Below are 128,194 nucleotides of genomic sequence, written 5' to 3'. Positions count from 1 at the left end.
CAGCCTTTCAGGTTATGTTGATTTAGGACTTGTTTTACTGTGGATACAGATACTTTTGTACCTGTTTCCTCCAGCATCTTCACAAGGTCCTTTGCTATTGTTCTGGGATTGATTTGCACTTTTCACACCAAAGTACGTTCATCTCTAGGAGACAGAACACTTCTCCTTCCTGAGCGGTCTGATGGCTGCGTGATCCCATGGTGTTTATGCTTGCATACTATTGTTTGTACAGATGAATGTGGTACCTTCAAATCAAATCAAATCAAATGTATTTATATAGCCCTTCGTACATCAGCTGATATCTCAAAGTGCTGTACAGAAACCCAGCCTAAAACCCCAAACAGCAAGCAATGCAGGTGTAGAAGCACGGTGGCTAGGAAAAACTCCCTAGAAAGGCCAAAACCTAGGAAGAAACCTAGAGAGGAACCAGGCTATGTGGGGTGGTCAGTCCTCTTTTGGCTGTGCCGGGTGGAGATTATAACAGAACATGGCCAAGATGTTCAAATGTTCATAAATGACCAGCATGGTCGAATAATAATAAGGCAGAACAGTTGAAACTGGAGCAGCAGCATGGTCAGGTGGACTGGGGACAGCAAGGAGTCATCATGTCAGGTAGTCCTGGGGCATGGTCCTAGGGCTCAGGTCAGTTGAAACTGGAGCAGCAGCACGGCCAGGTGGACTGGGGACAGCAAGGAGTCATCATGTCAGGTAGTCCTGGGGCATGGTCCTAGGTCTCAGGTCCTCCGAGAGAGAGAAAGAAAGAGAGAAGGAGAGAATTAGAGAACGCACACTTAGATTCACACAGGACACCGAATAGGACAGGAGAAGTACTCCAGATATAACAAACTGACCCTAGCCCCCCGACACATAAACTACTGCAGCATAAATACTGGAGGCTGAGACAGGAGGGGTCAGGAGACACTGTGGCCCCATCCGAGGACACCCCCGTACAGGGCCAAACAGGAAGGATATAACCCCACCCACTTTGCCAAAGCACAGCCCCCACACCACTAGAGGGATATCTTCAACCACCAACTTACCATCCTGAGACAAGGCTGAGTATACAGGCTTCAGGCTTTTGGAAATTGCTCCCAAGGATGAACCAGACTTGTGGAGGTCTACAATTTTTTTTTTCTGAGGTCTTGGCTGGTTTCTTTTGATTTCCCATGATGTCAAGCAAAGAGTTTGAAGGTAGGCCTTGAAATACATCCACAGGTACACCTCTAATTGACTCTCAAATGATGGCAATTAGCCTATCAGAAGCTTCTAAAGCCATGACATCATTTTCCAAGCTGTTTAAAGGCACAGTCAACATAGTGTATGTAAACTTCTGACCCACTGGAATTGTGATACAGTGACTTATAAATTAAATAATCTGTCTGTAAACAATTGTTGGAAAAATGACTTGTGTCATCCACAAAGTAGATGTCCTAACCGACTTGCCAAAACTATAGTTTGTTAACAAGAAATTTGTGGAGTGGTTGAAAAATGAGTTTTAATGACTCCAACTTAAGTGTTTGTAAACTTCCGACTTCAACTGTACATATATTTCAGGATGATGTGTATCCCTGGAAATAATCCTAATGGTGTTCATGAAGAGGGAGGACGCACATTTTTTTTTTATGAGCACGGCCTTATTTCTATTACAGCATATTGGATGACTGTCATTCAATATTCCGTTCACCCAGCTCAATGTAACATCGATAGGTACTCAAATGTTACTATACCCATCATGAGGTTGCTACAACCTAACCTATGAAAAATTTGAGAAGAATTTGAGTAATCAAGGTGACAGACATTGACACATTCAATACCGCCTTGAACAATATTGCCTGCATCTGGCTGATCTAGGGTGTAATCATTAGTCCAACATTTCCAAACAATAGTTTCTATGGGACAAATTCAGGTATGTTTATCCCAGTTTCGTTCCGTTTAAGAAAATGTTTTCAACAGAATTTGCGAAATGAATAGACCCGTGATCGCACGCAAACACAGTTCACTTTCATAGCAACCAGATTGTTGCATAATTCCTTCTCGCATCTATGCCTTCTCCTCCTCTCACCTCTTCCCTTCACTTGTGAACTTCATTGCACAACAAATCAGCTGTCAGTGACCAGGCGAAAAAAACTTTCCAAGCCAAACCTTCATATCATAACTGCTACACACAGCCTACGTCGTTGTCAGCATATTAGCTAATGCCAAGTCAACAACATCTACTAGAACTAACGCGTTAGTAAACCCGCTACAATCATGCAGTACAGTGTACAATTAGCAAGCAGTTTAGCAGTTATATCGTCAGGTCCCGGTGGCAATAAATTAATAAAACCTTGACTTGGAAGAGTTCCAGTGTTGGATAGCCATAGCCAGCTAGGTAACATAGCATCTATCTATTTGAGCTGGGTGTTTGAGTAGGCTAAACTAGCTGGCTGCATTCTTGCTTCTCCTTAATTTTTTAAGAAATTAATTTGCTAAAAACTGTACAACTGTTGTTTTTCTATCTCATTGAGTCAACTACACACCACATTTTATGCACTGCAGTGCTAGCTAGCTGTAGTTTAAACTTTCAGTACTAGATTAATTCTCTGATCCTTTGAATGGGTGGACAACATGTCAGTTCATGCTTACAAGAGCACTGATAGGTTGTAGGACGTCCTCCGGAAGTTGCCATAATTACTGTGTAAGTCTATAGAAGGGGGTGAGAACCACTAGCCTCCTAGGTTTTGTATTGAAGTCAATGTACCCAGAGGAGAACAGAAATTAGTTGTCCTCCGGCTACACCACGGTGCTACCCCACAGAGTGCCGTGGAGGCTACTGTAGACCTTCATTACAAAACAGTGTTTTAATCAATTATTTGGTGACATGAATATATTTAGAAAAGTTTTATCTAAATATGATAACTTTTTTAATGTTTCACTATTTTTTATATTTTGAAATTCACTGAGGAGCATGGTCCTCCCCTTCCTCCTCTGATGAGCCTTCACTGAGTGTTAATGCTTACTTACAGGCCCCTCACAACAATGCAGAGGGAAAAAATGAGAAATAATAGAAAAATAATAACACAAGGAATAAATATGGCTTATGGCTTGGGGGTAGAAGCTGTTCAGGGTCCTGTTAGTTCCAGACTTGGTACGTCGGTGCCGCTGCGTGCGGTAGCATAGAGAACAGTCTATGACTTGGGTGGCTGGAGTCTTTGACCATTTTTAGAGCCTTCCTTGTTCAATTGATTCATTTTGGCTCAACTTATCCCCTATTGACATGACTTGGTTGCTATTGTACAGTAGACTGAGCCTAGGCTGCTGGTGTGGTGTGGGGGATTGTTAAAAGCTCTGCTGCTCAGCTCTCTCTTGCCAGGTTAAAATTGAGTAGCAGCACCACCACACATCTAATTTCACAGACATTTTAATTGAAGATAACTATGTTGTTATCCTAATCCTAGTAATTTATTTGTCTTTGTAATGTTGTTTAGCCACATCTTGTACATCATCAGCTTCTGCAAATACATGAACAGTGAATTCATAATATGGACCAGATCCCCAAGGATTTGTGTCTGCAGTGCATATTTCAGAACATGATTTCAGCATTCCACATGGGAGGGGGATGTCTTTAGGACAACATGTAACCTTTTAACAAGGCTAACACTCTTTTCATGCCACTTCCATACCGAAGTGACTTTTTTGTAGCAGGCTAGGAAAACACGACAGGTTAGGAAAATTAACGTAGAAGGTTAGGAGATTGAGGTTTAGGTTGGGAAAAGGGTTGTGGTTAGCGAAAATCACTTTGTATCAAAGTGGCGTGAAAAGAGTGTGTCCCGTTTTATCAAGGCCGCATTGTTTCTCAGCTGCTGATTGGACGTTCGATATTCACCCGGGATTACAGGTTGTACAATTGATGTGCGGAATGCTACATTTATAGCAGCAGGGTGTAACGTTTGTGTTCACTGTGAAACAGAAACGTTATCATCTGCGATGTGAACCTTGTACTATGCCCCACAATATGACAGATGTAGCGTCCATGTGAAACTGCGCGACAGCATTGTGTATGAACACAATTATTACATTTATATCTGTCGTATCCCTTCGTCAGCTGGTTGGCAGAACGTTGCAATTTTTGTTTCTTTATATATTTTTTTACAGGCCTACAGAATGGTCTATTTGTGAACACGAATAAATATCCCCCTCCAATAATACCACCACCCACCATATGCAGATGTTTTTGTCGGTCAGCCAACCTGATCAATATAAAAAAATGTTTTCCCTTTTTATAGTCTCTCAATTATGTTGTTTACTGTTGATGGTACAATGGGCTACTGTTATTTTCCAGTGCATAAAGTAACCTCAGAAATGCCTTGCTTGCCCACCTCATTTTCCAGTTTATAGCCAACTTAGACTTTTACTTCAGTACATTCCCAAAGAAAATAATGTACTTTTTACTCCATACATTTTCCCTATCATACACCCTATCATACTCGTTACAGTTTGAATGCTTAGTAGGACAGGAAAATGGTTATATTCCCTGGTCATCGCTACTGCCTCTGATCTGACAGACTCACTAAACACATGCTTCGTTTGTAAATTATGTCTGAGTAATTGGAGTGTTCCCCTGGCTATCCGTAAATTAAACAAAACAAGAAAACCGTGCCGTCTGGTTTGCTTAATATAAGGAATTTGTACTTTTTATATTTAAGTGCATTTGAGCAATTACATTTACTTTTGATACTTAAGTATATTTAAAACCAAATAGTTTTAGACTTTTACTCAAGTAGGATTTTACTGGGTGACTTTCACTTTTACTGGAGACATTTTCTATTACAGTGTCTTTACTTTTACTTAAGTATGACAATTGGATACTTTTTCCACCACTGTGTATAGCCTACCAATAGCTATTTATTTCAAGCGGTGTAGTTTACCTCCTTAAGTAATGTGAAAGGATTGGGTCAGTGAAATACCCCCATGCACAGTAACACAACAATGTTGCTTTCTTTATGTCCCACATATTAGGCAAATCTTTCCTGCTACATAACCTAATCCTGTCTTTATCTCAAACCAGCTCATTTATGTGCTGGTATGAAGCAGCAAATCACCTCAGATTGTTTTTTGCCAAGTTGTTTGGTATAGGATGGCTTTGTGTGACCTGTATTTTCCTTTTCACTTCTTTGTAGGTTTCCTGTTTGGGTGTCTTTCTAATCCTTGCAGTACCCAGGTACTGTATCATCTTACATGTGGCCTAAAGTGGGTCATATACATGTAGGAATACACAGAATCTATGCTAACACTTTCAATGAGGTCTTCCATGCGGGTAGAGAGACCCCACCCCACACACTTCCTGTATATCTCTCCCCTGAAACCTTGTAGGGATAAAGATGGATGATGGGAGGAGAAAGCTGGCACAGTAGCTGGAAAGGCTTTTTATCAATGAGGGAGGCTATAAAAAGATGAGCTGCCCCTAGGGGAAGCCCACTCTCTCTGCTACAGTTGTGTGTGAATGCAGCCCTGACTGAAGCATTCAACACATCATCAGAGAGGACAACGTTATGTTTTACTAAATCTATGTGTTTTCTAGCTTCTTTAGAACATCATCTCTGGGTCTTGCTCAGTCTTGCTGGTACTGCTTTGTGTATATGTACAGTGCAGTAAGAAAATATTCAGACCCCTTGACTTTTTCCAAATTTTATTACGTTACAGCCTTATTCTGAAATAAAAAATGTTCTTCGTCAATTTACACATGAAACCCGATAATGACAAAGCAAAAACAGGTTTTTAGAATTTTTTGCAAATGTATATATATAAAAAAAGAAATATCACATTTACATTATTATTCAGACCCTTTACTCAGTACTTTGTTGAAGCACCTTTGGCAGCGATTACAGCCTTGAGTCTTCTTGGGTATGATGCCACAAGCTTGGCACACCTGTATTTGGGGAGTTTCTCCCATTCTCTGCAGATCCTTTCAAACTCTTTCAGGTTGGATGGGAGCATCGCACAGCTTTTGTCAGGCCTCTCCAGAGATGTTTGATTGGGTTCAAGTCCGGGCTCTGGCTGGGCCACTCAAGAACATTCAGAGACTTGTCCCGAAGCCACTCTTGTCTTGGCTGTGTGCTTGGGGTCCTTGTTCTGTTGGAATGTAAACTCTTGCCCCAGTCTGAGGTCCTGAGCGCTGTGGAGCAGGTTTTGATCAAGGATCTCTCTGTACTTTTTCTCTGTATATTTCCCTCAATCCTGACAAGTCTCCCAGTCCCTGCCCCTGAAAAACATCCCCACAGCATGATGCTGCCACCACCATGCTTCACCGTAGGAATGGTGCCAGGTTTCCTCCAGATGTGATGCTTGGCATTCAGGCCAAAGAGTTCAATCTTGGTTTTATCAGACCAGAGAATCTTAGCTAAATGTAGAAGGCTAATGTTAACTAGCTAACATTTCCAATGAATGGAAGTTAGCCTAGCAAGCATTTTAGCCAGTTAGCCCTGGACAACAAAAAATAGAAGCGTGTACGTATGAGTGAAAGACCGTTTTGTGAACGTGAAAGAGAAGATGATGGCATTGGCGTTTCTGTTCAAGTAGGGTGAGTCAACATGTTTTTCTACTTGCATGAATGTGCACACACACACACTCACGCACACACATCATATTTAGTTTACATTGATTGGACTAAATTGTTTTTGTTATCTTGCAGTTGTCACTGTATTAGACTAAGCAGAGGAGATTTGATGATGTTGAAGTTGAAATGGTGCTGGAATAGTGGAGGCAGCTCCTGTTTTCTTTGCGACTTGCGGTAAATATCTGTGGTTCTAAATCAATAGTTGTTTAGTTGTCCAAAAATGTTAGAAACATTAACTTGCTTGACCATGCTGTAAGTCATGTAACTGTCTGTTACTGTACATACAATATGCTTTGTGGCCTTCACTGGACAGAGGTTTTTGTGATAAAACAAAGGTGTGTTTATTTATTTATTTATTTTACCTTTATTTAACCAGGTAGGCAAGTTGAGAACAAGTTCTCATTTACAATTGCGACCTGGCCAAGATAAAGCAAAGCAGTTCGACAGATACAACGACACAGAGTTACACATGGAGTAAAACAAACATACAGTCAATAATACAGTATAAACAAGTCTATATACAATGTGAGCAAATGAGGTGAGAAGGGAGGTAAAGGCAAAAAAGGCCATGGTGGCAAGGTAAATACAATATAGCAAGTAAAACACTGGAATGGTAGTTTTGCAATGGAAGAATGTGCAAAGTAGAAATAAAAATAATGGGGTGCAAAGGAGCAAAATAAATAAATAAATTAAATACAGTTGGGAAAGAGGTAGTTGTTTGGGCTAAATTATAGGTAGGCTATGTACAGGTGCAGTAATCTGTGAGCTGCTCTGACAGTTGGTGCTTAAAGCTAGTGAGGGAGATAAGTGTTTCCAGTTTCAGAGATTTTTGTTGTTCGTTCCAGTCATTGGCAGCAGAGAACTGGAAAGAGAGGCGGCCAAAGAAATAATTGATTTTGGGGGTGACTAGAGAGATATACCTGCTGGAGCGTGTGCTACAGGTGGGAGATGCTATGGTGACCAGCGAGCTGAGATAAGGGGGGACTTTACCTAGCAGGGTCTTGTAGATGACATGGAGCCAGTGGGTTTGGCGACGAGTATGAAGCGAGGGCCAGCCAACGAGAGCGTACAGGTCGCAATGGTGGGTAGTATATGGGGCTTTGGTGACAAAACGGATTGCACTGTGATAGACTGCATCCAATTTGTTGAGTAGGGTATTGGAGGCTATTTTGTAAATGACATCGCCAAAGTCGAGGATTGGTAGGATGGTCAGTTTTACAAGGGTATGTTTGGCAGCATGAGTGAAGGATGCTTTGTTGCGAAATAGGAAGCCAATTCTAGATTTAACTTTGGATTGGAGATGTTTGATATGGGTCTGGAAGGAGAGTTTACAGTCTAACCAGACACCTAAGTATTTGTAGTTGTCCACGTATTCTAAGTCAGAGCCGTCCAGAGTAGTGATGTTGGACAGGCGGGTAGGTGCAGGTAGCGATCGGTTGAAGAGCATGCATTTAGTTTTACTTGTATTTAAGTGTGTGTGTGGGGGGCTTGGCTTCCCCAGTGATTTTATCCACGCACCGCTACTATTAGGAAGTCCCACCCAGTTGACTACTTCTAAATAATAGTAAAATCCTCAATGGCGCTTCCCATGCTAAAACTGGCTTTTGGGCACTAGATTCCTCTATCTCTACGGGAATAGCCAATACCCGTCCTGCACCTGGCCCAACAAGTCTGACTGCGTGAAGAGCACTGGGAGTCTTCCTTTCACACTAGCAGAGAGTGACCTGTCGATGTGGCAAAGGTGCTGGTCAAACGCTATGGTTTGATTTTGGCGCAGCCGCGTCAGTCACCCTTCCCTTATCCACTCTCCAGTCTGGATGTAAAAAGTTAGATTCAGCTTGTTCTGCCTCTGATTCCAAGGCCTTGACAGCAGCTGGTGACTCAGCGAGGGGGTTGAACTGGGCCGAACCCAATTCAAGGTGTGTTGCAGTCAGCTTTATCAGCAGGTAAGGGAGTTTGGGTGTGTATTCAAGTGCCTCAATGCTAAGTGTGCCCCTCCCATTGATGACTCAACGGGAGGGAGGGAACAGATAGCAGGAGGAGCAGATTAACCTGACCAACTTAATCAGATAGCATGAAACAGCTAGGCCTTATCTACAAGGTTATATGTTTGTTGTATTTGAATTCTCATTCATTGGTGGGACACATGCTATGCTACCTATCATAGGTTACTTTAGAAACCTTTTGTGTACCGTGGATAACATTTAGAGCCTAGTGAGTTAGCTGAGCTGTGACATAGCATGGTTGACATGGAATCTGGGAAATGCTAATACCCTAGTCCAAAGAGACAAAGTTCAGACAGAAAGAATGCCACTGAGAGTAAAGTGTTAACTTCCTTATGTATCTATTAATGGTTTAAGTATTGTCATTTGATGCTGATAATTGTTTTATTCATATTGCTAACATCTTTGTCTATCTTGAATGCAGCAGTTCATCTCCACAGCAAATATAAGTCCTCTCTGATACATACGGCCACCCACAGTCTTACAAAGAGCCATTGAAGTCAACAGATTCAAAGTATGAATATGTTTATTTACTGCTGTGAATTACATTACCTTCTCTGTGTCTCCACTGTTTCTCACAGTAGGGAACAACAGTAGGGAACAACAGTAGGGAACAACAGTAGGGAACAACAGTAGGGAACAACAGTAGGGAACAACATTAACATTTCAAATCAACACAGTAGTGGATTCCAGTTGGCAAGTAGAGCCAAACATGACCAAGAGCTTACAGCATATAGGCATCCCAGAAGTGCCTTGTGTGTCTGTGAGTGTGCACTCCCCTCCCCCACCCTCCTTTGAGGAATGGGCTTCCACAGTTGGTTGGAAGAGGTCCCTGAGGATTCTCCACATGATTGAAAGAGGTCCCTGAGGAGTCTCCAGATGGTTGAAAGAGGTCTCTGAGGAGTCTCCAGAGGGTTGAAAGAGGTCCCTGAGGAGTTTCCAGATGGTTGGAAGATGTCCCTGAGGAGTCTCCAGATGGTTGAAAGAGGTCCCTGAGGAGTCTCCTGTTGATTGGATGAGATCCCAGAGGTGTCTCCAGATAACCTTGAAGGGAGTGAGTTTTAAAGGGCCACCCTCTCCCTGTCTCTCGTTGCCTGCCTTCCTACTCATACGCTGTGCCTGTTACATTCCCCCTCCAGTGAAGACCATCTTACAACTGACTGCAGGCAGGCGACAGCAGAGCTAGGGAACATTTACCGAGGGGGTGCTCGTCTTTCTTATATCAAAGCTCAGATTTCTGCAGCCCGCACAATGTTCTATGTCTAGTAGACGGTCAATGGATGAACAGATGATATTGTGTAGCGAAGCTATTACGAATGTGACTATCTACCCGCCTACTTTGACACAAGTCACCGGCGCATGTTCTTCCTGAATGCCTGAAGGGGTAAGGTTGTATAGCACCTGTTTCTGGAGCCCAAAAGAACGCTACATTCCCAGAGATTTTCTAAATCTCTTCATAAGTGATTTCATGTCAAAGCACTTTCTTCTCCCTTTTCCCAGTGCCCAAATAAAGGTTTTTATTGTTTGACATATTATATTAACAGTCCCCTGCCTGTAGTCCTATGAGCTTTGTCCAAGTTACCCATTTTAATACATTTATACATACAACAGTGATTTAGGTTTTCCTACCAAAGGAGATCTATTTGTCTAAAACTTACACATTGTTTCAACTCGTCTTGTAATGAACACAGAACATCACGTTTGGGGTACACGCTCCTTGTCATCTTGAAGATGTTTGTAGAATAGTGCCCACAAACACTCATACACATTTCCTCTATGTCTAAATGCTACTCCATGTGAACTGAAATATGTTAAGACTCAAATATTTTTGGTCTGCCATAATGGCAATCTGATGTAGCACATGTAGGATGATGGCCTACCCCTAGTACATGTAAGGAAGTGGCTCAACTCTGACCCCTTGTGGTGAAAATGTTGACAAGCAATGTGTAGTGTGGATATCTACACGTAGAGGGCACTGTTTTCATATTTGGCAGTTTGTCCAGAATTAGATTTGGGTCATTCCAGCAAGTTTACATGATGATCAAAATTGCAGTGTTGCAATAAAGTTGAAAGACTGAGATAGACATGTTGGAATTGTTAACTTTTATTGAGTTTTAACATTTGCACAGTGTCAACATTGCCCATAAAAAAATAAAAGAAAAAGTGGAGTTATAAATAGCTGTTAAATAACATGATATGCCTTTATTAAGATCCTCTGACAGTGAAATGCATATAAAATGGTGTAGCATAATTTACATCAGAGTGTGCACCCAGAATTGCCTTGCATCAAGATATACTGTACCGTATGCAGTAGCTAGTTCCATCTGTTTATTTATCGTCCTTCCCCAGTCATATCATTTTCACATGACATTACGTTGCAACCACATGCCTGTGGAACATATTACAAGCAGATTGTATTACTATCCCAGATCCATGTAGTCAAGCCCCACCCCCAAGAACAGTATTTCCAGGAATCCCCGTTGTGATTACCCAAGGGATTCCTGGGAAAACTGGACCCCGGGGGCGAGGAAAAGCCCAGGGTAATGCTGTAAATGCACTCAGGAGGAGGAGATAAATTATAGCATGGAAAACACACCAGGAACTAGTCTTTAATGGTCCATTAACATGTTAACATCATGGGTGGAATGATGATTTGTTATCTCAGATATGTGTCCAGACCTGCGAGAGACAGAGAGAGAGAGAGAGAGAGAGAGAGAGAGAGAGAGAGAAAGCGAAAGAGAGCAAGAGAGAGAGACTGGGAGGGGCAGAACCAGTCACGGGAGCCCTCCCTCCCTAAAATTCTGAGCACATATCGCCACAATAAACAGCTTCCATGCATGGTCTCCATGATTATAAGGCATAGAGATAGACAGAGCTATCCCTCTGTCCCAGACTGCTCACCCCGCTGTAGCAGCACCCTCCTTCCCGAGCTACAGTGCTTCATCTCAGACTCCCAATTGACCAGAGATGCAGCACTGCACCTGGGGCCTGAAGACCAAGCAATAGAGTTACACAGTAAAATATCAATGCCAATGTTCTGGCACACCCACCCACCCAATCATACCTTACCTGTCTTCTCTTCACATCACTAAAGAAAAGGGTTGTTTTGACTAGCAAAGTGGATGGTGGTAGAACCTCTCTGGTTTGATTCTTGTCTAAGACCCCAGCTCAGACTGACCTGTAGGGAAAAAAGAGCAATGGAAGGATTCTTAAGGGCATTCACCAAACAACATGAAGCAAACATTCTGAACTCAATTATGAAAGTTGTCTTGTCTGTACAGTTCTTTTCTAATTGGAAACTGTAAGAGAGGTGGTACCATAAAGAGTAAGGCTGGCTGGCTGTATGTTGGGGAATGTGGGGGTTGTAAACGTTATTGTTGGGGAACAGGAAACGACTTTGACCCCTGCTTGCCTTCCCGCCTGCATATTTAAACGCTGCTCCATCCTGTCCGTGTTCCCCTTGCACCCTGCTCCCACTAGCATTCCTCCCTGTAGCTCCCCCCCCCCCCCCCCTGTCATTGCACACAACAGCCCACCCACCTGTGTGCAAGTTGTTAGCCCATCCCACCCTACCCCTATCTATATCCCGGTCCCTCACTGCTAGGGATTGGTGTACTGGGGATGTTTTGGGATGCCTGTGGCACTGATTTTCCAGGAGCTTTAGCCATGTTGGATTGTGGCCACAGAGAGTTCTGATCAGCAGCATGTTGTTAAGAGATGCTGCCGTAATGACTGTAAGGGTGTGGTGCCATCTCCTGTTCCAGCACGTTCTTCTCACAGCAACTGCAGATGGGGTAGAGTGCCAGCAGCATCACCCAAACTAAGCCCCTACCTGCAGGACACCCAGCCAAACCCCAACCAGGAGCTCCCTCTCTCCCTCTGTTCTAAACACACTTCCTCTACTCTTCATGCTACATCCAGGATTCCTCCCTCAGCTATACCACTCTGAAATCTCTTGCTCAATCACTGCATAGGTACTTCTCATTTCTCATCCCGTTAGCCTTGCTCCCACTCCTTTCTCAATTAAAGTCGGCATGCACCATTTCTCAGTAGATTCTTATTGCTATTTATTTAGAATGTAGACTGGTGTAATCATATACATTAGATAAGATAACCAGTTAATTAAATATTTTAACATTATAATAACAATATAACTGACTGTAGATGTGTGTTGTGTTTATGCTAGTTGGTAGTTTATGTGTTGGTAGTTTATGTATGTTAGTTGCTAGTTGGTGTTTATGCTAGTTTATGCTAGTTGCTAGTTGCAGGGGCAGAATGTGTGTCACTGTGTGTCATGGTTACCAGCTCCCTGGGCCTCTGGGAATCACTAAGGTCAGGACACCACAGTGCCCTGCCTCCCAACATCAGACCTCAGCCACCACGAAGAGGAGAAGGTGGAGGAGAAACAGGGGGAGGAGGGAGGAGGAAACTCCCATGGAGCTCAGAGACTATATCTGATTTTAGTTACAGTAACTTATTTAGTGATTATGCTTGGTTGTAAAAATACAACTCTGAGTCAACAACACCCATAGTGGAATTAGAGTAAAGAACACACTATCAGCTTATTCTATCGCGGGGGGAAGTGATGTTGTGGGACGCTAGGGATAGGAAGGTTTCAAACAAATTTCCTTGGATCTGATATCATCTGATACACAGCCTTCCCCTCAGTGACTTTCAGCCAACTTAGACAGACGTACTGACTGTGCCCTTCAGGGATGGGAGTTGACCCGGGATGAGGGATGGGAGTTGACCCAGGGTGAGGGATGGGAGTTGACCCGGGGTGAGCGATGGGAATTGACCCGGAGTGAGCGATGGGAGTTGACCCGGGATGAGGGATGGGAGTTGACCCGGGGTGAGGGATGGGAGTTGACCCGGGGTGAGGGATGGGAGTTGACCCGGGGTGAGGGATGGGAGTTGACCCAGGATGAGGGATGGGAGTTGACCCAGGATGAGGGATGGGAGTTGACCCAGGATGAGGGATGGGAGTTGACCCAGGATGAGGGATGGGAGTTGACCCAGGATGAGGGATGGGAGTTGACCCAGGATGTGGGATGGGAGTTGACCCAGGATGAGGGATGGGAGTTGACCCAGGATGAGGGATGGGAGTTGACCCAGGATGAGGGATGGGAGTTGACCCAGGATGAGGGATGGGAGTTGTGATACTCACAGTGACACACCAGACTCTACATGAAAGCATTATTATTAACATTTCTAAGAAGTGACATCAGCTGTCTATCACAACTATGATTTCTGAACTCTGAGGAGGATTAGGTTGATGTAACTGTGGGACCGCATGTGATTCTCACCAATGGGATACAGTGTATGTCCTGCTCTTTAGTTCAGTGGGTCCCGGCAGACCTCTGCTGTTTACCCCACAATTAAATAGGATAGATATAGAAGAGAACAGTTCAACACTAGTTCCAGCAGACAGACAGCAGACTCACAAGACTTCACACAGACACACACAGGAACTGGACACTCAACAGTATGGGCTCATGGATAGCGGTGTCTAATTTTGTGGCTAAGGCATGGCCTGTAGAGATACTGACTAGCTTAGTGAGATGACCTATACAGAGCCATGCTCTACGTTGTTCTCACAGACAAGAGTCCAAACTAAGTGTCCAAAAGCTGCTATGATGAGGTCTATTTAGGAGTACAATAAATCTCCTGTAATTCAACTGAAGGAGTTTTCAGTTTAGTCCAACGAGGGAAAGCAAAACCAAAAAGAGGTGAAGAAAATAAAGAAGAAACAAGGGGAGAATTCCAGAGCAATTTGGAGCTCTCCCCAAGACGAAAGAGCTCGAGGTTGTCTCAACCAACCTCACATGGAGCCTCCCTCTGCCCTTATAAGGAATTCTAAGCCGGAAAATGTAGCTGAACTTTCGATAAGCATTCACTCTTTCAGGCTCTTGCAGGAAGGCAGATAGTTTGTCTCTGCGCTCAACGTGCATGCCCCTCCTCCACCTCTCTCCCTCCTCCACCTCTCCCTCTCTTGTCGGCTGGCTGCATACATTCCCTTTTCTAGTCACAGAATGCTACTGACTGACATAAAAGGGAAAAGGGCGCGAAGGTGAAGGAGAAGCCAGAAAAATCCAAGAGCAGTCACAAAGAAGGGCTGCCATATTGTCTAAATAACGTGCTGGGAGTCTACCAGAGACTAAAGCGAGGTGTTGCCTAAATAACGCGCTGGGAGTCTACCAGAGTCTAAAGTGAGGTGTTGCCTAAATAATGTGCTGGGAGTCTACCAGAGACCAAAGTGAGGTGTTGCCTAAATAACGTGCTGGGAGTCTACCAGAGACTAAAGTGAGGTGTTGCCTAAATAACGTGCTGGGAGTCTACCAGAGACTAAAGTGAGGTGTTGCCTAAATAACGTGCTGGGAGTCTACCAGACTAAAGCAAGGTGTTGCCTAAATAATGTGCTGGGAGTCTACCAGAGACTAAAGTGAGGTGTTGCCTAAATAACGTGCTGGGAGTCTACCAGAGACTAAAGTGAGGTGTTGCCTAAATAACGTGCTGGGAGTCTACCAGAGACTAAAGTGAGGTGTTGCCTAAATAACGTGCTGGGAGTCTACCAGAGACTAAAGTGAAGTATTGCAGCAGACAGGGTAATTTGTAAACATTTCTAAAAACATTATTCCACTTTGACATTATGGGGATTTGTGTGTAGGCCAGAGACAGAAAATCTCAATTTAATCAATTTTCAATTCAGGCTGCATATAACACAACAACATGTGGAGATGTGTGTGAACTTTCTGAATGCACTGTAGATACAGGTCTCATCCAGGACCCCGAATGTCTTACCCAAACAGATATCTACAGGCCGAAAAAACATTACTAACAAACACAACACTCTCCCATGCTCTGTGTCTAATGATACTGATACCACAGACACTTAATAACCAACAATAAACATCACATTCTGTATTCATTTCCTGTTTCCCATGCTCCTTGTTAAAAACATTTGACTATTACACTGTAAACCCAAAGCTATTTTCAACTCAAATACTTCTAGTAAGTTGAACTCAAAGTCACTGTTACTTAAATGTTCTTGATACTGACTCAAAACTAAATGAGAAGTCACACCAACAATTAAAAAAAAAAGTTATGATAACGAATTAACTTTCCCAGTATTCTCTACTGCAGGTAGATTCTTTGAAAAAAATATATACTGTATATTTGCATGTTTTGCATGTAGTGATTGATTTTATGTTACCCAAAGATAAATAACATACATTTTTAAACTAATCCAATCATTTAGTGAGAATTTTTGCAACTCTAATTGAAATGGTTATTCCAGTTTAAATGGTTTAGGTAGTCTCCTCCCACTGTTCCTGACCCTGGCATTATGAATGCAGGCTGCTGGTGGATACACATTTAAGCTGTTGGATATCCCCACTCTGGATGGATTCTAATAGGAATTACACATCACTTTGCAAGGCAGAATAATGTGACTTGCAGGTAGGGTTGCAAAATTATGTTACTACTGCGATTTCTGGAAAACCTGGGAAATGTAAGATTCCTGGAAATCCTCCTTTTTTTGAAAATCTGGGAATTTTGGGAAAGCTACTGGAATTTTGCAACCCTACTTGCAGACCCGATGTGGCCTGCAAACCATGAATTTCAGACCACTGTAATCAAGTTAAGCTAAGCCTCAAAATAAGACTTTATGAGATATGTAATGTTTTGTCATAAAGAGTTGAATTATAATGATAACATTTGCCTATGGACTCACTTGGTGAAGGCCACAGGACTGAAAATGAACAAATTCAACAACCATGTCTCTGTCACTAACAAATACAGCCATGGGTAGTAACTCCACAATTCACTCAAAAAGGCAAGGCCCACTGGGAAATTATATTGGAGGGGTGGCTTAATGGGGGGCGTTAATAAAGAATTTCAAGCTGATACAACTCAAATCTGGACCCCTGGCCTACAGGGTCACAGTGACTATCGGTTTCAGTAATGAATATAAAATCACTTTATGTTACTGTACTCAGAAATATTTAGTGCAACAGGTTTCCTAGAGCTGGCCGCCAGGCAAAACTGAGCAATCGGAGGAGAAGGGCCTTGGTCAGGGAGGTGACCAAGAACCCGATGGTCACTCTGACAGAGCTCCAGAGTTCCTTTGTGGAGAACCTTCCAGAAGGACAACCATCTCTGCAGCACTCCACCAATCAGGCCTTTATGGTAGAGTGGCCAAACAGAAGCCACTCTTCAGAAAAAGGCACAACAGCCCGCTTGGAGTTTGCCAAAAGGCACCTAAAGGACTCTCAGACCATGAGGAACAAGATTCTCCGGTCTGATGAAACCAAGATTGAACTCTTTGGCCTTAATACCAAGTGTCATGTCTGGAGGAAACCTGGCAACATCCCTACGGTGAAGCATGGTGGTGGCAGCATCATGCTGCGGGCATGTTTTTCAGCGGCAGGGACTGGGAGACTTGTCAGGATTGAGTAAAAGAAGAACTGAGCAAAGTAGAGAGAGATCCTTGATGAAAACCCGCTCAGGACCTCAGACTGGGGCGAAGGTTCATCTTTCAACAGGACAAAAAGCCTAAGCACACAGCCAAGACAATGCAGGAGTGGCTTTGGGACAGGTCTCTGAATGTCCTTGAGTGGACTAGCCAGAGCCCAGACTTGAACCTAATCGAACATCTCTGGAAAGACCTGAAAATAGCTGTGCAGCAACGCTCCCCATCCAACCTGAGAGCTTGAGAGGATCTGCAGAGAAGAATGGAAGAAACTCCTCAAATACAGGTGTGCCAAGCTTGTAGGGTCAAACCCAAGAAGACTCAAGGCTGTAATCACTGCCGAAAGTGCTTCATCAAAGTCCTGAGTAAAGGGTCTGAATACTTATGTACTTAAATGTTCTATTCTTTATAACAAAAACTGTTTTTGCTTTGTCATTATGGAGCATTGTGTGTAGACTGATGAGGGAAAAAACGATATAATCAATTTTAGAATTAGGCTGTAACGTAACAAAATGTGGAAAAAGTCAGGGGTCTGAATACTTTCCCAATGCACTGTATTTTTCAACTGTGCTGTGATGTTTCACAAAAGTTCTGAACCTTTTTTATTCTCATAGTTTCTACGGATTTGTAATTAAATATGCATTTTTTTGCTAAAAGTATTGTTATATTATTGATCGACTGGCTCTGAGTAAAAGGAAACTTACAGTTACATTTGAGTAATGATAAATCATAGTTTCTAAGTAAGGTGGACTGCTAAACTCAAACATTTCAAGTACTTATTAAATTACTTTGACTTATAAAGATGATGTCGTGTTCACTTCACCATATTGATTTATTTGAACAAGTGGTTTATACTGTATGTAGAGAGACATTTTTAAAACGATTTTTTACCCCCTTTTTCTCCCCAATTTCTTGGTATCCATTTGTTAGCAGTTACTGTCTTGTCTCATCGCTGCAACTCCCGTACGGACTCGGGATTCCTCATGTTTTTTGAGTAGCTAGAACTTATCCGGTTTTACCTAGTGTAGTTGTTATGACATCAATGTTATCTAGCCATATACAACAGCAATGGTGCACATTCTTCTGAGTATTAAATGGTGTCTGTACTACTATGCATGTATAGGCAAGGATATAGCTTTGCCTACAGTTTGCTATACACATTATGAACAATTTCCTAATATTGAATCCCCCCCCCCTTCATCTACACTGATTGAAGTGGATTTAACAAGTGACATCAATAAGGGATCATAGCTTTCACCTGGTCAGTATGTCATGGAAAGAGCCGTGTATATGGCATATGCTAGATGTTATGAATGTAATGTTCTGTATATCATTGATTTAAATACCTGGCTATTTTAACGTATAACTGAAGATCTTTCCAGCCTAAACATCTGTCAAAATGATTTGTAAACCTTTTTCACTTCAACTCTTCTCCGATGTCAAGAAACTATCACTTGAAAGTGACAAGGTGAAAAATACATTGCCAGGACTTGCTTACTTTGGTGTGTATGTGAGTGAGTGTGTGCAAGTGTCTCTAACTGTGAAGTGCCTAAGCTTGTGCCAAAGTGCTCACCTCCACAGATATACAGACAGACGTGCAGGCAGACACTGTGTTTACACAGACCCATGGCCTGATAATGGACGCCCAAACATTGCCTTTTAAGGTCCCCTCTCATTTCTCCCCATCTCCTTAAATCATCTAGGCAGGAAGCGTGAGGAGGGTGAGGGGGGGCCTCCCTCGCTCTCTCCTCTTTTCTTTCTCCCTCTTCTGCCTGCTCTCTGTGTCTACCACAGAGGATGAGTCAGATGTTGATGAAGCTCAGCCCTCTCTAGTACCTCTGAGCTCTCTCTCTCTCTCAGAATTCAGAGGCAAAGAACAAAGAAACAAATGAATGTCACAGTAGAGGCTAATTGAATAGTCATGGTAAACATTCACGTGGGCCTTACTTTGTAACACATGGATATACATTGAGACATTATGATCAGAGTAGTATTTGACAGAAACTTATGGAAGCAACTTTGTGCATCCCTGTCTAACTAAACCATCCAGAGGATAAATTATTACTGTGATCGATTGTGCTAATGCCTAACCGACAGTCAAATAAGCTGTGAAATCAAAGGCTGCGTCTCTTACATAATAAACTGTTTACTTGAAGCATATTTCTACTTTTGGGGGCCCGTCTTGTTTGGACTTGAAAGTACATGCCCCATCTTCACCATGGTAGGTCAATGTGCTGTGTTTCTCATCCTATCCCAGATCCAGGACAGCAGACCCCCCCCCCCATGCCTGATCCCACAACGCTCCCTCAGATGCCTTCCATAAACACAGGATTCCCAGCACTTTGGTAATTTGGGTTGGGTGGATTGCTCAAGACGGAGAGAGAATTTCTGAGAAAGGATGAATCTCTTATCACAATGGGCCAAAGAAGGTTGTGTGTGTGTGTGTTGTGTGTGTTGTATGTGTGTGTTGTATGTGTGTGTTGTGTGTGTGTGTGTGTGTGAGTGTGTGTGTGTGTGTGTGTGTGTGTGTGTGTGTGTGTGTGTGTGTGTGTGTGTGTGTGTGTGTGTGTGTGTGTGTGTGTGTGTGTGTGTGTGTGTGTGTGTGTGTGTGTGTGTGTGTGTGTGCGCGCATTGGCTTGTGTGTAGGTTAGATAGTGAATTGTAAATTATTTTTTAGAATAGCCAGAAAATAAAACAAAGATGATGAAGAACTATAATTTACTTAAAAACACTACAGATGAATAATACACTATCTTGGGCTCCCGAGTGGTGCAGCGGTCTAAGGCACTGCATCTCAGTGCTAGAAGGCGTCACTGCAGACCCTGGTTCGATTCCAGGCTGTATCACAACCGGCTGTGATTGGGATTCCCATAGTGCGGCGCACAATTGGCCCAGCATCGTCCGGGTTAGGGTTTGGCCAGGGTAGGCCGTCATTGTAATTAAGAATTTGTTCTAAACTGACCGGCCTAATTAGATAAAAGTTAAAGAAAAATAATACAACAATAATGGACTTAAAACACTACAGATGAATAATACACTATTAACAAGAACTATAATGGACTTAAAAACACTACAGACGAATAATAAACTGATTTACGACTGACTTTCTTACACAGGGGGTGAAGTTCCTTCTTACGCTCATACGGCTCATGGATAAACAGAATTGAGCAATAATTGGGCAATTTCTTCAGCCAGGTGTCAAAGGTTGTGAATGTGCATCATACATGCACACAATGAAATAAGAGAAGGAATTAGCAACATGTAAGAGGCAAAGAACAGTGGCCATTAAACTGACTAGATAAATCAGAGATTTCAAAAAGACAATCTAGCTTCTTTTTTGAGGAGTCATATAAGCCCAGCAGGAAAAGCATTTTACAACCCAGGGAGGAAGTTATAAAACGACTGAAGCATTCCCAGAATGCTGAGAGAGAGAGAGAGATGGAATCATGAATGTGAGGGTGTAGCTACGGAAAAATTGCTTGAGCTGCTATAGCATCCAAAGGATGGTAAGACAAAGTATGGAGATAACCTCACCCACCCATATAGACAGTATAGAAGAGAACCAAACAACCTCTGGGGTATTGTGTGTGTGTTCCTGAGAGTGAGAGGGAGGGAGAGAATACAGTATGTAGGTGTGTGTATGATCAGGCCAGGGTTTTCTGTCTGTCCTCCTTTGAGCATCTGAAAAGAGGTCTTTGTCATTCTCTGAGGACTTAACCCCTTGTTTCCCCTCCCACCCTGGTGTACATGTGAGAGGGACCCTGGGAACGGGGGTCCCCTGGGGAGGAAGAGCCAGGGTCATTACGGGGTCATGTGAAAAGGCTCTGTGATTTGATGGCTTCCAGACGGTTTCCTCTCCCTCCCTCACAGTCTCCGTTGTGTTCACATTTCCCTTTTCATACCCTGATGAAAGATAACTTCATGTCGGAAGACGCTACAGCGTTGCATTCATTTGTGTACACATTTTGTAGACTGTCACAATGTTAATGAGTATCATCCTTGTTTATAGAACCGTCTGCTTATGACACTGAAGCGGTGTGTGGAGGCATCTGTCGTTCTGTTGTGTAGCTGCCTAATATCAACCACCTAACCGACACAATGAAGTGCTGCATTAATCAGGATCACACCACTGATTTATAGGAAACAGCTAAACACCAGGCCTGTATCAAAGATAAAGCAGCAAAAGAGGAAAACAACAGATACATCTTGAACTAAATTTAGACAGTTAATAGAATTGCTAAGCATGTTGAGGTAATATAAAGCAGACAACACATTATTTTTAGTTTCCATGGTGATTAGATTCAGGCTGTATTGCTAGCCACTTGTTGTGAAGGAACTGAGTAATAGGACAGTCCCACCAGTAGAAAGTGTCTGCCATTGTTCAGGTAATAGTACTTCATTATATTTATTTATTATATTAATCAGCCCTCAACCTTGACCTCTTTCACTCTCCTTCATGTAAACACACATATATTGAAATAGCAGAGGTGAAAAGTGACCACATTGTTTCCATGACATAAGTAAAAGGACAACAGAGACTGTAAATGCTGCTTGTCTAGCCTGACAGGATTACAACTTCAGTTATACCTCCACCCTGACAGGATTACAACTTCAGTTATACCTCCAGCCTGACATGATTACAACTTCAGTTATACCTCCAGCCTGACAGGATTACAACTTCAGTTATACCTCCAGCCTGACAGGATTACAACTTCAGTTATACCTCCAGCCTGACATGATTACAACTTCAGTTATACCTCCATCCTGACAGGATTACAACTTCAGTTATACCTCCACCCTGACAGGATTACAACTTCAGTTATACCTCCAGCCTGACAGGATTACAACTTCAGTTATACCTCCACCCTGACAGGATTACAACTTCAGTTATACCTCCAGCCTGACAGGATTACAACTTCAGTTATACCTCCAGCCTGACAGGATTACAACTTCAGTTATACCTCCAGCCTGACAGGATTACAACTTCAGTTATACCTCCATCCTGACAGGATTACAACTTCAGTTATACCTCCAGCCTGACAGGATTACAACTTCAGTTATACCTCCACCCTGACATGATTACAACTTCAGTTATACCTCCAGCCTGACAGGATTACAACTTCAGTTATACCTCCATCCTGACAGGATTACAACTTCAGTTATACCTCCATCCTGACAGGATTACAACTTCAGTTATACCTCCAGCCTGACAGGATTACAACTTCAGTTATACCTCCAGCCTGACAGGATTACAACTTCAGTTATACCTCCACCCTGACATGATTACAACTTCAGTTATACCTCCACCCAGACAATGATTACAACTTCAGTTATACCTCCACCCTGACAGGATTACAACTTCAGTTATACCTCCAGCCTGACAGGATTACAACTTCAGTTATACCTCTACCCTGACATGATTACAACTTCAGTTATACCTCCACCCTGACAGGATTACAACTTCAGTTATACCTCCACCCTGACATGATTACAACTTCAGTTATACCTCCACCCTGACAGGATTACAACTTCAGTTATACCTCCACCCAGGCAATGATTATAACTTTGGTTATACCTCCACCCAGGCAATGATTATAACTTCGGTTATACCTCCACACTCTTATTGATTGTTATATTAAACCACAAGAATATAGAAATGAGATCATTGTTAGTGGTGCTCGTCTGGCCCCACCACATTCAGATGAGTTGTTGTGTCACCTAACACAAGGTAAAGTATTCACTGAAGAAGCCTAATGCACTCCCGCCCACACTAACTCAGTAAATCATTGTCTTGCTGACAATGGCAGCAAGGTTAAGGTTGAAACCAACCAGTACCAAGAGTAACACTGGAGTGACACTGATTCTGTGTCCCAGTGAGAGTCATCATCTCTTTCTCCTGGCTGTTCATCAGCTCAGTGTCAGTTTAGCCTGCTTTCTGTCATCATGACACACTGACACAACAGACATGTCACCGTGGCGCTACAACAGACATGTCACCGTGGCGCGACCACAGACGAGCCTGGCAGTCAAAAACACAGTGACCCCAGGTCATCCAGCCCTCAGCCTCCAGCACAGACAGGAGAAGACGACAGGTGACAAAGAACTCTCTATCAGTCACCTTCAACCTTGTACACTGTTGATCGCCTACCCGTCCGCCACATCAAGACTTCTACCTATGAGCATCTATCAGGGTATCACTTGACCATACAATATGTCACATATACCAGTCAACTGTGGACTATTTTCCACTTTGGGGGAGTGAACCCTGTCTCTAAAGATGTACACTCCCCTAGTATGTAATTGGACAGTGAAGCTAAAATATGTACATTTGGCTCTATACTCCACCATTTTGGATTTGAGATGAAATGTTTTATATGAGGTGACAGTACAGAATGTCACATATTATTTGAGTTTTTTTTTCATACAGTATGTGTTTTAGAAATGAAAGCACTTTATGTATGTAGTCCCCCATTTTAATATGTTTTTTCACAAGTATTTGGACAAATTCACTTATATTAATGAATTGTGAATAATGCTTAGTGAGAAAGTTATAGAGGAACAATGATCATACCCCCCAAAATGCTAACCTCTCCTGTTATTGGTAATGGTGAAAGGTTTGCATGCTTTGAGGTGCATGCTCTTTGTGTGTGTTCAGAAACATTCTATTCTTATTTACAATAAAAGTTACTCCAAAATGACACAATACATTATTTACCATTCATTTATATTGAGCACAACATAACCCGAAATACATCTAAAACAAACTGCTAATGCATCCAACAAGTGTGTAAAGTCACAAGCTTTATGTAGTAATTGTGTGCTAGGAATATGGGACCAAATACTAAACATTTTACTACTTTAATATACTGTAAATTAATTTAACCAAATACTTAAGACACCTTCAAATGGGGGGATTAGATACAAAGTGCTTTAATTTCTAAACGGTATAATAGATATATATGAAAATACTCTCAAATAAAAAGGTGACATTCTGTACTTTCTCCTCATATAAAACAATTCATCTCCAGTCCAGAATGCTGGAGTATAGATCCAAATTAAAAGTTTTAGCTTCACTCTCCAAATAAATACGGTACGTAGGGGGGTGTATGTAAGGCTGTGTAGCAGAGGCAGACTTACCTTTGTGCTGCTGTCTTTTGCCTGTGGCCCTGGTCCTCGGGGGCTCCTGTGTTGCTGTCTGTCCTAGACTTGGCCCGGTGGCTGACGCTGAGTGGTGAGGCCTGGGTGGGGGTGGGAGGTGGAAGTGGGAGGTGTTGGGGAGATTCCCAACACTGCTACCATGGCCGATGTGTGAGCCCAACTGGTTGAAGGGGGTTCCCGGTGCAAGGCTTGGGGAGCACAGACTTTTCTTTGACCTTATATGAGGCGAGGGGCAGGCACCTATGAGGGAAAGCCCCCAGAGCTCTGTGATTTGCTAGCGTGAGGGCCCCGTAACCTCAGCCTATGACCTGCAATGTCTGAGAAGGAGATCTACGGGGGAGGGAGGGGGCAGGGTGGGTGGGTGGGGGGGGGGGGGGGGCTGGGCCTGTCTCCCTTGCAAAGGAAGCCGCATTTGACAATTTTCATATTTCTTCTAAATTTGGAGTTTTCTGCCTGTACTGTAGGCTTGGCCGCCCACTCCAGAGTTCCATGTGGAAACCATTAAGGAGGAGAGAGGGATCCTTGCCATTCCTGCCTGCTCTAGCCTGGTCGAGTCAGGTCTGGGAACATGAGTACAGCGTTCAGACACAGCTATTTGGAATAATTATCTTCCTTTCAAAAAGGCTGACTGCCCCATATGGGAAAGCACTCGCTGAATGTAAGCTGGGAATCATATACTGAAAGGTCAGGGGGAAAAAGAGGAGGGAATACCAGAGAACAGAGGGAAAATAAGTTTGTTTGCTTTTAGAAAGGAGGGAGAATAATGGCGATGGAGGTAGTGAATTTTTCATAGCTAACCATCAGGGTGACTGTAAAGAGAGCTCACTAGAGCATGGAAGTGTTCGATGGAGACATTTTATGAGAGCCAACCACATGCACTGAAAAACACAGCTAGGTCTGGCTCATGTCAAATGATGGTGGGAAGGAGTCAGAGCACTATGGGAGGGAGAGCAACAGGAAGTGTGACGGGCCAAAAGATCAGCTCATCAAGGTAATTGGCTACATATCCTGTGGCCGAGAGAGAGAAACATGCCAAAGCAGCTGGTGCCAATCCAACATGAGAAGACTGGCAATCATCTTCCAACTGCTGTCACAGTTTGCAGGGGAGACCGTGGTGAGGAGCAAGTTAGGAAACTACGGGTGACGTTAGCCCTCAGCCCAGACGTTAGCCCTCAGCCCAGACGTTAGCCCTCACCACAGACGTTAGCCCTCAGCCCAGACGTTAGCCCTCACCACAGACGTTAGCCCTCACCACAGACGTTAGCCCTCACCACAGACGTCAGCCCTCAGCCCAGACGTTAGCCCTCAGCCCAGACGTTAGCCCTCACCACAGACATTAGCCCTCACCACAGACGTTAGCCCTCCCCACAGACGTGCACTTAATCCTATATCTCAGGAACATTTAGATACACTGCCTTCAGAAAGTATTCACACCCCTCGACTTTTTCACATTTTGAATTTAAAATGGATTCAATTGAGATTTGTTTGTCAGTGGCCTACACACAATATCCCATAATGTCAAAGTGACATTTTTTAAAATGTTTACAAATTCATTCAAAATGAAAAGCTGAAATGTCTTGAGTCAATAAGTATTCAACCCCTTCGTTATGGTAAGCCTAAATAAGTTCAGGAGTAAAAATCAGCTGAACAAGTCACAATAAGTTACATTGACTACCTCATCTCTGTACCCCACACAAACAGTTATCTGTAAGGTCCCTCAGCCGAGCAGTGCATTTTAAATACAGATTCAACCACAAAGACCAGGTAGGTTTTGCAATGCCTCACAAAGAAGGGCACTTATTGGTAGATGGGTTCAAATAAAATAAAAAGCAGACATTGAATATTTTGAGAAATGTATTAATCACACAGCCGTCCTTCCTAACTCAGTTGCCGGAGAGGAAGGAAATTGCTCAGGGATTTCACCATGAGGCCAATGATGACTTTAAAACAGTTATAGAGTTTAATGGCTGTGATAGTTTTCTCCTGAGGATGCATCAACAACATTGTTGTTACTCCACAAAACTAACTTAGAAGAAAGCCTGTACAGAATAAAAATATTAACGAAAATACATCATGTTTGCAACAAGGCAGGCACTATAGTAATGCTGCAAAAAATGTGGCAAAGCAATTAACTTTTTGGCCTGAATACAAAGTCTTATGTTTGGGGCAAATCCAATACAACACACTACTGAGTACCATTCTCCATATTTTCAAGTATGTTGGTGGCTGTATCATGTTATGGGTATGCTTATAATCGTTAAGGACTGGGGAGTCTTTCAGGATAAAAAAGAAACAGAATGGAGCTAAGCACAGGCAAAATCCTAGAGGAAAACCTGGTTCAGTCTGCTTTCCACCAGACACTGGGAGATTAATTCACCTTTCAGCAGGACAATAACCTAAATCACAAGGCCAAATCTACACTGAAGTTGCTAACCAAGACAGGGAATGTTCCTGAGTGGCCGAATTACAGTTATGACTTAAATCTACTTGAAAATCTATGGCAAGACCTGAAAATGGTTGTCTAGCAATGATCACCAACATTTAAGTACATTAGATATTTCTGTATTTCATCTTCAATAAATTAGCAAACATTTCTAAAAACATGTTTTCACTTCGTCATTATTGGGTATAATTTTTTTAATCCATTTTCATTTATTTTCTCCTCACAACATGTGGAATAAGTCAAGGGGTATGAATACTTTGAAGGCACTGTATGTCTTTAACACTATCATATATTGTGGTGATCAGACATTCTGCTCACCAAGCCGAGTCAGCTAAGAAGATTCATCAGAGTATTCATTCATTAAAAATGCACTCCAGGATCTTAAGCACAACATGTTTGTAACATATAGTATGAATTAGATTAACTTTGTCTCGTGAGCACCACTTTCAAAACTACTGGCTGAAATTATACAAGAGATTGAGAGTGCATTTAAAAAAAAACGGGACACAAAGCCATGACCTTGTGGCTCATACCCTGCCAGATGAAGTTTCCTCCTGTATGCCTACAGCTGTGGGGATCCAACACACAGAATGGACTGGGATCTCCTGGGGGTGGGGGGAGCGCCCTGCCATGTCTGGGAAATGTCACTCACTCATTCTGTGTCAGCCACCCCCCACCCCTTGACCCGTACCCCTCATCCTCCAGACTCTCGAAGCCTAGATGCTGCTGTTGCCTCCTGAGGTACTGCCTGGCTGGAAAAGACTACATTCAGACAGAGAGGGGACGGCATTGAAGGGGAACAAAGTGAAAAGAGTAAAACAAATGAGGGAATGTTGGTTTGCACCATGGCTGGGCGGGGCAGAACCTTCATTAGGGTTGTGCAGAAAGCTAGGGTCACCCCCAGCCCTGTTCCCTCCCTCCCGGAGAGGCCTTAAAAAGGCAATGTTAGGAGAAGCTCCTCTGTTTACATCTGGAGAAACGAGGGCTATTAAAGACGGCAGCCAACCAGTGCCTCATGACTTGGCAGCTCCCAACCCTAATAGCCCAGCCGATAGGGCCCTTCTTTCTTCTTGTAAATTGCAGGCTTCATGTGTGTACACTTTTTCCCTCATATGGAGAGGACCCATGACTTATGAGCTTCCCCCTAAGTAGTTGTATATATTGTGTCTTGCTCTATAGCGTAGTGATTTTACCCAAGAATAGACATGACTTTTATGTTAAAATATATTTTATGCATCCATTTCCTCCAGAGCCCCAAATGTGTGTTCCTGTGTTCTTTTTTTTGTTCTTTCTCTGAACTGAGCGAAGAACCAAGAATTGATGGATATGTTAAGAGAACATTGTTGAAATAGAGACCCACCATGGAAAATGAATTGTTATAGAAACCAAAGGGGTGATACATTATCAACTTTACTCAGATTGTGGCTTCACATTATACAGCTTGTTTAGATTGGCTGAGAAATGATTCTATGGCAGCATAAATATACAGCAGCAGTGTACACAAACATTCACCTATCAAAAAATGTGCAAAATCTCTGTCTTTTGACCCCGTTGTCCATCCACCACCTCTAAACTCAGATTTGTGGTGAGTTGCCCGTTTCTATCTCTCAAACTGCTATTTCGCAGCACTCAGTTATGTGTCTAGGTTGGAGTCTGATAGTCTAGGATAGGGTGCAGAGGCACAAGACAAGACACAACAAATAGTATGTTTCTCAGTTCTCTTTCATTTGAACTCCATGGAGAGATATTTGGTGGCAGTGGGATTCTAGGTCATTAATAGGGACTTATCTATTCGTCTAGGTCTAGAGTTGTTAATGACTTGAATGCCTTCAGCATTATGTAATACCCCTGGGTCTAGAGTTGTTTTGCCACATTCACCACAAGTCCCACATTCACTGTCTCAATGGATGTCACCAACCAACCCCATCTAGAAGCAATAACAGTCTGTTGTTATTGGAGGGACTGACATTAAACAATATGGGCAATGGGAGAAAGAAACTTAAACGCAGAAGACACGTTTCATTTGAATGCTTTCCGTTGTATCCCCTTTCCTTTACTATTATATAGCACAGTATAGGTTGACAAGAGGCAGATGTGTCTCTGCTCTCAAAGACATACACTATATATATACAAAACTATGTGGACACACCTTCAAATAGTGGGTTTGGTTATTTTAGCCATAACCGTTGCTGACAGGTATATAAAATTGAGCACACAGCTATACAATCTACATAGACAAACACTGGCAGTAGAATAGCCTCACTGAAGAGCTCAGTAACTTTTAATGTGGACCGTCATAGGATGCTCTTTCCAACAAGTCAGTTTGTCAAATTTCTGCCCTGCTAGAGCTGCCCCGGTCAACTGTAAGTGGTGTTATTGTGAAGTGGAAACATCTAGGAGCAACAACGGCTAAGCCACGAAGTGGCAGGCCACATAAGCTCACAGAATGGGACTGCCGAGTGCTGAAGCCCGTAGATTGTAAAAATATTTTTCCCTCAGTTGCAACACTCACTACCAAGTTCCAAACTGCCTCTGGAAGCAACATCAACACAATAACTGTTCGTCAGGGAGCTTCATGAAATGGGTTTCAGTGGCGGAGCAGCCACACACAAGCTTAAGATCACCATGCATAATGCCAAGCGTCAGTTGGATTGGTGTAAAGCTCGCCACCATTGGACTCTGGAGCAGTGGAAATGCGTTCTCTGGAGTGATGAATCATGTTTCACCGTCTGGCAGTCCGGCGGGGGAATCTGGGTTTGGAGGATGCCAGGAGAAGTCTACCTGTCCGAATGTATAGTGCCAACTGTAAAGTTAGGTGGAGGAGGAATAACGGTCTGGGGCTGTTTTTCATGGTTCGGGCTAGGCCCCTTAGTTCCAGCGAAGGGAAATATTTTTGTGTGGAAGAACATGACTGGCCTGCACAGAGCGCTGACCTCAACCCCATCGAACACCTTTGGGATGAACTGTAATGCTGAGTGCGAGCTAGGCCTAACGTCAGTGCTCGACCTCACTAATGCTGCGCAGCAATGTTCCAACATCTATTGGAAAGCCTTCCCAGAAGAGTGGAGGCTGTTATAGAAGGAAAGGGGGGATCAACTCCTCCCTCACTCCATCTTCCTCCCTGCCTGCTTGCCTCCCTGCTTGCTTCCCTCCCTGGGGGACCTGCCTACTGGCTTGGCTTCTGTCATACCTTTCCCGGTCAGGCAGGCAAGGAGTCAGGCTGGCAGGCACGGAGGCAGATAGGCAGTCAGGCAGGGAGGTAGAGAGGCAGGGAGGCCTCCCTGACTGCATGACTGGGGTGCCTGCCTGCCTGCCTGGGGGATCTGCCAACCTGCCTTCTTGGGGGACTTACCTGCCTCCTAGCCTCCCTGACTGCGGTGCCTGCCTACTTAGGGGGCCTGCCTGCCTACCTGGGGGACTTGCCTGGGGGACCTGCCTGCTTGCCTGGGGGACCTGCCGACCTACCTGGGGGACCTGTCTGCCTGCCTGCCTGCCTGGGGGACCTGCCTGCCTTCCTGCCTGGGGGACCTGCCTGCCTGCCTCCCTCCTGCCACCCTGGCTGCATGCCTGGGGGACCTGCTCACCTCTCTCCCTCCCTCCTGCCTCCCTGCCTCCGTGCCTGTCTACCTCCCTGCCTCCCTGCCTATCTGCCTCCGTGCCTGCCAGCCTGACTCCCTGCCTGACTGACCGGGAGAGGGATGACAGAAACCATACAGCCTGGCAGCAGGATAAACTGTAGCAGGAGGAGAGGAGAGGAGCACATATCCTATTTGGCTGACAGTCAGAACTCTAGATGTATGAGGGAGACAAATAGAGGGATAGGAAGGTAAATGGATGGGGGTGAAGGGTGGAGTCGTGAACTTAGCAGCCATTTATGGAACCGAACGGATCCCTCAATTTAGGAGTCTTGAGTCTTCCCATTGCTGCTGGGACAAATAGATGACAGGGCTATATAAGGAAGTGGCTTTCAGAATCAGCACTGGCTGCCCTCGTTCGTTAGCTCTCTTGCCAGCTGAGCACTTCAGCGGCCTGCTGTATTGCACAACCACCGGTGTGTTCCAAAGATATAAGAAAAATAGATAATTAGATCATTTCATCACAGTTAGCTTGATTTTCTTGCAGCCAGTCAGACCAATTACAGCGAAACAATCTGGGGAGAGAAGATTGTTTTTACTAACTAACAAACAGGGAGCACAAAACAGTTTAATTAGCTGGACTGGGATTCAGAAGGGAAACTACAGGTCTCAGCTATAAAACGACAGTCACAGAGGCTGGAACCGTTACTGGTTTGAGTCACCACACTGAATCCCCCCTCTTTCAACAATCTACATCACACAGATAGTGAGCCTGTTAGCCATTCAAATGAAATATAGCCTTGCCTGGCTCCGACATAGCTTGCCTGTTTTGGTCATATTGATTGAAAAGACTGAAAAGATCTAGCGTCCTACACTCCGCTCCGTCTATAGACGTCTGCAAAGTACCAACTATAGGAAATTATGTTTATACGTCATGAACACAGTTAGGAGTCATTTCACAACTGTGGTCAATTATAAAACACAGATTTGTTCTGGTGGAAATCCAGATATGGATGTTGGGGCTGAGCACGCTAACATAGATAACAATAACAGCCTAGGGTTGAGAAGGAGGAGGGTCTTGCCAGATGTTTTTGCATCCGAAATGGTACCCTATTCCCTACATAGTGCACTACTTATGGGGAATAGGGTGCCATTTTGGGACGTAAATGTTCAAATCATGTGTGTGGGGAATGTAGTTTTCCACAGACACAGGCAGCTTTGGAAACATCAACAGGAAAGAGTCAGGCTGTGAGACTTGGTAATTAGGAGGGTGGGCATAGGCACCAGATCCTGCTTAGGGACATATTTTCCTTTTAATCAAAGTGGAAGAGGCGAAGCAAGAGGGATAACTGGGCCCCAAAATCTGTCTTCTCCAGCAGGTGGCGTTTTTTAGTTTTTCTCGATCATCAAGCGAGGAGTTTTTGTATGGACATCACTGATTGTCAAATTTGGTTAACAAAAAATGTTAGGGCTTATGTGCTACATGTGGCTTATTTGATCGTATAGAAGTTTCGTAATGCTTAGGTTGTGTACTGATATGACGATTTTGAGCAATTTTGAGAAAAAACACTTTCTCTGACTTGTGCCTGATCGTCACTAGTTACCACAGCCACAAAGTCAAACACCCTGCTTATTTCTACAATTTATATTCTTAAAATGTGATTTTAAACCTAACCCTACCCACACTGGTAACCTTAAGCCTAATCTTAACCTTAAAGTAAAACCAAAAAGCACATTTTAGTTTTCATGAATTCTTCCGAGCTGACTTTGTGGCTGTGGTAACCAGTGGAAACCGTTGGTCACACGGATATCTGCCCTCTCGGTCTCAACAGATCTAGCATTCTCCAATCTACCTTCCATTTTTGAAGACTTATTTTCATTGTTAGAGTGGCCACTTGAGTATCTGGTCAATATAATGGATAATCTGTGCTTTAATTCATCTGTATGTTCACCCCTCCCCTCTCCTCTAATATGCAGTTTGGGCACAATTAAATAGTAGGGTGTTCGAGGTGTTCTGTTAAACATTTTGCCGTACCAGACTTATTAATACACAACATTACCTAACACATCAATACTTAGATATTACATATTAAGTGGCATATTATTTTGATGTTAAAAATTCTTAAACCTTTTTCTGAGGTTGAAAGATAAACTAATTCTAGCTCTTACTGGGATTAGCCAAACTCTGTCACACAGACATACTGCAGGTCCAACATGCTATCTCCACAAATCTTCTCCTCTTCCTGCTTAGACTAAGTAGAAGGGGACATTACACACCTATTATGTGTCAGAATGTATAAACAGTGTGACAATGACTTACTCCAGACCAGACACACAACCTATATTACAGTACTTGTCTTGTGAGTCCACTTAAACTCCAGCAAGGAAATGGATTCTCCAGACGCAGGGCAGCATTACATAGTACACTGGCTAATTTGAAAGCTGCCAGTCTCCTCTCCTCGTCTCCAGGTCTTTTAGGGGTTCTACTAAGCTAATATATGGATAACAGTTTAATTTAATAGTCAAGTCAGTTATTAACTTATTTACAATGACGGCATACAAAAAGGCAAAAGGCATCCTGCAGGGAGGGGGGGCTGGGATTAAAAATACCAATAAATGAAATAAAAATATAGGACAAAAAAACACATCACGACAAGAGAGACAACACTACATAAAGAGAGACCTAAGACAACAACATAACATGGCAGCAACACACGACAACACAGCATGGAAGCAGCACAACATGGTACAAACATTATTGGGCACAGACAACAGCACAAAGGGCAAGAAGGTAGACACAACAATATATCACACAAAGCAGCCACAACTGTCAGTAAGAGTATCCATAATCGAGTCTATGAATGTTTGTGTCTTGTGAATTTTAGGATCCCTGTAAGTATAAAAAAATATATATTGAATTTGGTCTTAACTGCTATAGCCCAAATAAACACCTTGAATAACACATTCATAAATAGCAAAACAAAGTTAAAAAATGTATCATAAGAAATAAGGTTTTGAAGTATCTGTCCTATATCTAGGAGATATTGTCTGCCCTGGCGGTTGATGTGTGCATCTATGGTTCTGTTGTCTGTCCGTATCAGTACTGGGAGGAAGTGCCGGAGTCCAAGGTGAACTCCAGTACATTGACATGAGCCGTTGTTCATGGTGCTGACCATACACCATGGAGCCCTGAATGCTTCAAGACTTCCCACCCCTGTATAGAAGTGTCTGTGATCAAAGTCACCCGGTTGCAAACTGCACCTAGGAAAACTCCACTGGGAATTTAAGTGCTAGGCACCACCATTGTATTGCTTTCCAGCAAGTCATTGAAATGTCCAGCTTTTTGTGTTGGTCCTTTCTGGGACATAGATTGTGTCTGTTGTAGCAGTGCTGTATTCACCACATGGGGAGCTAGGAGCTGCTGACTCTCTAGCGCCATCACCCGTTTTCTCAGTTTGAATGTTAAAAGACAATTTGTCAAAGATTACCACTCTTTCTGGATAGTGTCGATCATGCACTTTATGAAAGTGCGAGGGGTGAGCGAAAGGCATAAGGGTAGACTAGGAAACTGAAAAACATGTTTTTCGACAGCAAATCAGGTATTTTCTGTGTAAGTATGCCACTGTGGTGAACCAATCACCTGGTTTTATTGACTGAAGGATAGTTTTGATTGGCAGCATTTTGAAGTGCTGAAAGATGACAATTCAGGCATATTAGATCCAGGATCAGACGGAGGCCTCCGCCCCTTTTTTGGCGCAATAAAATAGATTGATTAGAACCTGCTGTTTTGTTGCGCTGGTTCTACCTCTGACTACATGTTTTTCCAGGAACTAGGAGATTTCTGAGCAGAGTATTTGCTTTTGTTTTTAAGACACCCCTGAACCGTGGGGGTTGCTGACAAATTGTACTGCGTAGCCTTGCGTTAGAGTGCACAAAACACCCATTTGTTGGCCGTTTACTTTCTCCAGAGGAAAGAAAAGTCTTGGTCCAGGCTCTGCGTTCTATGGTGCAGAGGGGATGCGGCCTGCATATGGTGTCGCCTCTGCGCTCCACCTCTTCGGTATGGCTGAGAGGGCCTGTTCCTCCACAGCGGGTGCAGTGTGAGTCTGGGCCTGGTTTCTTGGCATCCCAGTTTGGGCCCTGCGACGGGATTAATGGTTTGAAGCTGAAGCATTCCAGGCTTTGGGATGAGGCGCCGAACCTCCATCTGTGCTTCCCTGTCCTCCTTAAGACACTTGGAGGTAGGGCGCTGCTGGGCCAAATGTCTGGCCTGGTGATATGGGTACACCTAGGAGTGGAACCTTCTTTGTCAGGGAGCTTGGACTGCGGTAACCATAGGTGGCACCGTGCAACACACAGTATTGCCAAACGTGATCATTGCCCTGAAGGAATTGGATGAGTAGGTCTGTAACTGTATACATGGTCTCAGCATCCTAGTTTGCAGAGAGGCGGTCCCGCAGCTCCTTCTGATAGAAGGCCGGTATCTCTGCTGAATTTCTAAGCCTGGCGGCTGAAGCAGTGCTGTCGTGTGTCCTGGGTAGGAAGCGATCAGATGTCCTGCATCGTTTGTTAGGCAGCTCTTGGCCTTAACTGTGAGACGCAGGCAGAACAAGCGAAGCAAATGACTTGTCCACACGGGAGAAATGGACAAAATCATTCTCATCTGCACCAGGAACTGTAGCTAAGCGAGTGTGTATGTTTGGCGTGCATTGGAGCTCACTCCCAACGTATTTGAACAACAGGATGGACGTCTCAGTCTTTGAAGAACTGTATTAATCCAAACTTGGATGTGGACGCCAAGGCAGTAGGTGCATGCTCCACCTCTCAAAGATTTCAGACATGGATCTTTTCTGGTCAACCGTCAGCGCGGGTAGCTGTGGTGCATAGCATCATCATCATCAGATTGTAAAGAACTAGCGAGCTAACACAAGGATGGACATGCCCGACAAAAAGCAATCAAGTTAGCTAGTTGAAGAATTGTATAAAAGTAATCTGAAGGTGATTAATAGCAAATTCGTAATGTAAAACAAACGTGAGTGACGTAATAGACAGTATGTCATGCCACACAGCCATTTTTAGTGACAGGTCACATGGGTACAGTAAGGGTGTGGCGTGACAGATATGCTTAATATCGAAGATATTTACAATCACGTGAAGGGGAAGGAGTTCCCAAAGCTCGTTTGGCGACCCGCTACAAAAACGAAAGAGAACACCATCGTGTTTGAGTCTCACCTTTCCATAGAGTGGTGATATTAGTTTGTAGGCCAAACCGTTCAGACGCTAAAGACATTTGTGAGAAGAGTGATTTTCGGGATGTCTCCTGGTCTCTAAACAGCCGAAGATGAGGAAGGCTGACAATCAGATATCTCTAGCTTAAACTGATGGATTTTGTTTAGAATAATGCACAGGTGCTTTCTAGAGCCTATACAGTGCACTACTCTTGACCAGGGTCCATAGGGCTCTATTAAAAAGTAGAGCACTATTTACGGAATAGGGTGACATTTGGGACACACATTTTCAGTATAAAGACTCTATAGAGCTCACTGTGAACTGGTCAGTTTCAATAAAAAGAGGATTCACATTTAAATCACTAAACAGACAACTCATGACACACAGTGGTGCGCCACTTGATTCAGGTCTCCCTTTTTATTATGTGAAATAGTTGTTTTTATATTAACACATAAAACAAATCTAAGATCCATTAAATACAGCGAATCTGTATAGGCTTTTTTCTGCAGTGATTAGCGTATTTAGATTAAATCCACAAGCATTACTATCTTGGCTTTGGAAGAGGAGGGTGGAGGGAGTCACCCAGGCTGGCTTGGCTTTGGAAGAGGAGGGTGGAGGGAGTCACCCAGACTGGCTTGGCTTTGGAAGAGGAGGGTGGAGGGAGTCACCCAGACTGGCTTGGCTTTGGAAGAGGAGGGTGGAGGGAGTCACCCAGACTGGCTTGGCTTTGGAAGAGGAGGGTGGAGGGAGTCACCCAGGCTGGCTTGGCTTTGGAAGAGGAGGGTGGAGGGAGTCACCCAGGCTGGCTTGGCTTTGGAAGAGGAGGGTGGAGGGAGTCACCCAGGCTGGCTTGGCTTTGGAAGAGGAGGGTGAAGGGAGTCACCCAGACTGGCTTGGCTTTGGAAGAGGAGGGTGGAGGGAGTCACCCAGGCTGGCTTGGCTTTGGAAGAGGAGGGTGAAGGGAGTCACCCAGACTGGCTTGAACAAAACTTAGTTGTGCTTCCCAAAGAGAAGTATTATTATATTATTATTCCACATAAAAAACACAATGTGGAGCAAATGTGTTGAAGGTCCTCTTGTTTGGACACAGTCCGCATGCCTGCAGTCATCTAGAGATGAATGAGATGCTTTTAGGACCCTAACTAGCCATGCCCCTTAATCAAATCAGCCAGCACCCTTCTTAGTCTCTTGAAATGAGGGTTCAATTAGAGGCAGGGAGAATTCTGAAATGCTTGTATGCATGAAAGACTCAATTAATTGTTCCCCCCTTTTCTTCTTCAGGATAATTTGTGGAAATGATTTGGTAACACATTTCTTTGGATTCTTCCGCGGTCCTCTCTCGTTTTACCAAGTCATGAGGTAAATAGAACTGAGCAATATAGACCATAACTCATAATACACACCAAACCAACCGACTCCCCCAAATGACAGACCTCAGGAAAAGAGGTGAAGAAAATACTAATTAAAAAATAATTTGAAAAAACTAAAAAGCTAAATGTTCTTTACAAACAAATCTAAGGGCACTTGCAGCGTTTAGCTTGAGGGTGCTTCTCTGAAGCTGGTTTCTGTCAGCACCAGAGGTAGGAGGTGAGAACACCAAACTCTCAAACACTGATATTCTTCCATGGCAGTGGAAATCTCTCCGAAACACAAAAAGAGATTTCAAAACCTCTGAAAAATAACATCCCAGTGAGAACAGAATACTGCGCTTTCAATTCTCCACCAAGCTAATGCACGCCGTTTTCTCTCGATGCAGATATCCAATTCATACAATAACACTGGCATACACCCTACCCTGGGTGCTTTCACACATACACCGGCCCCCACACAATTCCAACATCACCTTTACTGCGAGGCAGTGCATGGAAAGATGAGAGGTCAACATAGCGTATCTATGAGTATGAATGGTAGCAACAGAGCAGAGCTCTTAACTCCTCGAAGTTCAAGCAGCTGTCATTTCCCCACTGAGAGAAACAATCCCTAAACCATGGCTAAGAAGAGAACAAACACACTGCGCAGCCTTTCTCTCTCTCTCTCTCTCTCCCTTCATGTAAGGTCAGCAAATACAAAAACAAAGCAACTCGAGACAGACACCCCAGTGCCAGCTCCCTGGAGCGCCATAGGAAAGGCAGTCAAGCACTAGTTCTCACTCAACGCTGGGTGGGTGCAGAAGTCACAGTAGGAGCCTGGCAGGCAGGCACAAGGGGCGTTGGGTCTGCACTACAGAGCCCCTCCCGCCGTCTCTCTCCCAGGACAGAAAGCACTAGATGTGGTCATTGTCCACAGGTTCACCCTGTACGTCACAGTAGTGGATGAAGACCACGACCATGCGCTGGAAGACGCCATGCCGGGTCTGGCGCCGCTCAGAGATCTCCTCTGAGATCTCCTCTCCTAGCATAGTGACCCTAGGGGAGGACGTAGCATAGTGACCCTAGGGGAGGACGTAGCATAGTGACCCTACGGGAGGATGTAGCATAGTGACCCTAGGGGAGGACGTAGCATAGTGACCCCACGGGAGGACGTAGCATAGTGACCCTACGGGAGGACGTAGCATAGTGACCCTAGGGGAGGACGTAGCATAGTGACCCTAGGGGAGGACGTAGCATAGTGACCCCACGGGAGGACATAGCATAGTGACCCTACGGGAGGACGTAGCATAGTGACCCTACGGGAGGACGTAGCATAGTAACCCTACGGGAGGACGTAGCATAGTGACCATACGGGAGGACGTAGCATAGTGACCCTACGGGAGGACGTAGCATAGTGACTCCAGGGGAGGACGTAGCATAGTGACCCTACGGGAGGACGTAGCATAGTGACCCTACGGGAGGACGTAGCATAGTGACCCTACGGGAGGACGTAGCATAGTGACCCTACGGGAGGACATGGCATAGTGACCCTACGGGAGGACGTAGCATAGTGACCCTAGGGGAGGACGTAGCATAGTGACCCTAGGGGAGGATGTAGCATAGTGATCCTAGGGGAGGACGTAGCATAGTGACCCTAGGGGAGGACGTAGCATAGTGACCCCACGGGAGGACGTAGCATAGTGCCCCTAGGGGAGGACGTAGCATAGTGACCCTACGGGAGGACGTAGCATAGTGACCCTAGGGGAGGACGTAGCATAGTGACCCCACGGGAGGACGTAGCATAGTGACCCCAGGGGAGGACGTAGCATAGTGACCCTAGGGGAGGACGTAGCATAGTGACCCTATGGGAGGACGTAGCATAGTGACCCTAGGGGAGGATGTAGCATAGTGACCCTAGGGGAGGACGTAGCATAGTGACTCCAGGGGAGGACGTAGCATAGTGACCCTACGGGAGGACGTAGCATAGTGACCCTACGGGAGGACGTAGCATAGTGACCCTACGGGAGGACGTAGCATAGTGACCCTACGGGAGGACATAGCATAGTGACCCTACGGGAGGACGTAGCATAGTGACCCTAGGGGAGGACGTAGCATAGTGACCCTAGGGGAGGATGTAGCATAGTGACCCTAGGGGAGGACGTAGCATAGTGACCCTAGGGGAGGACGTAGCATAGTGACCCTACGGGAGGACGTAGCATAGTGACCCTAGGGGAGGACGTAGCATAGTGCCCCTAGGGGAGGACGTAGCATAGTGACCCTACGGGAGGACTTAGCATAGTGACCCTAGGGGAGGACGTAGCATAGTGACCCCACGGGAGGACGTAGCATAGTGACCCCAGGGGAGGACGTAGCATAGTGACCCTAGGGGAGGACGTAGCATAGTGACCCTATGGGAGGACGTAGCATAGTGACCCTAGGGGAGGACGTAGCATAGTGACCCTAGGGGAGGACGTAGCATAGTGACCCTACGGGAGGACGTAGCATAGTGACCCTAGGGGAGGACGTAGCATAGTGCCCCTAGGGGAGGACGTAGCATAGTGACCCTACGGGAGGACGTAGCATAGTGACCCTAGGGGAGGACGTAGCATAGTGACCCCACGGGAGGACGTAGCATAGTGACCCCAGGGGAGGACGTAGCATAGTGACCCTAGGGGAGGACGTAGCATAGTGACCCTATGGGAGGACGTAGCATAGTGACCCTAGGGGAGGATGTAGCATAGTGACCCTAGGGGAGGACGTAGCATAGTGACCCTACGGGAGGACGTAGCATAGTGACCCTATGGGAGGACGCAGCATAGTGACCCTAGGGGAGGACGTAGCATAGTGACTCCAGGGGAGGACGTGGCATAGTGACCCCACGGGAGAACGTAGCATAGTGACCCTAGGGGAGGACGTAGCATAGTGACCCTATGGGAGGACATAGCTCCGCTGTGAAGTGACCAAATCTCAGTCTCAGAGTGCTGAACAAGACTTCCTCCATCTCACCCTCCAAGGTGTAGATGTCTCGGCCCCAGGGGTAGTTGGGATACTTCTTCACATCCTTTTCCGTCCGCATGGCATCGGGGAAGAACTCATACTTAATGAGCTCCCTGTTGATTAAATGAAAGTGGTTGTTTATGTCAGGTTTTTAGATAGAAGAAGGAAGGAACGAACTGGTTCTTGACCACCATGTCAACAGTACAGTACAATATGGCTGATTGAGGTCAGAAGGGACTCAACAGCACCACCTGCTGGCTGTAGTTATAATGACACCAGGGCCATGATAAAGAAAGAGATCTACTGTAGGAAACAGAAGGGCAGTAACACACCAAATTTCAGGGGTTGGAACCCATTCAGGGAACAGAAAACTGTGAAAAGAAGAACATTTTTTAAAGGAAAATAACCAGATGCAAGAACGAAAGTGATCTGTACAGTTCCGGAACAGATCCATTATTTTAAAAGCATGGGAACCAGTTAATAACATTATTTAATGTTCTGGGCATTTCTTTCCAGTCCCACAAAAAAACAAAGTGGCTAGATAAAGCACTCATGGTTTATTCCAGTGTCTGCCTGCCTGCCAGCTGAAAATATTTGCCAGTTTGTGTGTGTAGGCTACCTGCCCCTCCCCTAAAGCCTGCATAGTCTACTGTAGCTAGTGACGTTACAAATCTTACTGGTCACATGCAATTATTTAGCAGATGTTATTGCGGGTGTAGCAAAATGCTTGTGTTACTAGCTCCAGCAGTACAGTAGTATCTAACACTATACAACAATACACACAAATCTAAAATTCAAATGATGGAATTAAGAAATATATAAATATTAGGGCAAGTAATGTCGGAGTGGCATTGACTAAAATACAGTAGAATATAATATATATTATATATATATGAGATGAGTAAACATTATTAAAGTAACTAGTGTTCCATTATTAAAAGTGGCCAGTGATTCCATGTCTATAGGGCAGCAGCCTCTACAGGCGTGATTCACAAATTCGGGAGAAAGATTTTTTATTAGAGAACAGGTTGATTCACTTTTTCAATGCTAGTTAAGTATACTCCAGTTATGACATGTCTCATTGGATTTATTAAATGACAAAAAAACGGGTTTTATTTTAATTCTGGTGCCGCTTTGCACACACAAGCGTGTTAGCTAGCTAGTTTGTTAGCTAGCTCTGGTCTAGCTCTCTAAAACTTTGCAGCACTTTGTGTAATGTAATGGAACGGAGAGTCATGGTCAAGAGCTAGCTCTGGTCCAACGTTAGTTAACAACTCTCTGAAGTTCAAATACAAAGTTCCTCCATAAAAGCCGCTCCTCCGTTGGCCTAATTCAGGCAATGCATGTCATAACAAGATGGCCAGCGCTTCATGCCCAGCGCTCTCCTCACCCGCAATATTTCAGTCGCATGCCGCACCCTACATGTACATAGATTGCCCGCTCCATAGCAAGCTGCTCTACCTATTGAAGTATTTTAATGGAAAATGTAAAATAATAAATAAGAGGTTTAAAAAGGAACAGAGAGGAGCCATATAAACTGACTAACAGGTTCAGAACTTTATTTTGCTGGTGGGAAAATTGTTAGAATAAAACAAATTAGGGATTGGGCCATTTCAGCCACAGCGGTGGCTGAGAGATGTATAACATCGAGCACACAGTCATAGACAAACATCGGCAGTAGAATGGCCTTATTGAAGAGCCCGCTGACTTTCAACGTGGCACCGTCATAGGATGCCACCTTTCCAAACAAGTGAGTTTGTCAAAATGTCTGCCTTGGTCAACTGTAAGGGTTGTTATTGCGATGTGGAAATGTATAGTGCTAACTCTACAGTTTGGTGGAGGAAGAATAATTGTCTAGGACTGTTTTTTCATGGTTCTTTAACTTAGTACACTGTGGTGAGTGTCTTAAGCCTGGTAAATACACTTGTCCATTGAGCACAACAGAGGAGTTAGCTAAAGCCCACACAGCTCTGTTACCAGGCTAGGGTATCATGGCGTAAACAGACAGGTAGCTATAGTCCCTGATGCACTCACCGACGAGATGCAGGGTTTGTATTTTGGCTGTGATGGGGATGGTGAGCTTGTTTTCGGGGGGAATGGGGAACGCCCCGCTGCGGAACTTCCCCAGGATGTGGACCTGAGGCATGTAGTGCCAGATCACCTCCACTAGCTCCAGATGAGACGTCTCCACTCCCTGCAGACAGACAAAGACATCTTAGCGTACACGGACAGACGAAGACATCTTAGCGTACACGGACAGACAAAGACATCTTAGCGTATACAACATCTCTACTAGGCATACAGTATCATAGAGCTGGTATAGCTCAAAATGTATCACATCACTATAAAATATGTTTATGCAAACCTATTTAAATGGCTTTCAAGATCACCTCAACATGAATGTTGTTTTCTGAATTGAACATAAGTCACAGGCCGGGTCCCAAATGGCACCCTATTCCCTATATATAGTGCACTACTTTCAACCAGAGCCCTATGGGCCCTTGTCAAAAGTAGTGCAGTACACATGAGCCCCCTGACTCACCAGCAGATTGGGCCAGGCCTGAAGAGCCCCCAGTACTCCTGGGATGCTGAAAGCATGGTATCCCCGGACCCTGTGGCGCTCCAGGTAGCGGGGGTGCAGCCCATACAGCTGCTCCAGGTCTGGCAACTTCTTCAGCAGCATGAGGAAACTGGGGTCCGTGAATCCTGCTCCATTGCACCAGGCCAGAACAGTTACAGAGGGATAACTGCAGAGTGCAGTCTGTATAGGCGCCCTATCACAGAGTACGTACATATTACCTGCAATCTTAAGTGCTTTAATCTTTAATTTGTGTTTGACAGCCCCAAAAAATTGACCATTCAAAAAAATATCAACTATTCTGCATAGGATCAATATCATAATCAATCCCCTGTAGCTTCACTCAAAGCATACCATGTACCTCTCTGCCTACCTGAGGGAATGTACTCCCACCAGCGGCTGGCACACAGGTCCACCACCTTCAGCCCCCCGCAGGTACTGTGTTACCGCCTCTCGGAGCTTCCGAGACAGGCACTTCATACACATGACGTCCTGCATAGGTAGATACCTGCATGGACGAGGAAAGACTTTGAACTGAAATTGGTCCCTAACGCAGGTAAAACTAAGTATATGTTATTTTCCAAAAAGCTTTTTAAGCTTAGTTCAACAGTTTCTGATGATTTATGGATGGTGCCTACATTGATCATGTGCCCGCTTAAAAACATCTGGGTATCTTTCAGAAAGCATATTGATGAGTTAGTTAAGTCAATCATTAAAATGGGATTCCTTTAGGGGAATAGGGCATGCCTTCCACAGGGGGTTGGTGGCACTTTAATTGGGGAGGATGGGCTCGTGGTAATGACTGAAGTGGAATAGTAACAAACACAAGGTTTGATGCCATTCCATTCACTCTGTTCCAGCCATTATTATGAGCTGTCCTCCCCTCAGCAGCCTCCACCAATGCATTTCATTAAACAGAAGAAAACACATTATTCAGTCAATATTCTTACCGGTTATAGACTATGGGGATATCATCTATACGAATGCAGCTACCACTGTATTGAAGCCATTGGACACAGTTTATCATCACACTACGCTTAATTACGGGAGACAGGTTCAGTACACATCACCGCATTCTGTTTCAGAAAACCGGCTGGCACTCTCTGAAGTTTCATAGATCGATGCATTGCACTACTTTTGTTTATAAAGCCCTCTTACACAAACTTCCGCCATACCGTACTTCATTGTTAGCCTATAGACGTAGAAGAAACCAGACCCGGTCTCAGGGACGGCTAACTCTGGAGATCCCTTCTATCTCCACTGAGTTAGGTAAATATGCTTTTTTAAATTACTTGTGGAATCATTTTCAAAGTCACAGAATGGCATTTGATCCAGGCAGATAAACTCAGCTACTGCCAAGTTCAATTTCAAAAATTACGTCAACATTTTTCAGAAACAGCAATGTATGCATTAATTAATAAATTATACGATTAATTACTCTTTTTTTTTTACCAATCTAACTATATAACGGTAATAATTTAATGGTAAATCTATTGATAAACTGGGTAAATCAAGATGTAGCCTAGGCCTATTCACAAGACAGGTGAATGCATATTCAATAGGAGTGTGTGCATGCATTGAGTTTTTGAGCTTGTTTAGGCTGATTTCAGATGTCAATCTGTGTCCCCTCCATTTGGGACTTATTTTATTGTACTGATCAACATCATTTTCATAAAAGTAGCTTATTTTATTTTTTGCTGTTTCTAACCAGTAATGAGGTAATGTATGAGGCAAGAGAGGGGCGGTCCGTCAGAACCCCCCCCCCCCCCCCCATTGGTGGCAATCGCCTTAGAAATCAGCATATTTTGCATTATGGTTTGCATATTATCACAAACTAAGTATTTGGGTAGTGAAATTATGTTCGCTTCAGCTGTAAACTAGCAAGGAAAGATAGCGTCCAAAGCTGGAGGATACCGGAATCTTCTTCCAATGTAACGTGTTCTAGCCTGTATAGACATAGCAAACAGTAAATAACAGTTTCAACATTTCTATATACCATGTTGCATTATTAAAGTGTGTTAACTTCTGTGCAGTATGAGTGGGGAGCTAATATGATGCTGTATATTTTTGTAATTACAGGGATCCTATGAAACAGAGACCTTGGTCTCAGCATGACTGTCAAAATAAAGATAAAATAGAAAATACATTTTAAAAAGAGAAGAAATATTCACAGCTACAATATCATCTCAGAACAATGAGTCAGATATTACACCAGATGTATAAACGTGAAGCATCCAGTTACCCGTTCCACTCACTACCAAATATGGTGACGAGAAGAAGCCCAGATGATGGCAGTGGGAGAAGATGGAGGGAGACAGATTTTGGCCGACATTCTGCTAATTTTCTCAAGATTAAACATTTAATCTCCATACAGTTTACTGTTTCCAAAACTAGAATCTGTAACAAAACAGAATGGAATGCGTTCTGTAAACTTTAGCCTTTGCCAAAATGTTTAAATGCATTGTTCAGGAGTGCAATGGCGAATTGAGTTATTGTACACACGCGCTTCAGAGTGGGCGCTCCCTAATGGGAATATGCAAATAAATGCTAAAACGCGACAATAGAATCTCCCTAGCTCATGCTTGGCTCTGCACACTATGATTAATTTGCTCCCATTGAAAACGACAGGCTCTGGCCTATCTTGGATTAGCTATAAAAAATCTTTGCTATCACGGTCATTGTTGTGAAATTGAAATTTGTAACATCTGGGGTCTTCCTGCATGGGGGTGGTGGATGGGTCTTCCTGTGGCATACATCTACATTATTTAAAACCGCGACCACGATGTATCAACAGTGCTGCACCGCTACTAAATGCCTATAGGGGAAACACCGTATAGGGAGCCATTTGGGGGCCATGTCAATTGAATTCTGCTCTTTGACTTTCACTGACCGGAATATGTGGCAGAGGACCTCATGGGAGAGCTCATTGATGTAGTCCTTATGCTCATCCAGTCTGCACGGGTTGGCAACTGACCTACTGGGTGAATGGAGAAAAATAAGAGTCAGTTGGTGCTGCTGTTTTTTGATAAAGAGCAAATACCTACTCATGTGAAGCTTGGATACGTAAAATATGCTGTAAGAGTTTTCGTCCCCAAACCACAGCAGAAGAATTGTAAAGGATTTGGCCATGTTTCAAATGTGTGCAGACGAACAGAGGATACTGAAGAACGGCGTGTAGAAGGACGACAGTGTTGCAATTGTGGTGGGGATCATGATCCTGAGTTCCTGGAGTGCCCAGTCAGGGTGAAGAAAACTGAGTTGGCAAAAGTAAGAGCAGTCAATCTAATCTCCTATTCGAAGGCGATTCAAATAATTGAGAAAACAAGTGGTGCTAGTGAAGAGATGGTAGTGTATACACCACAGCCTGTAGGAAATGTTTGCTGCCAGACAAAATATACCATGTGTTAAAAAGGTGGATTTTGTTGCGTTCATTGCCACAGTTGTAAACTGTACAGCACAAGTCTCAAAGAAGTCGAAGAAACTGGATGTTGTTGTGGTTGCGGCAGAAAAGTTTTTGGGACTCAAGGATTTTACATTGCAAGAGGTACTGGCGCGGGAAGACCCGACCTCCCAGATTCCCCTTGAGGGATCAGATCCGTTATATATATATATATATATATATATATTTTTTTTTTTAAAGAAAAGTTGTTTGATTTAGTGTATACCTTTTTTGATAGTTTGGTAGCTGTTTTAGTATTATGTTCCATTTTGGGAAATCCATTCCGCACAGTAGGTTGCGGAATGCACATAAAATTGTGCGATGGACAAAATATTAGGATGCACTGTAGTGAATGGCAGAAAACGTATAAAGTCACTGAGTGTTGATGTCCCTTGTTATTATGTAAGATGTTGTAATAGTGTAAAACACAGAAATATCATATTGAGATTTTAGAATTTGTGCATTCACAACACTGCAATCATATCAGGGAATATATATGTATCATGTGCATTTGAAATGTTGTTGGTTGTTTTTTAGTTCAACACTCTTAAAACAGATGTGTTAAAAACAAGTTGTGTTATTTTTTTAACACAGTAGTTCCTGGGTACTTGGTCAATCTACAGGGGGTACTTGAGAAGACTCATGGGACCATAGGCCTCAGTGGAGGCTGGTGGGAGGAGCTATAGGACGACAGGCTCATTGTAATGGCTGGAATGGAATAAATGTGTGGTTTCCATGTGTTTGATAGCCTTCCATTAATTGCACTCCAGCCTTTACAATGAGTCTGCCCTCCCACAAGCCAATGGTAAAATGCACATGAGGGGGTACTTCAGGCAGAGCAAAATTCAGTCGGTGGTACATTAACTAAAAAAAGTTTTGAACCACTGTTTTAACACATCCTTAACACATCCTTAGGAACAATCATTGTGTTGGCACATTTAACACATTTGTTAACACATGAGAAGATCTCAAATGCAATCTTCTTGCCTCCTTTCTCAAAATGCACTGGAGGACAGGGTCAGAGGGGCGGGACCTCTGGCTTTCTCATCCAATGGGTTTTGAGAGAGGACCAGCGGAGTATGCAGTTGAGATCTTCCTGGGGTGTCATCCCGAACTAGAAACAGGTGAGTCAAAAGATTGTAGACACAGCAAAGGCAGGCAAATTCTAATATTTTTCACTAATTGGTCTTTTGACCAATTACATCAGATATTTTACAGAGCTCATCTGATTTGTCAAAATACCAATTAGCGAAACAAAGATCAGAATTGGGCTGTTCAAACACAGCCGATTCTTCACATATTGCATTATATTCCACTTAACAATTCTGTAAATGGGAAAGATGTGTAGAAAAACAGTAGCCATTTATTCAATTAATATAGTGCTCTATATACTGAACTTTTACATTAAACACATTTTTGTACATGCAAAAGATAATTCTTGAAACATCTCAAACAAGTTATTTATTAGATGTCAGCCAGTCAGATATGCAGTCCAGATTGACCAACTCAGACAATTTTGGACCTGAGATACAGAAGAACGGACGTTTTCAGCGTTTAACAAATTCATTGCAGGAACTGACACAAAATGTTGTTGAGAAATCATTACACAGAAATTGTTGTTCAACAACACGTCTTTTCTAAGAATGAAGCTATGGCGCTAAAATGCCACTAGATGGCATAAAACACATTCTCAACACAACTTGGAGTATTTTACATGGTAAGAAACAACTGAACTCCCTGACGTTTTCATGGTAAATAGATATTTTGATGCAATTTGTTACTCTGATAATCCTCTTAAAATAATGTTTTGTGAGCATTTTGTTTTCTGAGAGAGAGAAACATTTCACAAGTAAAAAAAATAAAACATTTTAATTGAAATGCATTTCACAAACATTACACGAAACAGAAAACAGTTAAAAAAAAAAACATTTTATTACAAAAATATTATTGTACAGTACTAAATGTACATGAGCACCAGAGGTGAGTTGCAGCATGCAATGTTTCACAGAGGAATTGCATAAGATTAACATGGCAATTCGAAACCACTTGGGGACTAGACCTATGACATCATGAGGGGGAATGACTGTTACATTTTCGTTGTAATCATTATCTTATATACAGTATACATCATATGGTCAGATTCTTAATCAAATATGAGACAACTAGGTCAGCATAAAGTTGTAATTCAACTTAACAATACAATCAACACTTGTCATTTTTCACTAAATGACCCATAGGTCAATCCAATCTGGAATAATGGTTGTTACCAAAATAGAAGAATAAAGTAAAAACAACTAAATAGCTTTTTGGTGAGTTTTAAAAACCAATAGACACAGGTACAATATTCATCCTCATGTACCTTATATAAAAATATACCTCACAAGAAATGTAAGTAAAATACACATCTATAGCGCTGTAAAATAATTTGGCATCTTACACATATAGGGTGAATAATACTACTAATAATACTGTTTTTTTTAAGTTGGATACATATACAATATCTGAATACAAAAATAAAAAAGCCCTCATCACCAAATCCATCTAATTTCCCTGATGAATTGTACTTCCCTACATGAAACAAATATAATACCACCTAATCAGAACAGAGAACAGCGTAGTTTGTGTTGCTATAATGAGAATAGAAAAGCTTTCACATTTGTAAACATTTTGTCTAGATTTTAAATTGTCACAGTTACATTTTCCAATTTACACAAACTTAAAAGTTCCTTATATTACTTAATGCTTTGGGAGTTTGGATACCGGTACATGTTTAGATGAGTGTTAAAAAAAAAATACAATTGTACATTCCAGAGTTGGGGTTAATTCTATTAGAAATGTTGTGTAAATTGGAATACCTTTAATCACATTTCAGTTGACCTAAATTGAACCTAAACCTGGTAATATCTCATATTAACTAATTAATGATTTATCCAGGGCTACATGTATCCAAAGACATCTAAATATTGTTTGTAAGTAATTTTCATCCTTTAAAATACAATTAGAGTTTGCTCTTGGTTGTCTAGTATAAAAAACACATAATAAAGAAATGACTCTGGCACACATGTGAGAGGGTATTTCTTGCCCTGAGACTTCTCAATGAAGCGGTATTCCTACAAAGCAGGCAGCTTAGTAATATGTGTATCCCAGGTAAGGGTTTTAGCACTGCTTATCATGGGAGGTGTAGTTCATATGAACTACAAGCCTTTCCTAGTTTCCATCTACCTTGCTCATAGTCCATTGTTGGGTGAGAATAGCAGCAGTGGCTAGGAGACAAGGCCGTAGGTGTGGGGTGGGATGACAGGGGGCTGGTTAGCACTGGTAGTGGAAATGCTGGTGTTGATGGACCTTACCATCCATATGGGCGTGGGAGTGTGTGTGCGAGTGCATGTCTGTGTAAACGTTGGAGTAAATCTTAGGGGGCCCACTAAGGACTGGGGCCCCCAGGCCCACCAGTCTATGGCTGGGGTAGTCAGGGCTATTCAGGGCATTACAGGGGGTGTTGGTGCTGGGCTCTTTGTCCGAGATGTGTTGGTCTCGGTGGACCATGGTCATGGGGCGGGGTGGCAAGGTGTTGTGGCGTCGGCGGCTGTGGCACAGCCAGAGTACAATGGTGCCTACGATGAGGAGGGCTGCTGCAGGGATGCCGATAATCAGAGGCCAGGGCAGGCCGGAGCTCAGGTGTGGAGGAGTCACTGTGTTCTCCACCTGAGGGTCTGGACACACAACAGTGGAGAGATCAGTGAACTCTACAGATCTAAGCTTTCTGACATGTTTAAGACAAGATATAACAAGAATAACCTACTGCCATTCCATCCCAGTAAAGTCCCATTCTACAGTTAGTGAATTGCTGTACTCACCTGGCAGCACAGTGAGGTAAGCACTGCGGAAGCTGTAACCCATTGTGTTAGCTCCCAGGCAAATGTACATCCCAGCATCCCCATCACGGGCCTTGATGATAGCCAGCTTGTTGAGGTAGGAGCCGTCAGGCCGGGACCACACGTCCCCCGTGGGCAGAACCACAAAATGCTGCCCTCCGACTTCCAGGGTGGAGTTATAGCGGTCCTCTGTGCCTGGGTCAACCCTCTTCAGCCACTGGACCACAGGCTTCACGTCACTGTGGACCTTACACTGGAAGGAGGCGGTGCCACCATACTCCACAGTGGTGTTGACCGGGTGGGTGCCGGTCAGAACAGGCTTGCAATGAGAGCGCTCTGTAGGGAGATGGACAGGATTCATAAGCATGTGAATCATAATGCCAACACACTCAGCACAATTACCTTGGCAATGTAAGAGAGGCCTGGGGTATAAATACAACTGGAGTGTGCTGTAAAATGATTTGTGGTGGTGGTGTTGGCCAGTGCAGTGACCCGTCCTTACCGATGACATCCAGCTTGTAGGTGGCGTTGATGTGCCCGGCTGGGTTGGAGACATGGCAGGTGTACTTGGCACTGTCCTGGGGCTGCAGGTTCTTTAGGGTGAGGGTCCACTGGGGGCGCTTGCCCTGGCGCGGGGGTGGCAGCGGGGTCTGGTCCTTCCACCAGGTGATGACGGGGGGAGGGGTGCCGCTGGCCTGGCACTTGAACCTCACTGAGCTGCCCACCGGCTTGTACAGCACCCGCCTGCGCATCTTAGTGGGCTGACTAAACCGAGGCTTCACTGCAGAGAAGACACATCATGAAGGTTAACACAGACTTCAATAACATTCTGCAGGGCTGTAACTTAGTGAAGGGAAGCATTCGGCTACTCACCCCAGGGCTCTCCTGTAGGGTCAAGCTGGGTGAGCTCAGCATTGGGTTCCATTACGGCAGGTGGAGTGTCTGTCTGGCTCGCTGCTGTGTCATCTGAAAAAAACAGTCAGTCAGTCATTGACTGAGGGTTAGCCTCTGTGACTTACACCCATGTATGGAGTATGAAGATCATTTCATAGCAAAAGAAAGGGCTTATAACATTCATAGGACTATTAATTCCCATTCTGAATAAATCTGATCATAGGACTGTGGAAGACAAAACACATTACTCTAGTATCTAAAAAACATCAAAGTTGGGTGTTTATGTAGTCTTCAATTTTTTAAATATTGCTGATAAAGGATCTACTTGTCACTCTACAGAGGAAACGAAGCCAATATAAAACCAATGGGTCAAAGACGAGAGTTCTCCTACCCTCTGCCATTACCACAAAGTATCCTTCAGATATTGCCACATAAATCTAGTGGTCAGTTATTGTTTCAGTGAGGTGAGCTATTTCATCTAGGACCCAAGTACTAATGTCTGCAAATGGCGTCGCATAAATCACATGGGGTCTAAGGATGAGTACAAACTGCTGGAGGATCTCTGATTTATTTGCTTTGAGCTCCAACCGGATCAAACCACAAAGTTTTGTGGTCGTGTACACAGATTTGGAGATGTTATCGCAGGTGCAGCGAAATACTTGTGTTTCTAGCTCCAACAGTGCAGTAATATCTAACAAAAACAAAAAATACACACAATTCAGAAAAATCTAAATTAAGAAAGATCAGAATGAGCAATGTCAGAGACTGGAATATGCATGTGTGTGTGTGTGTAAAGACAGTATATGAATAGAAAAGGTGTGTACAGCAATAATATATATATATATATATATATATATATATATATATATACACACACACACAATATGCCTATTGTCCTGTAGCCCATCCCAGCCTTGTGCAGGTCCACAATTTTATCCCTGATGTCCTTACACAGCTCTCTGGTCTTGGCAATGTGGAGAGGTTGGAGTCTGTTTGATTGAGTGTGTGGACAGGTGTCTTTTATACAGGTAACGAGTTCAAACAGGTGCAGTTAATACAGGTAATGAGTGGAGAACAGGAGGGCTTCTTAAAGAAAAACTAACAGGTCTGTGAGATCCGGAACTCTTACTGGTTGGTAGGTGATCAAACACTTATGGCATGCAATAAAATGAAAATTAATTACTTAAAAATTATACAATGTGATTTTCTGGATTTTTGTTTTAGATTCTGTCTCTCACAGTTGAAGTGTACCTATGATATAAATTACAGACCTCTACATGCTTTGTAAGTAGGAAAACCTGCAAAATTAGCAGTGTATCAAATACTTGTTCTCCCCACTGTATATATTAGGATGGTGTGTATGGACAGTATACAAATATAAAAGGTTTGTACAGCAGTAAGTTATATAGGATGGTGTGTATAGACAGTATGGGCAGTTTCTAAATAGAAATGGTGTGTACAACAGTAAGTTATGTAGGATGGTGTGTATAGACAGTATGGGCAGTTTCTAAATAGAAACGGTGTGTACAACAGTAAGTTATGTAGGATGGTGTGTATTGACAGTATATTAATAGAAAAGGTGTATACTGCAGTAGTTATATAGGATGGTGTGTATAGACAGTATAGACAGCATATGAATAGAAAAGGTGTGTACAGCAGTAGTTATATAGGATGGTGTGTATAGACAGTATAGACAGCATATGAATAAAAAAGGTGTGTACAGCAGTAGTTATATAGGATGGTGTGTATAGACAGTATAGACAGTATATGAATAGAAAAGGTGTGTACAGCAGTAGTTATATAGGATGGTGTGTATAGACAGTATAGACAGTATATGAATAGAAAAGGTGTGTGCAGCAGTAGTTATGTAGGATGGTGTGTATAGACAGTATGTGAATAGAAAAGGTGTGTACAGCAGTAGTTATATAGGATGGTGTGTATAGACAGTATAGACAGTATATGAATAGAAAAGGTGTGTGCAGCAGTAGTTATGTAGGATGGTGTGTATAGACAGTATATGAATAGAAAAGGTGTTTACAGCAGTAGTTATGTAGGATGGTGTGTATAGACAGTATATGAATAGAAAAGGTGTTTACAGCAGTAGTTATGTAGGATGGTGTGTATAGACAGTATATGAATAGAAAAGGTGTTTACAGCAGTAAGTTATATAGGATGAGCCATGACTAGAATACAGTACATACATATGAAGTGGATAAAACAGTATGTAATAATTAAAGTGACCAAAGTGTTCAGGACCGCTCTGTGTGAAACAGGATGAATAATTCTGCTTGGAGATCAGTGGAGTGTGAGGTGTCTAAATGACCGTGTGTTTGGCTTTCAGAGCGTAGGAAGTTCTACAGCTCTATAGGAATGATAAGCAGGCAAAACTCTGGTATTATTCTAACTGGCTATGTGAGGCAGGGGTGAGCAAACAGTGCCATATTGTTGCTTCTCTCAAGTTTCCGCAATGTTTAAAACAAGACAGCGTGTTGACGTAACCCTGAGCAGGAAACCAATTAACTGCCTTTAACCTAAACTGCGCAGGCAGGCAGTCAAACGGACAAGGCTGAGAGAGAGCGCTGCTTTGTTTGGGCCGACCCTCTGGCACGACCCACAGGAATACACAGTGAACCTATTCTAACCCAGAGTCCACTGCAGACTGGGCTAACACACACACATACAGTGCATTCGGAAAGTATTCAGAACCCTTGACTTTTTCTACATTTTGTTACGTTACAACCTTATTCTAAAATGTATTAAATAATTTTTTTCGTCATCAATCTACACACAATACCCCATAATGACAAAGCAAAAACAGGTTTAGATTTTTTTGCATATGTATTAATAAAAAAATAACTTAAATGTTAAAATTACCTAAGTATTCAGACTCTTTAACTGGTACTTTGTTGAAGCACCTTTGGCAGCAATTACAGCCCCGAGTCTTCTTGGGTATGATTCTACAAGCTTGGCAGGCCTGTGTATTTAGGGAGTCTCTCCAATTCTTCTCTGCAGATCCTCTCAAGCTCTCTCAGGTTGGATGGGGAGCGTCGCTGCACAGCTATTTTCAGGTCTATTTTCGGGCTCTGGCTGGGCCACTCAAGGACATTCAGAGACTTGTCCCGAAGCCACTCCTGTGTTGTCTTGGCTGTGTGCTTAGTGTCATTGTCCTTTTGAAAGTGAACCTTCACCCCAGTCTGAGGTTCTGAGCGCTCTGTAGCAGGTTTTCATCAAGGATCAATCTGTACTATGCTCCATTAATCTTTCCCTCGATCCTGACTAGTCTCCCAGTCCATGCTGCTGAAAACCATTCCCACTTCATGATGCTGCCACCACCATGCTTCACCGTAGGGATGATATTGGCCAGGTGATGAGCAGTGCCTGGTTTCCTCCAGATGTGACGCTTGGCATTCAGGCCAAAGAGTTCAATCAGACCAGATAATCTTGTTTCTCATAGTCTGAGAGTCTTTAGGTGCCTTTTGGCAAACTCCAAGCGGGCTGTCATGTGCCTTCTACTGAGGAGTGGCTTACATCTGGCCACTCTACCATAAAGACCTGATTGGTGGAGTGCTGCAGAGATGGTTGTCCTTCTGGAAGGTTCTCCCATCTCCACAGAGGTACTCTGAAGCTCTGTCAGAGTGACCATCGGGTTCTTGGTCACCTCCCTGACCAAGGCTCTTCTCCCCCGATTGCTCAGTTTGGCCGGGCAGACAGCTCTAAGAAGAGTCTTGGTGGTTCCAAACTTCTTCCATTTAAAAATGATAGAGGCCACTATTTTCTTGGAGACCTTCAATACTGCAGAAATGTTTTGGTACTCTTCCCCAGATCTGTACCTCGGCACAATCCTGTCTCTGAACTCTATGGTCAATTCCTTTGACCTCATGGCTTGGTTTTTGCCTTGACATGCACTGTCAACTGTGGGACCTTATATAGACAGGTGTGTGCCTTTCCAAATCATGTCCAATCAATTGAATTTACCACAAGTGGACTCCAAGTTGTAGAAACATCAAAGATGATCAATGGAAACAGGATGCACATGATCTCAATTTTGAGTTTCATAGCAAAGGGTCTGAATACTTATGTAAATAAGGTATTTCTGTTCTTCAAACATTTCTAAAAATCAGTTCTCTTTGTCATGGGGTATTGTGTGTAGATTGAGGAAAATAATTATTCAACACATTTTAGAATAAGGCTGTAAAGTAACAAAATGTGGAAAAAGTCAAGGGGTCTGATCACTTTCCGAATGCACTGTATATACTGTAAACACACACACACACACACACACACACACACACACACACACACACTAACCAACTGTGTTTTGATTAACTTTGTGTCAACAACTGTGTGTGGTACGCAGGCAATAATGATTCACACGTTGTTAAAACATTCACAGATGAATTGTAACAACTCCTTATTGTGACAACAGAGTCTGTGTAAAATAACATACCGGATCTATTTACATTTTAAATAAGAACATTGAGTTTTTATCTGTAAATGACCAATAGTGAGATTGATTCCTGAACACCTCATCAAATGGCCACCCAGACTATTTGCATTGCCCCCCCCCCCGCCCACCCGCCCGCCCGCCCCTCTTTTACAGCATTGCTACTTTCTGTTATCCTCATCTATACATAGTCACTTTAATAACTCTACCCACATGTACATATTACCTAAATGACCTTGACTAACCCGTGCCACTGTAACAGTATAACTTTAGACCGTCCCCTCGCCCATACCCGGGCGCGAACCAGGGACCCTCTGCCCACATCAACAACAGTCACCCACGAAGCATCGTTACCCATCGCTCCACAAAAGCCACGGCCCTTGCAGAGCAAGGGGAACTACTACTTCAAGGTCTCAGAGCAAGTGACGTCACTGATTGAAACGCTATTTAGCACGCACCGCTAACTAAGCTAGCCGTTTCACATCCGTTACACCCCTGCACATTGACTCTGTACCGGTACCCCCCCCTGTATATAGTCTCGCTATTGTTATTTTACTGCTGCTCTTTAATTACTTGTTACTTTATTTCTTATTCATATTTTTTTATTTTTTTTTAAATGCATCGTTGGTTAGGGGCTCGTAAGTAAGCATTTCACTGTAAGGTCTACACCACGCATGTGACTAATAAAATTTGATTTGAGATGTAAAAGTTTCCTAGTAGCACTGAACACCACAGGAGTAGAGACTAAGCTGATTGTCCACTCGGTCTTCTCTACATAGCATCAACATCCCTGTTGTCTGATGGAACCTCAGGTCACCAGGTGTGTTAGGGTCAGGTCAGGTGTGGGTGTGTCGTGGGCGTTCCTGTGTGTGTGTGTGTGTATGTGTGTGTGTGTGTGTGCTGTCCTTTGTCCTGATTTCATCCCACTGTTCTGGTCCAGAGGGTCTTACTACAGCGCAAAGGCCACACCTTGCTTCTCAACACAGTGTAGTGAGGCACCGGAGAGTCCAGAGAGCCCAATGCCAGCACCAAGTGTTTTTTCTAGCCCAGCCCCCATTGTTACTATTGGCCCAGGGCTCTGGGAGAGTAAGCCTGGGTATAGTAATGGTTCCATTGGCACGGGAGAGGCTATTCAGCAGCACTGAGGTGGAATTAGGGGGGCATTATCTTGTCTAAAGAGGTTTCAGCCAGGGCTCATTCCTTCACTCTGCGCTAATGTTTGGGGATGTTATCCCTAAACAGGTGTGGAGGGAGAGAACAGGTTTTCCCTGATGCAGCGCTATTAGATCATTGGACTTTTTCCAAAGGATTGGATTTATTTTCTTCTAATACTATGTTTATACATTCAATACATTTGATGTCATCTGTGACCAGTTTAAATGACCAGTTGGAGTTTTTAGTGAGTGGTGGAAAAAGATTGTCCCGTTGAAGAAAGTACGTCAGGCAGGCAGCCGTCAGTAGCATGGCCTGACGCGATGGCGGAGGCAAAGCACGGCTGAGCAGACAGCTCCAGCTCTGGCTCCAGTGTGTAGTGGAGAGGAAAGTGGTGCTGGACTGCTGTAGCGCTAGGCTGGGGGACAGGGGGCCCCTTTTCCTCTGCTCCAGTCCCACAGAGCACACACAGACGGGTAGGGGGAAGGTAGAGGGCGGCGGTAAGGGTGGAGACGGTAGGTCTGGGGGAGCTCGAACTCTGCAGGTTTCCTTACAAACACTCTTAATGTTTAGGCCGTGTTTATAAGGTCTCATATTATTTTTTCCTACTGGGAGAACTTTTTGGGCTTCCCCCTCAAAAAGCCTCATTCTCCATTCATACCGGGTACCTGTGTTCAAACACATGCCACTTTGTCTGCAATGGAGCAAAAAGCCAAAATAACAGTCTTTAATAAAACATCAAAATAATGGAAAGATGAGTTGTTCTTTTTATGTTAGAAAACATAAAATAGAGTTATGTGGTAATTCCATTCCATGATGGTGGTCCACTATTACCAAAACAATACTGTTCATGAAGAGAATGAAGCAGAGCTATTTTACCTTCCTCTTAAGATTTGAGCAGTGATATGGACTTGAATGACATGAGTGCTACTTGAGCAAAGACATTCACAGACTAGAAGATAATCATAGAACTTGACATGTCAAGAACTTCAGAAGGAGATCGTAAGTTCAGAGGATTTGAGGTTCATTTTTAAAATAGACTAAAGCTTTTTGTTCAATGTGTGACTATCAAGTTAATCAATTATCAAGACCCCATTACAAATCTCATGGAGCCATGTTTTTCACAACGTAAAATTGACATGTTTCTTTGTATGACTGCCTGCCGATAGCTAATTACAGCAGTGACTGAGTGTCTGTTGTACCTCACATGAATTAAAGCCAGAGAGAGGCAAGCAGGCAGGACGGCAGTCAGGCAAATTAGAGAGCGTTGTCGTCAGCGTCCCTCCACACAGCATGAGAGACAGAGGGGAGGCTAGCGCTGCGCTGGAGGAAATGCTAATTAGAAGTCTTCTGGTATCTTTTATAGAGCCATAAGCGGTTTGCAGCAACAGGCACATGGTGACTCCAGAGGAAATTACACCCAGCATTTTCTTTTCTTCTCTGTTGTGCTTGGCTGTGAGGGGCGAGGCAGGGTGTGGCGGGGGGAGGAAAGGTGGGTGGGCAGGCCACGGTGAATCCTGCCTGCTGAGGGCCCAGCCCAATCCTCTAGTCAGTCAGCTACCTGCTGGCCACTCCAAGGAGCCTCTGGATGAAAGCTACTATAATGTGGTGAACTGGTCAAGGTGGCTAATTTGCATCCTTTCAGTTGGATCAAACCCCTGTTTCTACCAGCAGCCTAGCGGAGGCTGGCAGAGTTCTGTTGGGTCATGGAGGGCCTAGCTAGCCACACAGGGCCTGGGGGGAGTGGGGGGTTATTTAGGATAACATTGTTCTGAGCTGTTCTCACTAACATTACGTGAGAATAGATGAGCGTAATGGTGTCTTTGGTACAGATAGCATATTAATTATAGCACAAGGAAAATTCCATCACCTACTTGTATTGTTATTACAATGTACTCATGTTTAGAAGATTACTTATTGCTAACCCTGACGCTAACCTTGACCATGAACCTTTCTGGCTCCCAGCCAAAACCTCTCCTCAACTAACTATAATCTTTAACATATTTCCATATTTAAGTTCACCCACTATCTTTAACCCCAACCTCCTCTTGCCCTAGGTATCAAAGTCTAGACAGACTTAACCCCAACCTCCTCTTGCCCTAGGTATCAAAGTCTAGACAGACTTAACCCCAACCTCCTCTTGCCCTAGGTATCAAAGTCTAGACAGACTTAACCCCAACCTCCTCTTGCCCTAGGTATCAAAGTCTAGACAGACTTAACCCCAACCTCCTCTTGCCCTAGGTAGCAAAGTCTAGACAGACTTAACCCCAACCTCCTCTTGCCCTAGGTATCAAAGTCTAGACAGACTTAACCCCAACCTCCTCTTGCCCTAGGTATCAAAGTCTAGACAGACTTAACCCCAACCTCCTCTTGCCCTAGGTATCAAAGTCTAGACAGAACTGACTCCCTCACTGCTTGTCCTACTACTTACAACGGACAACTCTTTCTCTGTGTCTCTCCTTGTTCAGCTTCATTTCATCTGAGACCAGAATGGATTCAATTCCATCAAACATCCTTTCATCTTTCTGTCTTTCATCCACTACTCACTAGCATGGATTCATGTGTCCATATGTGCTTGTGCTTTGAACTTGCTGCAACATATTTGACTACAATGAATGAGGACAAAAACAAACATGTCCTAGGTTGCCCGGGTGGGTCGGGTCACGGAGTTCTGTGGTTCTGTGTCACAAAAGCAGTAATCAGAATTAGATCATTGTCACGTCGGTGAAAACTTGATCAAAAGGGACGACTCTCTCCCTCACACGCATATTTCACTGTTCAGAAGTGTTAATGTGTCATCTCCAGTGTCAACTGTAGCACTGTAAACACTACTCACGCTACTCACTGTCAACAGCTTTTCGTCTCTCAACATGTTATAGACTCACAAACCTTACCTCACCGATAGTTCACGGGCCATTAGAGAGACAGGAAACTGTGAGCCGTTTGGAAAATAAGTGTCAATCATTGTCCCTCAAGGCAACAGATAGGAGTTTGTGGTGGTAACTGTTGAGGCACTCTATTTCCAGGAGTATTATGAGTTTGGTGGCGGGAGGAGGAAACTGGGAGAGGAGTGTTCAGTTTTCACCACATGAGTCATGTATTAACACTGGTGGCAACTAACCCCCCTCTTTCCTTAACATGGCACAATCCAAAGTGTGCCTGCACTTCTGAGTAACTCCCCTGTGGCCGCAGCAGTGGTCTAGAGCTGGTCCTGCCATTGACATTTTGATACAATTATCCATTTAGGTGTGGGAGGCGTGGGCTAAACTGCAACACATGTACCTCACAGCAGCAAACAAAGAACAAAAGGTCTGGGTCTGGAGCTGCTCCACCAGGCCCTCTAGAAAACCTTCAGCCCTAACTCACCGACCAACCTTTCAGACCGCGCCCGCCTCTCGTCTGACCACGGTCTCACAGTCTCCACCATAACGACAGACAGACAGTGGGGTGGGTGTCCGGGGACGCCGCTGTGAGCGCTGCTATAGGTGTGTTGCTGGAGAGACAAGGAACCCAAGCAGAGAGAAATCTCCAAGGAAAGAATGTCTGTCTCTCGCCTACCCTGTGTGGTTGTTCAGAGTCAACATTGACACCGGGCATATATAGAACAGCAAAGTCATGCAAGCCAAGTAGACTCACCTGCCTAGTATCGATCTATGCATGACTGATCTTTTATTTTTGTTCCAGTATCAGTTCTGGGTCTGGTAGACTTCCTTTGCCTCTTGTATTGGCATGGTATGTGACCCAGAAAAGGGGCAATAACTATTCCTGACTCCATCCCTTATGTACAACGGTTGAGGGAGAGCTACAGTCCTTTCCTTCTGAATTCCAAAGCGAAGCACTAGTGCTGCGCATTAACAATGTTGACTGCATGCGGCCTGGCCCTAAAACAGCAGAGTTACACAGCTGGGGAATGGTAGGGCTAGAGCCAGGGATATATACAGCCAGGCCCTTGGGCAGCAGTAATGGTGGTGTAGATGTGAGCCATTGGAGCACAGTGTGTGGTACACTGGGGATTAGGGCTGGGCTCACCAGAGGTCAAGGGTCAAGGTGTTCTCTCTCCTGAACTCTGACAGCTTCCAAATGTTTCATCCCCTGACAAAATAACTTGTACTGCCATGGAGGTAAAAAGAGGGAGACATTTTAAAGCCTTGTTTTTGCAGCAGCACATAAAGCAGCAGTACTCACCCAGCAGTGTGAGATTACAACCTGTGTTAATGATGTCGCCTCTCAGAATAGTATTGACGTATACACTGACTGTGACTGGGTTCATCAGGAAGTGCATAGAGGATGTTGTTCCCACTGTGACAATAAGAACTTATCCAATCCAAAAACGTGGACAGATGGCAACATTCACGCAAATCTGAAAGTGCGAACCACCGTATTTAACCATGGCAAGGTGACTGGGAACATGGACATGTACAAACAGACCAGCTATGACCTCCGTAAGGCAATCGAAGAGGCAAAATGACAGTACAGGGACCAAGTTAAGTCGCAATTCAACGGTTAAGACAAGGCGTATGTGGCAGCAACTCCAGACAATCACGGATTATAAAGGGAAAGCCAGCCACATCACGGACACCGGCGCCCTGCGGCCACCGACGCCTTGCTCCAGGATGAGCTAAACACCTTCTTCGCCTACTTCAACAAAAACAATATCGAGCCGCCGACGCAGGCCCCGACGCTCATGAGGACTGTGTGCTCTCATTCTCCGTGGCCGATGTAAGTAATTTAAGCGTCCCAAGCCACATCCTCAGAGCATGTGCAGACCAGCTGACTGGAGTGTTTACGGACATATTCAAGCTCTCCCTATTGCAGTCTGTTGTTCCCACTTGCTCCAAGATGTCCACCATTGTTCCTGAACCCAAGAAAGTGCAGGTAACTGAACTAAATTACTATTGGCCCATAGCATTTACTTCTGTCATCATGAGAGGCATTTTGAGAGGCTAGTTAAGGACCATATCACCTCCATACCTGACACCCTAGACCCACTACAATTCGCATATCGCCCCAACAGATCCACGGACTACGCAATCGCCATTACACTGCTCAATGGCCTATTTCCATCTGGACAAGATAAATACCTATGCTCAGCCTTCAACACCAATGTGCCCTCCAAGCTCATCACTAAGCTCAGTGCCCTGGGTCTGAACCTCAACAACACCTCCACCACGCTGATCCACAACACGGGGGCCCACAGGGGTGCGTGATCGGCCCACAGGGGTGCGTGATCAGCCCCCTCCTGTACTCCATGTTCACCCATGACTGCGTGGCCATGCACATCTCCAACTCGGTCATCAAGTTTTCAGATGACACAACAGTGATAAACCAGATTACCAACAACAACGAGACAGCCTACAGGGAGGAGGTGTGGGCCCTGGCGGAGTGGTGCCAGGAAAACAAAACGAAGGAGCCGATCATGGACTACAGGAGATAGCAGAGGGAGCATGCTCCCATCCACATCGAAGTTCCTCGGCGTACACATCACTGATAAACTGAAATGGTTCACCCACACAGACAGTGTGGTGAAGAAAATGCAACCGCACCTCTTCAACCTCAGGAGGCTGAATAAATTTGGTTTGGCCCACTAAGACCCTCACACACTTCAACAGATACAACCGGACATGATGCTCTCAATGGTGCATCACCCCCTGGTAAGGCAATTGAATTGTCCGCAACCGCATGGCTCTCCAAAGGGTGGTGCGGTCAGCCCAACGCATCATCAGGGGCCCACTGCCTGCCCTCCAGGACATCTACAGTTGTGGCCAAAAGTTTTGAGAATGGCACAAATATTAATTTTCACAAAGTCTGCTGCCTCAGTTTGTATGATGGCAATTTTCACAAAGTCTGCTGCCTCAGTTTGTATGATGGCAATTTGTATATACTCCAGAATGTTATGAAGAGTGATCCGATGAACTGCAATTAATTGCAAAGTCCCTCTTTGCCATGGAAATGAACTGAGTCCCAAAAAACATTTCCACTGAATTTCAGCCCTGCCACAAAAAGACAAGCTGACATCATGTCAGTGATTCTCTCGTTAACACAGTGTTGACGAGGACAAGGTTGGAGATCACTCTGTCATGCTGATTGAGTTCGAATAACAGACTGGAAGCTTCAAAAGGAGGGTGGTGCTTGGAATCATTGTTCCTCCTCAGTAAAACCATGGTTACCTGGAAGGAAACACGTGCCATCATCATCATTGCTTTGCACAAAAAGGGCTTCACAGGCAAGGATATTGCTGCCAGTAAGATTGCACCTAAATCAACCATTTTATCGGATCATCAAGAACTTCAAGGAGAGCAGTTCAATTGTTGTGAAGAAGGCTTCAGGGCGCCCAAGAAAGTTCAGCAAGCGCCAGGACCGTCTCCCAAAGTTGATTCAGCTGCGGGATCGGGGCACCACCAGTACAGAGCTTGCTCAGGAATGGCAGCAGGCAGGTGTGAGTGCATCTGCACGCACAGTGAGGGCAGAAGGGCAGCAAAGTAGCCACTTCTCTCCAGGAAAAACATCAGGGACAGACTAATATTCTGCAAAAGGTACAGGGATTGGACTGCTGAGGACTGGGGTAAAGTCATTTTCTCTGATGAATCCCCTTTCTGATTGTTTGGTGCATCTGGAAAAAAGCTTGTCCGGAGAAGACAATGTGAGCGCTACCATCAGTCCTGTGTCATGATAACAGTAAAGCATCCTGAGCCCATTCATTTGTGGGGTTGCTTCTCAGCCAAAGGAATGGGCTCACTCACAATTTTGCCTAAGAACACAGCCATGAATAAAGAATGGTACCAACACATCCTCCGAGAGCAACTTCTCCCAACCATCCAGAAACAGTTCGGTGACAAACAGTGCCTTTTCCATGATGGAGCACCTTGCCATAAGGCAAAAGTGATAACTAAATGGCTCGGGGAACAAAACATCAATATTTTGGGTCCATGGCCAGGAAACTCCCCAGACCTTAATCCCATTGAGAACTTGTGGTCAATCCTCAAGAGGCGGGTGGGCAAACAAAAGCCCACAAATTCTGACAAACTCCAAGCATTGATTATGCAATAATGGGCTGCCATCAGTCGGGATGTGGCCCAGATGTTAATTGACAGCATGTCAGGGCGGATTGCAGAGGTCTTGAAAAAGAAGGGTCAACACTGCAAATATTGACTCTTTGCATAAACTTCATGTAATTGTCAATAAAAGCCTTTGACACTTATGAAATACTCAATTATACTTCGGAATTCCATAGTAACATCTGACAAAAATATCTAAAGACACTGAAGCAGCAAACTTTGTGCAAATTAATATTTGTGTCATTCTCAAAACTTTTGGCCACGACTGTACAGCACCCAGTGTTACAGGAAGGCCAAGAAGATCCTCAAGGACCTCGTGGCAGAGCCTAGGCCTGTTCCCCCCGTTACCATCTAGAAGGCGGAGACAGTACAGGTGCATCACAGCTGGGACCGAGAGACTGAAAAACAGCTCCTATTTCCAGGTCATCAGACTGTTAAACAGTCATCACTAGCCGGCCTCCGCCCAGTACCCTGGCCGGAACTTAGTCACTGTTCTAGCCGGCTACCACCCGGTATTCTATCCTGCACCTTAGAGACTGCTGCCATATGTACACAGTCATTGAACACTTGTCACATACTGTTTTACCCATTGTATTTGTATATACTGTATTCTAGTCATGGCTTATCCTATTTAACTACTGCTGTACACACTTTTTATATTCATATAATGTCCATACTGTCTTTACACATTATTATATGTTGCTTGTTTGTATTTTTTGTAATTTTTTTATCTAGATTATGTGTGTATTGTTTATTTTCTATTGCTAGGTATTACTACAATGTTGGCACTGAGACCCAAGCATTTCGCTGCACCTGCGATAATATCTGCAAATCTGTGTTCAAGACCAATAAACTTTGATTTGAATAAAATAAACATGAATAATAATAATAAATAAAACATGAATAAAACATACCACGCAGTCAAGAGCACATCTAATACCTATGGGGTAATTTTATCCTGTCACTATTGTGGGAAAAATATGTTTATATTTTGTTTACATTGATGTGTGTATGCAGACGAGCACAAAAAAAGAACTTCAGTGAGAATTGTGTTTTATGTGTTTAAGAAAAAGCTTTAAATGACTGCGACCTCAATCAGTGTGTTGCAGGCTTGCAACGGTCATTAAATAAAAGGGATCGCAACATGAGGTTAGACTTGCCTCTGTCTGTGCTTGCTCTGAGGAGGGTTTGATAACATTAGAGACAAGTTGATGATGATGACTCCAGGTGATATTGAATGTCACTGAATACCTCGGTGTTGACTACCAACGTCTGTGGAGTTTCCCTGTCGTACTGCAGTCTGACATACAGTACCAATCAAAAGTTTGGACACACCTACTCATTCCAGGGTTTTTCTTTCATTTTACTAGGGATGCACGACATATCGGTGAACATATCGGAATTGGCCGATATTAGCTAAAAATGCCAAACATCGGTATCGGCCGATGTCTAGTTTAATGTTGATGTGCAAAACCGATGTCAAAGCTGACGTGCATACCTATATAACGTAGGTACATGATGTAATGGCGCCACATACAATTGTGAGCAGTCAACAAGTCGAGCAGTCATTTAAAAGAGTAAGAAAATTTCAGCGACACAACTCACAGGCAAAATCCATTAAAACCAAGATATTGGAATTCCTTGCCCTTGACAATCAACCGTTCTGTCATGGGTGATGTTGGCTTTTGCCGACTGGTTGAGCACGGTACACACTACCAAGTGCTCTATTTTTCAGATGTTGCCCCACCTGAGTTACACAGTAATAGCATCACTGCTGTTAGCTTCACGACATACAGTTGAAGTAGGAAGTTTACACAGAGTTAGGTTGGAGTCATTAAAACTAGTTTTTTAACCACTCCACAAATGTCTTGTTAATTAACAAACTATAGTTGTGGCAAGTCGGTGAGGACATCTACTTTGTGCAAAACACAAGTAATTTTTCCAACAATTGTTTACAGACAGATTATTTCACTTATAATTCACTGTATCACAATTCCAGTGGGTCAGAAGTTTATATACACTAAGTTCACTGAGCCTTTAAACAGCTTGGAAAATTCCAGAAAATGATGTCATGGCTTTAGAAGCTTCTGATAGGCTAATTGACATCATTTGAGTCAATTGGAGGTGTACCTGTGGATGTATTTCAAGGTCTACCTTCAAACTCTGTGCCTCTTTGCTTGACATCATGGGAAAATCAAAAGAAATCAGACCTCAGAAAAAAATTCTAGACCTCCACAAGTCTGGTTCATCCTTGGGAACAATTTCTGAAGGTACCACGTTCATCTGTACAAACAATAGTACGCAAGTATAAACACCATGGGACCACGCAGCCGGCATACAGCTCAGGAAGGAGACGCATTCTGTCTCCTAGAGATGAACGTACTTTGGTGCGAAATGTGCAAATCAATCCCAGAACAACAGCAAAGGACCTTGTGAAGATGCTGAAAGAAAAAGTTACAAAAGTATCTATATCCACAGTAAAACGAGTCCTATATCGACATAAACTGAAAGGCCTCTCAGCAAGGAAGAAGCGACTGCTCCAAAACCGCCATAAAAGAGCCCAACTACGGTTTGCAACTGCACATGGGGACAAAGATCATACTTTTTGGAGAAATGTCCTCTGGTCTGATGAAACAAAAATAGAACTGTTTGGCCATAATGACCATTGTTATGTTTGGAGGAAAAAGGGGGAGGCTTGCAAGCCGAAGAACACCACCCCAACTGTGAAGCACAGGGGTGGCAGCATCATGTTGTGGGGGTACTTTGCTGCAAGAGGGACTAGTACACTTCACAAAATAGATGGCATCATGAGGCAGGAAAATTATGTGGATATATTGAAGCAACATTTCAAGACATCAGTCAGGAAGGTAAAGCTTGGACAAAGTTGTGGCAAAATGGCTTAAGGACAATAAAGTCAAGGTATTGGAAAGGCCATCACAAAGCCCTGACCTCAATCCTATAGAAAATTTGTGGGCAGGACTGAAAAAAAGTGTGCGAGCAAGGAGGCCTACAAACCTGACTCAGTTACACCACCCCTGTCAGGAGGAATGGGACAAAATTTGTCCAACTTATTGTGGGACGCTTGTGGAAGGCTACCCGAAATGTTTGACCCAAGTTAAACAATTTAAAAGCAATGATACCAAATACTAATTGAGTGCATGTACACTTCTGACCCACTGGGAATGTGATGAAATAAATAAAAGCTGAAATAAATCATTCTCTCTATTATTATTCTGTCATTTCACATTCTTAAAATAAAAGTGGTGATCCTAACTGATCTAAGACAGGTAATTGTTACTTCGATTAAATGTCAGGAATTGTGAAAACTGAGTTTAAATGTATTTGGCTAAGGTGTATGTAAACTTCAACTGTACATACTATGGAATGCAGTTTGGGTCTTTTTGTATCAAAAAAGATACAGTAGCACTGTCAAAGCTGTACAAAAAAGTCAGCAAACAAGCAAACACTGGCCATGAATACTGCGTTGGTAATAAAGCATCATTTTTTCAACCGCAACTTCTGGGTTAGCTAGCTTTAGCTTGGTACCTAGCTAGCACCAATACAACCAGCCTGACAACCAGTCTACCGCAACTTATTTGATATTTAGCTAGCTTTAGCCTAGCTAGCACCAATACAACTTGTCGTTTTGCTGTGTTTTTGGGGAAGAACATTGTTTGCATCAAATCCATCAGCTAGCTAACTTTTTTACTGTCCAGAGCTTGGGGAAGGGCAGGTGCGTGAGACAACTTTACCAGCATCATAGCGATACGTATCGATTAATCGTTGTGACATATGAAATACAAGTGATAGTGTAATCAATGTGTAATAACTACATAAAAAATGTATGAACGCATTCAATTATTATGTGATGTGCAGTCATATTCAGCTCCTGATTGGTCAACAAGCTTATTTGACACGTCAAATAGTGTTATTTGACGTGTATCTTTTTTGACATGAAAAGACCCAAACGGCGTTCCATAGCCATCCTGGTTGAGAATGAAATGACTGAACAGATGAACAACAAATCAGCACAGTAATGGTAATGTTTATGGTTATGTTTTATTGGTAGTTGGGACATACGTAAATTATTATCTCCGCATGTGGGGTTCCCACCGTGAAGGATGGAGGAGGTGGTGTGATGGTGCTTTGCTGGTGACACTGTCTGTGATTTATTTAGAATTCAAGGCACACTTAACCAGCATGGCTACCACAGCATTCTGCAGCGATACACCATCCCTCTGGTTTGCGCACAGTGGGACTATAATTTGTTTTTCAACAGGACAATGACCCAACACACCTCTAGGCTATTTAAAGGCTATTTGACCAAGAAGGAGAGTGATGGAGTGCTGCATCAGATGACCTGGCCTCCACAATTACCCGACCTCAACCCAATTGAGGTGGTTTGGGATGAGTTGGACCGCAGAGTGAAGGAAAAGCAGCCAACAAGTACTCAGCATATATGGGAACTCCTTCAATACTGTTGGAAAAGCATTCCAGGTGAAGCTGGTTGAGGGAATGCCAAGAGTGTGCAAAGCTGTCATCAAGGCAAAGGGTGGCTACTTTGAAGAATCTCAAATATAAAATATATTTTGATTTGTTTCACACAATTTTTGGGGGGGACACCGACTCGTACTGTACATCTGCATAGTGTTTCTGCTGCAGGGGAGGACCTGAGTGGATCAAGTCAGGGAGGGATCACTAGAGATATTTATACCCTGTTTAAACTTAATCCAACAGATCCAATTTGGCAACATCACATCCTCTGCTTTGTCTCATATACTCACAACCAGTATAAGCCATCATCAGCCCCTTCATAAATGGCCCTGAGTCCCTGTACTTCTACATATAGTTTACCTCTGAGTTCAGCCTTGTGCACACCTGTTGCGTCAAACTGTATGCGTTCTGGCAGAAGTCCGGCAATCTGCACCGCTGCGACTCATCAGCTGGACTAGGTTGCGGTGCGTGGCACTGTGTGCAGTGTGTCGTGTGCGTTGGGCTTTTCCAACTTGTGCGTTGCTTTGCCGTGCGGTATCAGACACGGAAGTAGACAAACCACCGAAGAAATTGCTAATATGTAGCGTGATTCTTTTTGTTGTGATGCGGCACATGGATTGTGAAGACCACGTAAAATGTACTGTAGGGCAATGTAATGATGCAACCTGTGTGCATTCAGCGTTGTAGCCCTTGTTTTGTTCAAGGGCTGTTTTGAGGCCATTGTTAATTAATGACTTCAGTAAGACTTCAGCACAGTCCCAGGGGGAGCCAGGGCACTATAACTCAGTTCCACATTACTCCCTCCCAGGGACCAAACAGGAAAGCAGCATGCTACCTTCACTCCCCACGCAGAGAGGCTGGAGGGATGAGGGAGGGAGGCCCTGCTCAGAGCTCCAACATGATGAGGTGGACACAGGGGACGAGGTCCACCAGGGCCAGTTCAACCATCTCAGTCATTGACTGAGTCATTAACCCACACACACACACACACACACACACACACACACACACACACACACACACACACACACACACACACACACACACACACACACAGTGGGGCAAAAAAGTATTTGGTCAGCCACCAATTGTGCAAGTTCTCCCACTTAAAAAGATGAGAGGCCTGTAATTTTCATCGTAGGTACACTTCAGATATGACAGACAAAATTAGAAAAAAAATCCAGAAAATCACATTGTAGGATTTTTTATGAATTTATTTGCAAATTATGGTGGAAAATAAGTATTTGGTCAATAACAAACGTTTCTCAATACTTTGTTATATACCCTTTGTTGGCAATGACAGAGGTCAAATGTTTTCGGTAAGTCTTCACAAGGTTTTCACACACTGTTGCTGGTATTTTGGCCCATTCATCCATGCAGGTCATTCAATAGATCCCCCCCGTGTGGTTCTGGGATTTTTGCTCACCGTTCTTGTGATCATTTTGAACCCACGGGGTGAGATCTTGCGTGGAGCCCCAGATCGAGGGAGATTATCAGTGGTCTTGTATGTCTTCCATTTCCTAATAATTGCTCCCACAGTTTATTTCTTCAAACCAAGCTGCTTACCTATTGCAGATTCAATCTTCCCAGCCTGGTGCAGGTCTACAATTTTGTTTCTGGTGTCCTTTGACAGCTCTTTGTTCTTGGCCATAGTGGAGTTTGGAGTGTGACTGTTTGAGGTTGTGGACAGGCGTCTTTTATACTGATTACAAGTTCAAACAGGTGCCATCAATACAGGTAACAAGTGGAGGACAGAGGAGCCTCTTAAAGAAGGTCTGTGAGAGCCAGAATCTTGCTTGTTTGAAGGTGACCAAATACTTATTTTCCACCATAATTTGCAAATAAATTCATTAAAATTCCTACAATGTGATTTTCTGGATTTTTTCCCCTCATTTTGTCTGTCATAGTTGAAGTGTACCTATGATGAAAATTGCAGGCCTCTCTCATCTTTTTAAGTGGGAGAACTTGCACAATTGGTGGCTGACTAAATACTTTTTTGCCCCACTGTACGTTCGTACACACACACACACACACACACACACACACACACACACACACACACACACACACACACACACACACACACACACACACACAGTGGCTGCTATCCTTATCTGTGCTTGCGCAGCTCGTCACAACTCCTCACTCAGAGCCTTTCATCACTGGACCAGAGCAGATTTATAGTGATGCAAGCTTCAGGACGTCTAGTGGTGCAGGTCATCTAGTGTTACAGGTCATCCATCTAGTGTTACAGGTCATCCATATAGTATTACAGGTCATCCATCTAGTGTTACAGGTCATCCATCTAGTGTTACAGGTCATCCATCTAGTGTTACAGGTCATCCATCTAGTGCTACAGGTCATCCATCTAGTGTTACAGGTCATCTAGTGGTGCAGGTCATCTAGTGGTGCAGGTCATCTAGTGGTGCAGGTCATCTAGTGTTGCAGGTCATCTAGTGTTGCAGGTCATCCATATAGTGTTACAGGTCATCCATATAGTGTTACAGGTCATCCATATAGTGTTACAGGTCATCCATCTAGTGTTACAGGTCATCCATATAGTGTTACAGGTCATCCATATAGTGTTACAGGTCACCCATCTAGTGTTACAGGTCACCCATCTAGTGTTACAGGTCATCCATCTAGTGTTACAGGTCATCTAGTGGTGCAGGTCATCTAGTGTTGCAGGTCATCTAGTGTTGCAGGTCATCCATATAGTGTTACAGGTCATCCATATAGTGTTACAGGTCATCCATCTAGTGTTACAGGTCATCTAGTGGTGCAGGTCATCTAGTGGTGCAGGTCATCTAGTGGTGCAGGTCATCTAGTGGTGCAGGTTATCTAGTGTTGCAGGTCATCTAGTGGTGCAGGTCATCTAGTGTTGCAGGTCATCTAGTGTTGCAGGTCATCTAGTGGTGCAGGTCATCTAGTGTTACAGGTCATCTAGTGTTGCAGGTCATCTAGTGTTGCAGGTCATCTAGTGTTGCAGGTCATCTAGTGGTGCACCTCCCACAACCCTCTACACCCTCCCCCACCCCCTCTAATCACCTTCCAACCTCACACACTGACACACACGCCATATACTCCCTTACTGAATTAGTTCTTAAATGAATTTCTCATTGTGTCAGAGGGGGGTGAAACCCCCCAACAGTGCATATAAAATAAGGAACACTGGATGAAGTTACCGGGCACTAGAAACAAGTACCTGGGTGCAGTGTGACAGGAGAAGCACGTCAAGAAGCCTCTCTTTGTTCTCTTGAGGTTTGATATGAAACCTGACAGAGGATCTGCTGGGGTTCTGTAATGTTCTCCTGAGGTTTGATATGAAACCTGACAGAGGATCTGCTGGGGTTCTGTAATGTTCTCTTGAGGTTTGATATGAAACCTGACAGAGGATCTGCTGGGGTTCTGTAATGTTCTCCTGAGGTTTGATATGAAACGTGACAGAGAGGCTGCTGGGGTTCTGTAATGTTCTCCTGAGGTTTGATATGAAACGTGACAGAGAGGCTGCTGGGGTTCTGTAATGTTCTCCTGAGGTTTGATATGAAACCTGACAGAGGAGCTGCTGGGGTTCTGTAATGTTCTCCTGAGGTTTGACATGAAACCTGACAGAGGAGCTGCTGGGGTTCTGTAATGTTCTCCTGAGGTTTGATATGAAACCTGACAGAGAAGCTGCTGGGGTTCTGTAATGTTCTCCTGAGGTTTGATATGAAACCTGACAGAGAAGCTGCTGGGGTTCTGTAATGTTCTCCTGAGGTTTGATATGAAACCTGACAGAGAAGTTGCTGGGGTTCTGTAATGTTCTCCTGAGGTTTGATATGAAACCTGACAGAGGATCTGCTGGGGTTCTGTAATGTTCTCCTGAGGTTTGATATGAAACCTGACAGAGGATCTGCTGGGGTTCTGTAATGTTCTCCTGAGGTTTGATATGAAACCTGACAGAGGATCTGCTGGGGTTCTGTAATGTTCTCCTGAGGTTTGATATGAAACCTGACAGAGAAGCTACTGGGGTTCTGTAATGTTCTCCTGAGGTTTGATATGAAACCTGACAGAGAAGCTGCTGGGGTTCTGTAATGTTCTCCTGAGGTTTGATATGAAACCTGACAGAGGATCTGCTGGGGTTCTGTAATGTTCTCCTGAGGTTTGATATGAAACCTGACAGAGGATCTGCTGGGGTTCTGTAATGTTCTCCTGAGGTTTGATATGAAACCTGACAGAGGATATGCTGGGGTTCTGTAATGTTCTCCTGAGGTTTGATATGAAACCTGACAGAGGATCTGCTGGGGTTCTGTAATGTTCTCCTGAGGTTTGATATGAAACCTGACAGAGGATATGCTGGGGTTCTGTAATGTTCTCCTGAGGTTTGATATGAAACCTGACAGAGGATCTGCTGGGGTTCTGTAATGTTCTCCTGAGGTTTGATATGAAAGGAGTTAAAGGAGTTGAAGATAATTGGAACATAAAGCATGATGTGTGTATGTAATATTTGTATTTACAGTATGTGTATGCATTACAAGGGTGTGCACTGACTAGGGATGAAGTCAGCCCCTCCCTGGCCTTACCCATGACGATGAGGGTGTAGTTGAGAGTGATACTTCCGAAGCCGTTGGTGACGCGGCACATGTAAACCCCCGCGTCCCCCAGCTCCACCTCTTTGATCTTCAGGCTCTTTTTCAGCACCCGGTAGCGGCTCCAGCCCGGGTGGACGTTACGCCCATCCTTCACCCACAGCACCAGGGGAGGAGGGTCACCCTCTACGGGGCACGCAAGCCGCACCGTCCGCCCCAGCCTGGCCGTCTGACGCTCCTCCACCTGACGACTCACCCACGGTGGACCTGGAAGGAGCAGAGAGAGATGGGCAGAGTACGGTCATTGTTCAGTTCCACAAAATATTTTTTTCTCTACAGCTTTCCTTTCTAAATATAAACCCTGTGTCATATTGGATCCACTGGGCTTCTGTCTCTGCATTGCTTGCTCTTTGGGGTTTTAGGCTGAGTATCTGTAAAGCACTTTGACAACTGCTGATGTAAAAATGGCTTTTTAAAATACATTTGATTGATTGGCTGATTGTGATTTATACTCCACAACAACTTGATCAAACAAACTTAATCATTTACCTATCAGTTTACAGCTAATACTTTTTGGACTTATTCATCAGAGTTATTCGCCAGACCTGGGCATCTGGTAAGACATAGTAAAGTTCTGCTCATGGGTATTATACAGTAGCCTGCAGTGGACAGGATCCATGGTTGAATCATGCTCCATTTGCTATGAAGCTGGACAAGCTGCTCTATTCATACATTGGGGATTGTTTGAGTTTATTTTATTTTTAGAGGGACAGTGCACATTAATCAACGTTTCATAGCATAGTTTCCTTTCATATTTCACACAACTTTTCATTCCATTTCCATGTTATTGTATCAATGGGCCTTGTGTATTTGAGGGCTAAGTCATTTATATCAACTGAATATAATTCCACCATTCAAGAATAGCCAGTACTGTACACTTCATTTGCTGCTTAATTCAAAACACACAAAGATGTTTTACTGACTCCGTCTATCACATGAAACATTTTATTCGTTCTGTTGCCGCTGGCAACACAGGGTCAACTGACCTTGGGCCGGTGAGCCAGAGGAACCATGGAAAATAAAATGGAATTACAAAGGCAGACCAGAGACCTGCTTCCCCCTAACTAACACTGGCCTGCCGTGTCTGTCTGATTCTGAGGGGTGCCCTGTGTATCACCACTCCACACCATAAACTGTACGTGTCCAGGCCCACAAACACAGATAGGCCCTGTGTGAGAAGGCCTGTATATAACTGGGTCAGGCTACCCCAAGGGAACATTCCAATCAGCAAAACAAACCAACTTGGGTCCACCCAAAGTCCACTCAAAAACATAACCCTTCTCAAGAAGAGCGAGGGGCAACTTCGGGGAAGTTGGGAATTTCTTGCCTTCTTTCGGTACGGTCCTTGCGTGCACAACGTTCTTTTCATCCTGTTCGTTCAGCGCTCTGAGACTCCCATGAGAGCTCCGGGGTCCATTTCCTCTGGCCCTCCTGCGCTGCCTCAGAACTGGAGCCCGGTTATGTGTGTGTTGGACGGCAGTGCTCATTCATGCCTGGTACTGTCACATCCTGTAACTGTACCAGCAGCTGCTGTGAGAACTGCCAAGATTATGGAAATTGAAAAATGATTTCTCTCTCTCTCCTTTTCTCTCTCTCTCTCTGCACTACACATCTATGTGTAGGAGTGAAGTGTTTTCACCTGGAGTCTACTGGTTGCCATCCAGGAAAGTGCCAGAAGAAAAAGCAGCAGAAAAAAGTAAAGATTGTTTTGGAGACGGAATTAAATTACAGCACATTCCAGAATGTTAGACCGAGACGGTTTCACTGCACCAAGTATGGAATCAAAATTCCCCTGTCTCCACGAATAGAACAAAAGGTTGACCATAAAGACCTATTTCAGCAGGTTTGAATGTTAACACAGCATTCTGTCATAAACAAATCATTACATTAACCACTAATTCACCTTACTGGGAAAATGGCAAGATATGACTTAGTATTGTTAGTTGAAATAGTGAAACAGCCTGGCAATATCTGGGTGGCCTCATTGAAACAGCCTGGCTGCCAATAAATCAGGCAGCACCAGATGAGAGTGAGACCAGGAGGCTGAAGTAAAGAGCCTTCCTTCTCCCCGATCTGATCCAAGAGCTTGCTCACAATCACACACAACCGGGGAGAGGTGGAATAAAAGACAGAAGAGGAGGAGGAGAGTAGAGGGAGTCTGTCAGTCAGTCTGGTTGGACACACACACACACACACACACACACACACACACACACACACACACACACACACACACACACACACACACACACACACACACACTGCTGCTGCTGCTAAAACCACCTGTTGAGAAACCCTGCAGTAGGAGATGTAGTCTTGTTGAGATGCTCCAGCTGGACTGAGACAGAGAAGTACCTGACTGACCATTGGCTCTATAGAGGCAGCTCTTTCCTAGACCCCTGCTCCTAGGTCCATGCTCCTAGGCCCATGCTCCTCGACCCATGCTCCTCGACCCATGCTCCTCGACCCGTGCTCCTCGACCCGTGCTCCTCGACCCGTGCTTCTCGACCCGTGCTCCTCGACCCGTGCTCCTCGGCCCGTGCTCCTCGACCCGTGCTCCTCGACCCGTGCTCCTCGACCCGTGCTCCTTGACCCGTGCTCCTCGACCCGTGCTCCTCGACCCGTGCTCCTCGACCCATGCTCCTCGACCCATGCTCCTAGACCCATGCTCCTAGACCCATGCTCCTAGACCATGCTCCTAGACCCATGCTCCTAGACCCATGCTCCTAGACCATGCTCCTAGACCCATGCTCCTCGACCCATGCTCCTAAACCCATGCTCCTAGACCCATGCTCCTCGACCCATGCTCCTAGACCCATGCTCCTAGACCCATGCACCTAGACCCATGCTGCTAGACCCGTGCTCCAGCTCTGGAAACAACATAAACAGCCTTCCTCCTCCCTATTGAAGCGCAATAAACACCCTGCCTGGTAGATCCCACCAAGTCCTACACCTGCCTTCTGAACCCTGCAGTGTGTTCTCTGTCCAACAATGACAGGGAGGGCCAAGTGTGGTAGAAACAGGGAGTGACACACACACACGTGCACAATCATACATACACAGACACACATACGCACACACACACACGCACACAGATGTACAGTGCCTTGCGAAAGTATTCGGCCCCCTTGAACTTTGCAACCTTTTGCCACATTTCAGGCTTCAAACATAAAGATATAAAACTGTATATTTTTGTGAAGAATCAACAACAAGTGGGACACAATCATGAAGTGGAACGACATTTATTTGATATTTCAAACTTTTTTAACAAATCAAAAACTGAAAAATTGGGCGTGCAAAATTATTCAGCCCCTTTACTTTCAGTGCAGCAAACTCTCTCCAGACGTTCAGTGAGGATCTCTGAATGATCCAATGTTGACCTAAATGACTAATGATGATAAATACAATCCACCTGTGTGTAATCAAGTCTCCGTATAAATGCACCTGCACTGTGATAGTCTCAGAGGTCCATTAAAAGCGCAGAGAGCATCATGAAGAACAAGGAACACACCAGGCAGGTCCGAGATACTGTTGTGAAGAAGTTTAAAGCCGGATTTGGATACAAAAAGATTTCCCAAGCTTTAAACATCCCAAGGAGCACTGTGCAAGCGATAATATTGAAATGGAAGGAGTATCAGACCACTGCAAATCTACCAAGACCTGGCCGTCCCTCTAAACTTTCAGCTCATACAAGGAGAAGACTGATCAGAGATGCAGCCAAGAGGCCCATGATCACTCTGGATGAACTGCAGAGATCTACAGCTGAGGTGGGAGACTCTGTCCATAGGACAACAATCAGTCGTATATTGCACAAATCTGGCCTTTATGGAAGAGTGGCAAGAAGAAAGCCATTTCTTAAAGATATCCATAAAAAGTGTTGTTTAAAGTTTGCCACAAGCCACCTGGGAGACACACCAAACATGTGGAAGAAGGTGCTCTGGTCAGATGAAACCAAAATTGAACTTTTTGGCAACAATGCAAAACGTTATGTTCGGCGTAAAAGCAACACCCCTGAACACACCATCCCCACTGTCAAACATGGTGGTGGCAGCATCATGGTTTGGGCCTGCTTTTCTTCAGCAGGGACAGGGAAGATGGTTAAAATTTATGGGAAGATGGATGGAGCCAAACACAGGACCATTCTGTAAGAAAACCTGATGGAGTCTGCAAAAGACCTGAGACTGGGACGGAGATTTGTCTTCCAACAAGAAAATGATCCAAAACATAAAGCAAAATCTACAATGAAATGGTTCAAAAATAAACATATCCAGGTGTTAGAATGGCCAAGTCAAAGTCCAGACCTGAATCCAATCGAGAATCTGTGGAAAGAACTGAAAACTGCTGTTCACAAATGCTCTCCATCCAACCTCACTGAGCTCGAGTTGTTTTGCAAGGAGGAATGGGAAAAAATGTCAGTCTCTCGATGTGCAAAACTGATAGAGACATACCCCAAGCGACTTACAGCTGTAATCGCAGCAAAAGGTGGCGCTACAAAGTATTAACTTAAGGGGGCTGAATAATTTTGCACGCCCAATTTTTCAGTTTTTGATTTGTTAAAAAAGTTTGAGATATCCAATAAATGTCGTTCCACTTCATGATTGTGTCCCACTTGTTGTTGATTCTTAACAAAAAAATACAGTTTTATATCTTTATGTTTGAAGCCTGAAATGTGGCAAAAGGTCGCAAAGTTCAAGGGGGCCGAATACTTTCGCAAGGCACTGTATAGCAGCATTGATCTGAAATTAATGTCAGCCTTTTTTCCTAATTTGTCTTGTTAAGTTTGAATGTCTTCCCCATTCAGTGTTTTTTATAATCCAAGTTGCTGTTGAGCTGAGAGTGATACTCCATCAGCAGACGGGACATCCTGACAGACAGACCACAACCTACAGCAAACAACATTCCTACTTCCACCATTAGGAATGAAGGCCTATGAATCCTATTGATCCAGACAGGTAACAACATCAATAAAAACAAAGAGGAAAGACATGACGTCCTCAGTGCAGTGGTGAAACTGTTACTGGTCTGGTTGTCAGAGGGATTTCAGTGCAGCAGAATCCAAAACAGCTGGAACCAGCCAAGACATTTAATCTGTGTAAGACAGAAGGAAGTCACCTAACCTATGGATAACCAGGGATCACTTTAAAGCTCCACTGTGCTTGTACTCTCGTGGCCCACTCTGTTTTAGACATTTTGATAGGGGTTTTTGATTTCAGGGAGGATTTATGGGAAAGGGAGGCCGCCCCCGAGCCGCAGCCCCAGAGGAGCTTTGAAGCTGGGGCGGCCTCACCAGAGTCAGGAGGAAGGAGCTGGGCTGGTGTCATACGGAGAGCTTCAAACGGACCTCGACAGCGCTCTGCCTGGATAAATTATTATGGTTAAGGAAGTAGCAGGGCTTTGAGATGAGTGGGAAAGATAGATAGAGAGAAACAGAGAAAAAGAGAGAGAGCGAGCGAGACAGTGAGAGCAAGAGAGAGCAAGAGAGGCAGGAGAAAGAGCGAGAGAAAGAGAGGGAGAGAGAGATTGGAAGGAAGATATTGGAGGAACCTGCTTGTTGATGTGAGTAGAGTAGAATGGAGACATGCAGATCGCCACATGCTCATCGCGAAGGACTACTGAACATGTGTCCTTCAGACTAGAACAAGGGAGAGCACTGCAATAACTTCCTTCAAAGGACAGCTCATCAAAAGATAATGTTGAAAGAAGCTCTTCTGGGGTGGTGTCCAGACAGGCTGGTGGACGATACCAGTACAGCTGGATTCATAAGAAGAGACATCGCAAGTATGAGCAGCTTTCGAGGAGAGAAGTCAAACACCACAGTGCAGATACAATGTTATCAGGCAGAAGATAGGCAGCCTTTAAACGAGTTCCTGCCAAGGTGCCATCCATCTTGAGTTTAATCTCTTCTCATTCAGAGAGCAACCCTGCTCATCTCTGTGCCCATATCCTGGCATGGGGGGGTGGGGTGGGGCTAGGCAGAGAGGCCTAATGTAATGTTTGCCTTCACTGATAGGACGGTTAGACCAAACAGAGCCAGGTCTCAGTCTAGTGTGTGAAAATCAGGTTCCAGATCACCGGTGAGAGATTACACCGTTGGCCTGATGCGTGACATGGTAATGTATAGGAAAATGAGTCAAAGACAACAATAAGAGGGCTTGGTCAACAGAGCTAGGTAAACAATCCCCGTCTACCTCTGGTTCACCCCGGTGTCTGTCACTCCCACTCCTCAATCAAACACCCAGTCAGTCAACTCCTCATTAGTAGTCATTCCTGCATGCAGGCCTGCTACCTTCATATCTAATAACTTTGGCCCATTACTTAGGCAAATTCTTGGTCAGGCTATTTATAATGGTAGGGTCCCATCTCTTTTTCCCATTACTCAATCTGATCCCTTTCTCAGTTGAGTGACATCTACCTGAATACTCCCTACATCCTGAAAACCCTCATCCTTGTGTCTTCTGCCTTCCCTTAAATCTTGTTTATGTCTATAAAAGGGGTCCTCTCCTGTGCTGTCCCAGGTCCAGCTGTTAGTCTATAGAGGAGCAGCTAGGTACTAATCCATCCTGTTATCCTAGGAGCCACACAACACTTTCCTCCATATGAGGAAATCAAGTCCATTTAAATCAATTCATTAGGCCCTAATCTATGGATTTCACATGACCGTGAATACAGATATGCATCTATTGGTCACAGATACCTTAAAAATAAAGTAGCGTGGATCAGAAAACCAGTCAGTATTTGCCTCATGCAGCGCAACACATCTCCTTCGCATAGAGTTGATCGTGCTGTTGATTGTGGCCTGTGGAATGTTGTCCCACTCCTCTTCAATGGCTTTGCAAAGTTGTTGGATATTGGCAGGAACTGGAACACGCTATCGTACACGTCAATCCAGAGCATCCGAAACATGCTCAATGGGTGACATGTCTTGTGAGTATGCAGGCCATGGAAGAACTGTGTACAGATCCTTGCAACATGGGGCTGTATCATGCTGAAACATGAGGTGATGGTGGCGGATGAATGGCAGGACAATGGGCCTCAGGATCTCGTCACCATATCTCTGTGCATTCAAATTGTCATCGATAAAAATGCAATTGTGTTCTTGGTCCATAGCTTATACCTACCCATACCATAACCCCACCGCCACCATGGGGCACTCTGTTCACAACGTTGACATCAGCAAACCGCTCGCCCACATGACGCCATACACACAGTCTGCCATCTGTCCAGTACAGTTGAAACCGGGATTCATCCGTGAAGAGCACATTTCTCCAGCGTGACAGTGGCTATCGAAGGTGAGCATTTGTCCACTGAAGTCGGTTACGACGCTGAACTGCAGTCAGGTCACGACCCTGGTGAGGACGATGAGCATGCAGATGAGCTTCCCTGAGACAGTTTTTGGCAGTTGGTGCAGAAATGATTTGGTTGTGCAAACCCACAGTTTCATCAGCTGTTCAGGTGGCTGGTCTCAGACGATCCCGCTGGTGAAAACGCCAGATGTTGAGGTCCTGGGCTGACGTGGTTACACGTGGTCTGGGGTTGTGAGGCCAGTTGGACATATTGCCAAATTCTCTAAAACCACTTTGGAGGTGGCTTATGGTAGAGAAATGAACATTCAATTATCTGGCAACAGCTCTGGTGGACATTCCTGCAGTCAGCAGGCCAATTTCACACTTGAAACATCTGTGGCATTGTGTTGTGTGACAAAACTGCACATTTTAGAGTGGCCTTTTATTACCCCGGGCACAAGGTGCACCTGTGTAATGATCATGCTGTTTAATCAGCTTCTTGATATACCACACCTGTCAGGTGGATGGATTGTCTTGGCAAAAGGAGAAATGCTCACTAACAGGAATGTAAATACATTTGCGCCCAACATCTTAGAGCATTAAGCTTTTTGTGCATATGGAACATTTCTGTGATCTTTTATTTCAGCTAATGAAACACGGGACCAACACTTTACATGTTGCGTTTATGCTTTTGTTCAGTGTAACTCTGCACATCCAAGACATCATCTCAATCCCATGATGATTTCATGGGCAGGTCACTCCAGCATTATTTTACTCAGTCTCTTCCAACATTCCACCTAGCGGTGTTTTGAGACAAGCTGGAGTTGAATATAGTGCTACAACCGTGGCTGTAAATGGACAGTAGAGTGTGTGTCTGTCATTACGCTGGCTTTACCTTGGTTCCCTCTCCGTCCATCTCACCCCACTAGAGACCATCCAACCCTCCAGCTGTCTCTCAGACAGACACCATAGAACTCAGTCTTGGAATCTTGGAAGAACACTCGCTCCCCTACCTTCATAGAAAAACACACAGAAACCTGGTTATTCCTTAAATTCAGACCATTTTACATTTCTGGAGGGTGACGTCGAGTGTCTGCCTCTTTTTAGCTCTGGCATGTTGGAGCAAATGCTATGCCCACTCCACCTCCACCATGGCAGAAGCTGGCAAGGGCACAAGGCCTGATCTGTTCACACTGACATCAGGCCCATGTGTGGAGGTGGGTGTGTGATTGTGTAGTATGGGCATGGGGGCAATGATGTACCCACCTCTGACTCCCCTCTCCATACCACCGGTCCTAACACACTCACTGGAGCAGATGTAAATGTCCTTCTCTCCTTTCAGCGTGAATGGAATTTATGTGAGTCAGAGGAGGGAGTGATGGGGACTGGGCGCTCTATCTACACACTTTGTCTGAAGCCTGGAGGCTCAGGTTCCATAGTTGTGTTGTTTCCTATCAGATCTGGGCACAATGTTATGAAGGTAAGAGGACCCAACCCACAGCCCTGGCCTGTAGTCACCCAGTTGAGGTGGTATGGGACTACATGTATCTGTTCACACACAGGGTGGACCACCAGCATCTCAGACCACAGGGAAGGGCAACAATGCGCCAATTTTGCCCTCATAAACAGAGCCACAGCTCCACAGGGATTCTGGGTAATGTTGTAGAATGCCGGCCCCATCAGAAGTAATGAGCACCTGCTTATTAAACACAACCCTTTGTGTCAACAGTCCACACCGACAGACAGCTAGGGTCTCATGCCAGGCTCCTAATCCTGGTTTGGCTCTGGCTCGACACAGTATTTAATGTTTACATGTTCAGCTGTGTCTCACAGACACAGCTTGCTACCGCTGAGGCTGCTGGTCTGTCTGTCACTGCGTGATGTGCGTGCCAGAGCAGACTAGGTAGAGAGGGCAGGGCAGGGAGGGAGGAAGGGCAGGGTAGCTTGGATAACAAGCACCCAGACAAGAGTGTGTTGCACAGGGCAAGGCAGGGAGGGTAGGAACGGAGGGCAGGGCATGGAAGGCAGGGAGAGAGGTCAGGGAGGGAGGGATGGAGGGCAGAGCATGGAGGACTAGGCAGGGAGTGAGGTGAGGGCAGGGAGGACTAGGCAGGGAGAGAGAGGAGGGCAGGGAGAGAGGGGAGGGCAGGGAGGGCAAGGAGGGCAAGGTAGGCAGGCAGGAAGGGAGGGCATGGAATGGAGGGCAGGGAGGACTAGGCAGGGAGAGAAGGGAGGGCAGGGAGGGCAAGGTAGGCAGGCAGGGAGGGCAAGGCAGGGAGGGCAGGGAGCGCAGGGCAGGGAGGGCTGCATAACATTCACCCAGACAAGAGCGTGTAGCATAGGGCCAGGGAGGGCCAGACCACTACTGCTTTACACAAACCTGCTGCTGCTGTAGGATCACAGTGTGGCCGGATGGGCGCTCCCTCTCTCTCTCTCTTTCATCAGGGGAGCCGGGTGGGCGCTCCCTCTCTCTCTCTTTCATCAGGGGGGCCGAGTGGGCGCTCCCTCTCTCTCTCTTTCATCAGGGGGGCCGGGTGGGCGCTCCCTCTCTCTCTCTTTCATCAGGGGGGCCGGGTGGGCGCTCCCTCTCTCTCTCTTTCATCAGGAGGGCCGGGTGGGCGCACCCTCTCTCTCTCTTTCATCAGGAGGGCCGGGTGGGCGCTCCCCCTCTCTCTTTCATCAGGGGAGCCTGGTGGGCGCTCCCTCGCTTTCTTTCATCAGTGGAGCCGGGTGGGCGCTCCCCCTCTCTCATCAGGGGGACCGGGTGGGCGTTCCCTCTCTTTCATCAGGGGGGCCGGGTGGGCGCTCCCCCTCTCTCATCACGGGGCCAGGTGGGCGCTCCCCCTCTCTCTTTCATCTGTGGAGCCGGGTGGGCGCTCCCTCTCTCTCTTTCATCAGGGGAGCCGGGTGGGCGCTCCCCCACTCTCATCAAGGGGCCGGGTGGGCGCTCCCCCTCTCTCATCAGGGGGGCCGGGTGGGCGTTCCCTCTCTTTCTTTCATCAGGGGGGCCGGGTGGGCGCTCCCCCTCTCTCATCACGGGGCCAGGTGGGCGCTCCCCCTCTCTCTTTCATCTGTGGAGCCGGGTGGGCGCTCCCTCTCTCTCTTTCATCAGTGGAGCCGGGTGGGGGCTCCCCCTCTCTCATCAGGGGGGCCGGGTGGGCGCTCCCCCTCTCTCTTTCATCAGGGGAGCCTGGTGGGCGCTCCCCCTCTCTCTTTCATCAGGGGGGCCGGGTGGGCGCTCCCCCTCTCTCTTTCATCAGGGGAGCCTGGTGGGCGCTCCCCCTCTCTCTTTCATCAGGGGGGCCGGGTGGGCGCTCCCCCTCTCTCTTTCATCAGTGGAGCCGGGTGGGCGCTCCCCCTCTCTCTTTCATCAGGGGGGCCGGGTGGGCGCTCCCCCTCTCTCTTTCATCAGGGGGGCCGGGTGGGCGCTCCCCCTCTCTCTTTCATCAGTGGAGCCGGGTGGGCGCTCCCTCTCTTTCTTTCATCAGTGGAGCCTGGTGGGCGCTCCCTCTCTCTCTTTCATCAGGAGGGCCGGGTGGGCGCTCCCCCTCTCTCTTTCATCAGTGGAGCCGGGTGGGCGCTCCCTCTCTTTCTTTCATCAGTGGAGCCTGGTGGGCGCTCCCTCTCTCTCTTTCATCAGGAGGGCCGGGTGGGCGCTCCCTCTCTTTCTTTCATCAGGGGAGCCTGGTGGGCGCTCCCTCTCTCTCTTTCATCAGGAGGGCCGGGTGGGCGCTCCCCCTCTCTCATCAGGGGGGCCGGGTGGGCGCTCCCCCTCTCTCTTTCATCAGTGGAGCCGGGTGGGCGCTCCCCCTCTCTCATCAGGGGGGCCGGGTGGGCGTTCCCTCTCTTTCTTTCATCAGGGGGGCCGGGTGGGCGCTCCCCCTCTCTCATCACGGGGCCAGGTGGGCGCTCCCCCTCTCTCTTTCATCTGTGGAGCCGGGTGGGCGCTCCCTCTCTCTCTTTCATCAGGGGAGCCGGGTGGGCGCTCCCCCACTCTCATCAAGGGGCCGGGTGGGCGCTCCCTCTCTTTCTTTCATCAGGGGAGCCGGGTGGGCGCTCCCCCTCTCTCATCAGGGGGGCCGGGTGGGCGCTCCCTCTCATCAGGGGAGCTGGGTGGGCGCTCCCTCTCTCTCATTCATCAGGGGAGCCGGGTGGGCGCTCCCTTTCTCTCTCACATCAGGGGAGCCGGGTGGGCGCTCCCTCTCTCTCTCTTTTATCAGGGGGGCCGGTTGGGCACTCCCTCTCTTTCATCAGGGGAGCCGGGTGGGCGCTCCCCCTCTTTCTTTCATCAGGGGGGCCGGGTGGGCGCTCCCCCTCTCTCTTTCATCTGGGGAGCCGGGTGGGCGCTCCCCCTCTCTCTTTCATCAGGGGAGCCGGGTGGGCGCTCCCACTCTCTCTTTCATCAGGGGAGCCGGGTGGGCGCTCCCCCTCTCTCTTTCATCAGGGGGGCCGGGTGGGCGCTCCCCCTCTCTCATCAGGGGGGCCGGGTGGGCGCTCCCTCTCTATCATCAGGGGAGCTGGGTGGGCGCTCCCCCTCTCTCATCAGGGGGGCCGGGTGGGTGCTCCCTCTCTTTCATCAGGGGGGCCGGGTGGGCGTTCCCTCTCCTTCTTTCATCAGGGGGGCCGGGTGAGCGCTCCCTCTCTTTCTTTCATCAGGGGGGCCGGGTGGGCGCTCCCTCTCTTTCTTTCATCAGGGGAGCCGGGTGGGCGCTCCCCCTTTCTCATCAGGGGAGCCGGGTGGGCGCTCCCCCTCTCTCATCAGGGGGGCAGGGTGGGCGTTCCCTCTCTCTCTTTCATCAGGGGGGCCGGGTGGGCGCTCGCCCTTTCTCTTTCATCTGGGGAGCCGGGTGGGCGCTCCCCCTCTCTCTTTCATCAGGGGAGCCGGGTGGGCGCTCCCCCTCTCTCTTTCATCAGGGGAGCCGGGTGGGCGCTCCCCCTCTCTCTTTCATCAGGGGAGCCGGGTGGGCGCTCCCCCTCTCTCATCAGGGGGGCCGGGTGGGCGCTCCCCCTCTCTCATCAGGGGGGCCGGGTGGGCGCTCCCCCTCTCTCATCAGGGGGACCGGGTGGGCGCTCCCTCTCTCTCTTTCATCTGGGGAGCCGGGCGGGCGCTCCCCCTCTCTCTTTCATCAGGGGAGCCGGGTGGGCGCTCCCCCTCTCTCTTTCATCTGGGGAGCCGGGCGGGCGCTCCCCCTCTCTCTTTCATCAGGGGAGCCGGGTGGGCGCTCCCCCTCTCTCTTTCATCAGGGGAGCCGGGTGGGCGCTCCCCCTCTCTCTTTCATCAGGGGAGCCGGGTGGGCGTTCCCCCTCTCTCTTTCATCAGGGGGGCCGGGTGGGCGCTCCCCCTCTCTCTTTCATCAGGGGGGCCGGGTGGGCGCTCCCCCTCTCTCATCAGGGGGGCCGGGTGGGCGCTCCCTCTCTATCATCAAGGGGGCCGGGTGGGCGCTCCCCCTCTCTCATCAGGGGGGCCGGGTGGGTGCTCCCTCTCTATCATCAGGGGAGCTGGGTGGGCGCTCCCCCTCTCTCATCAGGGGAGCCGGGTGGGCGCTCCCTCTCTCTCTTTCATCAGGAGGGCCAGGTGGGCGCTCCCCCTCTCTCTCTTTCATCAGGGGAGCCGGGTGGGGGCTCCCCCTCTCTCATCAGGGGGGCCGGGTGGGCGCTCCCTCTCTTTCTTTCATCTGGGGAGCCGGGTGGGCGCTCCCCCTCTCTCTTTCATCAGGGGGGCCGGGTGGGCGCTCCCCCTCTCTCATCAGGGGGGCCGGGTGGGCGCTCCCCCTCTCTCATCAGGGGGGCCGGGTGGGCGCTCCCTCTCTATCATCAGGGGAGCTGGGTGGGCGCTCCCCCTCTCTCATCAGGGGAGCCGGGTGGGCGCTCCCCCTCTCTCTTTCATCAGGGGGGCCGGGTGGGCGCTCCCCCTCTCTCATCTGGGGAGCCGGGTGGGCGCTCCCCCTCTCTCTTTCATCAGGGGGGCCGGGTGGGAGCTTCCTCTCTCTCATCAGGGGGGCCGGGTGGGCGTTCCCTCTCTCTCTTTCATCAGGGAGGCCGGGTGTGCGCTCCCTCTCTCCCCCTCTCTCATCAGGGGAGCCGGGTGGGCGCTCCCTCTCTCCCCCTCTCTCATCAGGGGAGCCGGGTGGGCGCTCCCTCTCTCCCCCTCTCTCTTTCATCAGGGGGGCCGGGTGGGCGCTCCCTCTCTCTCATCAGGGGGGCCGGGTGGGCGTTCCCTCTCTCTCTTTCATCAGGGAGGCCGGGTGTGCGCTCCCTCTCTCCCCCTCTCTCATCAGGGGAGCCGGGTGGGCGCTCCCTCTCTCCCCCTCTCTCATCAGGGGAGCCGGGTGGACGCTCCCTCTCTCCCCAGGGGAGCCGGTTGGGCGCTCCCCCTCTCTCATTCATCAAAGGGGCCGGGTGGGCGCTCCCCCTCTCTCATTCATCAGGGGGGCCGGGTGGGCGCTCCCTCTCTCTCTTTCATCAGGGGGGCCGGGTGGGCGCTCCCTCTCTCTCTCTTTCATCAGGGGAGCCTTTCATTAGCACTGTGCTGCTTAGTCCCATAACATTGTGTGACCTACGGCATTGAACCAGGGCCAGGCAGTAGTGGGCTCTAGCTGCCATTGAATGGGTGAAGCAGCAGAGTAGGGATGAAAGCCATTAAGGAGGCCCTTCCGTTGAGCCACAGGTTCTAAATGCCTGGAATGTTGGTGTTCTGAGAAAACCACAGGATTCTACAGAGAAGCCGCCCTGAGTCAATGGGACAAACGCACAGAATGGGCATATTCACAGCGTCTGTTCTGTGACATTTTAAAAGCCTAGATTGTAGGGCTATGAGGAGTGGTGCTGGTTGGTAGGCTCCTGTAATCCTCCTGGTTAAATGCTGTGTAATCCCACCTTTACCATGGGACAAAGAGACTGCCACAAAGCAAGCTTCCATTAGGAGGAGGGGCCCCACATGAGAACAAATTGGTCGTGACGAACACTCGGCCTGGTCTTGTACCAGTGTGCTGCTCCGACAAGCTAAATCCACGGGAATGGAGTGAACAATGGAGGGAGGGATGACAGTGGCTTTCCAATCTCTCATTCACTCCAAGGTACCCTCTCCCACCTGTGCAAACAGTGCAGCTTCGGGCTCAGGCAGGTAAAGAGCACACCCAGGGCACACTCAGGTTGACACCTCACTGACCTCCAGCAGAGTGGGGGCCTTCATCTAAACCAGGGAATGTTTGAACACCAGCCGCTCTCCTTCCTTCGTGTTTTAATGTCTCTTCTATAAATACCAACACTTCTCAAATAGCCATGCTTGAGCAATATGCTTCAAACCAAATGCAACTCATTAACTGGCTTGTTTACGTTAAGTTCCTTTCCCCTCACGCGAAACACCACAGACTTGTTTTAAGTGTGCACGCTTAACGGCGATCACAACAACAAAGAAAACTGGGACCTACTTCAAAACAATTCTCCTGTGGAATTGAAAAAAGATGGAGTGAGATATACAATATGGGGTTTGGCAAGCTGAATTCATGTGGACTGGTAAGAGCCGGACGTTAACACATTGGTGTGTGCTTCACTCACTGTGAGATCTGCCACAATGAACATCATGTTCCAATCTAATAAGAAGGCTTCTCCCTAATGAAAATGTGTTGGTTAACGAGCACTAGCTGTACGGAGCACTAGCTGTACGGAGCACTAGCTGTACGGAGCACTAGCTGTACGGAGCACTAGCTGTACGGAGCACTAGCTGTACGGAGCACTAGCTTTATATAGCCAGAGAACACAGTCAGGAGCATAAGCCAAGCTGTCCGTTTCCAGGCCAAAAATTAAGAGAGAATGTAAAAACAACCGCAATATGAGAAAGGTGGGCTTGTGTTAACTCTGAATGGGATCATGTGTGTGTTAAGTGTATAATACCTGACATATTGGCCTTTAGCAGGGTCATCTTGGTGGACAACAGGCTTCAATAGGTCCACAGTAATGGTCTGAGTTTCCTTCATCTACACAATTGACAAAAAACTCAGTTGTCTTCTAAGCTTGACCCATGAGTCATCATCTAAAAACATCAGTAACATTAGCACTACATTATATCCTGGCTGACATCAGTCATTCTCCTGGCACACCAAGCCCTCCTGGTATCCCTCCGCATTACCTGTGTCTTCAGGCTGTCTACAGGATGAGACTGGACCTCCGCTCTGTTAGGGACAGAGCAGCAGAACAGAGTAGCAAGACAGGGCAGCAGGACAGCAGTCAGAGGAGAGCCAGCTCTGGCTACAGCGCTTGTTTGTGTCTTCAGACACTGTCAGGTCCTCGATGCGAAGCCCAGACGGCACCTGGTACTGTTTAACTGTGTGCACACCTTCAAACAGGACCCTGCACATAATCAGACAGCCAGCTGGAAGAGGTACTTGCAAATAGCACTCAGGTGGATCAGGCAAGAGATGAACATGGAAGATATTCTGAAGATAGGGGAAATACCATAAGAGAATGGACAGAACAGTGTGGACTCAAAACAGATAGTATTACAATAATCAGTTTTAAAAGACAAGTTTGCAGCCGCCTGCAATCCTTCTAACGTACCTCAAACATACTGAGATATGAGGCCTTAAGTGTTTATTTCTAAACAAGTTGTAACCAGGAAACGTAAAGAAACTTAAGTCCAGGGTTCAATCCATCCTCCACCCTCCTGACAAGTGGATTTGTACCAGACTACGCTGCTGGCCATCAGAGGCTAAAGAGGCCAGTCCAATCCCCAGTCCCCATGGTGCCAGTCAGTCCCCATGGCCTCATTCAGTCCCCAGTCAGTCCCCGTGGCTCCAGTCAGTCCCCCGTGGCTCCAGTCAGTCCCCCGTGGCTCCAGTCAGTCCCCCGTGGCTCCAGTCAGTCCCCCGTGGCTCCAGTCAGTCCCCCGTGGCTCCAGTCAGTCCCCCGTGGCTCCAGTCAGTCCCCGTGGCTCCAGTCAGTCCCCGAGCCAGTCCCCCGTGGCTCCAGTCAGTCCCCGTGGCTCCAGTCAGTCCCCGTGGCTCCAGTCAGTCCCCATAGCTCAGCAGAGCTTGTATAATCAGCAGCCTGGCTGTGTGCCTATCAGCTGAATCCGATCTCCTATTTATTCATTACATTGTTACAAGGTTGTTTAGGGGCCTTGATTGGCCAGAAGGCCCTGTTGTGCTGTGAGGTCTCTGGGAGGAGAGGCCATGGCACAAACACTCCCTCACTGACACTGTGCAGTATGCAGCATGTTACTATGTCTCATTTAACACCAACTACACTCCTCAAAATCATTTTCAGATTGAGAGGCTAAAGCGCAAGGTGGGTTCTTTGATGTATGTCCAAGACAACAAAAAGGAAAAAGAACAAACATGACTTTCACTGCGTCGGAGAAAGAAACCGTTTCTTCAGAGTTCTGTACCGCTGAGTGGAAGTACTAATTAAACAACTTCCTATTTATTAGCTTTGGGTACGGTCTGGTTGACTTGGAGCTTTAAATCAGCTCAGAGCCAGCAATCTCCAAGCCCATCTGAACATGTCGGTCCGGCAGATGGCTGGCTGGTCCTGGAGCTGTGATAGCGGCACAGAGCCATGGATGCTGGGTGAGAGTGGCTGAGCATCGGGGCACTGAGCTGGGTTGGGCTGGCAGTGGCAGATAGGCTAGCTAGAGCCTTAGTGTCTGGGGGTCAATGTGGGCTACTTCTTTCCAATCCAGACACCACAAAGAGCCAGTGAGAAACAGGAACTCTCTCGACGCACCAGGGAGAGGAGGAACAAGAACATTCCACAACCTGGCTGTGTTCACACTTTATCTTCGCTGGCTGGTGTGTAGAAGGAATCTATGCTAGCCCACCCAGTGATGTGCCTGCTCCTGCAGCATCATTCTTCATTCATTGAGGGCCAGCCAGCATGGACTTGGTATTTCTCTGCGGTCAATGGCATACATGTTGCCTGGACTTCCTTTCGTGAGCCCTGCTCAGTCTCGGGAGTCATAACTATGATTAGTGGAGGATTCATACTGTGAACAAGGGAAACTGAATTTTGGATTAAACCCACATGGTGAAACTGTGAACACTGTTATGTTATGTACATAACAGTTATGTCAAGCACACTCATTCACAAAAGTAGAAGCCCTTCAAAAACACCAAACTCTCTCTTGTGGGAAAATAAATACTTGAATGCATGACACTGTAGAAAATGTCAATGAAATGAAGATTGTGAACTCTTGATCTGACCCACCAGAATAACAAGAGGTATTTTTATATCAGGCCAGCAAGGGACAATACATAACGGAGACAAAACCCAATAGGCTACATCCCTCACCTGGATCAAAACCAGTACATTACAAAGAACCTGTTCCCGTTCCAAACCTCCCGCACAGCACCTCTCTCTATACTGCCAGAGAGACACACACGTTTCCCAACGTCCTGGGCTCTGACATGACATTCCTAGGATGACTCAGACAAGGCAGAAAGGAAAGGAGCAATCCAACGACAACACAGAGTGTTTTCCCTTTTACCACCCACCCACCCACCCATTCCAGCACACACACACACACACACACACACACACACACACACACACACACACACACACACACACACACACACACACACACACACACACACACACACACACAGTGTGAGAGGAGTGCAGTGAACAGACACAAGGATCAACAGAGATAACAATGGACTGACTAATCCATAGAATAAGGTCAAGATCTGATTTGCCCAGCAGTCTTGTGGTGGCCTCCTCTCTGAATGTCATAAGGTAGCTTTAGTCAGAGCCCAGCAGTCTCTCTCTGAATGTCATCAGGTAGCTTTAGTCAGAGCCCAGCAGTCTCTCTCTGAATGTCATCAGGTAGCTTTAGTCAGAGCCCAGCAGTCTTTCTCTGAATGTCATCAGGTAGCTTTAGTCAGAGCCCAGCAGTCTCTCTCTGAATGTCATCAGGTAGCTTTAGTCAGAGCCCACCTGGATGATGATATCACACTTAAACCCTGAGACACAATAGTGAGAATTCTACAGTAAGGAAGGTATGTCAACTTCAGAAACATATCACAGGTGTCATACTGAACTGAATAAAAAGGTTTAAAAACAGTCAAATCCTTATACCTAATATTGACACTCAAATCAACATTTAGTCAATTCATTTCAACATTAATATCCAAAGGGAATTCAGATAGGCCATACCCATCCAATGAGATATAATGAAATACAAAATGTAATGTTGCTTCAAATTAAACAAACAATAATCATTCACTTTGGACTGTGCTTGTTGTTTCCTGAATTTAGTTTTTATTTCCTGACATTCTGGTAACATGTGACCCGGTGACCCGGAGTCAGCAGGGTAGACTAGAGGATCACAGAGGCCAGACCAACAGCGCAATTCTGGGGATATCGTGGACGACAGGAAAAGGAGGGCCCCCATTCTCATCGACGGAGCTGTAGTGGAGCAGGTTGAGAGTTTCAAGTTCCTTGGTGTCCCCATCACCAACAAACTATCATGGTCCATACACGCCGTGAAGAGGGCACGAAAACACCTATTCTCCTTCAGGAGACTGAAAAGATTTGGCATGGGTCCTCAGATCCTCAAAAGGTTATATAGCTGCAACATCAAGAGCATGGTTGCATCATTGTCTGGTATGGCAAATTCTCAGCTCCAGACCAGGAGCTACAGAGGGTAGTGTGTATGGCCCAGTACATCACTGGGGCCAAGCTTCCTGCCATCCAGGACCTCTATAGCCCTAAAAATTGCCAAAGACTCCAGCCACCCAAGTCACAGACTGTTCTCTCAGCTACCGCATGGGAAGCAGTACCGGAGCACCAAAAAGCTTCTAAACAGCTTCTAGCCTCCAATCAAATGGCTACCCGGAATATTTGCATTGACCCCCCCCCCGCCCCCCCCCCCCCCTTTTTAAGCCTCTGCTACTCGCTATTTATTAGATATTATCTATGCATTGTCACTTTACCCCTATCTACATGTACAGATTACCTCAATTACCTTGACTAACCTGTACCCCGGCACATTGACTCAGTACCGGTACCCCCTGTATATAGCCTTGTTAATTGTTGATCTTTTATTTAATTTTTTACCCTAGTTTATTTAGTAAATATTTTTTCTTCACTCTTATTATTTTTTAAATTACATTGTTAGTTTAGGGCTTGTAAGTAAGCATTTCACAGTATTCGGTGCATGTGACAAATAAAATTTGATTTGAAATGTCAGTGCCAGTGGCCTTGAGTCTAATAGAGTCAGCAGGGTAGACTAGAGGATCACAGAGGCCAGACCATCAGCTCCTCTCTGCTCCGTATAAAGCAACACTTGTTCCCCTGGTTTACCCACACAGCCCAGCAGATGTCATCAGCCCTGCTTTGATATACGTTAACGGCGTTCAACTTGGCAGGAGATAAACTTAGGTTCCTCTATATTTCCACAGCAACTCCAAGAAAAGGCATGCTTGCTCTCTGACAGCCTCCTTCCTCCACTGATGAAAACTGGGTTGCTTCAAAAGCCACATTTATGTGCAGCCCCGTGGTCTGTAAACACAGCGCAGGCCACTCTCTCTGGGTGAGCAGTTATTCATTAAACACATTTACCACTGAGAGGATTTTTCTGGACCTTACAGTAAATTTCAATGTGCGATTGGAAGTAGAGTAAACATAATTGTTAATAAAAAAAACTATTTGCTGAGAATAATTACAGTTGAAGTCAGAAGTTTACATACACTTTAGCCAAATACATTTACACTCAGTTTCAGAATTCCCGACATTTAATCCTAGTAAACATTCCTGGTCTTAGGTCAGTTAGGATCACCACTTTATTTTAAGAATGTGAAATGTCAGAATAATAGTAGAGAGAATTATTTATTTCAGCTTTTATTTATTTCATCACATACCCAGTGGGTTAGAAGTTTACATACATTCAATAAGTATTTGGTACCATTGCCTTTAAATTGTTTAACTTGGGTCAAACATTTTGGGTAGCCTTCCACAAGCTTCCCACAATAAGTTGGACGAATTTTGGCCCATTCCTCCTGACAGAGCTGGTGTAACCGAGTCAAGTTTGTAGGTCTCCTTGCTCGCACACGCTTTTTCAGTCCTACCCACACATTTTCTATTGGATTGAGGTCAGGGCTTTGTGATGGCCACTCCAATACCTTGACTTTGTTGTCCTTAGGCCATTTTGCCACAACTTTGGAAGTATGCTTGGGGTCATTGTCCATTTGGAACACCCATTTGAGACCAAGCTTTACCTTCCTGACTGATGTCTTGAGAGGTTGCTTCAACATATCCACATAATGTTCCTGCCTCATGATTCCATAAATTTTCTGAAGTGCTCCAAAAAGTAACATTTTTTTATGGCGGTTTTGGAGCAGTGGCTTCTTCCTTGCTGAGCAGCCTTTCAGGTTATGTCGATATAGGACTCGTTTTACTGTGGATATAGATACTTTTGTACCGGTTTCTTTCAGCATCTTCACAAGGTCCTTTGCTGTTGTTCTGGGATTGATTTGCACTTTGTAACAGTGAGGAGGAGTAGGAAGGATCGTACCAATACGCAGCGTGGTAAGTGTCCATAATATAATTTTAATGAAATATAACTGAACACAGAAAACAAAAGAATAAGAGAATAAATGGAAACCGACACAGTCCGGTATGGAGCAAACACTGAAAGGGAAAATAATCACCCACAACCAACATGGGGAAAACAGGCTACCTAAGTATGATTCTCAATCAGAGACAACGATCGACAGCTGCCTCTGATTGAGAACCATACTAGGCCAAACACAGAAATACAACATAGAAAAAAGAACATAGACTACCCACCCCAACCCAACTCACGCCCTGACCAAACTAACACAAAGACATAATAAAGGAACTAAGGTCAGAACGTGACACACTTTTCGCACCAAAGTATGGTCATCTCTAAGAGACAGAATGCGCCTCCTTCCTGAGCGGTATGACGGCTGCATGGTCCTATTGTGTTTATTCTTGCGTACTATTGTTTGTACAGATGAACGTGGTACCTTCAGGCATTAGGAAATTGCTCCCCAAGGGTGAACCAGACTTGTGGAGGTCTCCAATTTTTTTCTGAGGTCTTGGCTGATTTCTTGTGGTTTTTCCCATGTCAAGCAAAGAGGCACGGAGTTTGAAGGTAGGCCTTGAAATACATCCACAGGTACACCTCCAATTATGTCAATTAGCCTATCAGAAGCTTCTAAAGCCATGACATCGTTTTCGGGAATTTTCCAAGCTGTTTAAAGGCACAGTCAACTTAGTGTATGTAAACTTCTGACCCACTGGAATTGTGATACAGTGAATTATAATAATACCAAAGGCATGGCGAAGGGCTGGTGGTGTGCTAATCCCGAAAGAGAAGGATGCGACAGACATCAGTCAATTCCGACCAATCTCCCTTCTCAACGTCGAAGGGAAGATCCTTTTCAGTATAATAGCACAGAGGCTGTCCACTTATCTTGAAAGGAACAAGTACATTGATACATCTGTACAGAAAGCAGGCATTCCTGGTTTCTCTGGTTGCCTGGAACATACTAGTATGATTTGGCACCAGATCCAAACAGCTAAGAAGGACAAGAGAGACCTCTATGTCATCTTCCTCGACCTGGCCAATAACTTTGGCTCAGTTCCCCATGAACTCCTCTGGGAATCCTTCAACATTTTCCACGTACCACAACCCATGGTTGTAAAGGCCTATTTCCAAGACCTGCAATTGTGTTTCACAACACCTGACTTCACAACAACATGGCAGCGCTTGGAAGTAGGCATAATGGCAGGCTATACAATTTCTCCTCTGGCCTTCACTATGGCCATGGAAGTCATCATCAGGGCATCGAGATGGGTGGTCGGTGGTGAGAGAACTAAGGAAGGGCTCCGTCTCCCACCTATCCGAGCATACATGGATGACATGACTACACTGACCACCACTGCAGCATGCACCAGGCGGCTACTTGCAAAACTGTGGTTTCAAATCAAGTGGGCCCGGATGAAAATCAAGCCAAGCAAATCTCGAAGCATCTTCATAGTCAAGGGACAGCTTAAAGATGTGAGGTTCTGCATTGGAGATGACCCGATACCAACGGTGTCTGAGCAACCCATCAAGAGCCTGGGTAGATGGTACAACGAAAGCCTCTGGGATAAAGCTCAAGTGCAGCAAGTAAGGCAGGACATCGCCGACGGTCTTGAGAACATCAACAAGACCCTACTGCCTGGGAGGCTCAAGCTTTGGTGCCTACAGTTTGGACTTCTCCCCCGGGTAATGTGGCCACTCACCGTCTATGAGGTCCCAATAACAACAGTGGAGAAGATGGAGCGAACCATTACCTCATACGTGAAGAAAAGGCTGGGTGTCCCACGATGCCTGAGTAACATCGGCCTCTATGGCAAAGGGGTCCTTGAACTACCTCTTACAAGTCTAACGGAGGAGTACAAGTGCTCTAAAGTAAGACTTCAGATGACATTGAAGGACTCCAAAGACCAGACCATTAGCAAGGCTGCACCTCCCCTACAACTGGACGGAAATGGACATCATCCAAGGCTGTGCAGCAAGCAAAATCAGCCCTGAGACACCAAGACATTGTGGGGAATATCCAGCATGGAAGAGGAGGCTTTGGCCTGGCAGCAAGCAAACCAACGTTCCATAAGGCAACAACATCTGAACGCAGGAAGCTGGTGGTCAACGAGGTGCGCAGACAGGAGGAGACTGCATGAAGTGCAAAGGCTGTCTCTCTTGCTAAACAAGGGCAATGGACGCGGTGGGAAGGCCTGGAGAGGAGAAAGATCAACTGGAGTGAGCTTTGGCAAATGGAGGCAAGCAACATCAGCTTCATCATAAGAGCTGTTTATGATGTGCTTCCATCACCAAAAAATCAACATCAATGGTATGGCGAGGACTCGACCTGCCCCCTCTGCCCAGCTCCAGCGACTCTCAGGCATATAATGACAGGTTGCAAGACCAGCCTCTCACAAGGCCGCTACACCTGGAGGCACAATCAGGTCCTCAAGAGCCTGGCTGCAGCACTTGAGACCAAGAGGAGTGCAACCAATTCATTACCTCCAAAAACAAGCAATCCCGTCAAAACAACAACATTCATCCGGGAGGGACAGAAAAGGCCCAAGTATCCTCCTATGAAGCCAGAAACTGGACACCTAGCCATGGCCCGGGACTGGAAGATGCTTGTCAATATTGGCCAGCAACTAATTTTTCCACCTGAGATTGCTTCTACCAACCTTAGGCCAGACATGGTACTCTGGTTCCCTTCACGAAAGGCTGTGTACATCATAGAGCTCACAGTCCCGTGGGAAAACTCTGTTGAAGAGGCCTACGAGCGTAAGAAACTGCGTTACACAGAGTTGGCAGCAGACGCAACTCAGCGTGGCTGGAATGCAAAAGTCTGGCCAGTTGAAGTGGGATGCAGAGGATTCGTGGCTTCTTCCACCATCAGGTTGCTGAAAGAACTTGGAATCCATAAACAGGCTCTGCGGCAGACCGTCAGAGCAGTTTCTCAAGCAGCTGAAAGAGGCAGCCAGTGGATCTGGATCAAACGGAAGGACCCTTGCTGGGCTATAACTTCATGACCCCCCACCCCCACCTGAGAACCCAATTCAGATCCCTCCAACTTGAGGAGGGCATATGAGGTATGCGGTCAGCTGTAGGGCTGGCTCAGGGAAGAGGACGCCCCTGCCTTGTATAGTCCCATGGGACATCTTAATTGGGCATGGGACACAAGCTAAGGCTTGATCACCCTTTAGCTGGCCAACTTTGATGAGGGTGTTTAGTGATTAAAGGCCGAAACACCCGCTGATTCAAAGGCACACTACTGAGGATGTGTCCCAAAATTTACATCTTAACCCAGTCTAAGAAATAAACCTCCCATGCCACTCTGTCAACATCACGGTAAATCTCATGCGAGTGCATTCCATCTATTGGCACAATGGACAGTTTTTAACATCTCGTTAAAATGATTCTAAGTGCAATAATCTGTCTGTAAACAATTGTTGGAAAAATTACTTGTGTCATGCACAAAGTAGATGTCCTAACTGACTTGCCAAAACTATAGTTTGTTAACAAGAAATTTGTGCATTAAACGAGTTAATGACTCCAACCAAAGTGTACGTACACTTCCGACTTCAACTGTAGGTTAAACAAATGAATAATAATAACAAAATAAAAGAAATACAAATTATGTATATACTGAACAACAATATAAATGCAACATGCAACAATTTCAAATACTTTACTGAGTTAAAATTGATATGAGGAAATCAGTCAATTGAAATAAATTCATTAGGCCCTAATCTATGGATTTCAGTTGACTGGGAATACAGATATGCATCAGTTGGTCAAAGATAGCTTACAGAAAATGGGCCTAACAATGGGCCTCAGGATCTCGTCACTGTATTTCTGTGCATTTAAATGGCCATTGATAAAATGCAATTGTGTTTGCTGTCTGTAGTATGCCTGTCCATACCATAATCCCACCTCCACCATGGGGCATACAATGTCGACATCAGCAAACCACTCACCCACACAAAGCCATACACTTGGTCTGTGGTTGTGAGGCCGGTTGTACGTACTGACAAATTCTCTAAAAAGACATTGGAGGAATGAAGATTAAATTATCTGGCAACAGATCTGGTGGACATTCCTGCGGACAGCATGCCAATTGCACGCTCCCTCAAAACTGAAACATCTGTGGCATTGTGTTTGTGTGACATAACTGCACATTTTAGTGTGGCCTTTTATTGTCCCCAGCACAAGGTGCAATGATCATGTTGTTTAATCAGCTTCTTGATATGCCACACCTGTAAAGTGGCTAGATTATCTTGGCAAAGGAGAAATGCTCACTAACAGTGAATGAAACAACATTTGAGAGAAATAAACATTTTGTGAGTATGGAATATTTCTGGGATCTTTTATTTTAGCTCATGAAACATGGGACCAATACTTTATATGTTGCGTTTATATATATATATATATATATATATATATATATATATATATATATATATATATATATATATATATATATATATATATATATATATGCTGTGCTAACATCATTGCAAAAGGGTTTTCTAATGATCAATAGCCTTTTAAAATTATAAACTTGGATTAGCTAAAACAACGTGCCATTGAAACACAGAAGTGATGGTTGCTGATAATGGGCCTCTGTACACCTATGTAGATATTACATAAAAAATCTGCCGTTTCCAGCTACAATAGTCATTTACAACATTAACAATGTCTACACTGTATTTCTGATCAATTTGATGTTATTTTAATGGACAATTTTTTACACATTTCTTTCAAAAACAAGGGCATTTCTGAGTGACTTTTGAACAGTAGTGTACATCTGCTGCAGAGGATAAGTTGATTAGAGTTAACTGCACCTTAGATTGCAGCCCAAATAAATGCTTCACAGAATTCAAGTAACAGACACATCTCAACATAAACTGTTCAGAGGAGACTGCGTGAATCAAGCCTTCATGGTAGAATTGCTGCAAAGAAACCACTACTAAAGGACACCAATAAGAAGAACAGACTTGCTTGGGCCAAGAAACAATAGCAATGGACATTAGACCGGTGGAAATCTGTCCTTTGGTGATTTATGTGATTTATTTAGAATTCAAGGCACACTTAACCAGCATGACTTCCACAACATTCTGCATCGACACGCCATCCCATCTGGTTTGCGCTTAGTGGAACTATCATTTGTTTGTCAACAGGACATTGACCCAAAACACACCTGCAGGCTGTGTAAGAGCTATTTGACCAAGGAGAGCGATGGAGTGCTGCCTCAGATGACCTGGCCTCCACATTCACCCAACTTCAACCCAGTTGAGATGGTTTGGGATGAGTTGGACTGCAGAGTGAAGGAAAAGTAGCCAACAAGTGCTCAGCATATGTGGGAACTCCTTCAAGACTGTTGGAAAATCATTCCTCATGAAGCTGGTTGAGAGAATGCCAAGAGTGTGCAAAGCTGTCAAGGCAAAGGGTGGCTACTTTGAAGAATCTAAAATATATTTTGATTTGTTTAACACTTTTTTGGTCACTACATGATTCCATATGTGTTATTTCATAGTTCTGATGTCTTCACTACAATGTAGAAAAGAGTAAAAAATAAAGAAAAACCCTTGAATGAGTAGGTGTGTCCAAACTTTTGACTGGTACTGTATATATAAACAATAATCAACTAGTGTCTCTGCTTGGAAACACAGTATGATCTATGGTGCTAATTCTGCAGAGGCTCCTCAGAGGAGGAAGGGGAGGACCATCCTCCTCAGTGAATTTCATAAAAATTGTAAAACATTAAAAAAGTTGTACTTTTTAGAAAGAACTTTACTAAATATATTCACATCACCAAATCATTTCTTAAAACACAGTTTTGCAATTAATGTATACAGAGGCCTCAACAGCATGATCTAGCTGGAGGACAGCTAGTTTTCATCCCCCGCTTGGTACATTGACTTCAATACAAAAACTAGGAAGCTCTTGGTTCTCACCCCCTTCCATACTTACACAGTAATTATGACAATTTCCAGAGGACGTGCTCCAACCTATCAGAGCTCTTGCAGCATGAACTGACATGTTGTCCACCCAATCAAAGGATCTGAGAATGAATCTAGTACTGAAAGCATAAGCTACAGCTAGCTAGCATTGCCGTGCATAAAATGTGGTGAGTGGTTGACTCAAAGAGAGAAAAACAATTAAACAGTTTTTACCAAATATTTTCTTCAAAAATGAAGGAGAAACAAGAGAAAGATTTATTTTTTTAAACTTTCAGTTTAATTTAGCTAGCTAGTTTAGCCTACTTGAAACAACTGGCTCAAACAGAGGGATGCTATGTTAGCTATATGGTTATGACAATCCAGCACAAGATTGGAACTCTTCTAAGTCAAGGTAAATGTTTGGTTTTATTCATTTATTTCCACTGGGGCCCACCGGTGTATTCGGCTATACTGCCGAATCTGTTGAAAAACGTTTCTTAAACGGAAGCAAACTGTTGGACTAATGACTACACCCTAGATCAGCTCGATGCAGGTAAGAGTGTGCAAGGTGGTCTGTCACCTCAACATTTTCTCTCAAACTGTGTGCAGCTACATTGTAAACTTTCATTCATAGGCTAGGTTGCAACAACCTCGTGATGGGTATAGGGAAAATTTGAGTATCACGTAGTAGCCTAAACTGATCGATGTTACATTGAACTGGGTGAATGGAATATGAATGACAGTCATCCAATATGCTGTAATAGAAATTAGGCCATGCTCATTAAAAAAAAGAAAAGAATCCTCTGTCATCTTAAACAGCACTGTTCGCCACTGGGTGCCGTATATAAAGTGTAAAATATGATATATTATCTGTCAAAAATGTGCAGTATCACATCCACATTATTCATCTTTTCAAATGGATATATATTTTCATATGTATTTGTACATCAATGAGGACAGAAAGCTGATAATTCTTTCCATATTTCGTTTAGGTTATTTGTGACATTGAATACACTGCACAAAGGTAATAAGAAGTTGATCCCTTACCTCTAGCCTCACTTGATGACAGCAGAATAAATATCACTGTACACACAGCCAGGCATCCATCCTTAGAGAACATTTTCAGCAACTGCGGTTTAATTCGGTTCTGGAAGAAAATGGGCAAAATATAGAATTCAATGACAAACGTACGTAAGAACCCTGATTGGGTTAACCCAATTACGTCGAAATTACATCTCCACATTGACATAATTTAATGTACAGACCATTTCAGTGAAGAGAGCACATTAGTGGGCACACTCACATGTTGGGTCTCCTCTGCCAGCCAGATGCTTTCCACTGAACTGATGTAAACAATTGGTTCACTGTCAAGTCAGAAGTAATAATCCAATCTATTGTACAATCAGTTTTATCGGTATGGTTATCCTCCACGCTTGAAATTATTTATCAATGACTACCTGCCCAAGTAGTACCTCAAAAAGGGTTAAACGCCACTCCTCTCAAAAAGCAAAAGTTCAGTTTTGAGGCGCACTGCTCTTCACTCCTGGTGTGCCCTTCTGAATCCCTTTCGCCATGAGGAACATACACGAGTTTTTCCAGGAACAGCTGTGGCATACCATTGGCCAATCCTGGACCGGCTCGAGCGCTGCTCCTCACCGGCGCCCCCATCGGGTTGGTTCATAACATTCATGCAGTAAATTACTTTGCACAATGTCATCTTCCCTCAAAACCGTTAAGATTGTTGTAAACCATTCACTGCCATTTTCAAATCAACCGTCCAATTAGACATCCAGCAAAGTATTATCGGCACTCAAAGGCCCGGGTTGCCAAACATTCTCCCAAAATATGACCTTTAAACACTTACACCATTCTGCAGCGCCACCAACGAATTTATTGTACATGGGTTCATTTGGGGTAACCACAATTTGAGTCAAGTCTGTTGTGCCATTGTCTTTAATAAACAAAGTTAAACCAACAGTTATGGATTTATGACATGACTCATTTAAGGATAATTTTATTTTGCACCATTTGAAAATCAATTTCATGCAGTTGGGCCCACAATTGAGGTAATACAATCATATCATTGTGGTACATTTGTTCAGAAACACTGACATGTCAGGATTATGCAATGCTCGACTCCTCAGGATAGAACAGTTGGGGTCATATGAACTAGTGCAGGTCAGCTATTTGTTCACCCACAATTAGTAATAAACCCTGACTGGGGATTTATATTCAACTGCACCCGACCAAAATACCAAATAATCACAGCCTGTCTGATTTGCTCAAGAATTAGGAGGCATGATTGTGTTTTATTAATCATTCAACCCAGTCATAAAATATTTCATCACCCTGAATATGCCAACTCCACAGATGTAACCACAGGGATTGCCCATTGATCCACACATCACTGAACCCTGCCAGTGGCGGTCAAGCCAAGTGGCCTGGCGTTGTCAATCACCTGCAGGATGCAGCAGTCTATACCCCCATTCAAATCCAGACAGGAACAAACCTGTGGAGGTACACACAAATCAGACACATTAGTATACATACAACATTACAAATGTCTCAGGTCTTCTAGTCAGATTGTAGATGGAGACAACTTCAAACTGTGCCAAAGTCCAGTGTTATTCTCCCCCAAGGAAAAGAGATCACCAAAGGAGACATAGCCTGTGTCATGATTATGAGTACAAGCTTGGGTCCAAAACTAAATCACTCCAGATGTTCTAGGTACATTATCTTTAATCAAGCTGTCAATCCTGTCCAAGCAAGTCAATGCTGTTTTATTTTACCTTTAACTAGGCAAGTCAGTAAACAAATTCTTATTTTGAATGACTTCCTAGGAACAGTGGGTTAACTGCCTTGTTCAGGGGCAGAACGACAGATTTACCTTGTCAGCTCAGGGATTCGATCTGGCAACCTTTCGGTTACTAGTCCAACGCTTTAACCACTAGGCTACCTGCCACCCCTTTGTCTGTCGAAGATGAAGGAAAATATTAACAATATGTACACAGATTGTAGACGTGAGGTATTCAGGAAAGAAGTGTGCTCAGGGTTCCGAAGGTTCTTCACTAGACAATAAGTAGGTGATAAATGTCATCATCACTGCACAGTACATGTCTTTCAGCTACAGAACCTCACCCATCCTCACCTTAATCATAGCTGGCAAGTTGTCCTGAAATGCAAAGAAATCTAATTAGTTACAATAAATACTATGCACATAGTAACAGCCATTAGAAATTGTGCTCAGAGTTAACGAGTCTTCACCAACAGTAAGAAAGCTGGGTTAAAGCTATAAAGCTCTCATCACAGCGACAGATTAGTTTAGTTTCAACATATTACAAGTAGAAGTGTCTCAGGTCTTCTAGTCAGATTGTTGTAGATGGAGACTACTTCAAACTGTGCCAAAGTCCTGGGTTATTCTCCCAAGGAAAAGAGATCACCAACGAGGAAGTAGCCTCTGCCATGATTATGAGTACAGCTTGGGTCCAAAAGACAATCCACATGTTATAGGTACATTACCTTTAAATCAAGCCATCAAGTCCCGTCGAAGCAACTCAATGCTTTGTCTGGAAGATGAAGGAAACGGATATGAACAATACAGATGAAAGTTGACTGACAGTCAGGAAAGAACTGTGCTCCGGGTTCTTCACAAGTGAGTAAAGTTATCAATGCAGTACATGCGTATGTTAAGCTACAATCATTCTAACCCATCCATAGCTTGAATGGAGCTGTGGCATCCCACTAAAGTGTAAGTCTACCTGAAGTAAAATAAAGTCCTTATATAATACTATGCAGACAAGCAAAGTATACATAAAACAGTCATTGAAGAGTTGTGCTCAGGGTTCCAAAGGTTCTTCACTAGACATCAAGTAGGTGATAAATGTCATCACAGCACATCTTTGAGTATAATTGATCCAGCCTCACCTTCAATGGCGTTGTAAAGTAATATTTCGTAGTCAGGTTTCTCTGAAACACCAAAACAATTGCGTTAGGAATGATCAGTCCTTACAGCACCAACACAATGTAGCGGCCATAACAGCCATTACAAACGTGCTCAGAATTGAAAAGTCGTCACCAGCAGTAAGAAAGCTGGGTTAAAGCTATAATGCTTGCATCACTGCACAGCATGTTTATGGAAGTACCGTTTGGGTTGGAGAATCACTTCAGATGTTTAGAGTGCATTACCTTGCATCGACTCCAAATAAGCCATCAAAACAGCCTAAGCATCTCCAGTCTCATCTACATTATTCCTGAGGAGGAAAGGAGAAAGCCTATGAGCAACATATACAAGAACAGACAGTAAGAGTCATTCAGGAAGTTGTGCTCAGGGTTCCGAAGGTTCTTCACTAGACATCAAGTAGGTGATACATGTCATCACTGCACAGTACATATCTTAGTAAAATAATGCCCATCGTCACCTTGCATAGTTGAAGCATTCCGTAGTTGGCAAGTAGTCCTGAAATGCAAAGAAATTGAATTAGTTATAGTAAATACTGTACACAGTAACAGCCATTACAAAAATGTGCTCAGAGTTAACTAGTCTTCACCAACAGTAAGAAAGCTGGGTTAAAGCTATAAAGCTCTCATCAGCACACATTAAGTTATGACAGTACCATTTGGGTTCAGAAAGCAACATGTTCAAAGGTCATTCATCACCTTGCATCTGGTCTGGCCTGGAGTTTAGGGAGTCACCTGCAGGATGCATAAGTCTATATACCCCCATTCAAGTCCAGACAGGAACAATCCTGTTGAGGTACACAAACCAATCTCATTACACAGCAACACAACGTTTAGTTTCAACATATTACAAGTAAAAGTGTCTCAGGTCTTCTAGTCAGATTGTTGTAGATGGAGACTACTTCAAACTGTGCCAAAGTCCTGGGTTATTCTCCCAAGGAAAAGAGATCACTAACGAGGAAGTAGCCTCTGCCATGATTATGAGTACAGCTTGGGTCCAAAAGACAAACATGGTATAGGTACATTACCTTTAAATAAAGCCATCAAATCCTGTCAAAGCAATCCAATGCTTTGTCTGGAAGATGAAGGAAAACATTAATATATACACAGAATGTAGACGTGAGGTATTCAGGAACGAAGTGTGCTCAGGGTTCCGAAGGTTCTTCACTAGACAATAAGTAGGTGATAGATGTCATCATCACTGCACAGTACGCATGTCTTTTAGCTATAATTCTGATCCATCCGCACCTTCAAAGGAGTTGTAAAGTAATATTTCAGTTAGGCTTCCCTGAAACAAAATAATTTAGTTAGGAATGATCAAAGTCCTTACAGCACAAACACAATGTAGCGGCCATAACAGCCATTAATAACATGCTCAGAATTGAAAAGTCGTCACCGCCAGTAAGAAAGCTGGGTTAAAGCTATAATGCTCGCATCACTGCACATTAAAGTGATTGTTCATGAAGTTGCTACAACTACTGAGACGTCCTCACCTTCAAAACATTGTATAGAGTTCAAGAGACTTCAATTGATTTTCCTGAAATGCAAAGAAAGAATGCTTAAGACATTGCGCTATAAGCCATATAAATATGAGCAAGTAATATGTAGACAAACATTGAGAATTGTGCTGTGTCAAAGGTTCATCACCATACACAAGAATGTGTTAAATCACTGCACAGAACATACCCATTTACAATATTCTTATTCTCACCTTCAATAGTTGGAATTCATTCCCAGGATTTCCTGAAATAATAAATGAGTAGAATATAAATTCACTAGTAACTACAGATGTGGCTGTATTAAATAAAATATTTGTTAGCCCTTCTACTAGGGTTGCCCCAGTGTGGGTACAGCCCACTCAGTCAGAGGGGCACAGCTCCGCTACAGCTCAGCACCAACAGCCACTAAAACAGTGTCTGCTGGACCAAGCTACATTAGCTGAGCCTTTCTCTCCCAGCAGTGTAACACTAACTCAGGCATGGGGCTGGCCTGTACAGCTGACTACTACTGGGTCACGAACTAGCCAATCGTGATTTTGTAAGTCTAGAATGTGGGAAACAGTTCCCTTGAAGGGGATCAAGTTATTCCCACTTGCAGCCCTTCCATATCTACTGACATGTGTAGGTAAAAAGTATCACTGACAAAGTACTATGAAACAAATGGTAGCGAATGACTGTTTTAGCCAACTTGGCCGACATTTTGCGTGGCACCACGTGTCATCTCGGCCTTGCATGTGAAACTTGCCAATTATTTAGGTAATGTTAAGTTAGCCTTACCAACTTGCCTCTCAAACAGTCAATAGTAAAATGGCAGCCATTGAAACTAGTAACTACCTGAACAAGGTAATGTTAATCGTATATTTAAGTTAGCTAGCTAACTTAACGTTTAGCCAGCTTTTTTTAAAATTAACATTCCTACCTTGCCCCTGCAAGTTCCACACAATTGTGTTATTTAGCTAACGTTAGCTACAACGTTAACATTAATAACTGGATTTTCATTCAAACTGTCCTAAAAGCAGGAAAAGCTTACCAGACGACAAATAAACACGACTGTCCTTCATTGTCATGTTAGACAGAAAAGGGATTGAAATCTAGCCCCTTGCAAATTTATAGTCCTGTTGGCACCATAGACTACAGTTCCGCTGTGAATTGTGGGATAGGTCTATACCTCCAAGAAAGAAACGTTGGCGCTGTGACCTTATGCCGCGTTCAAAACTACTGGGCACTCAGGAATATCCGACTTCAATGTATTCATTGAAGGGGGGGGGGGGGGGGGTCCGAATGGGAGAAATCGATTTGAACAGTCATCCAACTCGGGATCTCGGGCCTCCTAGAGCTCCGACTATCCGACCTGAAGATCACTGGCATCTATTTTTCCAAGTTCCCAGTTGTTTTGAACGCGGTAATGCCCGAGTTGGATGACCATTCAATTTTTTTCCGAGTTCCCAGATGTTTTGAACACACTGAATTCGGAGATTTACGAGTTCCCAGTTGTCTTGAACGCGGCAATAAACTGCCCGCTTTCCAGGCGAGTCGTAGTGGGAGGACCACACGCAGTTTACTACGATATTATTTTTTAAACGTAACCTTTATTTAACTAGGCAAGTCAGTTAAGAGCTAATTCTTATTTACACCGGCCAAACCCGGACCAATTGTGCGCCGCTTTATGGGCTAACAAATAATCACGAACAAATAATCACGGTTGTGATATATCCTGGATATGATTGTTATATCAATATTCATAAATATTTGCGCATTAAAGCGTTTCCACCGACAATTCTCGCATAAGGAATTTTACCTCCACAAAAAGATGCCACATTATCGAGTGTATTTTGTCGACATTTGTAAAGTTCACCGAAAAATGTCGGTGGAAACATTTTTTATCCGACATTTTATTCACATAAAAAGGGTGGTTGGAAACCTGGTTAATGTCTGTGACAAATACATTTGGCTTGACTCCACATCATCTGCCTCAGTCCCAGCAAAAGTACAATGAATGTATTGCCAATTTCTCATATCCAAAACCACTGTTGAAATGTAGACTTTTATTAGGAAAGTTAGCAACAGTAATTGAGAACCCAAATATCAAATCAATCTAAAATTTGACAATAAATCCACCTCATACCAAACTGGTTATTTTCTCCTTTTCACAGACTACTGCTGCCAACTATATCTGTCAGATAGGCAGCAGCTTAAACATCATACAATAGTTATGGCAAAACAAAATCTATTTGTATGCATGGTAGCTTCTAATCATTCTCTCAGCTTATACCCTTGACAAAAATCAAGAAGAATGAGTGCTCTTCTGTACTGAATGGAATAACAAATAAAGATTCATCTTTAACCACACACACGCTACTCATATCACTGTACATATGCCAACTGTTTTCATAGAGCAGATAAACAGAAACAGGATGGAGCTAGGGAAAAGCCAAGCTTCTTCTATTGCATTTCCACTGTTGTCTAGACCAGCAGAGCTACATGGAAAAATTAAACCCAAAATTACATCAGTCAGTCAGACTAACACAATTGCTATAAACAGTTCACTACTTCACAACAGATGCAAATAATTTTTCTTAAAATGGACAGGATATATAGTCTTTCACAATTAAATTATAAAGGGGTGGAGGAACATACACAGAGTATAGTTACATGCACACACTAATGAGATTATTCTGGATGATCAGATTAATATAATAGTTCAATTTAAACATTTACACGCTTTGCAAGAAGAACGATTTCCCTAATAATCACGTTTACATGGACACATGAACTCAGGCGACCCCATGGCACTCTGAAAAATCAGCAATCAAAATATTCTACCACCACATATATGATTCCAAATTCGGACATATAGTTTGTATGTGAAAACAAATTCTAAGACGCATACATTGTTGTTTCTGAACTCTCACTTCGCCGATTACAAAATGTTTACATGTCCTGGTGTTTTAATCAGCGTATGCTTACTTCAATTTTGACCGTACGCCGATTATGATAAGCAGAGTAAGGTGTTTACATGACTATTGCATCATCTGCCTACTGCCATAATCTGTTTAATATCAAATTATTACTGTGCATGTAAATGTACTCAATGACATATACCGTATACCTTTTACTGCAAAAACACAGCATGTGAGAATGACTAGAATACAATAGCTGCCACTCAGGACAACAGGTCTACAATCCCAAGCCCATCAGTCCATGTCTCCAGACAAACACAAGTGCAAAGGTTTCACTGCTGGCCTTCCTTCTTCTCTCCAGCTCCACCTTCTGACGATGACGATCCAGAGCCGCCGTTGCTACCTTCCCTCTCTGATGCCATCTGAGACCAAATGGAGAACAGCTGGTTAATAAATATAACAGCAATATATCAATTGACCCATTGTGAAAGAATGTTGGGCTCTTAATTGACAAGCTAAGCAACCAATCCAGGCTTCTTCCAGGCTGGCCACAATCCTTTACAAATGCAAGTGAACAAAAAAAAACTACTGGACAATGTTGGGGTGCTGAAATAATTACCTTCTTATAAGCCATTTCGAAGAGTTTGAGTGATGCCTGCTGAAGGGTGGTGGCAGCCTGTTTGATGTTTTCGCCAGTCTCTTCATCCTTCCGTGACAGCAAGTCTCTCACTTTGGCAATCTCTTCCTTCAGTTTGTTGCACTGAAAGATGGGGAACAAACTCAAATACTAGGACTACTGGAATTTCCTAATATTTGGGATTGTTTGGGATGTTTCAGAGGCATAGTTATGTACACTTTGCTGTTCAGTGTCCTTGGGTTTTTGTAAAAAGCTTTAAAAATCCTACGTATTATTATAATAAAATGTCCCACATACCTCATCAGCAGGAAGCTGATCCTTGAACTCCTCCATCTTGGATTCAGTGTCATGGACGATGCCCTCGGCCTGGTTAACAGCCTCAACACGGTCCTAGGCAAAAACAAACAGGACACCAAGGATTACTGTCAGCATTCAGTCACACCTTATTCAAAACACAGCCCAACTCCAGCTGGGGATATAACTGATAAAAGTTCAAACCGACAGCTGATAAGAGAATGTCAAACCTACCTTTCGCCTCCGGTCCTCCTCTGCGTACTTCTCTGCGTTCTTAACCATGTTTTCAATGTCGTCCTTGCTGAGGCCACCAGAGGACTGGATAACAACTGGAGAAGTGAAGGAGAAGCAGTGTAAAGTAAAAATACATTACTGAAATCCTACTTTTATTTATCCGTTATTTTACCAGGTAAGTTGACTGAGAACACGTTCTCATTTGCAGCCACGACCTGGGGAATAGTTACAGGGGAGAGGAAGGGGATGAATGAGCCAATTGTAAACTGGGGATTATTTGGTGACCGTGATGGTTTGAGGGCCAGATTGGGAATTTAGCCAGGACACCGGGGTTAACACCCCTACTCTTAAGATAAGTGCCATGGGATCTTTAATGACCTCAGAGAGTCAGGACACCCGTTTAACGTCCCATCCGAAAGACGGCACCCTATACAGAAAGCATGCATTTCAAGGGCAGGTTGTTTGATGATCTTACTCTGCTGTTCGCGGCCTGTGCCCTTGTCTTTGGCAGAGACGTGGACGATTCCATTGGCGTCAATGTCGAAGCAGACCTCGATCTGGGGTACTCCACGTGGGGCAGGGGGGATTCCAACCTGCATGAACGAAACATCAGTAAGACATTGTTTACATCAGATACACCAGAGAATTTAAAGATATCCCATTTAAATTGAGTTAGTATGAATCAGCTAGGACACTTACCAGAGTGAACTGTCCCAGGATCTTGTTGTCTGCTGCCATCTCCCTCTCCCCTTGGCACACCTTGATCTCCACCTGGGACTGACCATCAGCTGCTGTTGAGAACACCTGAACGAGGAGGAGGAATGCATCAGTACCACTGATGAGGTAAGACAATGAAGTATATACAATTAATTTAGCTTTCACCAGCCAGAACAAATTTGGATGTTTGTCCCGCACCTGGCCCTTCTTGGTGGGAATGGTTGTGTTCCTGTTGATGAGTTTGGTGAACACCCCTCCGAGGGTCTCGATACCGAGAGACAGTGGTGTGACATCCAGAAGGAGCACATCAGTAACATCTCCAGCCAGAACACCTCCCTGGATGGCAGCTCCAATGGCCACAGCCTCATCTGGGTTGACTGACTTGCTGGGAGCACGACCAAACAGGTCTTGGACTGTCTGCTGGACCTGAGAGGAGACCGTAGAATGGAGGGTCAGAGAGGGGCAAAGCATGATGAGGTGGGATAGAAACTGGGAGATCTGCTCACCTTGGGCATACGGGACATGCCACCGACCAGAAGCACCTCTCCGATGTCCCCCTTGGAGACCTCAGCGTCCTGCATGGCCTTCTGGCAGGGGGCCACTGTCCTGCGGATCAGGTCAGACACAATGCCCTCAAACTGGGAGCGGGTCATCTTCATGTTCAAGTGCTTGGGGCCAGAGGCATCCATGGTCAGGTAGGGCAGATTGATGTCGGTCTGTGGGAGAAAAAGTGTCCGTAAACATTTTTTTACATCAAGATTGAGAGGGAGGTAACATATACAGGTTTTACATATTGCATCATCCATACTTGAACTATCTTACATTTGGATGATGGACAGCCTAGCTCAGAGGAGTGATGCAGTGGAATGTGATGTTTGTTCTACTAGAGCTGCCCCCGTGTGAGGGTACAGCTAGGGGTTACAGATCTTACAACACAAACCATGAGGGTGAAGGGACTGTATAAAATACAAGCAAGTCATTTCTATTGACCAAGACCTTATTTATTTCATTGCCAAGCTAATGATAAGAATAAACGTCTGCTGTGGGATGAAACTCACCTGCAGGGATGATGACAGTTCACATTTGGCTTTCTCGGCTGCCTCCCTTACTCTCTGCAGAGCCATGCTGTCTTTGGTCAGGTCAACTCCAGACTGGAAGGAGAAACCAAAGGTTTGATAAAAATGGCTGGCTTGAATGTGGCAGATGTGCTTGGTCAGATAAAGGTATCACATAGTTCTTTATCCAGGATGCTTCCTCCTTCTCACCTCCCTCTTGAACTCCTTCACAATGTGGGTCAGTAGGTGCTGGTCAAAGTCCTCTCCACCCAAAAAGGTGTCTCCGTTTGTGGACTTCACCTCAAACACGCCCTTCTGGATCTCAAGGACAGAGATGTCAAAGGTGCCACCTCCCAGGTCATAGACGGCAATGCTGCAAGTCAGGGACAGGTGTGAAACATGAGCTAAAAGCATGGATAAAAATAAGGTCACGGTCATTGCTTAGGTGTCGTAGAAGCCTTCCAGCAGTTTGTAGGGTTGTTATACTTACATTCTGTCCTGAGTCTTGTCCAGACCGTAGGCCAGAGCAGCAGCAGTGGGCTCATTGATGACTCGCAGCACATTCAGCCCAGCAATCTGACCAGCATCCTTTGTGGCCTGTAAACAAAATTACCTACTCATTACACAGCGTTTTTCATTAGTGCCGGCTGTCGGCTATTCAGCCGGTTAGACTCATTTTCAGCCTGCTACATTTTCCACTTCATATTATTTAGGCTACTTTTAATTTAAAGTTTCAATTCGTTAGTCCGTCGGGCCCCCTCCCGCTAGAATGAACATATGCATCTTCTAGCGATCTATTGATAGGGCAGGGGCCTGTCAGTTACAAAGCGAACGATGGCAGGGAAGCACAGCAGAGAGGAAGAGGCGAAGCGAGAAGTTTCACTCTTGCCAAAATAAGCCAACTGCGTTTCTATGGGCTTATTTTGGACCTAAGCTTGTCGCCTACCTTCCTGCCTTTGGGACAACGGCTCCCATTGTTAGGGCGGAGACATGAGCATATTGTCATTACATACAGATGTGGTTGCATTCTGGTCCAAATATGATGGTCCTTTGGTCTGATGAGTCCAAATGTGAGGTCGTTGGTTCCAACCACCGTGTCTTTCTGCAACGCAGAGTAGGTGAACGGATGATCTCTGCATGTGTGGCTCCCAGCATGAAGCATGGATGAGGTGGTGTGATGGTGCTTTCATGGTGATTTATTTAGAATTCAAGGCACACTTAACCAACATGGCTACCACAGCATTCTGCAGCAATACACCATGCTATCTGGTTTGTGCTTAGTGGGACTATCATTTGTTTTTCAACAGGACAATGACCCAACACACTTAAGGCTGTGTAAGGGCTATTTGACCAAGGAGAGTGATGGAGTGCTGCATCAGTTGACCTGGCCTCCACAATCACCCAACCTCAACCCAGTTGAGATGGTTTGGGATGAGTTGGACTGCAGAGTGAAGGAAAAGCAGCCAAGAAGTGCTCAGCATATGTGGGAACTCATTCAAGACTGTTGGAAAAGTATTCCTCATGAAACTGCTTGAGACATTATAAGCAAAGCAAAGCTGTCATCAAGGCAAAGGGTGGCAACTTTGAAGAATCTCAAATATATTTGGATTTAATTAACACTTTTTTGGTTACTACACGATTTCATGTGTGTAGTTTCATAGTTTTGACATCTTCACTATTATTCTACCATGTAGAAAATCGTACAAATAAAGTAAAACCCTTGAATGAGTAGGTGTGTCAACTTTTGACTGGGTCTGTATATAGTGTTTAATATGTATTTTATATTGTATTATACATGGCACATTTAGAAAAGAGACCTAGGTCTCAATAGGTCTTTCCTGTCAAAATAGGTTAAATTAAAAAATAAGACATTTTAGTAATTGAAGTTGTAAAGTCATGTCTTTCTACACAATATCACAAGAAATGTTTCTAATCTGGGAGTTAAAGATCTTTTTCAGAGCTGATCCGATTGGTCAAAAGTAGAGGCTGACTAATTATGATTTTTCAACACAGATACCGATTATTGGAGGACAGAAAAAAGCCGATACCGATTAATCGGCCAATTTTTATATATATTTGTAATAATGACAATTACAACAATACTGAATGAACACTTATTTTAACTTAATATAATACATCAATAAAATCAATTTAGTCTCAAATAAATAATGAAACATGTTCAATTTGGTTTACATAATGCAAAAACAGTGTTGGAGAAGAAAGTAAAAGTGCAATATGTGCCATGTAAAAAACCTAACGTTTAAGTTCCTTTCTCAGAACATGAGAACATATGAAAGCTGGTGGTTCCTTTTAACTTGAGTCTTCAATATTCCCAGTTAAGAAGTTTTAGGTTGTAGGAATTCTAAGACTATTTCTCTCTATACCATTTGTATTTCATATACCTTTGACTATTGGATGTTCTTATAGGCACTATAGTATTGCCAGCCTAATCTCGGGAGCTTGAAGTCATAAACAGCGCTGTGCTTGAAGCATTACGAAAAGCTGCTGGCAAACGGAGGAAAGTGCGGTTTGATTGAATGCTTACGAGCCTGCTGCTGTCTACAACCGCTCAGTCAGACTGCTCTATCAAATCAGACTTAATTATAATAAACAAACAAATACAAGCCTTAGGTCATTAATATGGTCAAATCCGGTCCAGTCTCCTCGTGGATTGCAATATAATCGGCGTCCAAAAATGCAGATTACCTATTTAAGAAAACTTGAAATCGGCCTAATATCATCCTAATATCATCCATTCCAATTAATCGGTTGACCTCTTTAAAAAAAGAAGCCCAATTTGTAAAGAAAAAATCTGAATTGGGCTGCCTGTGTAAATGCAGCCAGACACAAATACACTGATCAAAGTTGAGAGGCTTGATAGAGCACCATTCTGTGAGTCAATGGCAAAGGCATAGCTAGCGACAAAGTGACTTTCGGTCACCAGTGTTTGCCAGTAATGAATGATTCAGCAGACAAAGTTGAAGAAATAAAGTAAGGCTGATACCTGTCTCTGGGAGTCATTGAAGTAGGCTGGCACAGTGACCACTGCATTCTTCACATTATGACCCATGTAGTTCTCTAAAACCAGGACAATGTTACAATGAGTGCATGCTTTTTTTTAGCACACAGACAGGGGTAGTTGGTAACAGAGAATTGGCATGCTAGTTCCCCCTACGGGGGCAATGAACACTAATTGATAGGTAGATTACCTGCTGTCTCCTTCATCTTCATCAGCACGAAGGCACCAGCCTGGCTGGGGGAGTAGAGCTTTCCATGGGCCTCGACCCAGGCATCACCATTGGAAGCACGGACAATCTTGTAGGGCACGTTCTTCCTGTGAAGCCACAAAGAGAAACCGGTCATGAATTTATCTACACCTCAAAATCATTTCCAACTAATGATGCCTTACAATGGCTAGTAAGGTATATAAGAGATATATAGTAAAACACTCACAGGTCCTTCTGAACCTCTGCATCGTCGTAACGACGACCAATGAGACGCTTGGTGGCATAGAGGGTGTTGTTAGGGTTGGTGACTGCCTGTCTTTTGGCTGGCATGCCAACAAGTCTCTCGCCATCAGCTGTGAAGGCGACCACTGAAGGTGTTGTCCTTGCTCCCTCTGCATTCTCCAGTACCTGTCACAACAAACTAGTCAGTAACAGTCTAGAAAAACAACTATCAAAAGATGATTTCAAAGACGTTCTCTTCATCACACAGGTCAAACATTCGTAATTAAATCCCTGATGAAATGATAACCTGTGCTTCTACATCTGCATTGCTTGCTCTTTAGGGTTTTAGGTTGGGTTTCTATATTAGCACTCCGTATAAGGGCTTTATAAATAAATGTGATAACATGCCAGAGGGTGACAACACTGCCATCTCAAAACATAAACTGACCTTTGCTTGTTTGCCCTCCATAACCGCCACACAGGAGTTTGTTGTACCCAGATCAATCCCAATCACTGATCCTTTGATTGCCTCTGATCTGGAAAACAACGTAAATCAAGGTAAGCACAAATGGTCAGAGATGTTCTTGGATGCTATATTGATATTAATTAGTTTACTTGGGAAAAGAGTTAGAAACTTCAGGAAAGAATACTCACGAATAGTCACATCTGGCCACAGACCTGAGAGCATCTTGCTGAAATCCATTCCAGCAAGCCTATGGGGAAAATATTGGTTAGCTACCATATCATGACTACTTATTAGTGAAATCTGTCCTTAACCCTTTTCAACCAATAAATGAAAACAAACTGGTATATTTTTTAAATTAACACAGGGCATGGATGCACAATAATCCTAATGTGGTATAAAACATTGTCTATGAATGTACTTGTATTTATTAAGGAATCCCATTAGCCGCTGCCGTGTCTTCCTGGGGTCCAGCAACATGAAGGCAGTTAAGAATGAAATAGCTACATAGCTTGTCTAAAATGATGTTTGGTTATGACATTTGAACATCATGCCCTGGGACACCACAGTGATGGTCACAGGTGTTATTTTCACGATTAATGACGCCCCCCTTTATAACAAGACCTGCACATTTCATTAACTTATCTTACACAAAATAACAAACCGCTTAAGGGTTTGAAACCACTTGCAATTCAATCACTTCAAGCGGGTAACGTTAACTAGCTAGCCATTACTTGTTCATTAGCGACCATAGTGGGAGCTTACTAAGGGACATTACTTGGTATGTCTATTCAGAAGAACACCACATGATATAGATAAAGAAAACATCCTGGCTAACTCCGGCTTGGCAAAAAGTTAGCAAGCTGGCTACTGTAAGTTAGCTAGTTAACTAACAGTACAACTAGTCACGCCTTGCCAAGCTAACATTAACTGGCTAGCTCTTCTTCTTGATGGGAGGCTTCCATTATGATAGTCAGAGAATAAGCTAGCTAACAGTTAGTTTTCCGACATGACTATTGTTAAAACTTCTTCAGCATTGGTGGGTCCCCTGCGGGACGGTTGAGCTAACGGAGGCTAATGCGATTAGCATGTAGTTGTAAGTAACAAGAACATTTCCCAGGACTTTAGACATATCTGATATTGGCAGAAAAATTAATCTAACTGCACTGTCCAATTTACAGTAGCTATTACAGTGAAAGAATGCCATGCTATTGTTCGAGGAAAGTGCAGAAGTTTTGAAAATGAAAAGTTATTGATAAATAAATTAGGCACATTTGGACAGTCTTGATAAAACATTTTTAACAAAAATGCAATGATTTATTGGATCAGTCTTAAACGTTCTAAATTGCACCTGGGCTGGAATAATACATTATGGCCTTTCTCTTGCATTTCAAAGATGATGGTACAAAAAAAACATTTGGTTTGTTCTTTGTATTATCTTTTACCAGATATGCGTTAAATTATCCTACATTCCTTTCACATTTCCACAAACGTCAGTGTTTCCATTCAAATGGTACCAAGAATATGCATGTCCTTGCTACAGGCAGTTAGATTTGGGTATGGGTATGTCATTTTAGGCAAAAATTGAAAAAAAGGGGCCGATCCTTAAGAGGTTTAATTTAACTAGTATTTTTTCGGGATGGCAGCTTTATCCATCAGATGGTACTCAGCTAGTAGCAAACGATGTTAACTAGCTACTTTAGCTGCGACATTTAACGTTAGCTAACGTTGTTAGCTAGAACTAGCCATTACTACTTGAATTAGTTATCCTTCATGTCCAATTACACCTCTTGGAAACATTTAAACTAACATTATTTGTCAATTGTGGCTGATTTACCTTCTTTATCAAGGAGGACACACTTCTTGAGCAGTTTGGAGAGGGGAGAGACCTTGAAGCTGTTCTTGCAACACTCAACATTTTGACAATTCTGGCTTTAAAATGGAGCCCCAATGAAAACCCAAATTGTTGACTTTATATTGAATTTAAATTAACCCCGCTCTCTGTATATCTTATTTATCACGAAATATACAATTCCCAAGGTAAAACGAGGACTGTCTTTCTCCTGTCAGACCCGGTATGGTAGCACGACAGCTCTTCATTCAGCAACGCAGTTGACTTGAAACTACGATCTCGAATTATCCAACACATGGGTCGCTCTATGCATTGTGAAACTGACCCTTTTTAGTAGCCCAAAGATTGCCTGAGTCAAATGATTTCTTTTGAAACAAAAATACTTTCCCCATGTATTATATTTAATTATCACAGACGAGATACTCACAGAACACCAGGAATGTATGTTTAGTGTGCAGTATGATTATTTTATATGATACATTCTGCTAAAACATAATCATGATCAGACGCGGCCATCACACACCATGGGGTTTATGAAGGTCATTTTGAAAAAGGGGTGAACATTTTCACGAGAATTACATCAGTAATACCGGTGTCTGGTCTGATGAAACATCACCACATTTGGATAAAGTAACTACGTTTTTAACGTTAATGAAAGTGCATGACCATATCAAGGGATCAGCCGACATTTTGTATTTCTGCATATTATTAATCTGTTTGACTCTATTGGACTTTACTTTACACTCTCATGTTTGTCACGCTTTACAACACAGCTCATCAACATGCATTAATGAAGAGCTGGCTATTATTTACCCCCTCTCTGATGTGGGCACAACTGGCAACAAAAAACCCAACGGACACCAGAGATGTTAAACCCTTACAAGAAAGCGTCGTTGAACATTTTTCAGTAGTTCAACTTTTACACCACAAGATGGTGCACACGTCATGCGGTGTTCTTCTTCATGTTTGTATTGGCGAATCGCACCCATTTGACAGGTGCATACACTGCCACCTACTGCATTGGTCAAATCAAATTTTATTGGTCACGTTCACAAATTTAGCAGACGTTATTGTGGGTGTAGCGAAATGCTTGTGTTCCTTGCTCCAACAGTGAAGTAGTATCTAACAGTTCACAACAATACACACTAATCTGAAAGTAAAATAATGTAATTTAAAAATATATAAATATTAGGTTGAGCAATGTCGGAGTGGCATAGAAAACAGTATATACACATGAAATGAGTAAAGCATTATGTAAACATTATTTAAACATTTATGTAAGTTTGAAGTTCTTGCACTTTGTGATATGAAAAGGGGCAAAAGGACAGGGAAAATGGAAGAAAAAATTGCCACACCAACCCTTTACCTATTAAAACCCCACTACCCCATTCCACTACTTGGCCCTGTCTGGTCCTATACCAGACTGGCAGCCTGGGAAGACGGGACACTAGAGTTTAACACACCTTCTAACTCTTCACTCTTCTGCAGTAAAGTCTCACCTAAGTTCTTCTCTGCAGCTGCCATCACATCTAATTTTCTGTGATTTACGTTCTATTTCTGCGGTACAGTTGATAACCATGGCTATGAACGCTGAGAAGCCAACCTTACAAAAGCACTGTAGCACTCTTAGGATCCCTCCTCCTCTACAACTCTCTTCACTGCCTCAGCATATGACACCTTCTGTACAACTCTGAACCTTTCTCTCACTGGACACTTCTGATCCCCAGTATCATTGGGGTGGCTAGAGTGTTAGACTAGTGGTTAGAGTGTTGGACTAGTAACCAAAAGGTTGCAAGATTAAATCCCTGAGATGACAAGGTACACATCTGTTGTTCTGCCCCTGAACAAGGCAGTTAACCCACTGTTCCTAGGCTGTCATTGAAAATAAGAATTTGTTCTTATTGCCTAGTAAAATAAAAACATGGGTACCCCTACAGTTCCATGCCCTCCTGCACACTTCTCACATCTAGGAATCTCCCTCCTACACACTGTTTTAACATGACCATAAGCTTGGCACCTTTAAAACACCTCAATGGGTTCGGGACAAAAGCTCTCACGGGATAATTGGCATATCATAACTTGACTTTGTCGGGTAAAAAGACTGCATTAAAACTCAACAGGACAGACAGGGTATTCTCTGTTTCACCACACTCTTCACCGGGTCTGCGTCACACCAAACGGTGGGCTTCACATACACCAGGAATCTTCCATTTCAGTTGATCCTCTTCAAAACTTAATGCCACCCCAGTTGTGTGGTCCTCTTTCAGCACCAGTCTACTTTTGGCCCCACTCACCAACTACAACAATAAAATGTGAGATTGGCCTCTTCACAGGAGACAGTGACAGCAAAGAGACTGGATATAAGTTGTCTGCACTTCCATGTCAAATAGGCTACAATTGCTTTCTTACACATCCATTCACTGCATCCAATGGGAGATAACTTCTCTCAATTTTGTTCCTGATTAAATGCATTGGGTCCTTAGGGCAGAGGAAAACATCTACTGTATTACTTGACCATTGCCTTTAAAAGATGAGGATTTGAAGCATTTATACTATGAGCGGAAAAAAAACACTGCACCTTTCAGCAGTATCTAAGTGTTCCATAGTCTCACAGGCATGTTGGTTGCCCCTGTAGAACAGAGAAAAGGGTGGAACCTGTACACTGACTGCTATAACTCAGACAAAACTTTGTAATCACAAACAGCATGCGATGAGACCTGTGAGACCAAATTAAGTTGTCCCGAACCACAGATCTAGGATCACACTCCCATCGCCTACCCCCATTCTTAACCTTAGCCCCAAAGTGGATAAAACATTTTAAAAAGTATCTCGCCCAGTATCGGTGGTTTAGTTTAGAGGTACATACCACCCTATTCTAGGGAGCTAGGGAAGTGACCAATGTGTCTTGTGTGGACACGCTTCCTGAAGAGATGGTGTTATGTAGGCTAACTACAGTTGAAGTCTGAAGTTTACATACACCTTAGCCAAATACAGTGCCTTGCGAAAGTATTCGGCCCCCTTGAACTTTGCGACCTTTTGCCATATTTCAGGCTTCAAACATAAAGATATAAAACTGTATTTTTTTGTGAAGAATCAACAACAAGTGGGACACAATCATGAAGTGGAACGACATTTATTGGATATTTCAAACTTTTTTAACAAATCAAAAACTGAAAAATTGGGCGTGCAAAATTATTCAGCCCCCTTAAGTTAATACTTTGTAGCGCCACCTTTTGCTGCAATTACAGCTGTAAGTCGCTTGGGGTATGTCTCTATCAGTTTTGCACATCGAGACTGAAATTTAAGCTTTTATTTCTTTCATCACATTCCCAGTGGGTCAGAAGTTTACATACACTCAATTAGTATTTAGTAGCATTGCCTTTAAATTGTTTAACTTGGGTCAAACGTTTCGGATAGTCTTCCACAAGCCTCCCCCTTTTTCCTCTGAACATAACAATGGTCATTATGGCTAAACAGTTCTATTTTTGTTTCATCAGACCAGAGGACATTTCTCCAAAAAGTATGATCTTTGTCCCCATGTGCAGTTTTTTATGGCGGTTTTGGAGCAGTGGCTTCTTCCTTGCTGAGCGGCCTTTCAGGTTACGCCAATATAGGACTCGTTTTCCTGTGGATATAGATAATTTTGTACCTGTTTCCTCCAGCATCTTCACAAGGTCCTTTGCTGTTGTTCTGGGATTGATTTGCACTTTTTGCGCCAAAGTACATTCATCTCTAGGAGACAGAATGCGTCTTCTTCCTGAGCGGTATAATGGCTGTGTGGTCCCATGGTGATTATACTTGCGTACTATTGTTTGTACAGAGGAACATGGTACCTTCAGGCGGTGGACCAGACTTGCGGAGGTCTACAATTTTTTTCTGAGAACTTGGCTGATTTCTTTTGATTTTTCCCATGATGTCAAGCAAAGAGGCACAGAGTTTGAAGGTAGACCTTGAAATACATCCACAGGTACACCTCCAATTGACTCAAATGATGTCAATTAGCCTATCAGAAGCTTCTAAAGCCATGACATCATTTTCTGATATTTTCCAAGCTGTTTAAAGGCACAGTCAACTTAGTGTACATAAACTTCTGACACACTGGAATTGTGATACAGTGAATTATAAGTGAAATAATGTGTCTGTAAACAATTGTTGGAAAAATTACTTGTGTCATGCACAAAGTAGATGTCCTAACCGACTTGCCAAAACTATAGTTTGTTAACAAGAAATGTGTGGAGTGGTTGAAAAACATGTTTTAATGACTCCAACCTGACTTCCGACCTCAACTGTACATAACTATCCTGTATAGTAAATGATCCAGAACTTTTAACATCACAGTAAGATGATTTGGCTTTCCCACTAGATAATATTTGAGAAATGAGGGATTGAAACAGGGTGGCAATTCAACAAAGTGATTTGGTAAACGAGGCTCACCTGTGGTCATGCCACTGTTAGATAAGCGCCTCTTCTCTCCTTTCAGAGAAAAATAAATGACACTGTAAAGGTATATTATTCACTTTTTGAACATAATTATGAATAGAGAAAAAGCTAATTTGTAGTGGTGTAATCTTGGAAACCCAGAATTATAATCTCATGTAATTGTTACATGTGTTTGTCCATGAGACATTAATAGCTGTGAACTATACCTGACTCCTAATCCATATAATTGTAATTAATTCAATTCTACATCAATAATTATTCTTCAATTTTATCAATGTATTTATTGATTTAAAACGGATTAAATGTTTATGGCACACCTTTGGAAGCTTTTTAGAGAAATTGTGTCCAAAAAGAGCATTTACAAATAGTCTGAATAACACTGCATGATAAGTATAGAGATGCTATGATTTAGATTAGGTGTGTGCTCTGAGAGCTGAGGTGAACTGCGACCAACAGACTTCCCTGGCAAGCTGTCTTGATACTAGTCTTAAGTCAAGGGCTCTCTGAAACCCAGCTGAACCCGAAGAACAAAAGCTTCTGTTCAAAACGGCTGTTATGGAAAATACTGAACAGGGTGCTCCTCTGCCTCTCTTGTAAGCAACACAGACACCAGTAGTAATGCCCAGTTTTAGCCAGTCTCATCAAGAACGCACAGTGCATCACTAGTCTAGGGAGTGTGTGAGAGAAATAGTGAGGGTAAGCTTGCACAAGAAAAGCAGACCTTCATGGGGCTGTGTACCAGCAAGTCTGCGGTGTCACTGGCCCCCAGTGCAGAAGCCCCCAGCGGAGAGGCAGGCACCCGGCCAGGAGGTGGCAGTCCAGGGGGGACACCAGTCTGGGAGGAGCACACGTCTACGATGCAAGGCACCAAGGCTAAGGCAGAGGCTGGTATACGGAGTGGAGGGCCTAACCCCACAGCCAAGGGCTACCTGGAGTTGGGAGGGAAAGGTGAGGGGAAGCCCCAGATGTCCCGGGAGGCAGAGGAGGAGGAAGATGACACAGGGGATGAGCTGGAGGAGCTGCTGAACTTCTCAGACAGTGAAGGGAGCCTGAAGAGTGAGTTCCTTGAATGAATAGACCAGTTTTAAATCCCCTTTATTGGGTCAAGAATCTACAGCACATCAACATTCAACCCTCAGACATCATGCACCACGCAGTTAAAAGGAAAACTGGATCTCCTCATCATCAACAGAGCACAACACAGGATGTAGAGGAGTAGCTATATCAACTCTGGATCCCCTTCATCATCAACAGAGCACAACACAGGATGTAGAGGAATAGCTATAACAACTCTGGATCCCCTTCATCATCAACAGAGCACAACACAGGATGTAGAAGTGTAGCTATATTGTGTCATAATGGTCAACAATGTTGGATCTTCAGCCAGTACCAATTCCCTGCTATGTGTTATGTGCCTTGTGGAGGTACATTGTCCAGGACTAGACCTAGAATTCAGGCAACTTGATCTATGTTGGAAAATAAAATGTTACATTATAGAAGGGCCACTGGCGGCCCGCAGACACCCCTTTCGTAGGCCCGCTGATCAATTAAGTTAAATTTCAACATTTTGGTTGTGCATCAGCAGTTTTTTTCTTGTTTATGTCAGTCACTGATAGTCACTCAATTAGCCCATTTCAGTTAACATTTTTTAGATTGGTAAGTTAGTCTAGCGGCCAGCTATCTGAACTGTATTAATCATGGTTGAATTATCGCCCGGCTGGCCCCCATTGATTTTGTTAGTCACGCTTGCTCATGTCTCATATTAAAAACAGCAACATTTTCTTTCCACCCTTTGGCAAAATGTGTAGAACTGCAGGGAATTAGCTATGAAACTGCATTTTTTCTCTTCGTCTCATGGCAAAATTTGTAGAATTGCATGAAGTTATTTATAAAATGCCAAAATCTTGTCTCCGTTCTTGGCTAAATGTGTAGAATTTAAGGAAATTAACTCTTTGTTTAAGAATATAGCTCCCCATAGTCTAATCTAAAGAATATAGCTCACCATAGTCTAATCTAAAGAATATAGCTCACTGTCTAATCTAAATAATATAGATCACCATAGTCTAATCTAAAGAAAATAGCTCACCATAGTCTAATCTAAAGAATATAGCTCACTGTCTAATCTAAGGAATATAGCTCACTGTCTAATCTAAAGAATATAGCTCACCATAGTCTAATCTAAAGAATAATAGTTCACTGTCTAATCTAAAGAATATAGCTCACCATAGTCTAATCTAAAGAATATAGCTCACTGTCTAATCTAAGGAATATAGCTCACTGTCTAATCTGAAGAATATAGCTCACCATAGTCTAATCTAAAGAATAATAGTTCACTGTCTAATCTAAAGAATATAGCTCACCATAGTCTAATCTAAAGAATATAGCTCACTGTCTAATCTAAAGAATATAGCTCACCATAGTCTAATCTAAAGAATATAGCTCACCATAGTCTAATCTAAAGAATATAGCTCACTATCTAATCTAAAGAATATAGCTCACCATAGTCTAATCTAAAGAATATAGCTCATCATAGTCTTATCTAAAGAATATAGCTCACTATCTAATCTAAAGAATATAGCTCACCATAGTCTAATCTAAAGAATATAGCTCACTGTCTAATCTAAAGAATATAGCTCACCATAGTCTAATCTAAAGAATATAGCTCACCATAGTCTAATCTAAAGAATATAGCTCACCATAGTCTAATCCAAAGAATATAGCTCACCATAGTCTAATCCAAAGAATATAGCTCACTATCTAATCTAAAGAATATAACTCACCATAGTCTAATCTAAAGAATATAGCTCACTATTGTTTAATAAAAGGTCAGTGTTTTGTTAAACTAGACTGAGCTGAGGAAGAAAACTAACTGATGTTACTGTTTGTTCAATTCCATTCCATTAACATCTTGTATGCAGTGTAATATATCAATTTGTGATATAACTGTAACAGGTATGATGTTTTTAAATGAATTGTTATTTTTTGACTCCTTTTAGCGTTATTTCAACGACAGTTCCTTAATAAATTTGGTCTGTGCACAATGACATAGCAGTTGGTATTGCTTTCAAAGAAAATAACCTCTTCAACCCAAGTTCTTATCTTCACTTTTTCCTAGCATGTCAGTAATTCAGGTTGATGTGTAGAGTGACCTTTTTTGAAAAGCACGTTGCTGGTGTGGGCATCAGAATTTTCTGTAAACAGCTCATCACAGGGAAAGCCAAGTGTTGTGTTTGATGTGGTTAATAATGTTTGATTGATAACTATTTTACCATCTATCAGCACATATCGCTGTATAGTAAAAGATAGCATCTGTTTATAACCAAAGGTTGGCATTTCTTGTTCAAGGGGCAATCTGCAGTTCATACAAGTGTCCACCCCACCACTGTTTCAGTAAATAGCTGATGGATGGGATTGGAGAAATGTAACCACTCTCAAATTCATAGACAGAGCTACGGATTCAAGGATTGACCAACAATGATATCACAAATATAGTTTTTTACCATGTTTTGAAGCTATATTGTGTCTGTTGAGAGTTTTACTTTTTTATACAATGGAATAAAACAAGCTTTTATTTTTGGGTTCTGATGAGGTGCTACAGTTGAACTAAGCTCATGAGGCATGTATAAGTTATATTTGTCACGACATCCGCAGGAGTAGGCTCCTCTCCTTGCTCGGGCAGCGTTCGGCGGTTGACGTTTTGTCTTGTTCCCTGCACACCTGGTTTTCATTCCCCAATCAATCTACATGTATTTATTCCTCTGTTCCCCATCATGTCTTTGTGTAATATTGTTTGTGTTACGTGTGTGTTGTTGACGCGCCAGACTGGCTTGTTTTTTCTGTGTTATTTTTCATGAAGATGTTTATTGTTGAACATCATTCTTGTGACTGTTTTGCGCATTTTGCACTTTGCCTAAATAAAGTGTGCGCCTGTTCACAAATCTCTGCTCTCCTGCACCTGACTTCGCTACCAGTACGCACAAACCTGACAGAATCATACACCTACCATGGAGTCAGCAGGAGCAGGTACCCCGGTCAGAGGAGTTGAGGAGCACGTCCAGGAACACATGGCAATGCTACATCATCTCGGTGCCATGATGGATCGCGTTGTCCAGACCATGGACCGCTGGGAGAGGCAGGAAGTTTCTCCAGCACCTCGACCAGCGCAACCGGGGTTATCTCTACCCGTCCCATCTGGATCCAGATCCAGTGGGATACGTCTCTCCCTTCCCAGGGAGTATGATGGGACGGCCGCACAGGGCCAGGGGTTCCTTTTATAACTGGACCTATACCTGGTCACCGTTCACCCAGCTCCCTCAGGAAGGGAGAGAGTATCCGCCCTCGTCTCATGGAGCTCTGGAATGGGCTAACGCCGTGTGGGGAGAGGAAGACGCGGCGTTGGACCACTTCGAGGAGCCGTCTTTGACCATCCGCCCGAAGGTAGAGTGGCGGGGGAACGACTTTTCCCTTTGAGGCAGGGGACGAGGAGCGCTGGAGTTCCGGACCTTGGCCGCTGGAGCAGGATGGAACGACAGGGCCCTCATCGACCACTATAGGGATAGGGAGGCTGGAGGAGGGGCCTTAACGTGCACCATCTGTGGCCGCAGAGGGCACACTGCCGGTCGGTGCCGGGTTGGTCCAGCAGGTTCTGGCACCGTGGCATCAGAGTCAGACCGAGGCTCCTGCGGTGGATTATTGGTTCAGGCGCGCGGAGAAGACCTGGGAAACCGCTCACGGTCACCTCCAGCAGGCCGCGCTGCGCCAAAAGACCAGCGCAGACCGTCACTGCAGTGAGGCCCCGGTGTTCGCACCGGGGGCCAGGGTCTGTCTCTTGACCTGAAGCCTGCCCTGCCGGAAGCTGGGCCCGCGGTTTGTGGGGCCATTCAAAGTCCTGAGGAGAGTGAACAAGGTATGTTACAGGTTACAGCTTGGCTGGTCCGCTCCAGGCGTCTGAGGTGCGGGAGGTTCCTCCGTCCCTTCTGGACATCGAGGGGGCCCCGGCATACTCCGAGGCATTGGGCAAGGGGCCTTCAGTACCTTGTGGAGTGGGAGGGGTAAGGTCCGGAGGAGAGGTGCTGGGTTCCTGTGGCTGATGTATTTTACCCTGAGCTGCTGCGAGAATTCCACCATCGCCGACCGGATCGCCCTGCGCCTCACCCTCCGGGTCGTCCCCAAGGCCGGTGTCGACGCACCGCTGGAGCCGTGCGCCTGGGGGTACTGTCACGACTTCCGCTGAAGTCGGCTCCTCTCCTTGTTCGGGCGGCATTTGGCGGCCGACGTCACCGGCTTTCTAGCTATCGCTGCTCCATTTTTCATGTATCCATTTGTTTTGTCTTGTTCCCTGCACACCTGGTTTTCATTCCCCAATCAATCTACATGTATTTATTCCTCTGTTCCCCATCATGTCTTTGTGTAATATTGTTTGTGTTACGTGTGTGTTGTTGACGCGCCAGACTGGCTTGTTTTTTCCGTGTTATTTTTCACGAAGATGTTTATTGTTGAACATCATTCTTGTGACTGTTTTGCACTTTTGCCTAAATAAAGTGTGCACCTGTTCACAAATCTCTGCTCTCCTGCACCTGACTTCGCTACCAGTATGCACACATTCTGACAATATTCAAGGATCAATGGGTATATATCAAATCCAATTGTATATGTCACATGTGATGAATACAACTTGTGTAGACTTTACCGTGAAATGCTTGCTTGAGAGACCTTCCCAAATAATAATACAAATAAAATAAAATACACAAGAATATATCATTAATATATCACTAATATTGTTATATACACTACCGTTAGAAAGTTTGGGGTCACTTAGAAATGTCCTTGTTTTTGAAAGAAAACAACATTTATTGTCCATTAAAATGACATCAAATTGATCGTGTAGTGTAATTAAGTTTTAAGTAAAAAAATTGATGTTCCAATCGCTGATTGCCTATTTAAAATGATATATCAATACGTATGGGGTGCTGATTTTCTTAGTCTGTAAGATTGTCAAAGGCTCTTTATGTAAATGAATGAATCGTTTAGATAATAAAACTAAGTAGTAAATAATGACTAAGTTCCTGCCAGAAAGATGGAAGATCACCCAAGGAAATGACACAAATGATTTCAGTGATATGTGGTTAACAGTGGCACATAGACTCATGCCATGGCATCAAACTAAAGTTGCCTGTGTGGGAGAATATAGTATGACAAATAATTATAGTGAGAAAACTGGCAACAGGGATTCCCCAAAAGCTTGGAAATTTCAACAATGGGTCTTAAATGCTGCCACACAGGTCCAGAACCAAGTCATTAGGCACCAGTCGTCTACTTGGGTTCATCAATCGAAAAATGGCAATACACAAAGGTACAATACTTCTGCTGCTCTCAATGATGATTAGCCTGACCGCCTCATCTCCAGTACAACGCCTAGGAAGATCTCTGGAGCATGTTAAAGATATCAAATCTTATATTGATGGAGCACTTAAGGTGAGACAGTTATTATTACACAAAAACATTTTCAACAATTGAAAAGTCCAGACAACTTTTAGAGATGAAAGTAATGTAACCAATGTTACCTTTGTGTCCTGAACCACAGAACTGTCCTGAAGGCTGCAGCACATCTGGAATGGTGAGTCCATAACAATCTTGGATAACTGTCTCAATCTATTCTTCACTTCAGTGTACTCTAGGTTAAACACATCTCACTGCTAGACATGCCTGTCTGATTCTTATGTACGCTGTGCACTTCATGAAACACTTTTTTTGAAAAGCAACGCTGCTAGAGCATCTCTAATCTGTCTTGTGACATTGCTTATCTCAATCAGAATACACACAGATACAACATAGCCTCCTACCACAGGCTGCACTAACTTCCTTTGCTCTCTCATTTCAATTAGCAAAACCTGGTTGTGTTGTCTCATTTATATTTTTTGTAAAAAAAAAGAGGCTTTATTTAACTAGGCAAGTCAGTTAAGAACAAATTCTTATTTACAATGACAGCCTACCGGGGAACAACCTTGTCAGCTTGATCCAGCAACCTTTTGATTACTGGCCCAATGCTCTAATCACTAGGCTACCTGCCACGACATATCACAGTATATTAATTCCTAATGTGATGGATTGGTCTCTGCTAAAGGAATGTTAACCTAGATGTATGTATTGCAGTACAATTGTTATATTAAACAATTCTGTCAACTGTGTTTTCTAACATGTACTTATCTCTGTAGGATCTAAAATGCCAGTGTCTCCAAATCCCCATCACATCAGTGGTAAGAGAAACATAAAATGTTAATTGGAGTTACAGTAAGTAGAGCCATCCCACTGGGCACACACTGGTTGAATCAACATGGCTTCCACACAATTTCAATGAAATTACGTTGAACCAACGTGGAATAGACTTTGAATTGACGTCAGTGCCCGGTGGGATGTCAAGCAAAGTGTACCTTTGTAACCCTTTTCTTCTGTTACTTTGAATAGGGAACATGCACAGCAGACTACTTCAAACAGGGACTGGAGTCACTGCAGAGTGTGCATCGTATTGCAGGCCTACTGAAGAAAAGATTAGGGATTCATTGGTCC

At 44.4% G+C, this 128,194-nt stretch overlaps 2 protein-coding genes, 1 long non-coding RNA gene and 1 other non-coding gene across 7 annotated transcripts; all 4 read right to left on the bottom strand.

The window, feature by feature from the left end:
- Positions 1-10,684: 10,684 nt before the first annotated feature.
- Positions 10,685-24,400, bottom strand: LOC110504774. The gene is made up of 2 exons (XR_002470641.2): positions 24,206-24,400; positions 10,685-11,776 (listed from the first exon to the last, which is right to left on the bottom strand). It is a non-coding gene; the product is annotated as an uncharacterized LOC110504774 (long non-coding RNA).
- Positions 24,401-47,276: 22,876 nt separating this feature from the next.
- Positions 47,277-105,734, bottom strand: LOC110504773 (fibroblast growth factor receptor-like 1). 4 transcript variants are annotated; one of them, XM_036970310.1, is made up of 19 exons: positions 105,618-105,731; positions 104,800-104,831; positions 104,582-104,625; positions 104,337-104,376; positions 104,117-104,163; positions 103,788-103,876; positions 103,550-103,587; positions 103,317-103,381; positions 103,056-103,097; positions 102,651-102,697; positions 102,280-102,303; positions 102,019-102,102; positions 100,435-101,640; positions 100,179-100,278; positions 72,313-72,585; positions 50,585-50,677; positions 50,214-50,492; positions 49,694-50,047; positions 47,277-49,549 (listed from the first exon to the last, which is right to left on the bottom strand). In XM_036970310.1, the coding sequence occupies exons 14-19, from the start codon at positions 100,249-100,251 to the stop codon at positions 49,146-49,148; spliced, it is 1,476 nt and encodes a 491-aa protein (XP_036826205.1). In that variant the 5' UTR covers positions 100,252-100,278; positions 100,435-101,640; positions 102,019-102,102; positions 102,280-102,303; positions 102,651-102,697; positions 103,056-103,097; positions 103,317-103,381; positions 103,550-103,587; positions 103,788-103,876; positions 104,117-104,163; positions 104,337-104,376; positions 104,582-104,625; positions 104,800-104,831; positions 105,618-105,731; the 3' UTR covers positions 47,277-49,145. The 4 variants fall into 4 exon arrangements, with proteins under 4 accessions (XP_036826205.1, XP_036826206.1, XP_036826208.1 ...); XM_036970311.1 differs by lacking the exon at positions 102,019-102,102 and having other exon boundaries at positions 105,618-105,734; XM_036970313.1 differs by lacking the exon at positions 104,337-104,376 and having other exon boundaries at positions 105,618-105,733.
- LOC118946089 lies at positions 104,900-105,100 on the bottom strand. Its single transcript, XR_005041275.1, has one exon. It is a non-coding gene; the product is annotated as a small nucleolar RNA SNORA74 (small nucleolar RNA).
- An 878-nt stretch (positions 105,735-106,612) lies between the features above and the next one.
- Positions 106,613-116,487, bottom strand: LOC110504772 (stress-70 protein, mitochondrial). Its single transcript, XM_021583587.2, has 17 exons — positions 116,174-116,487; positions 114,528-114,586; positions 114,322-114,409; positions 113,878-114,059; positions 113,634-113,758; positions 113,429-113,502; positions 110,915-111,021; positions 110,635-110,797; positions 110,428-110,520; positions 109,876-110,085; positions 109,568-109,795; positions 109,352-109,456; positions 109,128-109,245; positions 108,653-108,747; positions 108,422-108,514; positions 108,107-108,247; positions 106,613-107,909 (listed from the first exon to the last, which is right to left on the bottom strand). The coding sequence occupies exons 1-17, from the start codon at positions 116,252-116,254 to the stop codon at positions 107,820-107,822; spliced, it is 2,052 nt and encodes a 683-aa protein (XP_021439262.1). The 5' UTR covers positions 116,255-116,487; the 3' UTR covers positions 106,613-107,819.
- Between the last annotated feature and the right edge of the window lie 11,707 nt (positions 116,488-128,194).

Source organism: Oncorhynchus mykiss, chromosome 31 (genome assembly GCF_013265735.2).
Source record: "Oncorhynchus mykiss isolate Arlee chromosome 31, USDA_OmykA_1.1, whole genome shotgun sequence".
Taxonomy (NCBI): Eukaryota; Metazoa; Chordata; class Actinopteri; order Salmoniformes; family Salmonidae; genus Oncorhynchus; species Oncorhynchus mykiss.
Note: the sequence above shows the minus strand (reverse complement) of the source record. Positions and strands in the feature narration are given on the sequence as shown.

Bases quoted from the DNA above. Each gene is read 5' to 3' on its own strand.
- LOC110504772 (XM_021583587.2), bottom strand. From the start codon at position 116,254: ATGTTGAGTGTTGCAAGAACAGCTTCAAGGTCTCTCCCCTCTCCAAAC. The intron at 114,587-116,173 runs GTAAATCAGCCA...TTTTCCCCATAG, and splicing joins TGTCCTCCTTGATAAAGAAG to GCTTGCTGGAATGGATTTCA. The intron at 114,060-114,321 runs GTCAGTTTATGT...TTGTTGTGACAG, and splicing joins TGGAGGGCAAACAAGCAAAG to GTACTGGAGAATGCAGAGGG.
- LOC110504773 (XM_036970311.1), bottom strand. From the start codon at position 100,251: ATGTTCTCTAAGGATGGATGCCTGGCTGTGTGTACAGTGATATTTATT. The intron at 72,586-100,178 runs GTAAGGGATCAA...TGCTCCTTCCAG, and splicing joins GTCATCAAGTGAGGCTAGAG to GTCCACCGTGGGTGAGTCGT. The intron at 50,678-72,312 runs GTAAGGCCAGGG...TGTTTTTTTCAG, and splicing joins CTACACCCTCATCGTCATGG to ATGACACAGCAGCGAGCCAG.